Source organism: Tachyglossus aculeatus, chromosome 14 (assembly GCF_015852505.1).
Source record: "Tachyglossus aculeatus isolate mTacAcu1 chromosome 14, mTacAcu1.pri, whole genome shotgun sequence".
NCBI lineage: Eukaryota > Metazoa > Chordata > Mammalia > Monotremata > Tachyglossidae > Tachyglossus > Tachyglossus aculeatus.
The window spans coordinates 54,922,305-55,057,126 of NC_052079.1; the positions used below are offsets into that span (position 1 = coordinate 54,922,305).

Consider the following 134,822-nt stretch of genomic DNA (forward strand, 5'->3'; position numbering starts at 1 on the left):
TGTTCTTCCTTCTTCTCCTATTCCTCCTTCCCTCCCTCCTTCTCCTCCTATTCCTCCTTCCCTCCCTCCTTCTCCTCCTATTCCTCCTGGGAGCAAGAATGACGTGTTCTGCCGGAGTGGCCCCCGTCCCCTGCCTTTCCCAGGGTTGTAGGCGGAGGGAAAGACCAGAACCGGGCAAAAGGTCACCGGTTACTCAAATCCTCGGCACCTGACCATCAAATGACAGTTCCCTGATGGTGCGCTCAGCCCGCGTCACAGGCGGCGTGCCCTCTGGCCACCGGGAAGCCTTGCTGGAGCTGAGTGGATTAGACTGGACTCCACCTGGATCTGACCGACACGGCACGGAGGTCAACAACGCTTCCGCGGGAGCCGAAATTGGCTCAAGGAGACATTTAGTGCGTCAGGCAATTTCACAGGCATCCGTCGCCAGGCTCACCGGAGATCTGGCAGGATAATTATAATAATAATAATGATGGCTGTGGTATTTGTTAAGCACTTGCTATGTAATAATTATGGTACTCGTTCATTCATTCATTCAATCGTATTTATTGAGCGCTTACTGTGTGCAGAGCACTGTACTAAGCGCTTGGGAAGTACAAGGTGGCGACATATAGAGACGGTCCCTACCCAACAGTGGGCTCACAGCCTAGAAGCGCTTACTACATGCCGAGCACTGTTCAAAGCACTGGAGTAGATACAAGGTATTCAGGTTGGACACAGTCCCTGTCCAACATGGGGCTCACCATTATAATCACCGTTTTGCAAATGAGGTAACTGAGGCACAGAGAAGACTTGTCCAAGGTCACAGAGTAGACTTGTGGCGGAGCCCATTTTGCAAATGAGGTAACTGAGGCACAGAGAAGACTTGTCCAAGGTCACACAGCAGACTTGTGGAGGAGCCCGGATTAGAACCCAGGTTCTTCCGACTCTCAGGCCAGTGCTCTACCCCCTAAGCCATGCTGCTTCTCCCGTACTTCCCAAGCTCTTAGTACAGTGCTCTGCACACAGTAAGCACTCAATAAATACGATTGAATGAATGAATGAATGAATGAATTATTATTATTACTCTGTGCCAGGCACTGTACTAAGCATTGGGTTGCCCAAAGTCACACAGCTGGCAATTGGCGGAGTCGGGATTTGAACCCATGACCTCTGACTCCAAAGCCTGGGCTCTTTCCACTGAGCCACGCTGCTTCTCGACTGAAATATGACTGAATGAATGAGTTTCCCTTCAAAGCCCTACTGAGGGCTCACCTCCTCCAGGAGGCCTTCCCAGACTGAGCCCCCTCCTTCCTCTCTCCCTCCTCCCCCTCCCCACAGCACCTGTATATATGTATATATGCTTGTACATATTTAGTACTCTATTTATTTATTTATTTTACTTGTACATATCTATTCTATTTATTTTATTTTGTTAATATGTTTTGTTTTGTTCTCTGTCTCCCCCTTCTAGACTGTGAGCCTGTTGTTGGGTAGGGACCGTCTCTATATGTTGCCAACTTGTACTTCCCAAGCGCTTAGTACAGTGCTCTGCACACAGTAAGTGCTCAATAAATATGATTGATTGAATTATTATCATTACACAGGCCTGGGAGTCAGAAGTCCTGTGTTTGAATCCCAGCTTCACCACATACCTCCTGTGTGACCTTGGGCAAGTCACTTAACTTCTCTGGGCCTCAGTTACCTCAGCAGTAAAATGGGGATTAAGACTGTGAGCCCTCTGAGGAACAGGGATTGTGTCCAACCCATTATCTTGTATCTACCCCAGTGCTTAGAACAGTGCTTGGTGCATAGTAAGCACTTAAATACCATAATTATTACTTTCATTCATTCATTCAATCGTATTTATTGAGCACTTACTGTGTGCAGAGCACCGTACTAAGCGCTTGGAAAGTACAAGTTGGCAACATATAGAGACGGTCCCTACCCAACAACGGGCTCACAGTCTTTTATGTTGGGCTTCGAATCCCGCTCTGCCACTTGTTGGCGGCGTGAACTTGAGCAAGTCACTTCACTTCTCTGTTCATTCATTCATTCATTCATTCAGTCGTATTTATTGAGCGCTTACTGTGTGCAGAGCACTGTACTAAGTGCTTGGAAAGTACAAGTTGGCAACATATAGAGACGGTCCCTACCCAACAGCGGGCTCACAGTCTAGAAGGGGGAGACAGAGAACAAAACAAAACATATTCACAAAATAAAATAAGTAGAATAAATATGTACAAATAAAATAGAGTAATAAATGTAATAAATAAACTCTGTGCCTCAGTTACCTCATCTGTAAAATGGGGATTAAGACTGTGAGTCCCCCATGGGATGACCTGATAACCTTTTATCGACTCCAGCGCTTAGAACAGTGCTTGGCACATAGTAAGCGCTTACCAAATACCAGCATCATCATCAGTAAGCTCTCCATAAATACAACTGATTGATTGATAGGTGTGCGGGCTGAATTCCAGTGAGCACTTGCTGGAATCTGATCCTCATCCTGCCCCCACAAGAAAGGCCTCAGGGAACCAGGAGTCCCAGCCCGGGCACCAGGAATAATAATAATAATAATAATAATAATAATAATAATAATAATAATAATAATAATAATTGTTAAGCACTTACTATGTGCCAAGTACTGTTCAAAGCACTAGGGTAGATACAATAATTATAACAATAATTATGGTATTTGTTAAGCTCTTACTATGTGCCAAGCACTGTTTAAGCGTTGGGGTAGATAAAGGGGAATCAGGTTGCCCCACGTAGGGCTCACAGTTTTAATCCCCATTTTACAGATTGAGGTAACTGAGGCACAGAGAAGTTAAGTGGCCTGCCCAAGGTCACACAGCGGACAAGTGGCAGGGCCGGGGTTAGAGAAGGAGCGTGACTCAGTGGAAAGAGCCCGGGCTTGGGAGTCAGAGGTCGTGAGTTCTAATCCCAGTTCTGCCATTTATTGGCTGTGTGACTTCGGGCAAGTCACTTAACTTCTCTGTGCCTCAGTTACCTCATCTGTAAAATGGGGATTAAAACTGTGAGCCCCGTGTGGGACAACCTGATTACCCTGTATCAACCCCAGGGCTTAGGACAGTGCTTGGCATGTAGTAAGCGCTTAACAAATACCGTCATTATTATTATTCCAGTGCTTAGTACAGTGCCTGACACATAGTAAGCACTTAACAAATACCACAATTAATTAATTAGAACCCACATCCTCTAACTTCCAAGCCCGGGCTCTTTCCACTAAGCCACGCTGCATCTCTAAGGAAGTAGGGAATCTTCAGTTTCCGCAAGACTGTCATGGTGGCAGATATTCAACCAGGAGAGGATGTGGATGTAGAGTTAGCTGTGTTCTCCGGGAGAAGGGACAACTGACACGCTCTGTCAGCTAAGACGGAGAGGTCCCAGGGTCCGTCCTTCCAGCCCCAGGATTGGGGCATTTTCCTTTTCCCCCTCCTCTCCCCCATTGGAGCAGCCCACCAGATGGGGGAAGCCTGAGCGGGCCCCATCCCCACCGCCCCAAAATCCCACCCATGAGCCAATCTTATCATCATCAATCATATTTATTGAGCGCTTACTGTGTGCAGAGCACTGTACTAAGCGCTTGGGAAGTCCAAGTTGGCAACATATAGAGACAGTCCCTACCCAACAGTGGGCTCACAGTCTAAAATCACTGGATTTATCCGATTAGATGCTAAGGAATCACCATGAGTTTCCATCTGTTCCCGAATTCCCTCCCACCGCAGTTGAATTCCCTAATGAACAGGTGGGAAGCTAAGAGCCTTTGGCTTCTCCTCTCAGTATAATGGGGCAGGAGGGGGATTTTGTCTGGAGGGGGAGTGGATGGGGGTTGATCCTTGGGGGCTGGAGGATCAGACGGCCTGCCCCTCCCCACCAGTGTCCTGTAGAGCCTCACCAATTCTGTCTCCTCCACCCCAGCTCTCCCCTCCCCATTCCTGACTCTTTTCCCAGTGACCCAGCCCGGACCATCCAACAATCCTGCCTCTCCCCCTCTCCATCCCTGACCGTCCCCCAGTGACCCAGCCTGGACCATCCAACACTCCTGCCTCTCCCCCTCTCCATCCCTGACCGTCCCCCAGTGACCCAGCCCGGACGGCTCAACCATGGATCCATCCAAACCCCCCTGGGAGCTGCCGGGAATTCCAGCTGCACGGCCCCCTGTGGGAAGAGATCCCAGCCTCTCCCCACCAGCTGGGGGGAAGAAGCATCTCCTTGTGTGGGGTTTGGATCTGCTGCCCTCAGGGTCCAGTGGGCCTGGTGTGGTGGGATTTGGGGAGCGGCAGTCCCGGGTCCCCTCTTCCCACCCGCTACGTGCCAGTGGCCGTATGCTCTTCCCTCCCCATACTACGACGGTAAATTCCAGAGAGCGAGGGCCGGCTTGGGGCCCATCCGCTTCCCAGCTCCCCCAGTTTCCAGGCTGGTTCTCTGCCTTCTACATGGGTTTGGCTTCACCCAACATTCCCCTTCTGACGATCCTGCTGAGAGCTCACCTCCTCCAGGAGGCCTTCCCAGACTGAGCCCCTTCCTTCCTCTCCCCCTCGTCTCCCTCTCCATCCCCCGCATCTTACCTCCTTCCCATCCCCACAGCACCTGTATATATGGATATATATTTGTACATATTTATTGCTCTATTTATTTATTTATTTATTTATTTTACTTGTACAGATCCATCCTATTTATTTTATTTTGTTAGTATGTTTGGTTTTGTTCTCTGTCTCCCCCTTTTAGACTGTGAGCCCACTGTTGGGTAGGGACTATCTCTATATGTTGCAATTTGTACTTCCCAAGCGCTGTGTACAGTGCTCTGCACATAGTAAGCGCTCAATAAATACGATTGATTGATTGATTGATTGATCCCCAACTTCCAGCTTCTGTGGGCCCGGGGGGCTTAGGATGAGGCTGTGGAGGTCTCTCCCCCCGGGCAGAATGTGCGGGCAACTGTTTCCACCGTGCCCCTTACCCCCAGGCCGTGACGTTGTCCTGCGGCCAGCTGGACGGAGGCCTTGGATTCTGGACCGGCTGGGCAAACACGGGCCAGATGGGCAACCTGAATCAACAGCCTGAATCAATCCCCCGGCCCAGTCGGCCGGCTCAAAATGTCTTCCCGGTTTTCCCGCCCCTACTCCGCTCTTCCGGGGCTGGGGTCTCAGGATGCTGTTAGCCCCCTAGCCCTGTCAGACGTGGAAACCTATAAGAACTAGTGCAGAGGGCGGGGAAGATCATTATAAACTTGCAATTAAATAATATTACAAATTATTTATCCCTATTAACGTCTATCTCCCTCTCTAGGCTGTAAGGTCGTTATGGACAGGGAAAGTGTCCACTAATTCCGTACTCTCCCAAGCACTTAGCACAGTGCTCACCTCCTCCAGGAGGCCTTCCCAGACTGAGCCCCTCCTTCCTCTCCCCCTCGTCCCGCTCTCCATCCCCCCGGTCTTACCTCCTTCCCGTCCCCACAGCACCTGTATATATGTATATATGTTTGTACAGATTTATTACTCTATTTATTTATTTATTTTACTTGTCCATATCTATTCCATTTATTTTATTTTGTTAGTATGTTTGGTTTTGTTCTCTGTCTCCCCCTTTTAGACTGTGAGCCCGCTGTTGGGTAGGGACTGTCTCTATATGTTGCCAACTTGTACTTCCCAAGCGCTTAGTACAGTGCTCTGCACACAGTAAGCGCTCAATAAATACAATTGATTGATTGATTGATTGCTCTGCACATAGTAAACGCTCAATAAATACCATTGATTGATTGTGGGCAGGAAACATATCTGCCAACTCTGTTGTATTGTATTCTACCAATCGCTTAGTACTGCACTCCGCACAGAGTAAGTGCTCAATAAATACCACTGATTGATTGATTGAATGTGTTTGTAATGGACTGTAAGCTTGTCGTGGACAGGGAAATTGTTTATTGTTATATTGGACTCTCTCAAGCGCTTAGTACAGTGCCGTATACTTTCATTCATTCACTTAGAACAGTGCTTTGCACATAGTAAGAACTTAACAAACGCCATTATTCTACTACACTCCGCACAGAGTAAGCGCTCAATAAATACCACTGATTGATTGATTGAATGTGTTTGTAATGGACTGTAAGATTGTCGTGGACAGGGAAATTGTTTATTGTTATATTGGACTCTCTCAAGTGCTTAGTACAGTGCTGTATACTTTCATTCCTTCACTTAGAACAGTGCTTTGCACATAGTAAGAACTTAACAAATGCCATTATTATTATTAGTCATTCAATCATATTTATTGAGTGCTTACTGTGTGCAGAGCACTGTATTAAACGTTTTGGAGAGTACAGTATAACAGCAGACACATTCCTGCCTACAACGAGCTTGCAGTCTAGAAGGAGTGAAAGACATTAATATAAATAAATAAATATGACTGAATGAATGCTGTTATAGTGTAGTCTCCCAAGCGCTTAGTACAATGCTCTGCCCATAGTAAGCACTCAATAAATACTATTGACTGACTGACTGACTGAGAGAAGGGAGGGCAGGTCTCCGCTGGACAGTGCTTGGCACATAGTAAGCGCTTAACAAATACCATTGTTATTGTTATTATTCTTAAGGAACTTCATCAGGAAAATTCTTGACTGCCTCATTAGTATTAATTAGCAAAGCTCTCTTCCTCCCTTCAAAGCCTTACTGAGAGCTCACCTCCTCCAGGAGGCCTTCCCAGATTGAGCCCTCCTTTTCCTCTCCTCCTCCCCATCCCCCCCGCCCTACCTCCTTCCCCTCCCCACAGCACTTGTATATATTTGTACAGATTTATTACTCGATTTATTTTACCTGTACATATTTACAGGTAAATGTATGTATATATGTATATACATACAGATACTATTATTTATTTTACCTGTACATATTTACAGGTAAATGTATGCATATTTGTATATATGTTTGTACGTATTTATTACTCTATTTATTTATTTATTTTACTTGTACATATCTATTCTATTTATTTTATTTTGTTAATATGTTTGGTTTTGTTCTCTGTCTCCCCCTTCTAGACTGTGAGCCCGCTGTTGGGTAGGGACAGTCTCTATATGTTGACAACTTGTACTTCCCAAGCGCTTAGTACAGTGCTCTGCACACCGTAAGCGCTCAATAAATACGATTGACTGATATTTACTATTCTATTTATTTAATGATGTGCATATAGCTTTAATTCTATTTGTCCTGATGACTTTGACATCCATTTACATGTTTTGTTTTGTCGTCTGTCTCCCCCTTCTAGACTGTGAGCCCATTGTCAGGTAGGGACTGTCTCTACATGTTGCCGACTTGTACTTCCCAAGCGCTCAGTACAGTGCTCTGCACACAGTAAGTGCTCAATAAATACAATTGAATGAATAAATGAGAGGTTCCTCAAGGTCATTTGTCTTCTTTTGCCTTCCCCATCTGCAGTGCGAGGCTCAACACCCTTTCCTAAGAAGCAGCGTGGCTCAGTGGAAAGAGCCCGGGCTTTGGAGTCGGAGGTCATGGGTTCAAATTCCGACTCCGCCACATGTCCGCTGTGTGATCTTGGGCAAGTCACTTAACTTCTCTGGGCCTCAGTTCCCTCATCTGTAAAATGGGGATTAAGACTGTGAGCCTTATGTGGGACAACCTGATCACCCTGTATCCTCCCCAGCGCTTAGAACATTGATATTTACTATTCTATTTATTTAATGATGTGCATATAGCTTTAATTCTATTTGTCCTGATGACTTTGACACCCATTTACATGTTTTTAGTAAGCGCTTAACAAATGCCAATTTTTTTTTTATTTCCTAGGAAAATCTGCAGTCAGTGCGGTCAGAAGCTGACGGACACAGTCCTCTCTGGCGAAACCAAACTCGTTCGGAAAGCAGCGAGGCCAAGTGGGAAGAGCACAGTCTTTTAGACTGTGAGCCCACTGTTGGGTAGGGACTGTCTCTATATGTTGCCAATTTGTACTTCCCAAGCGCTTAGTCCAGTGCTCTGCACATAGTAAGCGCTCAATAAATACGATTGATGATGATGATGAAGAGCACGGGCCGGGCGGACAGAGGACCTGGGTTCTATTCCCGGCTCTGCCACTCATCTGCCGGGTGACCTTGGGATAATCACTCCACTTTCTGGGAACAGCCCTCTCAGCAGCCGGCACGTGGGAGCAAATCCTTGCCAGCCGTCCGCGCTCCGGGACCGGGGGACTAGACTGTGAGCCCACTGTTGGGTAGGGACCGTCTCTATATGTTGCCAATTTGTACTTCCCAAGCGCTTAGGACAGTGCTCTGCACATAGTACAGATAAATACGATTGATGATGATGATGATGATGACTGCGCTCGGTTCCGGGCAGTTTTGGGGGCCGAGTTCCCGGGGCCGTTGGCCTTCCCGGCTTCTCCTCCGTAAACAAGGCCCGACCCTTCACCCCTGAGCCCGGGATTGCAACAGAGCCAGAGTCAGGGCCAGTCCCGTGCCGGCTGTTTTGGTTTTTCTGGGTGAGCCCAGCCCTTCTCCTTCCCCCACCCCGGCAGGTCCTGGGGGCTAGAACTGACCTGACCTATTTATTGGGTACCCCTGGGGAGCACAGGTTTGGGGACGGGGTGGAGGTTAGATGGGAAAGGGGCCTGGAGAGAAATAATAATAATAATAATGGCATTTATTAAGCGCTTACTATGTGCAAAGCACTGTTCTGAGCGCTGGGGAGGTTACAAGGTGATCAGGTTGTCCCACGGGGGGCTCACAGTCTTAATCCCCATTTTACAGATGAGGTAACTGAGGCACAGAGAAGTTAAGTGACTTGCCCAAAGTGACACAGCTGACAATTGGTGGAGCCAGGGTTTGAACCTCTGACTCCAAAGCCCATGCTCTTTTCCACTGAGCCACGCTGCTTCTCAATAATAATGGCATTTATTAAGCGCTTACTATGTGCAAAGCACTGTTCTAAGCACTGGGGAGGTTACAAGGTGATCAGGTTGCCCCACGGGGGGCTCATAGTCTTAATCCCCATTTTACCGATGAGGTAATGATGGCGTTTGTTAAGCGCTTACTATGTGCAAAGCACTGTTCTAAGCGCTGGGGGGGATACAGTGTGTTCAAGTTGTCCCACGTGGGGCTCACGGTCTTCATCCCCATTTTTACAGATGAGGGAACTGAGGCTCAGAGAAGTTAAGTGACTTGCCCAAGGTCACGCAGCAGGCTTGTGGTGGAGCCGGGATTCGAACCCATGACCTCTGACTCCAAAGCCCGGGCTCTTTCCACTGAGCCACGCTGCTTCCCCAGCGGAAATAACAATTATTATTATTATGGTATTTGTTAAGCGCTTACTATGTGCAAAGCACTGTTCTAAGCACTGGGGGGATACAAGGTGAGCAGGTTGTTCCACATGGGGCTCACAGTCTTCATCCCCATTTGACAGATGAGGGAACTGAGGCCCAGAGAAGTGAAGTGACTTGCCCAAAGTCACACAGCTGACGGTTGGCGGAGCCGGGATTTGAACCTGTGACCTCTGACTCCAAAGCCCAGGCTCTTTCCACTGAGCCACGCTGCTTCTCTATTATGGTCCTTGTTAAGTGCTTACTCTGTGCCAAGCACCATTTTAAGCACTGGGGTAGATACAATAATAATAATGCTGGTACTTGTTAAGCGCTTACTGTGTGCCAAGCACTGTTCTAAGCGCTGGCAGTTAATAGGGTTCATTCATTCATTCATTCAATCGTATTTATTAATAATAATAATAATAATAATGGCATTTATTAAGCGCTTACTATGTGCAAGGCACTGTTCTAAGCGCTGGGGGTATACAAGGTGATTGGGTTGTTCCACGGGAGGGGCTTACAGTCTTCATCCCCATTTTACAGATGAGGTAACTGAGGCCCAGAGAAGTTAAGTGACTTGCCCAAAGTCACACAGCTGACAAGTGGCAGAGCCAGGATTCGAACCCATGACCTCTGACTCCATAGTCCGTGCTCTTTCCACTGAGCCACGCTGCTTCTCTAGCCACGCTGCTTCTCTATTTATTGAGCGCTTACTGTGTGCAGAGCACTGTACTAAGCGCTTGGGAAGTACAACTTAATTTCTAAGCTTTAGGGTAGATACAAGATAATCAGGTCCCACATGGGGCTCACAGTTTAATGAACACGGTCGGGGATCACACTCATAAACCCCATAGAAGGACCTGGGTTCTAATCCCGGCTCCGCCTCATGTCGACTGTGTGACCTTGGGCAAGTCACTTCACTTCCCTGAGCCTCAGTTTCCTCTTGGGTAAAATGGGGATTAAGACCGTGAGCCCCATGTGGGGCGGGGACTGGGTCCAACCCGATTATCTTGTATCTGCCCCAATCAATCAATCGTATTTATTGAGCCCCAGTGCTTAGCATATGGTAAGCACTTAACAAATACCACAGTTATTATTATTATGAGGCACAGAGACGCACGCGAACTTTCATAGACGCTTCTGGTGGATTTGGGTGGTGGAGGAGAGAAGGGGAAGGTTGAAATGGGGGTGAGGAGACAGACAGGGAGGATAATAATAATAATAATAATTGGCATTTGTTAAGCACTTATTATGTGCAAAGCACTGTTCTAAGCGCTGGGGAGGATACAGGGTGACCAGGTTGTCCCACGTGGGGCTCACAGTCTTAATCTCCATTTTACAGATGACGGAACTGAGGCCCAGAGAAGTGACGTGACTTGCCCGAGGTCACGCAGCAGACATGTGGAGGAGTCGGGATTCGAACCCATGACCTCTGACTCCAAAGCCCGGGCTCTTTCCACTGAGCCACGCTGCTTCGATGTGCAATGTGCAAGGATGCAATGTGAGGGTCAGAGAGGAAACAAGGGGTTAAGTGGGAAGGGGTGGCTCAGTGGAAAGAGCGCGGGGATGGGAGTCAGAGGTCATGGGTTCTAATCCCAGCTCCACCACTTGTCAGCTGTGTGGCTTTGGGCAAGTCACTTCACTTCTCTGGGCCTCAGTTCCCTCATCTGTAAAATGGGGATTAAGACAGTGAGCCCCCATGTGGGACAACCTGATCACCTTGTATCTCCCTTAATGCTTAGAACAGTGCTTGGCACATAGCGCTTAACAAAAGCCATCATTATTTATTAGGGCACTAAGGGCCTGATGGACCTGCCAAAACTTTCGATTGACCACAAGTGGTCTGAGGCCTGTCGCCCCTCTTTCACTCCATCATATTTATTGAGCGCTTACTGTGTGCAGAGCACTGTACTAAGCGCTGGCGAGGTTACAAGGTGATCAGGTTACTTTTAAACAGGGCTCCGGGAGGACCACTGATTGGCCACTGATCCCCCTTCTAGACTGTGAGCCCACTGTTGGGCAGGGACCGTCACTATATGTTGCCAACTTGTACTTCCCAAGCGCTTAGTACATGCTCTGCACACAGTAAGCGCTCAATAAATACGATTGAATGAATGGATGAATGGCCAAGTTCGGTTGGAGTTTTTACAAAAATCCGCTGCATTTTCAGTTCTGGTCAAGAGAGGAGGTGGTGGGGAGGCAGGGAGGCCATCTCTTAAATTAGGTTGAATGTTTATTGTTGTAGTGTGTACTCTCCCAAGCGCTTAGTACAGTGCTTGGGACACAATAGGTGCTCAATAAATGACTGGCTGACTTGGAGGACAGATAGCAGGACTGATTTGAAGGGACTTCACAAAAATCTGCAGGAACACTAGGGATCCCCTCCCCATCTCCCCCCCCACCGCCGCCTTACCTCCTTCTCCTCCCCACAGCACCTATATATATGTATATACGTTTGTACGTATTTATTACTATATTTTATTTGTACAAGTTTATTTTATTTTGTTAATATGTATTGTTTTGTTTTCTTTCTAGACTGTGAGCCCGCTGTTGGGTAGGGACCGTCTCTATATGTTCCCAACCTGTACTTCCCAAGCGCTTAGTCCAGTGCTCTGCACACAGTAAGCGCTCAATAAATACGATTGAATGAATGAATGAATAAATAATAATAATAATGATGGCATTTGTTAAGCGCTTACTATGTGCAAAGCACTGTTCTAAGCGCTGGGGGGGGGATGCAAGGTGATCAGGTTGTCCCACGTGGGGCTCACAGTCTTAATCCCCATTTTACAGATGAGGTAACTGAGGCGCAGAGAAGTTAAGTGACTTGCCCAAGGTCACGTGGAGGAGCTGGGATTCGAACCCATGACCTCTGACTCCAAAGCCCGGGCTCTTTAAACTGAGCCACGCTGCTTCTCTGAATAAATAAATACGATTGGATGAATGAATTAATGAATGGAAAGAGCATGGACTTGGGGTCAGAGGACTTAGTCCAGTGCTCTGCACACAGTAAGCGCTCAATAAATACAATTATTTATTGTGAGACTGTGAGACTGTGAGTCTCACTATTGTGAGACTTTTAGACTGTGAGCCCAATGTTGGGTAGGGACTGTCTCTATATGTTGCCAATTTGTACTTCCCAAGCGCTTAGTACAGTGCTCTGCACATAGTAAGCGCTCAATAAATATGATTGATTGATTGATTGATTGATTATGTAAAGGCCCACCTGCCCCACCAGTGTCTGCGCTTCTCCCACCGCCCCCCAGGAAAGACCTCCCTGCTTCTGCATTTTACCCCATTTTACCTCCTTCCCTTCCCCACAGCACCTGTATAAATGTATATATGTTTGTACATATTTACTACTCTATTTATTGATTGATTTATTTTACTTGTCCATATCTATTCTATTTATTTTATTTTGTTAGTATGTTTGGTTTTGTTCTCTGTCTCCCCCTTTTAGACTGTGAGCCCAATGTTGGGTAGGGACTGTCTCTAGATGTTGCCAATTTGTACTTCCCAAGTGCTTAGTCCAGTGCTCTGCACATAATAAGCGCTCCATGAATACGATTGATGATGATGATATTTATTACTCTATTTATTTATTTATTTATTTTACTTGTCCATATCTATTCTATTTATTTTATTTTGTTAGTATGTTTGGTTTTGTTCTCTGTCTCCCCCTTTTAGACTGTGAGCCCACTGTTGGGTAGGGACTGTCTCTAGATGTTGCCAATTTGTACTTCCCAAGCGTTCAGTCCAGTGCTCTGCACATAGTAAGCGCTCAATAAATACGATTGATTGATTGATTGATTCCGCAGCCCTGACTGGGGGGAGCCGTCCGGGTCCCCGGCGTCCCTCCTCTCCAGCTTCCTCTCCAGGCGGCTCCTCCCGGGCAACGAAGCCGACCGGCCGGAGGCCCCGGCAACCGGTCACCGTGACAGTGGAGAGGAGCCAGGGCAACAAAAAACGCCCACGTGGGCCCGTGGTTTTGGGCCGGAGAGACAGAGATGGGGAGACTGAGGCCGAGGTAGAAATGGAGCCAAGGTGCTGCGGGTTGGCAGGGCCGGGGCAGGGGCCCGGCCCACCAGCAGCACGTGTTGGCACCTTGGGCAGCCTCCAGGCTCTCCCTGGCACCGGGGCCTCAAGATTCAGGGAGCCGAGCCGGCCAGAGGGCATGTATATATGTTTGTACGTATTTATTACTCCATTTATTTATTTATTTTACTTGTACACATCTATTTTATTTTGTTAGTCTGTTTGGTTTTGTTCTCTGTCTCCCCCTTTTAGACTCTGAGCCCACTGTTGGGTAGGGACTGTCTCTATATGTTGCCAACTTGGACTTCCCAAGCGCTTAGTACAGTGCTCTGCACAAAGTAAGCACTCAATAAATACGATTGATGATGATGATATGTTTGTACATATTTATTACTCTATTTTATTTGTACATATCTATTTTATTTTGTTAGTCTGTTTGGTTTTGTTCTCTGTCTCCCCCTTTCAGACTGTGAGCCCACTGTTGGGTAGGGACCGTCTCTATATGTTGCCAATTTGTACTTCCCAAGTGCTTAGTACAGTGCTCTGCACATAGTAAGCACTCAATAAATACGATTGATGATGATGATGATATGTTTGTACATATTTATTACTCTATTTTATTTGTACATACCTATTTATTTTATTTTGTTAGTATGTTTGGTTTTGTTCTCTGTCTCCCCCTTTTAGACTGTGAGCCCACTGTTGGGTAGGGACTGCCTCCATATGTTGCCAATTTGTACTTCCCAAGCACTTAGTACAGTGCTCTGCACATAGTAAGCGCTCAATAAATACGATTGATGATGATGATGATATGTTTGTACATATTTATTACTCTATTTATTTTATTTGTACATATCTATTTATTTTATTTTGTTAGTATGTTTGGTTTTGTTCTCTGTCTCCCCCTTTTAGATGGTGAGCCCACTGTTGGGTAGGGACTGTCTCTATATGTTGCCAACTTGGACTTCCCAAGCGCTTAGTACAGTGCTCTGCACATAGTAAGCGCTCAATAAATACGATTGATGATGATGATGATATGTTTGTACATATTTCTCTATTTATTTATTTATTTATTTTATTTGTACATATCTATTTTATTTTGTTAGTATGTTTGGTTTTGTTCTCTGTCTCCCCCTTTTAGACTGTGAGCCCACTGTTGGGTAGGGACTGTCTCTATATGTTGCCAACTTGGACTTCCCAAGCGCTTAGTACAGTGCTCTGCACACAGTAAGCGCTCAATAAATACGATTGATTGATTGATTGATCTAGCTTTACTTCTATTTATTCTGACGACTTGACACCTGTCCACATTTTTTGTTTTGTTGTCTGTCTCCCCTTTCCAGACTGTGAGCCCGTTATTGGGAAGGGACCGTCTCTATATGTTGCCAACTTGGACTTCCCAAGCGCTTAGTACAGTGCTCTGCACACAGTAAGCGCTCAATAAATACGATTGACTGACTGAATGAATGAATGAATGTCACTCCCTCTGCTAGACTGTGAGCCCGCCATGGGCAAAGACTGTCTCTGTTGCTGAACTGTACTTTCCAAGAGCTTAGCACATTGCTTTGCACACAGTAAGTGCTTGATAAATACGATTGAATGAATGAATGAATGAATGAATGTCACTCCCTCTGCTAGACTGTGAGCCCGCCGTGGGCAAAGACTGTCTCTGTTGCTGAACTGGACTTTCCAAGAGCTTAGCACATTGCTTTGCACACAGTAAGTGCTCGATAAATACGATTGAATGAATGAATGAATGAATGTCACGCCCTCTGTTAGACTGTGAGCCCGCTGTGGGCCAAGACCGTCTCTCTTTGTTGCTGAATTGGACTTTCCAAGAGCTTAGCACATTGCTTTGCACACAGTAAGTGCTCAATAAATACGATTGAATGAATGAATGTCACGCCCTCTGCTAGACTGTGAGCCCGCTGTGGGCCAAGACCGTCTCTCTTTGTTGCTGAACTGGACTTTCCAAGAGCTTAGCACATTGCTTTGCACACAGTAAGTGCTCAATAAATACGATTGAATGAACGAATGAATGAATGTCACGCCCTCTGCTAGACTGTGAGCCCGCTGTGGGCCAAGACCGTCTCTCTTTGTTGCTGAACTGGACTTTCCAAGAGCTTAGCACATTGCTTTGCACACAGTAAGTGCTCAATAAATACAATTGAATGAATGAATGAATGTCACGCCCTCTGCTAGACTGTGAGCCCGCTGTGGGACAAGACCGTCTCTTTGTTGCTGAATTGGACTTTCCAAGAGCTTAGCACATTGCTTTGCACACAGTAAGTGCTCAATAAAAACGATTGAATGAATGTCACACCCTCTGCTAGACTGTGATCCCGCTGTGGGCCAAGACTGTCTCTATTTGTTGCTGAACTGGACTTTCCAAGAGCTTAGCACATTGCTTTGCACACAGTAAGTGCTCAATAAATACGATTGAATGAATGAATGAATGAATGTCACGCCCTCTGCTAGACTGTGAGCCCGCTGTGGGCCAAGACCGTCTCTCTTTGTTGCTGAATTGGACTTTCCAAGAGCTTAGCACATTGCTTTGCACACAGTGAGTGCTCAATAAAAACGATTGAATGAATGAATGAATGAATGAATGTCACACCCTGTGCTAGACTGTGAGCCCACTGTGGGCCAAGACCGTCTCTCTTTGTTGCTGAATTGGACTTTCCAAGAGCTTAGCGCATTGCTTTGCACACAGTAAGTGCTCAATAAAAACGATTGAATGAATGTCACGCCCTCTGCTAGACTGTGAGCCCGCTGTGGACCAAGACCGTCTCTCTTTATTGCTGAATTGGACTTTCCAAGAGCTTCGCACATTGCTTTGCACACAGTAAGTGCTCAATAAATACGATTCAATGAATGAATGAATGAATGTCACGCCCTCTGCTAGACTGTGAGCCCACTGTGGGCCAAGACTGTCTCTCTTTGTTGCTGAACTGGACTTTCCAAGAGCTTAGCACATTGCTTTGCACACAGTGAGTGCTCAATAAATACGATTGAGCGAATGAATGAATGTCCCCAGACCCTTCCCTGTGACCCCACCCCCCTCCCCCCCCCATCTGTGGGGCCTTGGCTGTCTCTGCCCGGCCAATCTCTCTCTGGGATGAGGTGGGCCTGTCCCCCGGCCCCCCGGCCCCGGAGGACCTTGTCTCTGTACCCCAGGCTGGGGGGGACGGACATTTGTACATATTTATTCTATTTATTTTATTTTGTTAATATGTTTTGTTCCCTGTCTCCCCCTTCTAGACTGTGAGCCCACTGTTGGGTAGGGACCGTCTCTAGATGTTGCCAACTTGGACTTCCCAAGCGCTTAGTCCAGTGCTCTGCACACAGTAAGCGCTCAATAAATCCGGTTGAATGAATGAATGAATGAATGCCTGGGAGCCGGGGCCTCCGGGGTTCCCTTCCCAGACCTCTGGCGCCCCCATGTGGCCGCCCCCCTCCTCCCCAACAATCCATTCATTCATTCAATCAGCGTGGCTCAGTGGGAAGAGCCCGGGCTTTGGAGTCAGAGGTCATGGGTTCGAATCCCGGCTCCGCCATGTGTCTGCTGTGTGACCTTGGGCAAGTCACTTGACTTCTCTGGGCCTCAGTTACCTCACCTGTAAAATGGGGATAAAGACTGTGAGCCCCATGTGGGACAACTTGATCACCTTGTATCCCCCCCAGCGCTTAGAACAGTGCTCTGCACATAGTAAGCGCTTAATAAATGCCATAATTATTATTATTATTATTCAATCATATTGAACGAATCTCATATCTGCCCCAGCATTTAGAACAGTGCTTGGCACATAGTAAGCCCTTAACAAATACCATTATTATTACTGTATTATCATTATAAGATTGGACAGCGTGGCTCAGTGGAAAGAGCACGAGCTTTGGAGTCAGAGGTCATGGGTTCAAATCCCCACTCCACCACTTGTCAGCTGTGTGACTTTGGGCAAGGCACTTCACTTCTCTGGGCCTCAGTTACCTCATCTGGAAAATGGGGATGAAGACTGTGAGCCCCAAGTGGGACACCCTGATCCCCAGTGCTTAGAACAGTGCTTTGCACATAGTAAGCGCTTAATAAATGCCATTATTATTATTATTATCATTATTATTATTATTATTATTGGACACAGGCCCTGTCCCACATGGGGCTCACAGCCCAAGTAGGTGAGGTAGGACAGGTCCTGAATCCCCACTTTGCAGATGAGGGAACAGAGGCCTAGAGATGTTAAGCGACTTGCCCAGGGTCACACAGCAGGCAAGCGGCGGAGACAGGATTAGAACTCAGGTCCTTGGACTTCTGGGCCCAGGCTCTTGTCCCTGGGCCACACTGCTTCTCTGAGACACAGCAGCTAAGGGGAGAGCACAGTCTTTTAGACTGTGAGCCCACTATTGGGTAGGCACTGTTTCTATATGTTGCCAACTTGTACTTCCCAAGTGCTTAGTACAGTGCACTGCACACAGTAAGCGCCCAATAAATACGATTGATTGATTGATTGAGAGGCAAGAGTGAGTGGCAATGTCATTCTGAAGCAGCACGGTGTGGTGGATAGAGCCCCTTCCTTCCTCTTCCCCTCGTCCCCCCTCTCATCCCCCCCATCTTCCCTCCTTCCCTTCCCCACAGCACCTGTATATATGTATATATGTTTGTACATATTTATTACTCTATTTATTGATTTATTTTACTTGTACATATCTATTCTATTTATTTTATTTTGTTAGTATGCTTGGTTTTGTTCTCTGTCTCCCCCTTTTAGACTGTGAGCCCACTGTTGGGTAGGGACTGTCTCTATATGTTGCCAACTTGTACTTCCCAAGCGCTTAGTACAGTGCTCTGCAGATAGTAAGCGCTCAATAAATACGATTGATGATGATGATAGAGCCCAGACTTGGGAGTTGGAAGGTCACGGGTTCTATTGTGTGGCCTCGTGGCTCAGTGGAAAGAGCACGGGCTTTGGAGTCAGAGGTCACGGGTTCGAATCCCAGCTCCAACACATGTCTGTTGTGTGACCTTGGGCAAGTCACTTAACTTCTCTGAGCCTCAGTTACCTCATCTGTAAAATGAGGATTAAGACTGTGAGCCCCATGTGGGACAACTTAATCACCTTGTATCCCCCCCCAGCGCTTAGAACAGTGCTTTGCACATAGTAAGCGCTTAACAAATGCCATCATCATCATCATCATCATCATTTCCAGCTCCATCACTCGTCTGCTGTGTGACTTCTCCAGGTCTCAGTTCCCTCATCTGTAAAACGGGGATTGAGAGTGCGAATCCCCCATGAGACGGGGACTGCATCCAATCTGATTTGCTTGTATCCACCCAGTGCATAGTACAGTGCCTGACACATAGCAAGCACTTAAACGCCATAATTATCATTATTACCACCCTGGGGGCAGAGCACAACTCCCCGCACACAGAACCAAGAGCAGGACTGAGAATGAGAGGTGGGGCGGGGGGAGGTGGGACAGAGAAAGCAGAGACAGAAAGGAAGTTCCCCCCCAGGCAGACCACCTCTTTCCCACATCCTCGGGGGGCTGACACCGTCACTTGGCTCATGATTTACCAAAATTGACGCTGTTTATATTATTTCCTTCTACATGACTGTAGTAAAAGCTCAGAACCTTCTTTTTTTCCCTTCCCAAATGAAAAGACGGAGCAGTGTGGCCTAGCGGCTAGAGTCTGCTTCAGGAAGTGAAGGATCTGGGTTCTAATCCTCCATCCGCCACCTGTCTGCTGGGTGACCTTGGGCCAGTCACTTCACTTCTCTGGGCCTCAGTTCCCTCAGGTATAAAGTGGGGATTGAGACCGTGAGCCCCACGTGGGACGGGGACTGGGCCCGACCCGATTTCCTCGAATTCATCATCATCATCATCATCAATCGTATTTATTGAGCGCTTACTATGTGCAGAGCACTGTACTAAGCGCTTGGGAAGTACAAATTGGCAACATATAGAGACAGTCCCTACCCAACAGTGGGCTCACAGTCTAAAACGGGGGATTCATCATTCAGTTGTATTTATTAAGCGCTTACCACGTGTGCTTAATAAATAATATTGTATATAATATATGTAATATATCATAACGATGTTGCTATTAGAGCACATCATTAACAAAATTAATAGAATAGTAAATATGTACAAGTAAACTAGAGTAATAAATCTGTACAAATATATACAAGCGCTATGGGGAGGGGAAGGAGGTAGGGTGGGGGGATGGGGAGGAGGAGAGGAAAAAGGGGGCGCAGTCTGGGAAGGCCTCCCGGAGGAGGTGAACTAAAGTGCTCAATAAATACGACTGAATGAACGAATGACAAATGCCATCAGAAAGAAAAAGACAATGAGCAGAACGCTCTGCAGCTAGTAGGTTCCCAGGACAGGGATCTCATCATCATCATCATCATCAATCGTATTTATTGAGCGCTTACTGTGTGCAGAGCACTGTACTAAGCGCTTGGGAAGTACAAGTTGGCAACATCTAGAGACAGTCCCTACCCAATAGTGGGCTCACAGTCTAAAAGGGGGAGACAGAGAACAAAACCAAACATACTAACAAAATAAAATAAATAGAATAGATATGTACAAGTAAAATAAATAGAGTAATAAATATGTACGAACATATATACATAGACAGGATCTGCCTGCAGGAGGCACACGATGCCACTGCCAGTTCTAGTTAATAATAATTATAATGATGATGGCATTTATTAAGCGCTTACTATGTGCAAAGCGCTGGGGAGGTTGCAAGATGATCAGGCTGTCCCTCGGGGGGCTCACAGTCTTAATCCCCATTTTCCAGATGAGGTAACTGAGGCCCAGAGAAGGAAGTGACTTGCCCAAAGTCACACAGCTGACAATTGGAGGAGCCGGGGTTTGAACCCATGACCTCTGACTCCAAAGCCCGGGCTCTTTCCACTGAACCACGCTGCTTCTCTGATATATTATTATATTTATGATTATTTCCAAGGTTGGATGGCACAAATTGCTGTACAGGGATCAGTCGTATTTATTTAGTCCTTCCCCTCCCCTCAGCACCTGTATATATGTTTGTACGTATTTATTACTCTATTTTATTTGTACATATTTATTCTATTTATTTTATTTTGTTAATACGTTTTGTTTTGTTCTCTGTCTCCCCCTTCTAGACCGTGAGCCCACTGTTGGGTAGGGACCGTCTCTAGATGTTGCCAACTTGGACTTCCCAAGCGCTTAGTACACTGCTCTGCATGCAGTAAGTGCTCAATAAATACAATTGAATGAATGAATGGATACTTGTACTTCCCAAGTGCTTGGTACAGTGCTCTGCACGCAGTAAGTGCTCAATACAATTGAATGAATGAATGAATACTTGTACTTCCCAAGCGCTTGGTACAGTGCTCTGCACGCAGTAAGCGCTCAATAAATACGATTGAATGAATTAATGAATTTAGTGCTGTTTGCACTTGGGAGCACACAATACAAACGGGATGATACTGATTCCTCTGCTTCCAAGACCGAGGGAACGTCAATCTCAACCATTGCTTCGCACTGAATTGGACTCAGATGACAACAATAATAATAACGATGGCATTTGTTAAGCGCTTACTAGGTGCCGAGCACTGTTCGAAGCGCTGGGGGAGATACAAGGTAATGAGGTTGTCCCAAGTGGGGCTCACAGTCTTCATCCCCATTTTACAGATGAGGGAACTGAGGCACCGAGGAGTTAAGTGACTCGTCCGCAAGTCACACCGCTGATAAGTGGCGGGGGTGGGATTAGAACCCATGACCTTCTGACTCCCAAGCCCGGGCTCTTTCCGCTAAGCCACGCTGCTTCTCACCAACTCTAACTCTTATCGTCTACACTGCAAGTGTGGGGGGAGGAAACTGGCTGCGAAGGCAGGATTCAGTGGCACAGTGATTGGGGAAGCACAGTCTTTTAGACTGTGAGCCCACTGTTGGGTAGGGACTGTCTCTATATGTTGCCAATTTGTACTTCCCAAGCGCTTAGTACAGTGCTCTGCACATAGTAAGCGCTCAATAAATACGATTGATGATGATGATGATGAAGCAGCGTGGCTCAGGGGAAAGGGCACAGGCTCTGGAGTCAGAGGTCAGGGGTGCAAATCCCGGCTCTGCCAATTGTCGTCAGATTTTGGGCAAGTCACTTCACTTCTCTGGGCCTCAGTTCCCTCATCTGTAAAATGGGGATGAAGACTGTGAGCCCCCTGTGGGACAACCTGATCACTTTGTAACCTCCCCAGCGCTTACAACAGTGCTTTGCACATAGTAAGCGCTTAATAATAATAATGTTGGTATTTGTTAAGCGCTTACTATGTGCAAAGCACTGTTCTAAGCGCTGGGGGGAATACAAGGAGATGAGGTTGTCCCATGTGGGGCTCACAGTCTTAATCCCCATTTTACAGATGAGGGAACTGAGGCACAGAGAAGTGAAGTGACTTGCCCAACGTCACACAGCAGACATGTGGTGGAGGCGGAACTCGAACCCATGGCCTGCGACTCCCAAGCCCGCGCTCTTTCCACTGAGCCACGCGGCTTAATAAATGCCATTATTATTAAAAAGAGATCCTTATACTCCACTCTTTCCCCTCTCTGTAATTTAATGTTTGCCTCCCCCGCCATAATAAATGTGATATTGGTTAAGTGCCCACTATGTGCCAAGCACTGTACTAAACACTGGGGTAGATGAGAGCATCAGGTCCCTCATGGGGCTCACAGCCTAAGCAGGAGGGAGAACAGGGACTGAACCCCCATTTTGCAGGCGAGGGAACCGAGGCACAGAAAAATCAATAGCATTTACTGAGTGACTACTTGTGTGCAGAGCACTGTACTAAGCGCTCGGGAGAACACAACGTAACAGAATTGGGAGACACACTCCCTGCCCACAACGAGCTTACAGTCTAGAGACTTGCCCAAAGATTACCCAGCAGACAAGGGGCAGAGACAGGATTAAAATCCAGGTCTTTGGACTCTGAGACCCATGCCCTTTCCACTAGGCCATGCTGCTTCTCCATAGATTATAAACTCCTGGAGGGCAGGGATTGTGTCCACTCGCTCTGCTGAATGGTAATTGTGGCGCTTGTTAAGCACTTACTATGTGCCAGGCACTATACTGAGCGCTGGGGTGGATACGAGCAAATTGGGTTGGACACAGTCCCTGTGCCACGTGGGGTACAGAGTCTTAATCCCCATTTCAATCAATCAATCAATCGCATTTATTGAGCGCTTACTGTGTGCAGGGCACTGTACTAAGCGCTTGGGAAGTACAAGTTGGCAACATATAGAGACAGTCCCTACCCAACAGTGGGCTCACAGTCTAAAAGGGGGAGGAAACTGAAGCACAGAGAAGTTAAGCAACTTGCCCAACTGTACTTTCCCAAGGGTTTACTGTTCATTCAATCACATTTCTTAAGTGCTTACTTTGTGCAGAGCACTGGACTAAGCGCTTGAACTAGTGCTCTCTGCGGTTAACGCTCGACAAACACCGCTGATGGAATTTCCTCCAAAGTACGCCTCCCCACGAGACCCAAATCCGGATGGAAAAGACCCCCGGAATTACACGCCGAACACACGCTTGGTGGAGAATCTCAACAGCTTGGGCACCATTTAATGCCTAAATCCACAGGCTGGTCTGTTCTTGCCTACCACCGTCACCGAGAGGGGTCAATTTTATTACAAAGAACAGTATCAAAATAGAGGACCATCTTTTCAAGGAGAAAGAAATGCAGCGTTAAGGTCCGACCGGCCATCCGCCGCGTCTCTGCCGGGCGGTTTCCGGGCACGATGAACGGGGCTCGGTTACCTTGCCTGGCCGACCCGGCGGGTACCCGACCTCAGTCTGAATAATTTAAACGTAGGTCCCTGGGCCAGATCCCGGGCCCTTCGGAACGGACATCATAAGTCTTCTCGGGGTGGGGGTTCGGCCGCTTCTGCCTCTTCGCCGTCTGCGAAAACGGATGCCAAAATGTCGAGAACGATTCTGACAGAGGCCGAGAGAGGTGCCTCCCTCCCTGCCAAGTTCTGCTAGAAGCGGGTAAAGTCTGCACTGCCCATCCCTGCCCCCCATCCCACCCCATCCACCACTGAAAATAAAGATTTCCACAGTCCTCTGCTCCTCTCTCACGACTTGGGCTGCCGCGGAAGCCCAGCCAGGTGGGTCCTTCTCCAGTTCCCCTCCAGGTGAGCACCCCCTCCTCCCGACTCCCAAAATTATTCCCTGCGGAAAACGGCTTGAGGCCGGGCAGGGATCGGGGCAGAGGCAGAGAGGGGAGCTTCGGGTAAGGAGACCTGATTCAATCGAATAAATACGATTGAATTGAATGAATGAATGAGACCGAACACCCATCCAATCGTCCGTTAACCAAGCGCTGTCGACCAGCTAGATTAGAACAGAACCCGGGTACTCAGAAGCAGCATGGCCTACTGGATACAGCCTGGACGTATTTATATTTATTATATTATATAATATAATAAATATTTATATTTATTATATTATATATGTATAATATTATACATATTTATTACTCTATTTATTTATTTATTTATCTATTTTACTTGTACATTTCTATCCTATTTATTTTATTTTGTTGGTATGTTTGGTTCTGTTCTCTGTCTCCCCCTTTTAGACTGTGAGCCCACTGTTGGGTAGGGACTGTCTCTATGTGTTGCCAATTTGTACTTCCCAAGCGCTTAGTACAGTGCTCTGCACATAGTAAGCGCTCAATAAATACGATTGATTGATTGATTGATTGGACGTCAGAAGGTCATGGGTTCTAATCCCGGCCCTGCCACTTGCTTGCTGTGTGACCTTGGGCAAATCACTTCACTTCTCTGGGCCTCAGTTCCCTCATCTCTAAAATAGGGGTTGAGTCCGTGAGCCCCACGTGGGACAGGGGCTGTGCCCAACTCAATTTGCTTGTAACCACCCCAGCGCTTAGTACAGTGCCAGGCACATAACAAATACCATCGTTGTTACTAAGGAAGGGGAGGCCAACTCCTAGAATCAAGGCAGTTATTCGGCACTTTCTGTATGCTAAGTAATGGGGTGCAATCGAGCTTCTCTTTGTCCCAATCCACCAGATCCCCATTTTACAGATGGGGAAAAAGGCCCCGAGAGGGTAAGTGACTTGCCCAAGGTAACACGGCAGGCCAGCATTCATTCAATCGTATTTATTGAGCGCTTACTGTGTCCCCCTTCTAGACTGTGAGCCCACTGTTGGGTAGGGACTGTCTCTATATGTTGCCAACTTGGACTTCCCAAGCGCTTAGTACAGTGCTCTGCACACAGTAAGCGCTCAATAAATACGATTGATTGATTGCAGTGCATCATCATCATCATCATCAATCGTATTTATTGAGCGCTTACTATGTGCAGAGCACTGTACTAAGCGCTTGGTGAGATTACACCCTGACTCTCCCAGGCCTTTTCTCTTTCCACTAAGCCATACGGTGGACAGTATCTTCCACCTGTTTTCCCCACGTGTGTGTGTGGGCAGAGGGAAGAAAGTCTTTCTGCTGCAAACCCTAAACAAAAAAACCAAACAAAAAATTACCCACAGGCCTTTACGGTCCAATAGAGGCAAGGTTTGTGGGGTGTTTAAAGAAATCAGAGAGAAATCCCACCAAAAAGACTGTGTGGCCTAAGTGCCCACTGGATTTGAAACCGATCCACCCAGGGGACGGAGAAAGGTATCGAAGAGAGAGACCGGTAACTCTTAAGAACATTCGACTGGCCAGAGGAACGTCGAGGCGGCCGACTCTAATCGTCTTCAGAGTGATCTGGCGGCTTTTAGCGCTCACCTGCTTTTACAGTTGCAAGACAAGAACCGTCCTTCTCTTCAAAGCCAACAGAGCAGACGCAGGTGTAGCTGCCTGGGGTATTGACGCAGTCTTGGTTCGCTTTTCCACACATCTTCTCGACTTGGGAGCATTCGTCGATATCTGAGGGAGGCGGGTTTCCCCATGAGAATAATGCTCGGTCGGGGGATGGTTTGCTTTGCTTTCTTGGTCATTTTTTAAAAATGGTATTTGCCGAGCGTTTCCTATATGCCAGACACTGCACAAAGCGCCAGGGTACACATCAGGTTGGACAGAATCCATGTCCCACATGGGGCTTCCCAGTCTTCATCCTCATCCTACAGATGAGGTCACTGAGGCCCAGAGAAGTGAAGTGACTCGTCCAAGGTCTCACAGTAGACAAGTGGAGGAGCTGGGATTACAGCCCAGGTCCTTCCAGCTGAATTCGGCTCAATTCACAACTTCCCGACAGCCACCAAGCGGCTTGGGGAATTATTCAGGACAAAGGGCTGACGGCGGATAAAACAAGTCTTTGTTCACTCAGTCAATGGGATTTGAGCTAAAGATTGTATGCAAAAGTGCTGTTTCAAGGGCTTTGGACTGTGGGACCGAGGGAAATGATTCTTCTTCACCAAAAATAGAATAACCTATAAATCAGTAACTCTTTCACCAGATTATTTTTTTAAAAAAAGGCCCATTCAGCTACTTAATGACCAGCTGTCTAATGAACACATGAACACTATGTAACAGCTGAAGACAAATAATTTAACAGCTTACTTCTGTTTTCAGTAGCTGTAGCAATAACAGTAATTATTATTATGGTATTTGTTAAGTGCTTATTACGTGTCAAACATTGTACTAAGCACTGGGGAGGATATAAGGGAGGTCATGGGTTCTAATCCCGGGCTCCGCCACTTATCAGCTGTATGCCTTTGGGTAAATCGCTTCACTTCTCTGTGCCTCAGTTCCCTCAATCTGTAAAATGGGGATTAAGTCTGTGGGACAACCTGATTACCTTGTATCTATCCCAGAGCTTAGAACAGTGCTTGGCATACGGTAGGCACTTAAATACCATCAATAAATGATTGACCGACTGCCTGAAGAAATCTGCTACAAGTGTTGTGGTTTCATGAAGCACTGTGGCTCAGTGGGAAAGAGCACGGGCTTTGGAGTCAGAGGTCATGGGTTCAAACCCCGGCTCCGCCAATTAGCTGTGTGACTTTGGGCAAGTCACTTAACTTCTCTGGGCCTCAGTTACCTCATCTGTAAAATGGGGTTGAAGACTGCGAGCCCCCCCGTGGGACAACCTGATCATCTTGTAACCTCTCCAGCGCTTAGAACAGTGCTTTGCACATGGTAAGCGCTTAATAAATGCCATTATTATTATTATTATGTAGGACAGGGATATCGACGTTGAAATACTGGCTGTTCCTCCACAACTGGAGCCCTCCGATTCACCACTTAGATTTACAACGGGGGATGTTAGAGAATTTGGTCAGTTGCCGACTACGGGTTGGCCGTCAAGCTGTAGCTATCACGGCCAGACCAATGCTTTTGTTTCCCTGCACTTAGATTTTCTTTTAAAATAGTATTTGTTAAGTGCCGTATAGCGATCTCCCAAGCTCTCTGTACATGCTCTGCTTATATCAAGTGCTCAATAAATACGACTGAATGAGTGCGAGCTTGGGTAAGTCACTTCACTTCTCCGTGCCTCAGTTCCCTCACCTGCAAAATGGGGATTAATACCTGCTCTCCCACTTTCTGAGACTGTGAGCTCCAAGTGGGACCCGATTATATCAACCCCAGTGACAAATACCACAATTATTACGAGCCAGGCACTGTACTAAGCGCTGGGGGAGATACAAGAATCAGGTTCGACACAGCCCATGTCCCACGTGGGGCTCACAGTCTTAATCCCCATTTTAGAAATTCATGGGTTCTAGTCCTGGCTCTGCCACTTGTCTGCTGTGGGACCTTGGGCACGTCACTTCACTTCTCTGGGCCTCAGTTCTCTCATCTGGAAAACGGGGTTGGGACTGTGAGCCCCATGTGGGACAGGGACTGTGTCCAACCCGCTTTGCTTGTATCAACTCCAACGCTTAGAACAGTGCTCGGCACATAGTAAATTGCTAGACAAAGACCATTATTATCACTAACTCTGTTGTACCGTGCTTTCCCAGGCACACAGACCAGTGCTCGGCACACAGTGAGTGCTCTGTAAATACTGATTGGTTGCCTGATTAATAATAACAACAATGATGATGGCATGTATTAAGCGCTTACTATGTGCAAAGCACTGTTTTAAGCACCGGGGAGGTTACAAAATGATCAGGTTGTCCCTCGGGGGGCTCACAGTCTTAATCCCCATGTTACAAATGAGGTAACTGAGGTGCAGAGAAGTGAAGTGACTTGCCCAGAGTCACACAGCTGACAATTGGCGGAGCCGGAATTTGAACCCATGACTTCTGACTCCAAAGCCCGGGCTCTTTCCACTGAGCCACGCTGCTTCTCTAAGTGGCCTTGAGCCCCGCTGACTGGGGTGGTGCCGCCACTTACACACACCCGCCCCGCCCAAACCCCACTTACCGACACACATTCCGTCTTCCAAGGTGTAGCCCCCCGTGCAGTCTTTACACCTTCCCGGGCCTTCTCCCGTGCATCCCGAACAACTGGAATCACACGCTGGGGCCAAGACAAGACAGAGCCGTCACCCTCGCACACGTCTTGGGAGTGGGAGACCCCCCCGGACCCTACCCTCCCCGCTCCCGGCTCCTTCCCGGCCGAGCCGTGGGAAGCTCGACCCCGTCGGGTTTGACGTCGGTTCCCAGGCCGAGCCGCTCGAAGGCACCGATCCAACAGCCCTGACCTTGCGCTTCCTGGGATCCCCTTGGCGAATCAAGGCTTTTCGGTGAGTTCTAGACATCTGTGCTTCCTCAAATGTCTTCTCCGGGGCCTCCCCGCAACCCCACTCCCGCCGTCATCACCAACTTCCTGCCCTGAGCCTCCCGTCATCGGAGCTCTGGGGTCGGCCGAGTGGCCTTCCCGCTCCCGTTACTGCCGGAGAGACGGACATCTTCCCGACGACCCGCGAGACAGCGTGGCTGTCTTCACCGAGGAAAGGCCCCGTCTGGAGTAGGGAGAATGCCGGCCCTCGTTTAATAATAATAATGATGGCATTTGTTAAGCGCTTACTATGGGCGAAGCACTGTTCTAAGCGCTGGGGGCGGATACAAGGTGATCAGGTTGTCCCACGTGGGGCTCACAGTCTTAACCCTCATTTTACAGATGAGGAAACTGAGGCTCAGAGAAGTTAAGTGACTTGCCTAAGGTCACACAACAGACACGTGGCGGAGCCAGGATTAGAACCCATGACCTCTGGCTCCCAAGCCCGGGCTCTTTCCACTGATGGCTGCTTTTATTTTTGCATTTGTTAAGTGCTTACTATGTTCCACGCACTGTACTAGACACCGGGGTAGATACGAGCATATCAGGTTGGACACAGTCCCTGTCCCACAAGGGGCAAAATGGATCCCCATTTTACAGATGAGGTAGCTGAGGCCCAGAGAAGTTAGGGGATTCCCCCAAGGTCACCCTGCAGCCGAGCCAGGATCAGAACCAAGTTTCCAGAAATCAGTCCGGCAGCCCGGGAGGTTACAGAAAATACTCGATTAGAGGCTCGAATGAGGCTGGCCATTATCCAGAAGAGAAAGACAAGCGGGAATCCCCGGAGAAACAGCAGGAACGTTTGGTCCACTCCCCATAAAGAAATCGACACTTGACCCCCCGTTAAAAGCCGAAGAGGGCAGAAAACCAACCTTTGCAGGAATAAGAGCCATCGCTGTTGAGGCAGAAGCGATCCTCTTTGCAAGGATTAGTCTCCTCTGAACATTCATCCACGTCTGAAACGGAAACGTGGGATCGGAAAAACTTCGAACCCAAATCTAGCCCAGGTTCTCATTTCCCTCTCCCTTTCGCGTCGCCCCGACTCCCTCGCAGGAACTGTGACTGATCTGCGTACATTTTAATCTACCTCAGCAAAGTGTTTAGCACCTAGTAAGTGCTTAACCAACACCACAACTCTTATTACTGAATAAAGAAGCAATGATAGGGAAGAGAGTCCTTACCTACGCAAGCGTCTTCATTTTTGACCCAACCAACTCTGCACTCTTTGCAGTCTTTATTGGTTGAACCAGTACAAGTTGTACAAGCTTGATGGCAGGCTGGGAACCAAACGTATTGAAAAGCTTTAAGAATTGAACGCTTTTTTTACACCAGACATTTAAAATGCCCCAAATGCCACACCTCTTGCAGGTTATCAGAGGAAATTTGATGGTTCACTGTATAAAATCATAGCATTTATCCCAAATGGAAAAAAAAAATCACATATCCCAAATAGCCCTCGGCAATTAAATGCCAACTATTTGTACGTCTAAAACATGGTTGTGCTTTGCGGGTGTGGGTGTATTTAATAATAATAATTAGGATGATATTCGTTAAGCTCTTACTATGTGCAAGGCACTGTTCTAATCATTGGGGGGATACAAGGTGATCAGATAGTCCCACATGGGGCTCACAGTCTTAAACCCTATTTTACAGATGAGGTAACTGAGGCCCAGAGAAGTGAAGTGACTTGCCCAAAGTCACACAGCTGACAAGTGGCAGAGCTGGGATTAGAACCCATGACCCCTGACTCCCAAGCCTGGGCTCTTTCTACCGAGCCAAGCTGTATTTGTACGTGGAAAGGAGATAGAATAAACAGGGAGATTAGATTCGTCCATTCTTTTTGGAGAAAACAAAGTCTTTACTAGATCTCCCTGGCATTTAGTATTTTTGATAGTCTTGATCACAGAATTTGCAAGATTCCTCTAAATCCTGGTCAATTCCCACCCATATTTTTTTTTAATGGTATTTGTTAAGCATTTACTATTTGCCTGACATCATCATCAATCGTATTTATTGAGCGCTTACTGTGTGCAGAGCACTGTACTAAGCGCTTGGGAAGTACAAATTGGCAACATATAGAGACAGTCCCTACCCAACAGTGGGCTCACAGTCTAAAAGATTAGTACTATGCTAAAAAAAAAAGCTCAAAACCAAAGAAGCAGCATGGCCTAATGGACCCAACGTGAACCTGGCAGTCAGATGGACCTGGGTTCTAATCCTGGGCTCTGCCTCCTGCTTGCTGTGTGACCTTGGGCAAGTCACTTCACTTCTCTGTACCTCAGATCCCTCCTCCATCAAAATGGGTGGTAAAACTGTGACCCCCATGTGGGACAGGGACTGGGTTCAACCTGAGGAACTTGGATTTACTCCAGTGCTTAGTACAGTACCTAGCACATAGTAAAAACACAGAGGAGGGGAGAGGGAGGAGAGAGAGGAGAGGGAAGAGAGGGGAGAGGGGAGAGAGGGGAGAGGAAAGGGGAGAGAGGGAAGGGGAGAGAGGGAAGGGGAGAGAGGGAAGGGAAGAGAGGGAAGGGGAGAGAGGGAAGGGGAGAGAGGGAAGGGGAGAGAGGGAAGGGGAGAGAGGCGAGAGAGGGGAGAAAGGGAAGGGGAGAGAGGGAAGGGGAGCGAGGGAAGGGGAGAGAGGGAAGGGGAGAGAGGGAAGGGAAGAGAGGGAAGGGGAGAGAGGGAAGGGGAGAGAGGGAAGGGGAGAGAGGGAAGGGGAGAGAGGCGAGAGAGGGGAGAAAGGGAAGGGGAGAGAGGGAAGGGGAGCGAGGGAAGGGGAGAGAGGGAAGGGGAGAGAGGGAAGGGGAGAGAGGAGAGGGGAGAGAGGGGAGAGGAGAGAGGGGAGAGGGGAGAGGGGAGAAGGGAGGGGGAGAGGGGAGAAGGGAGAGGGAAGAGGGGAGAGGGGAGAAGGGAGAGGGGAGAGGGGAGAGGGGAGAAGGGAGGCGAGAGGGCAGAGGGGAGGGGGAGAGGGGAGAGGGGAGGGGGAGAGGGGAGAAGGGAGAGGGAGCATTTTGAGCATATATATCTATTTTTAGAAAATCAACCAAAAAAGTGGAGGTAACGATACTCACACCTGGTCAGAAGATGAGGAGAATGAAGTGGCAGCTGGGTGGGGTGGTCAAACTTACCGGTGCAGACGGCATGTGAGCTGTTCCTCAGCGTGCTGAAGTAACCGTGGGCGCAGTCCAGGCAGAAGGGGCCGGAATAGCCCGGGCTGCAGCTGCATGAACCGTCCCCGCCCCGGCTGCCGTCCCCGTCGCAGCGCCCGTTCCCGTGGCACGGCCTCTCCGACCCACCGACGCAAGCTGGAATCAACATCGTCGTAGTCATGATGGTGGTGTCTGTTAGGTGCTTACTACGTGCCAGGAAGCTGTACTACGTGCTGGGGTGAATACGAGCAAATCGGGGTGGACTGTCCCGAATGGGGCTCACAGTCTTATTAATCCCCATTTTAAAGAGGAGGTTGCTGAGGCCCAGAGAAGTGAAGTGACTTGCCCAAGACCACACAGCAGACAAGTCACAGAGCTGGGATTAGAACCCATGACGCCCAGGCCTAATCTCTAACCACTCTGCCATGCAGCTTCTCCATGTTACTTTGTGACAATCACCACACTAAGTGCTGGAAATATGTACATATGTTTGTACATATTTATTACTCTATTTATTTATTTTATTTATACATATCTATTCTATTTATTTTATTTTGTTAGTATGTTTGGTTTTGTTCTCTGTCTCCCCCTTTTAGACTGTGAGCCCACTGTTGGGTAGGGGCTGTCTCTAGATGTTGCTAATTTGTACTTCCCAAGCGCTTAGTACAGTGCTCTGCACATAGTAAGCGCTCAATAAATACGATTGATGATGATGATGATGATGATGGAAACACAAGACCACACAGCACTTATATCCGTATCTGAAATTTATTTATTCATATTGATGTCTCCCCCATCTAGACCGTAAACTCATTATGGGCAGAGAACGTGTCTGTTTATTGTTATATTGTACTCTTCCAAGTGCTTAGTACAGTGTTCTGCACACAGTAAGCACTTTTAGACTGTGAGCCCACTGTTGGGTAGGGACTGTCTCTATATGTTGCCAATTTGTACTTCCCAAGCGCTTAGTACAGTGCTCTGCACATAGTAAGCGCTCAATAAATACGATTGATGATGATGATGATGAATAAGTACAACTGACTAACTAAAGCAGCGTGGCTCAGTGGAAAGAGCCCGGGCTTTGGAGTCAGAGGTCACGGGTTCAAACCCCGGCTCTGCCAACTGTCAACTGTGTGCCTTTGGGCAAGTCACTTAACTTCTCTGGGCCTCAGTTACCGCATCTGTAAAATGGGGATTAAGACTGTGAGCCCCCCGTGGGATAACCTGATCACCTCGTAACCTCCCCAGTGCTTAGAACAGTGCTTTGCACATAGTAAGCACTTAATAAATATTATTATTATTATTATTATAGGGACTGTGTCCAACCTGATTTGCCTGTATCCACCCCGGAGCTTAGAACAGTCCCTGGCACATAGTATGCACTTAACAAATGACATAATTATTATCAAAGGACTTTAAAGTTCCAAAATCGAGGAGACGGGTGGGGATTATTATTATGTTATTTGTTAAACGCTTACTAGGCGCTAGGCACTATATTAAGCGCTGGGGTGGATACAAGCAAATCGGTTTGGGGAGATGTCCTAACTCCTAGGGACAAGCCTTTTCCAAATGTACACTTACCAAGACAGTCTGGTCCGTATGTTCCTGGAGGGCAACAAACTTCAATTGTTTCCACACACAACCACTTAAGTAAATCAGGATATTTCTTCTTCCTGTTAAATAAAAAGTTTCCCTGTCAGGATCTTCGACAAAAATCTTTCTCTCTTAAAAAGGCGAAAGTGAACTGAACTCAACACACACATTTGAGGCATGGGTATTTCTTCCTGTGACATCCAGAACTCCCATTCCACAGTTCTGGAAAATTGAATACATACTACAAACCCCACTGTGATCAAGATGGAAGCAAGGGGGACACACGGAAGAGTAGCGTGTCCAACTAACTGATGCAATTCTCATCTCAAAATCCCGCCCCTGGGGTGACGGAATTCCCATCTCAATTGTCCCATTGGAAGCAGCACGGAGTAGTGGATACAGTTGGGCCTGTGAGTCAGGAGGTCATAAATTCTAATCCCGGCTCCACCACTTGGCTGCTGTGTGACCTTGGGCAAGTCGCTTCACTTCTCTGTGTCTCAGTTCCCTCAGCTGGAAAATGGGGATTGAAACTGTGAGCCCCATGTGGGACAGGGATTGGGTCCAACCTGATTTGCTTGTATCCACCCCAGCGTTTAGTGGAGTGCCTGGCACAGAGTAAGCACTTAACAAATCCCATCATTATTATTATTAGCACAGGAGCAATCCAGGGTTGGAGCACTGTCTTGATGCCCAGAGCACACCATGTTCTCCCTCGACCAAGTAGGAAGAAATAAAATTCCACCGACCGAAGGTCGAACGAACATTAAAACTCTTATCACTTCCTCGTGACCGGCCCTTTTAAAATGATCAAGCCCGAAACTGGCTCAATGTGGACTCGTTGTCCCTTAAGTTTCTAAATCTTTCAAGCGTTCTCAAATGGTGTCCCTTTTAAAGCAGAATTTCTTTAGTCTACAGAATTCAGGGCTTCATTCTAAAGAGCCTAGTAATTCAATTACACTCAGGGGTCATCTTTCCAGGGAACGGAAGCTGTGGCCCTACCTATTCAATACAAATACCTGAAAGGAAAAGAACAGAAAGCTTAGATCACCACTGGACTGCCAATCATCATCATTATTACTATAGTATTTAAGCAATTACTATGTGACCAGCACTGTCAATAGTAGGAAACAATTTTGTCAAGACCATGTTTTTACATGGACTGCTTCAGCAAAAGGGAACATAACGCAGCACTTAGAACAGTGCTCGCCACATAGTCGCCGCTTAAGAAATACCATAATCATAATAATGATCACAAAGTAGCCAACTCTATAAGGGTTTCTAAGGGAAATCAAAGAACGAGACCACAATAGGCCAAAGCAGCAGTTGTAGCCCCAAACCTGCTATCGGAAAAGTCACTCGGGTTTGACTCCTTATCTCCATCAGATTAAACTATCATCAAAACTCCCGAATTCACCCAAGACTGCTATCGAGTCTCCCTATCCGTCTTTCCAAAATACGTTGGAATATGTTGAAACAGAGATGACAGTGAAAGGGCCCCCAAATCCTGGTGATGATCGTATTTCTTGGATTAACACTGGAGAAAGCCTTGGCCCCAGAACAGGATAAGGATGACAGCGGAAACTGTATCCTTCAAAGGAATATCACTTTTCTCACGAAGGGTCAAGGGTACTTACATTTTGAACCACCAGTTCTCAATATGTTCTTCATGCTCTTCCACCATGTTGTTACATTCAAAATTACTGCTGTCACACAACTTCTCAATAATTTCTACCAGTCGAATTTCACTAAAACACACACACAAGAAACAAAAAAACAAACCAACCCAGGGACAAATCCATTATTGAAAGTCAAACTGATGGTTCAGCGTAATCAACATCCCTTATGATGCCCACTGGGATTTCGTCTCATCGATCTCCCCGTCGACCCTCCGCCCGCGTCCTACTGGAATTCCCTCCCCCTTCCTATCCGACGGACCACCACCCTCCCCACCTCCCAAGCCTTATTAAAATCCCATCTCCTCCAACAGGCCTTTCCCGACTAAGCCTTTATCTCTTACTCCCTCTCCCTTCTGGGTCACCTCGCGCTTGGCTTCGTACCCTTTATTCACCTCTCCCTCGGCCCCAACGGCTCGTGTCCACGCTCGCCATTTATTTATATCGATGGCTGTCTCCCCCTCTAACAATCAATCGTATTTATTGAGCGCTTACCACGTGCAGGGCACTGTACTAAACCCTTGGGAGATTAGGATACAATAAAATTAGCGGACGTGTTCCCTGCCCATAACCAGCTAATGGTCTAGAGGGGGAGATGGACATTAACATAAACAAGTAATTTATAATACGAAAATACATAAAGATGTGTACCTAAGGGCTATGGGCTTCCTCATAATTGACTTTAAAGCAGTCCACCACCCCTGGTGTTAACCTTATCACTGTACCTCAATCTCATCTATCTCACCAACTACCTCTCATCCACCCTCCTCCTATTAGACAGATAATTGCTCTTCCCCACTTCAAAGCCTTCCCAAAGGCTCATCTCCTCCAGGAAGCCTTCCCTGACTGGTCCCCCCCCAACTCCTCTTCTTCCACTCCCTTCTGTGCCACTCTTACTTGCTCCTTCATTCGCCCTCCCTCACGGCACAAATGTATGTATATTACAGATCTGTAATTTATTTACTTTGATGTCTGTCTGCCCTTCTAGACTGTGAGCTCGTTGTGGCCAGGGAATGTGTTATATTGTGCTCTCCCAAGCGCTTAGTACAGTGCTTTGCCTCAGAAAATACGACTGAATGGGCTTGGGGGTGGAGCAGATATCACGTGTCCAAGGGTCACAGTTTGAAGTGCATAGGCTCTAGACGGTAAACTCCTTGTGGACAGGGAACACGTCTACCAACTCTGTTATACTGCACTCTCCCAAACGCTTAGTACAGTGCTCGGTTCACAGTAAGCGCTCAATAAATACCATCGATTAAGAATTCTCTCAGTGGGGTATAACCAAAGCGTGTCAGACACTTCCCCTGCCTCCGCCACTCAATAATATTTTCTTTTTAATGGTACTTGTTCAGTGCTTATGGCGTGCCAGGCGCCACACTAACTCCAGGAGAAGATATCAGGTCGGAAACCAGGTTCACAGTCAAAGTAGGAAAGAGAACGAGTGTTTAATTCCCATTTTATAGAGAAGCAGCGTGGCTCAGTGGAAAGAGCCCGGGCTTTGGAGTCAGAGGTCATGGGTTCAAATCCCGGCTCTGCCAACTGCCTGCTGTGTGACTTTGGGCCAGTCACTTCACTTCTCTGGGCCTCAGTTCCCTCATCTGTAAAATGGGGATGAAGGCTGTGAGCCCCCCGTGGGACAACCTGATCACCTTGTAACCTCCCCAGCGCTTAGAACAGTGCTTTGCACATAGTAAGCACTTAATAAATATCATTATTATTATAGGGACTGTGTCCAACCTGATTTGCCTGTATCCACCCCGGAGTGGTGGATACTGTGTGCAAAGCACACAGTAAGCGCTTAATTAATGCTATCATTATTATTATTATTATTATTTTACAGATCAGGAAACCGAGGCACAGAGCAGTGATTCGCCTAAGGTTACGTTGCACAAAAACAGCCGAGCCGGGATTAGAACCCAGGTTCTCTGACTCTTAGGCCCGGGCTCTTTCCACTAGGCCACACTGCTTCCCTCAATGAAGCCCCACAGGAGAGCACAAAAGACCAAAACGTTAGGTCCAGGCAAGACTTTTAAAAAATATAACTTTATCTGTTTCAGGTAAGTGGAAGGTACACTTTTAGGAGCAAAAAAAAAAGAAAATGTACACCTTACCTGGATTCGTATTTTGACAGGGTCTTTTCCTCCCAAGCTGTGTTTCCACCACCAAAATTCTTCTTTGCCGTTTCTACTAATCCCTGTAAAAAGGACACACACAAACTCACCGGTAACGTTTTCTTATAGAAAACCTCGTAAACTATAGCTTTTGCCTTGGAGGCAAATATGAGTGAAAATGTAAGCGGTTCCACCTATTTCTTAACAGTTTAGAGGGCGTGCCTCGAACCAGAAGCGATATCCGTTCATTCGATCGTATTTACGGAGCGCTTACTGCGCGCAAACCATTCATTCATTCATCCAATCGTATTTATTGAGCGCTTACTGTGTGCAGAGCACCGTACTAAGCGCTTGGGAAGTCCAAGTTGGCAACATATAGTGACGGCCCCTACCCAACAATGGGCTCACAGTCTAGAAGGGAGGGGGGACAGACAACAAAACAAAACATACTGAGCGCTTGAGAAAGGGTATAACAATAGACACATCATCATCATCATCATCATCCGTATTTATTGAGCGCTTACTGTGTGCAGAGCACTGTACTAAGCGCTTGGGAAGCACAAGTTGGCATCATATAGAGACAGTCCCTACCCAACAGTGGGCTCACAGTCTAAAAGGGGGAGACAGAGAACAAAACCAAACATACTAACAAAATAAAATAAATAGAATAGATATGTACAAGTAAAATAAATAAATAAATAGAGTAATAAATATGTACAAACATATATACATATATACAGGTGGTGTGGGGAAGGGAAGGAGGTAAGATGGGGGGATGGAGAGGGGGACGAGGGGGAAAATTCCCACATGCCCACTGCTGGGTAGGGATTGTCTCTATATGTTGCCAACTTGTACTTCCCAAGCGCTTAGTACAGCACTCTGCACACAGTAAGCGCTCAATAAATACGATTGATTGATTCCCTGCCCAAGTTGGAGTTCAGTGTGGGGCAATAATATCCACCTTTGAGTAAACGGGAGCTGGGAAAACCATTGCCCAGTTGGAGGAGCAGCGTGGCCCAGTAAGAAAGAGCCCGGGCTTTGGAGTCAGAGGTCATGGGTTCAACTCCCGACTCCGCCAACTGTCAGCTGTGTGCCTTTGGGCCAGTCACTTCACTTCTCTGGGCCTCAGTTACCTCATCTGGAAAATGGGGATTAAATCTGTGAGCCCCACGAGGGACAACCTGATCACCTTGGTAACCTCCCCAGCGCTTAGAACAGTGCTTTGCACATAGTAAGCCCTTAATAAATGCCATTATTATTATTATTATTATTATTATTATTAGGAGAGCCCGTTGTTGGGTAGGGACCGTCTCTATATGTTGCCAACTTGTACTTCCCAAGCGCTTAGTACAGTGCTCTGCACACAGTAGGCGCTCACTCTGAATGAATGAATGAATCGTATCTGAAGTCATGATTCAAACCCTCCAACGCAGCTGGAGTTGTTTAACCACAAATGACATCAGACCTCCCGCTGCCGCGAAACTTCACCTAGGCAGCATCCTTTGAGTGCAGACGTTTCTCGGTTCCGATGGCACCAGCGACAGAGAAACACGTCGCCGATAGTTAAAGCGGAGTCCGGTTTCGGGTAACCGGCTCCACGACGGCCAGGAACCCCCTCCTCTCCTCGCCTCCGCCCCGTATCCTTAGCTCTGCCGGTTCCATTACTTCGAGGCCCTTCTGCATCAGCTATAACTTCATCATCAATCGTATTTATTAAGCGCTTACTATGTGCAGAGCACTGTACTAAGTGCTTGGGAAGTACCAATTGGCCACATATATTGGCAACTTGGATCTCTCCCCTTCGAGCACTTGATATTCCTCCTCAGCTGTCGTCCATTTCACCATCTGTCTCTCCCTCTGGACTGCAAGCTCCTTATGGGCAGGGAGCGTGTCTACCAACTCTGTTACACTGTCCTCTCAAGCGCTTAGTGCAGTGCTCTGCACAATGTAGCTCAATAAATATCACTGATGGATTGATGGGCTGCACTTAGTACAGTGCTCTGTACAAGGTAGGTGCTCAATAATAGAAGCAGCGTGGCTCAGTGGAATGAGCGCGGGCTTGGGAGGCAGAGGTCATGGGTTCGAATCCCACCTCCCCCACATGTCTGCTGTGTGAACTTGGGCAAGTCACTTCACTTCTCTGTGCCTCAGTTCCCTCATCTGTAAAATGGGGATTAAGCTCAATAAATATCACTGATGGATTGATGGGCTGCGCTTAGTACAGTGCTCTGTACAATGTAGGTGCTCAATAATAGAAGCAGCGTGGCTCAGTGGAAAGAGCGCGGGCTCGGGAGGCAGAGGTCATGGGTTCGAATCCCACCTCCCCCACATGTCTGCTGCGTGACCTTGGGCAAGTCAACTTCACTTCTCTGTGCCTCAGTTCCCTCATCTGTAAAATGGGGATTAAGACTGTGAGCCCCACGTGGGACAACCTCATCTCCTTGTGTTCCCCCCAGCGCTTAGAACAGTGCTTTGCACATAGTAAGCGCTTAATAAATACCAACATTATTATTATTATTATTATCACTGATGGACTGATTGGCTGTCACCTGAGGTAACAAGCCAATTCCCTGCCGGCAGAAATGTTGGGAGAGGAAGAGTCACCCTTGACCCTGGGCACATAATAACAATAATAATAATAGCATTTGTTAAGCGCTTATTATGTGCAAAGCACCGTTCTAAGCGCTGAGGAGGATACAAGGTGATCAGATTGTCCCACGTGGGGCTCACAGTCTTCATCCCCGTTTTACAGATGAGGGAACTGAGGCACAAGTGACTTCCCCACGGTCACACAGCCGACACTCGGCGGAGCTGGGATTTGAACCCATGACCTCTGACTCCAAAGCCCGGGCTCTTTCCATCGAGCCACGCTGCTGTTTCGTCACATGAAGCTGCACGGCGCACAGGGAGAGGGAATTCCTGGTTTTGGAAAAGGAAGAAAGGGGGGGGGGGGGGCGAAAGGAGACTGCTGGGGAAGCAGAACACCAAATCCAGATGTGGGTTGGGTTCGAACCCTCTCGCGACTGTAAGCTCGTTGTCGGCAGGGAATGTCACTACTCTTGTTACAGTGTACTCTCTCAGGCGCTTAGTACAGATCTGCACGCACTAAGGACTGTTGTTTGATTGACTTCTCAGCAGGGCTTGACCTGAGGGTACCACCCTGCCTCTACTCTACCTCCTGAGTGTCCGGATCAAAAAACAGCCCCCTCCTCACCCCCTGCAAAGGAGAAGCTGGGCCCTGGATAAAGTTCTCCTCTTAATCAATCATATTTATTGAGCGCTTACTGTGTGCAGAGCACTGTACTAAGCGCTTGGGAAGTACTGGGGTGTGGGGAGAGGGGAACTATCATTCATTCATTCAATCGTATTTGTTGAGCGCTTACTGGCAGTGCTGGTACCTGCTAGCAGGGTGACACCCCAAAATCCCGGAAGATCCTGCATATCTATTCTATTTATTTTATTTTGTTAGCATGTTTGGTTTTGTTCTCCGTCTCCCCCTTTTAGACTGTGAGCCCACTGTTGGGTAGGGACTGTCTCTATATGTTGCCAACTTGTACTTCCCAAGCGCTTAGTACAGTGCTCTGCACACAGTAAGCGCTCAATAAATATGATTGATTGGGTCAAAAAACAGCCCCCTCCTCACCCCCAGCAAAGGAGAAGCTGGGCCCTGGATGAAGTTCTCCTCTTAATCAATCAATCGTATTTATTGAGCGCTTACTGTGTGCAGAGCACTGTACTAAGCGCTTGGGAAGTACGGGGGTGTGGGGAGAGGGGAACTGTCATTCATTCAATCGTATTTATTGAGCGCTTACTGGCAGTGCTGGTACCTGCTAGCAGGGTAAGCTCAACTCCTCTACCCCTGACACCCCAAAATCCCGGAAGACCCTGGAAGAGTTGGGCCCAAGCCACTCGCCCGCAATGGTATTTATGGAGCGCTTCCTGGGTGTTGACTTTTAGACTGTGAGCCCACTGTTGGGCAGGGACTGTCTCTATATGTTGCCAATTTGTACTTCCCAAGCGCTTAGCACAGTGCTCTGCACACAGTAAGCGCTCAATAAATACGACTGATGATGATGACGATGTTGAGGGCTGCACTAAGCGCTCGGGACAGTGCAACGTAACCACATAATCCCCCTTTCAGACGGTGAGCCCACTGTTGGGTAGGGACTGTCTCTCTATGTTGCCAACTTGTACTTCCCAAGCGCTTAGTACAGTGCTCTGCACACAGTAAGTGCTCAATAAATACGATTGATGATGATGATGATGACATAATAGAGTTGGTAGACATGCTCACTGCCTATTACAGTCTAGACCCGGACCCTAGCGTCCCCCTCAGCCCAAACCCGGACCCCCTTCGGAGACTTCTTGAAGGCCCATCTCCTCCAGGAGGCCTTCCCAGGCTGATCCCGGCTTTTCCTCATCTTCCACTCCCTTCAGCCTCGCCCTGACTCACTCCCTTTGCTCTCCCTCCCCCCCTCATCCCACCCCCCCAGCGCTTATCGTCCCTGTCATCATTTATTGATATTGACGGCTATTTATTTGTATTGATGTCTGACGTATTGAAATACAGTCTTCTAGACTGTGAGCCCACTGTTGGGTAGGGACCGTCTCTATACCATCATCATCAATCGTATTTATTGAGCGCTTACTATGTGCAGAGCACTGTACTAAGCGCTTGGGAAGAACAAATTGGCAACATATAGAGACAGTCCCTACCCAACAGTGGGCTCACAGTCTAAAAGGGGGAGACAGAGAACAAAACCAAACATACTAACAGAATAAAATAAATAGAATAGATATGCACAAATAAAATAAATAAATAAAAAGAGTAAAAAATATGTACAAACATATATACATATATACAGGTGCTGTGGGGAAGGGAAGGAGGTAAGATGGGGGGATGGAGAGGGGGACGAGGGGGAGAGGAAGGAAGGGGCTCAGTCTGGGAAGGCCTCCTGGAGGAGGTGAGCTCTCAGCAGGGCCAACTTGTACTTCCCAAGCGCTTAGTACAGTGCTCTGCACACAGTAAGCGCTCAATAAATACGATTGATTGAAAAGCAGCATGGCTCAATGGAAAGAGCACGGGCTTGGGGGTCGTGGGTTCTAATCCCTGTCCGCCACTTGTCAGTTGTGTGACTTTGGGCAAGTCGCTTAACTTCTCCGCCTCGGTTCCCTCATCTGTACAATGGGAATTAAGACTATGAGCCCCATGTGGGACAATCTGATTACCTTCATCATCATCAATCGTATTTATTGAGCGCTTACTATGTGCAGAGCACTGTACTAAGCGCTTGGGAAGTACAAGTTGGCAACATATAGAGACAGTGTCTACCCAACAGTGGGCTCACCTTGTATCCCCCCCCAGCACTTAGAACAGTGCTTGGCACATAGTAAGCGCTTAACAAATATCATCATTACTGTCTGTTTCCCCTCCCCTAGACTGCGAGCTCATTGTGGAAAGGGGCTGCCTCTCTTCACTGTTATACTGTGCCTTCCCAAACGCTTAGTATAGTGCTCTGCGCACAGTCGGCGCTCAATAAAGTGTGACTCAGTGGAAAGAGCCCGGGCTTTGGAGTCAGACATCATGGGTTCAAATCCCAGCTCTGCCAGTTGTCAGCTGTGTGACTTTGGGCAAGTCACTTCACTTCTCTGTGCCTCAGTTACCTCACCTGTAAAATGGCGATGAAGACTGAGCCCGCCGTGGGACAACCTGATCACCTTGTTACCTCCCCAGTGCTTAGAACAGTGCTTTGCACAAAGTGCTTAATAAATGCCATTATTATTATTATTTTATAGTAAGCGCTTAACAAGTATCATCATTAATGCCTGCCTCCCCTCCCCTAGACTGCGAGCTTGTTGTGAGCAGGGGCTGCCTCTCTTCACTGCTGTACTGTACCTTCCCAAACGCTTAGTACAGTGCTCTGCGCACAGTCCGCGCTCAATAAAGCGTGGCTCAGTGTAAAGAGCCTGGGCTTTGGAGTCAGAGATCATGGGTTCAAATCCCGGCTCCGCCAGTTGTCAGCTGTGTGTCTTTGGGTAAGTCACTTCACTTCTCTGGGCCTCAGTGACCTCATCTGTAAAATGGGGATTAAGATTGTGGGCCCCCCGTAGGACAACCTGATCACCTTGTAACCTCCCCAGCGCTTAGAACAGTGCCTGGCACATAGTAAGCGCTTAATAAATGCCATCATTATTTATTATTATTATGGGTTCAAATCCCGACTCCGCCAATTGCCAGCTGTGTGACTTTGGGCAAGTCGCTTCACTTCCCCGTGCCTCAGTTCCCTCATCTGGAAAATGGGGATGAAGACTGTGAGCCCCCCCCCAGGGACAACCTGATCACCTTGCAACCTCCCCAGCGCTTAGAACAGTGCTTGGCACATAGTAAGCGCTTAATAAATGCCATCATCATTATTATTATTAGTCTCTGGGCCTCAGTTCCCTCATCTGTAAAACGGGGATGAAGACTGTGAGCCCCCCCAGGGACAACCTGATCACCTTGCAACCTCCCCAGCGCTTAGAACAGTGCTTGGCACATAGTAAGCGCTTAATAAATGCCATTATTATTATTATTATTAGTCTCTGGGCCTTAGTTCCCTCATCTGTAAAAGGGGGGTGAAGACTGTGAGCCCCCCAGGGACAACCTGATCACCTTGCAACCTCCCCAGCGCTTAGAACAGTGCTTGGCACATAGTAAGCGCTTAATAACTGCCATCATTATTATTATTATTATTATATTTTGGGGGGGGGATGACTCCAGAGGTGGAGGCCGGCGGCCTGGGCCTCACCTGGTTGAAGCGGTTGACAATGTCCTTGCAGATGTTACACTTGTTGGCCGCCTCCGCCGCGAAGGCTGCCGGGAGGAGCAAGAGGAGCAAGACCGGCCGGCGCATGATGAGCAGGCGGCCGAAGGACCGACCGCCGCCACGGCGCGCATGCGCGCAGCCGCCGGGAGGGGACGCCCCCTCCCGCCCTTCCTGCGCCTGCGCCGCCCCCGGCCCCGCCCACCCCCAGCGCCTGCCAATCTGCCCCGCGGGACCCCGCCCCCTCCGCCGGGTCCGGCGCCGCCATTGGACGGGAGCCCGCCCCGACGTGGCCGAATCCGGCCTCGCCACGAGCAAGGGCCAATCGGAGGGGCCCGGGTCAGCACAAAGCCGAGGGCGCGAGACGGGCGGCCATCTTAGGGCCTGGCAGGGCGAGGCCCGGGGACTGGCCGGCGAGGCCGGCGGGCGGCCATCTTGGAGGCGGGCGCCACTGCGCAGAATCCCCGCCGGGCCGCGTGCGGGCGCCTCAGGGGCTTCTTAAAGGACCGGCCGAGGCCTGCTCACGGCGCCGCCGCCTTCGTCGTAGTTGGCGTCGTCGTCGTCGCAATCAAGCGTGCTTATTGAGCGCTTACTATGTGCAGAGCACTGTGCTAAGCGCTAAGTCTCGTCCTCGGAGGAGGAGCCGTCGGGAGAAGTGTGCGATCGGTGAGGGGAGAGGGGCCTGGGGGCTTCCCTTCGGCGGGGGCGGAGGTCATGGCGGGCAGCCCCCTGCCTCCGGGCCACCCCGGTCAAAGGCCTGATGGGAAAATCCCGGACCGCCAAGGCGGGATGGGGGGGGGGAATGTGGCCATTTGTCCTTCCCAAGCGCTTAGTGCAATGCTCTGCACACTGTAAGCGCTCAATTCAGTCATTCAGTCGGATTTATTGAGCGCTTACTGTGTGAAGAGCACTGGACTAAGCGCTTGGGAAGCCCAAGTTGGCCACATATAGAGGCGGGCCTTACCCCGCACAGAAAAATTGCTCAATTCATTCATTCAGTCGTATTTATTGAGCGCTTACTGTATGCAGAGCACTGCACTAAGCGCCTGGGAGGGACAACTTGGCAACGTATAGAGACGGTCCTTACCGGGCACACAGGAATTGCTCAATTCATTCATTCCGTTGTATTTATTGAGCGCTTACTGTATGCAGAGCACTGGACTAAGCGCTTGGGAAGGGCAACTTGGCAACATATAGTACAGTGCTCTGCACATAGTAAGCGCTCAATAAATACGATTGATGATATAGAGATGGTCCTTACCCTGCACACCGAAATTGCTCAATTCATTCATTCTGTCGTATTTATTGAGCGCTTACTGTATGCAGAGCACTGCACTAAGCGCCTGGGAAGGACAGCTTGGCGACGTAAAGGACGGTCCTTACCGTGCACACAGGAATTGCTCAATTCATTCATTCAGTCGTATTTATTGAGCGCTTACTGTATGCAGAGCACTGGACTAAGCGCTTGGGAAGGACAACTTGGCAACATATAGTACAGTGCTCTGCACAAAGTAAGCGCTCAATAAATACGATTGATGATATAGAGATGGTCCTTACCCTGCACACAGGAATTGCCCAATTCATTCATTCCATTGTATTTATTGAGCGCTTACTGTATGCAGAGCACTGGACCAAGCGCTTGGGAAGGACAACTTGGCAACATATAGAGACGGTCCTTACCCTGCACACAGGAATTGCTCAATTCATTCATTCCATTGTATTTATTGAGCGCTTACTGTATGCAGAGCACTGGACTAAGCGCCTGGGAAGGACAACTTGGCAACGTATAGAGACGGGCCTTACCGTGCACACGGGAATTGCTCAATTCATTCATTCGGTCGTATTTACTGAGCGCTTACTGTATGCAGAGCACTGCACTAAGCGCCTGGGAAGGACAACTTGGCAACGTAAGGAGACGGGCCTTACCGTGCACACAGGAATTGCTCAATTCATTCATTCAGTCGTATTTATTGAGCGCTTTCTTTATGCAGAGAACTGTACTAAGCGCTTGGGAAGGACAACTTGGCAACGTATAGAGACGGTCCTTACCCTGCACACAGGAATTGCTTAATTCATTCATTCCATTGTATTTATTGAGCGCTTACTGTATGCAGAGCACTGGACTAAGCGCTTGGGAAGGACAACTTGGCAACGTACAGAGACGGACGGTCCTCACCCTGCACACAAGAATTGCTCAATTCAGTCATTCCATCGTATTTATTGAGCGCTTGCTGTATGCAGAGCACTGGACTAAGCGGTTGGGAAGGACAACTTGGCAACGTGTAGAGACGGGCCTTACCGTGCACACAGGAATTGCTCAATTCATTCATTCCATTGTATTTATTGAGCGCTTACTGTATGCAGAGCACTGGACTAAGCTCTTGGGAAGGACAACTTGGCAGCATATAGAGACGGTCCTTACCCTGCACACAGGAATTGCTCAATTCATTCATTCAGTCGTATTTATTGAGCGTTTACTGTATGCAGAGCACTGCACTAAGCGCCTGGGAAGGACAACTTGGCAACGTATCGAGACGGGCCTTACCGTGCACACAGGAATTGGTCAATTCATTCATTCCATTGTATTTATTGAGCGCTTACTGTATGCAGAGCACTGGACTAAGCGCTTGGGAAGGACAAGTTGGCAGCATATAGAGATGGTCCTTACCCTGCACACAGGAATTGTTCATTCATTCCATTGTATTTATTGAGCGCTTACTGTATGCAGAGCACTGGACTAAGCGCTTGGGAAGGACAACTTGGCAACGTGTAGAGACGGTCCTTGCCCTGCACACAGGAATTGCTCAATTCATTCATTCAGTCGTATTTATTGAGCGCTTACTGTATGCAGAGCACTGGACTAAGTGCTTGGGAAGGACAACTTGGCAACATATAGAGACGGTCCTTACCGTGCACACAGGAATTGCTCAATTCATTCATTCCATCGTATTTATTGAGCGCTTACTGTATGCAGAGCACTGGACTAAGCGCTTGGGAAGGACAACTTGGCAACGTATAGAGACGAACGGTCCTTATCCTGCACACAAGAATTGCTCAATTCAGTCATTCCATCGTATTTATTGAGCGCTTATTGTACGCAGAGCACTGGACTAAGCGCTTGGGAAGGACAACTTGGCAACGTATAGAGACGGTCCTTACCGTGCACACAGGAATTGCTCAATTCAGTCATTCCATTGTATTTATTGAGTGCTTACTGTATGCAGAGCACTGGACTAAGCGCTTGGGAAGGACAAGTTGGCAGCATATAGAGACGGTCCTTAGCCTTGCTCAGTTAATTCATTCCATTGTATTGAGCGCTTACTGTATGCAGAGCACTGGACTAAGCGCTTGGGAAGGACAAGTTGGCAGCATATAGAGACGGTCCTTACCCTGCACACAGGAATTGCTCAATTCATTCATTCCATTGTATTTATTGAGCGCTTACTGTATGCAGAGCACTGGACTAAGCTCTTGGGAAGGACAACTTGGCAACGTATAGAGACGGGCCTTACTGGGCACACAGGAATTACTCAATTCATTCATTCCATTGTATTTATTGAGCGCTTACTGTATGCAGAGCACTGGACTAAGCGCTTGGGAAGGACAACTTGGCCACGTATAGAGACGGTCCTTACCCTGCACACATTCAATAATAATGATGGCATTTGTTAAGCGCTTACTATGTGCCAAGCACTGTTCTAAGCGCTGGGGAGGATACAAGGTGATCAGGTTGTCCCAAGTGGGGCTCACAGTCTTCATCCCCATATTTTACAGATGAGGGAACTGAGGCCCAGAGAAAGGAATTAATCAATCAATCATATTTATTGAGCGTTTACTGTGTGCAGAGCACTGTACTAAGCGCTTGGGAAGTACAAGTTGGCAACATATAGAGACAGTCCCTACCCAACAGTGGGCTCACAGTCTAAAGGAAGTGACTTGCCCAGTCACACAGATGACAAGTGGCGGAGCAGGGATTTGAACCCATGACCTCCGACTCCCAAGCCCGGGCTCTTTCCACTGAGCCACGCTGCTTCTCTAAAAATGAATAAATGAATGAATTTATTCCATGGCGGGGGGAGGGCTGAGGGACGGAAGCCGCCCATAACTCCGGATCTGCTATTTTATTTCTTTATTTGTATTGATGTCTGCCTCTCAACCCCCTCTTAATAATAATGATGGCATTTATTAAGCGCTCACTATGTGTCAAGCACTGTTCTAAGCGCTGGGGGGATACAAGGTGATCAGGTTGTCCCACATGGGGGCTCACAGTCTTCATCCCCATTTTACAGATGAGGTCACTGAGGCCCAGAGAAGCTAAGTGACTAGCACAGAGTCACCCAGCTGACAAGTGGCGGGGCAGGATTAGAACCCATGACCTCTGACTCCCAAGCCCGGGCTCTTTCCACTGAGCCACGCTGCTTCTCTTCCTTATCTCCGGATCTGCCAATTTATTTCTTTATTTGTATCGATCTCTGCCTCTTTCCCTCCTCTTGACTATAACCTGGTTGCGGGCAGGGATTGTGTCTGTTCATTGTTGTATTGTCCTCTCTCCAGCGCCTAGTACAGTGCTCTGCATTCAACAGTGCTTTGCACATAGTAAGCGCTTAATAAATGCCATCGTCATTATTAAGTCGTATTTCTTGAGCGCGTACTGTGTGCGGAGCACTGCATTAAATGCTTGGAAAGTACAATTACAGTACTCTGCATTCATTCATTCAGTCGTATTTATTGAGCGCTTACTGTGTGCAGAACGCTGTATTAAGCGCTTGGAAAGTACAATTCCAGTTACAGTGTTCTTCATTCACTCAGTCATATTTATTGAGCGCCTACTGTGTGCAGAGCACTATATTAAGCGCTTGGAAAGTACAGTTCCAATTACAATGTTCTTCATTCATTCAGTCGTATTTATTGAGCGCTTACTGTGTGCAGAACACTGTACTAAGCGCTTGGAAAGTACAATTCCAATTACAGTTCTTCATTCACTCAGTCATATTTATTGAGTGCCTACCGTGTGCAGAGCACTGTACTAAGCGCTTGGAAAGTACAGTTCCAATTACAGTGTTCTTCATTCACTCAGTCATATTTATTGAGCACCTACTGTGTGCAGAGCACTATATTAAGCGCTTGGAAAGTACAGTTCCAATTACAATGTTCTTCACTCATTCAGTCTTATTTATTGAGCTCTTACTGTGTGCAGAACACTGTACTAAGCGCTTGGAAAGTACAATTCCAATTACAGTGTTCTTCATTCACTCAGTCATATTTATTGAGTGCCTACCGTGTGCAGAGCACTGTACTAACCGCTTGGAAAGTACAATTCCAATTACAGTGTTCTTCATTCGCTCAGTCATATTTATTGAGCACCTACTGTGTGCAGAGCACTATATTAAGCGCTTGGAAAGTACAGTTCCAATTACAATGTTCTTCATTCATTCAGTCGTATTTATTGAGCGCTTACTGTGTGCAGAACACTGTACTAAGCGCTTGGAAAGTACAATTCCAATTACAGTTCTTCATTCACTCAGTCATATTTATTGAGTGCCTACCGTGTGCAGAGCACTGTACTAAGCGCTTGGAAAGTACAGTTCCAATTACAGTGTTCTTCATTCACTCAGTCATATTTATTGAGCACCTACTGTGTGCAGAGCACTATATTAAGCGCTTGGAAAGTACAGTTCCAATTACAGTGGTCTTCATTCATTCAGTCGTATTTATTAAGCGCTTACTGTGTGCAGAACACTGTACTAAGCGCTTGGAAAGTACAATTCCAATTACAGTGTTCTTCATTCACTCAGTCATATTTATTGAGGGCCTACTGTGTGCAGAGCACTATACTAAGCGCTTGGAAAGTACAGTTCCAATTACAGTGTTCTTCATTCAGTCGTATTTATTGAGTGCTTACTGTGTGCAGAACACTGTACTAAGCGCTTGGAAAGTACAATTCCAATTACAGTGTTCTTCATTCATTCAATCAGTTGTATTTATTAGACCAGTGCTTGGCACCTAGTAAGCACTTAGCAAATACCATCATTATTATTATTTATTGAGTGCTACATATATACATATTCATTCATTCATTCAATCGTATTTATCGAGCGCTTACTGTGTGCAGAGCACTGTACTAAGCGCTGGGGAAGTACAGTTGCAATTCCAATTACAGTGCTCTGCATTCATTCATTGTCGTATTTATTAGAACAGTGCTTGGCACCTAGTAAGTGCTTAGCAAATGCCATCGTTATTTTCATTTATTGAGCGCTTACTGTGTGCAGAGCACTGTACTAAGCGCTTGGAAAGTACAATTCCAGTTACAGCGCTCTGCATTCATTCATTGTCATGTTTATTAGAACAGTGCTTGGCACCTAGTAAGTGCTTAGCAAATGCCATTGTTATTTTTATTTATTGAGCGCTTACTGTGTGCAGAGCACTGTACTAAGTGCTTGGAAAGTACAATTCCAGTTACAGTGCTCTGCATTCATTCATTGTCGTGTTTACTAGAACACTGCTTGGCACCTAGTAAGCGCTTAGCAAATGCCATCGTTATTTTTATTTATTGAGCGCTTACTGTGTGCAGAGCACTGTACTAAGCGCTTGGAAAGTACAATTCCAATTAGCGCTCTGCATTCATTCATTGTCATGTTTATTAGAACAGTGCTTGGCACCTAGTAAGCGCTTAGCAAATACCATCATTTATTATTTATTGAGCACTTACTGTGTGTAGGGCACTGTGCTAAGCACTTGGAAAGTACAATTCCAGTTACAGCGCTCTGCATTCATTCATTCAATTGTATTAGAACAGTGCTTGGCACCTAGTAAGCGCTTAAATACCGTCATTATTATTATTTATTGAGCGCTTACTGTGTGCAGAGCACTATACTAAGCGCTTGGAAAGTACAATTCCAGTTACAGTGCTCTGCTTTGTCATTCAATTGTATTTATTAGAACAGTGCTTGGCACCTAGTAAGTGCTTAAATACCATACTTATTATTATTTATTGAGCATTTACTGTGTGCAGAGCACTATACTAAGCGCTTGGAAAGTACAATTCTAGTTACAGTGCTCTGCTTTCTTTCATTCAATCGTATTTATTAGAACAGTGCTTTGCGCCTAGTAAGTGCTTAGCAAATGCCATCGTTATTTTTATTTATTGAGCGCTTACTGTGTGCAGAGCACTGTACTAAGCGCTTTGGAAAGTACAATTACAGGGCTCTGCGCACAGTAAGCGCTCAATAAATACGATTGAACGATGAATGAGTTTGGCAACAGAGACAATCCCTGCCCAACAACGGGCTCACAGTCTAGGAGGGGGAGACAAACAACAAAACAAAACAAGTAGACAGGCAGGCGTCAATACCATCAAAACAACTCTCGAGCAGTAACGGTCTAGACTGTGAGCCCGCTGTTGGGTAGGGACCGTCTCTAGATGTTGCCAGCTTGCACTTCCCAAGCGCTTAGTACAGTGCTCTGCACACAGTAAGCGCTCAATAAATACGACTGAATGAATGAATGAGCGGTCACAACTGTGGTACTGGTGCCCTGCTTACCATGGGCCAACCCCCGGCTGATTCATTAATTCATTCATTCAATCAGTCGTATTTATTGAGCGCTTACTATGTGCAGAGCACTGGACTAAGCGCTTGGGAAGTCCAAGTTGGCAACATATAGAGACGGTCCCTACCCAACAGTGGGCTCACAGTCTAGAAGGGGGAGACAGCGAACAAAACCAAACATACTAACAAAATAAATAGAACAGATATGTACAAGTAAGAAAAATAAATAGAGTAATAAATATGTACAAACATATACATATGTGTGTGTATATATCTACATATATATGTGCATATACATATAAATGTATGTGCATATATATACATATGTACATATATATTTGTATGTATATATACACAGGTGCCGTAGGGAAGGAGGTAAGGTGGGGGGCTGGAGACGGGGAGGAGGGGGAGAGGAGTGATGGCATCGGGCACAGCTCAAGGGGGAGGGAGAATGGGGGTTTCATTCCCATTTTCTAGAGGAGGAAACCGAGTCACGGAGAAGCAAAATGGCTGGCCTAAAGTCATACGGCAGGAAAAGGGGCCGAGCCCGGATGAGAACCCAGGTGGCCTTGAATCCCAGCCTTGTGCCATCATCATAATAATAATAATGATAATAATAATGGTATTATTATTATTAGAGAAGCAGCGTGGCTCAGTGGAAAAGAGCCCGGGCTTTGGAGTCAGAGGTCATGGGTTCAAATCCCGGCTCCGCAACTTGTCAGCTGGGTGACTTGGGGCAAGTCACTTCACTTCCCTGTGCCTCAGTTCCCTCATCTGTCAAATGGGGATGAAGACTGTGAGCCCCACGTGGGACAACCTCGTGACCTTGTATTCCCCCAGCGCTTAGAACGGTGCTTTGCACATAGTAAGCGCTTAACAAATGCCATTATTATTATTATTATTATTATTATTATGTGCTTGCTGTGTGCCAAGCACTGTTCCCACTCGGCCTCCCTTAGCAGTGTTTTGCTGCCGCTTCTGGCGTTATAATAAAAGTGAGGCTTCACCCCAAAAAACCAAAAGAGACCCCAAGTTTAAGCCCTTTGGCGTGTGTTAGGGCGGGCACCATTGTGTCCGTGCGGGAGGGAAACCGTTAGTTTTTAATTAGGGCTCCACCCATTTTAGACTGTGAGCCCACTGTTGGGTAGGGACTGTCTTTATATGTTGCCAACTTGTACTTCCCAAGAGCTTAGTACAGTGCTCTGCACACAGTAAGCACTCAATAAATACGATTGATTGATTGATTAGTGACCGAAACAGGGCAAGGACGGTATTTCTAGTTCCCCTGCAGCTGAGCAAGGGGAGCTTGGCGGGACCCCTGCTTCTAGGCCCCGGATCGACCCAGGGCTCCCCATCCAGCACGGCCTAGTGGTTAGAGCCCAAGCGCTTAGTACAGTGCTCTGCACACAGTAAGCGCTCAATAAATACAATTGATTGATTGATTAGAGCCCAGGCCTGGGAGATGGAAGGACCTGGGTTCTGATCCCGGCTCCGCCACTCATCTGTTACGTGACCTTGCGTAAGTCACTTCAATCAATCAATCAATCAATCGTATTTATTGAGCGCTTACTGTGTGCAGAGCACTGTACTAAGCGCTTGGGAATTACAAGTTGGCAACCCATAGAGACGGTCCCTACCCAACAGTGGGCTCACAGTTTAAAAGGGGGAGACAGACAACAAAACAAAACATATTAACCAAATAAAATAAATGGAATAAATACATTCACTACTCTGGGCCTCAGGTTTCCTCGTCTGTAAAAGGGGGATTAAATCCTCCTTCCTCCTACTTAATCGTATTTATTGAGCGCTCACTGTGTACAGAGCACTGTACTAAGCGCTTGGGAAGTCCAAGTTGGCGACATATAGGGACGGTCCCTACCCAACAGCGGGCTCACAGTCGAGAAGGGGGAGACAGACAACAAAACAAAGCATATTAACAAAATAAAATAAATATGTACACATAAATATAGATTAAATAAATAAATAAATGCTTAGACTATGAGCCACGTGTGGGACAGGGACTGTGTCCAACCTGATTAAGCTGAATCCACCCTAGCGATTAGTACAGTTCTCAGCACACGTAGTAAGTGCTTAATGAGTGTCCCAAATAATAATGGCATTTATTAAGCGCTTACTATGTGCAAAGCACTGTTCTAAGCGCTGGGGAGGTTACAAGGTGATCAGGTTATCCCACGTGGGGCTCACAATAATAATAACGGTATTTATTAAGCGCTTACTATGTGCAAAGCACTGTTCTAAGCGCTGGGGAGGTTACAAGGTGATCAGGTTATCCCACGGGGGGCTCACAATAATAATAATGGCATTTATTCTTTTAGACTGTGAGCCCACTGTTGGGTAGGGACTGTCTTTATATGTTGCCAATTTGTACTTCCCAAGCGCTTAGTCCAGTGCTCTGCACATAGTAAGCGCTCAATAAATACAATTGATGATGATGGTTGATGATTTATTAAGCGCTTACTATGTGCAAAGCACTGTTCTAAGCGCTGGGGAGGTTACAAGGTGATCAGGTTATCCCACGGGGGGCTCACAGTCCCAAAAAAAAAAAGAGGAGGGGCAAGACGCGCTACTCGTTTATGTTGGCAGATTTAAAAACTCTCCAGTGCTTTGCACATAGTAAGCGCTTAATAAATGCCATCATCATCATCATCCTTTGTCTCCTTTGTACCTTCAGGCCAAGATAAGAAGCCGACAACGTCCTTTAAACTGCCAGAACTTCTAGAAGTTTGTTTCCTCTCCTCGCTACTTCCCTTTCTGGAGCCTCGGGAGAAGGAGAAGGGGGGGAAAGGGTCTTGGTGTGAATCCCACACAGTTGGAGACACAGGTAAGGATCTTCTCCAACTCTCCCTTGTCCAGCCAGCTCCCTCCCTGGGATCCGGGCGTGAGAGTCCGCGCAATAACCATCATCATCATCATCAATCGTATTTAGTGAGCGCTTCCTATGTGCAGAGCACTGTACTAAGCGCTTGGGAAGTACAAATTGGCAACATCTAGAGACAGTCCCTACCCAACGGTGGGCTCACAGTCTAAAAGGGGGAGACGGAGAACAAAACCAAACACACTAACAAATAAAATAAATAGAATAGATATGTACAAGTAAAATAGAGTAATAAATATGTACAAGCATATATACAGGTGCTGTGGGGAAGAGAAGGAGGTAACATGGGGGGGATGGAGAGGGGGAGAGGAAGGAAGGGGCTGAGTGTGGGAAGGCCTCCTGGAGGAGGTGAGCTCTCAGTAGGGCCTTGAAGGGAGGAAGAGAGCGAGCTTGGCGGATGGGCAGAGGGACTGGGGGCATTCCAGGGCATAACCAGGGACCGTGGCGACGGGATTTGCCGTCTTGACCGGACGTCGGGTCCCACCGAACCTAGAACTGGGATTCAGTCAATCCACCCGTCAATCAGTGGTATTTATCAAGCGCTTACTCCATGCGGAGCACTGTACTGAGTAGTGCGGAGAGTTCCCTGCCCACAAGGAGCTTCCAGTCCAGAAGGCTGTAGGGTCCCGTCTGTATGTTTTCTGTGCCGCTGTTTTGGGCGCTGCCGTCCTGGCTGAGTCACAACTTCGGGGGTCCCTTTAGCCAAGGCAGCTTGACCATGAAACCCCGGCCCGGGCTCGGCCCGCCCTCCCCCCGCTGTTTGTTACATTGTACTCTCCCAAGCGCTTAGTACAGTGCTTTGAGCACAATAAGCGCTTTCTCCTTCCCCTCCCCACAGCACCTGTATATATGTTTGTACAGATTTATTACTTGGGCTTGGGAGTCAGAGGTCATGGGTTCAAATCCCGGCTCCGCCAATTGTCAGCTGGGTGACTTTGGGCAAGTCACTTCACTTCTCTGTGCCTCAGTTACCTCATCTGGAAAATGGGGATTAAGACTGTGAGCCCCACGTGGGACAACCTGATCACCTTGTATCCTCCTCAGTGCTTAGAACAGTGCTTTGCACATAATAGATGCTTAATAAATGCCATTATATATATATTTATATATATATACACACATATATGTGTGTGTGTATATATATATATATTATTCTATTTATTATGTTAATGATGTGCGTCTAGCTTTATTTTATTTATTCCAATGACATGACACCTGTCCACATGTTTTGTTTCGTTGTCTGTCTCCCCCTTCTAGACTGTGAGCCCATTGTTGGTTAGGGACCATCTCTGTATGTTGCCAACTTGTACTTCCCAAGCGCTTAGTACAGTGCTCTGCACACAGTGAGCGCTCAATAAATACAATTGAATGAATGAATAAAGATGATTGGAGGGTCACTTAGAGAAGCAGCGTGGCTCAGTGGAAAGGGCACGGGCTTTGGAGTCAGAGATCATGGGTTCAAATCCCAGCTCCGCCACATGTCTGCTGCTTGACTTTGAGCAAGTCGTTTCACTTTTTGGGCCTCAGTAGCCTCATCTATGAAATGGGGATTAAGACTGTGAGCCCCATGTGGGACAGGGACTGTGTCCCACCCGATTGACTTCTCTCTCCCCCAGCTCTTAGAACAGTACTTGCACCTAGTCAGCGCTTAACAAGTACCATAATTGTGATTATTTTCTACGTCCATCCCAGCGCCCTTAAGGGAGGCCCAGAACTCTTACTATTTATCGTACAGCTCCCCCTTTAAACTGTCAGCTCATTGTGGGCAGGGGACGTGCCTGCTAGCTCTGGATCGGACTCTCCCCAGTGCTCTGACCCACAGGAAACGCTCACTTAGCACCGATTGATGGGTTTCTGTTCTTGTTTGGTTTACACGGTCTCCTGACAGCCTATAAGGATTCACTCGGGCGTGTTTTCTGTATTCTCCCGGGTGTTTTCCCTCTGGGAAATCTCCAGATCTGTCCGGGGCCCTCGGAGGCGGTGGGAGGGAGCGGGGACCAAGAGCGACCCTTCCTCGGTCGTTGCTCGGGAGCCCCCGGCCGGCGACGAGCCAGGGACCTCCCCGTCCGAGCCTCCATTCCCCCTCAGGAAAGGGGCCGGTTCCCTGCCCAGATGGCCGGGAAGAAGCAGGCCAAGAAGCAGCCCCAGCTGCTGCTGCTGCTGCTGCTCATCTCCACGGCCTTCATCCACCTGGTCGCCTGCCCCTTCGCCAAAGTGGAGGAGAGCTTTAACCTGCAGGCCATCCACGACCTCCTCTACCACCGCCTGGACTTGGACAAGGTGAGCGCGGGCCGGGCCCCCTCCCGCTGGGGGGTGGGGGCGGGGGCGACTAACCCTCCTCCCTGACACCGGTTCTCCTCCGCGGACAGTATGACCATCACGAGTTCCCCGGCGTCGTCCCGAGGACCTTCCTGGGGCCGCTCTTCGTGGCCGCCTTTTCCAGCCCGGCCATCTACGTGCTGAACCTGCTGGAGATGCCTAAGTTTTACTCTCAGCTGCTGGGTAAGGGGACCCGAGTGGGATCGGCGCCCGGAGCGGTGGGATAAATCCCTGGAAAAATCACTTCAACGGCGTCAGTCCTTCTCCGGCACAAGGGGCGGCTCCGCATTTGTCCCATCTGCCCACTTTCTCCTCGCGGCGCTTCCCCCCCAGGGGCCACGTCCCCCAGGGCACTCCTGAGCAGATTCCCGAAGCCCCCGGGGAAAACCTTCCGTCGCCCAGAAGGAGACGGCCCTGGTCCTGGTCGATCCCAGACGACCGTTCTCCGGCGCCGTTTCTTTGATCGTGGCGGTGGTGGCTTCCTGTGTTCGCGTCCGAATATGCCCGGGGAGATGTGAAGATGTCTCGGTTTTCGTCCCCGTCCGCTGGGCTTGGCCTGGGGTTCCGGCGGGTGCCCAGTTAAGGGCAAGTCCCCGGACTGGGGGTAGGGAATGGGTCACTGGGGACGCCCTGCAGAATAGGGATCGGTGAGGGAGGGCTTCTCCCGGCTGAGGAGTGGTTAGTACGTGCGGAGCACTGGACTGAACGCTGGGACAGAATAAGCGGGTGGGAATTAGACACGGCCCTTGGCCCACCGGGGAAGAAGGGACGGGAGGCAGACGGGTGAGGTGCGGGCAAACCCCAGCCAGAGCATCGGATGGCACGACCTTCGCGAGAGACAAGGCAGACCCAGAGTCTGAGAGGAAAGAAACTCTCCTTCTCGCCTGCCGGTCGGGCCGCCACGGGCCTCATGACTCCCCCAGATGTGCCCTCTCTGGCACAGGCCCCATATTCTCCATCCGACGTCGACTCTCCCCAACTTGTCGCCCCGGGTGGCACTGGCGGCGGGAAACCGGCCGTCGCGTGTCCCGTGGCTGGCTTTTCCGGCTCCGGCGAGGGCAGCCCGGCCCACACGGCCGTGTCTCCGTGTGGTCTTCTTCCCAAGTCAGGGCAATCCTGGGACTCGGCGTCATCTACACGCTGTGGGGCTTGCAGAAAGAAGTGAGGAAGCACTTCGGGACCACAGTCTCCACCCTCTTCTGCCTGATCACCACCACTCAGTTTCACCTGATGTTTTACTGCACTCGGACCCTTCCCAATACTTTCGCGCTGCCCATCGGTACGGTAACCCCCGGCTCCAGTTCTCCCGCCCGAACTCCGTCTCGGGCAGTTGCGTTTTAAATATCCAACACTCGGGACGTACGAGGCAGGAGAGAAAAGGCCATCCGAGAGAGAAGCGGCGTGGCCTAGTAAAATAGAGGCGGTAGGACCTGGGGTCTTGTTCTGGCCCTGCCACTTGTCAGCTGTGTGACCTTGGCCAAGTCACCTCGCTTCTCTGGGCCTCAGTTCCCCCATCTGGAAAATGGGGGTGAAGACTGTGAGCCCCATGCGGGACAGGGATCGGGTCCAACCTGATTAACTTGTATCTACCCCAGTTCTTAGAACAGTGCCTGGCGTGTCGTAAGCGCTTAACCGATACGGCAATTATTGTTATTATTTTTTATTATAACCCAGGTCCTCCAACTCCCAGGCGGGCCCAGGCTCTTTCCGCTAGCCCCCGTGGCTTCTCACTCGGTAGCTTTCCCACTGAGGCCCCTAAGAGTCACCACGATCGCGGGGGTGGGTGTGGGGGAAGGGTGTTAAGCGGCTGCTATGGATCCGGGGCCGCTGACAAGGTGGGCGGCACCGCTGACGGCGGGGTGCGCGTTGCGGTTGTGATTACAGTGTTGTCGGCCCTGACGGCCTGGTTCCAGCAGAGGCACGGCCGCTTCATCTGGCTGTCCGCCCTGGCCGTCATCGTCTTCCGGGCGGAACTGGCCGTCTTCCTCGGCCTCACGCTCCTCCTCACGCTGCTAAGCAAGAAGCTGTCGGTCCTGAAGGCGCTGGCCCACGCTGTGCCCGCGGGCGCCGTGTGCCTGGGTAAGGAGCTGCCCAACACACCCGGGCTCCCGGCCACGGAGGGAAAAGTCCGGAGGGGGTCGGGTCTTGCCCGGGAGCTTTCCCTCGTTCCTGGGATACGTCGGCCGGGAGTGGTGGACGTGGGTTCTGTTGCCCGGCCGGTGCCAACCAGAGATGCAGGCTGAACGTTGGGTTCACCACTCCCTGTTTACTCAAGGAGGCCTCCTCTTCCGCTTGCTCGTGTTCTCCCTGACTCCCTTTGTTTGTCTCTTCCTTTGTCTCTATCTCTCTCTGTGTTTCTGTCTCTCCCTCCATCCAGCTCACCGTTCTTGTTTCTCCCAGGCTCAGCGTCTCACCTTACCACGCTCCCTCACCTCTCTCTCCATCAATCACTGGTATTTATTGAGCACTTACTGCGTGCAGAGCGCTGTATTAAGCACAAAGTTCAAGTCCAGTCCAACAGAGTTGGTAGGCGCGATCCCTGCCCACCAGGAGCTAGCACCGTCCCCTTCCCACTCCCCCTCGCCCACCCTCCTCGTTCAGATTTGCCACCCCACGGTGCCCCTCTCCTCTGACAGAAACTGCTTTTTTAAAGCCGCCTCTTCTGGGAAGCCTTCCTGGATCAGCACCATCCCCTTGGTCACTGGAGCCGTCAGGCATTTGTCATCTGTTGCTTGATTTTGTTGTTGGTCGATTGGACTTAACTGAGAAGAGGGGCGGCGAGGGGGCCTGTGTCAGCAGACGGAGCAGACGGTCACTTCTCTAACTTTTTCCCCTTTCCCCCCTCTGTCTCCCTTCTCTCTCTTCCCCGGCTGGCCAATGGCCAGTTCTCCCCAGCCTCCCACCCGCTCTCTCCTTCCCCCCAGACCCCCCACCCCACCCCGGCCGGTGCCTTCCAGTCACTGCCTGCCATGGGAACGTCTCCAACTGGTTCTCTTTACAGGACAGGTTGTCCGTGGCTTTAAAAAAAAAAAAGTAGCTTTTTGCGGCTGGGGTGGGACTGGAATGGCTGGGCTTTTAAAAAAAAAAAAAAAAAAAAAAAAAAACACAGACAAAGAAAGAAAGAAACCAAAACAGAGAAACAAAAGAGGGTAAGAATCAGATTTGCACTTCAAAAAGTTTGAATGTTTGGGATTTGACTTCAACTTCTGTTCTTACACTCTCATTTTCCCAAGCGTTCAGTACAGCCTTTTCCGACTCATTTCCCCTGATCGGCTCCCTTGTAGTAATCATAATCGATGATAGTAATGGGATTTGTTAAGCGCTTACCAGGTGCCAAGCACTGTTTGAAGTGCTGGGGTAGATACAAGGCAAGCAGCTTGTCCCACGTGGGGCTCGCAGCCTTAATCCCCATTTTCCAGATGAGGTAACTGAGGCCCAGAGAAGTTAAGGGGCTTGCCCAAGGTCCCACAGCTGACAAGTGGCAGAGCTGGGATTAGAACCCGCGCCTTCTGACTCCCAAGCTCGGGCTGTTGCCGCTAAGCCACGCTGCTTCTCCTGCAACGCCTCTGCACTTGGGTCTGTATCCTGGCTCCACCACAAGTCTGCTGTGTGACCTTGGGCAAGTCACTTAACTTCTCTGAGCCTCAGTTACCTCATCTGTAAAAATGGGGATTAAGACTGTGAGCCCTACGTGGACAACTTGATCACATTGTATCCCCCCCCAGCGCTTAGAACAGTGCTTTGCACGTAGTAAGCGCTTAACAAATGCCATGGTTATTATTATTATTATTATTATTATTATTGTTACCTCCTACGCATCTGTTATTCCCCCCAACCCCACAGCACTTAGGTCCGCACCTTTCTACTCTGTCGCTTCCCCATCTGGAATTAATTTTAATATCTCTTTCCCCCTCTGGACCGTCAGCTCCCTGTGGGCAGGGATGAGGTCTGTCACCTCTGTTGCCCTCTCCCAAGTGCTCAGTGCTTGACACACAGTAGGCTGTAAGCTTCTTGAGGGCAGGGAGCGGGTCTGCCCACTCCATCTGCACTCTCCCAGGTGCTCTGCACAGTCAATTGTATTTATAGAGTGCTGTGGGTAGAGTATATACTAAGAACGTGGGAACGTACAATATAAGCAGAGAAGCAGCGTGACTCAATGGAAAGAGCCCGGGCTTTGGAGTCAGACGTCATGGGTTCCAATCCCGGCTCCGCCACTTGTCAGCTGTGTGACTTTGGGCAAGTCGCTTCACTTCTCTGGGCCTCAGTTCCCTCATCTGGAAAATGGGGATTAAAACTGTGAGGCCCCCCGTGGGACAACTTGATCACCTTGTAACCTCCCCAGCGCTTAGAACAGTGCTTTGCACATAGCGCTTAACAAATACCATCATCATTATTATTATTATAACAACAGACACATACCCTGCCCACAAGAGCTTACAGTCTAGAGGACAACAGACTGTAGAAGTCCCCGAAGGCAGGGATCATGCCTGCCTAATAATAAATAACGATGGCATTTGTTAAGCGCTTACTATGTGCCGAGCACTGTTCTAAGCACTAGGGGAGATACAAGGTAATCAGGTTGTCCCAGGAGGGGCTCACAGTCATAACCCCATTTAACAGATGAGGTAACGGAGGCACAGAGAAGTGACTTGCCCAAAGTCACATAGCTGACAAGTGGCGGAGCCAGGATGAGAACGCATGACCTCTGACTCCCAAGACCATGCCCTTTCCACTGAGCCACGCTGCTTCTCTACTCAAGTGTACTCTCCCAAGTGCTCAGTACAGTGCTCTGCACACAGCACTCAGTAAATACCATGGATAGATTGGAAGGAGGGAAAGCAATCCCTAAGATAGCGGTGCTTTGAAAGGACCAAAGCCATCCCGATGGGCCGTGCCGAAGGACCCGCCGGTCCCCCGGCGGCGAAGGACCGGAGATCTGGGCCGGACGCCGCTCCCAGCCGGGCCCCCATAACGGAGGATGTGCTAACCCCGGCTCGCGTTCGCAGGGGTCGGTTGGGTGGTTTGCTGGTTTTCCTAGCTTTAGCCTTGGTTCTTTTAAGGCACGTGGGGAGGGGAGGGATGGTCCCCGACCCACATCCATTCCCGAAGGGGAAACAGCCGGTGCCGGCGGCGGGTGGGGCAGGGGAAGCCAGAGGCTTGGTGGGAGGTAGCGTGGGGAGAGTGCGGCGCAGCCTGGGTTCTGGGCACCTCTCTCCCCCCTGCCCCCGACAGGACCGCCCTCTTTCCTTTCTCCAGGTCTCACCGTGGCGGTGGATTCCGTCTTCTGGAAACACTTGTTGTGGCCGGAGGGGAAGGTGCTCTGGTACAACACGGTTCTGAACAAAAGCTCCGCCTGGGGAGTATCCTTTTCACAAAGCCAGCTACAGGCCGAGGGCCCCGCCCACTGCCTCCCTTTCCAGTCAATCGATCAATCGTATTTATTGAGCGCTTACTGTGTGCAGAGCACTGTACCCTTCCAACCTTCCTGCCAACGGGAAGAGTCGGGAAGGGGAAGCGGATGCCCGTTTTCTCGCAAGAGATGGGAAAACCCGCAGGGCGTGGCGCACGTGGTCGGGGTCCCAGTGAGGAGGATCGATCCTTCGGTGGGGCCGGACCACGTCCCGGCTGGGCTTCGGACAGTTGAGTGCGTTGCAGCATGATTCCGGAAGCCAGCCCCCGAGTGACCCCCACGGGACCCCCGGGCCCTGTTGCTTGCTTGGCTCAGCCCCTCGGCACACGTGGACACGGCATGTACCGTTTAGGGTGCAGGGGTGAGGGCAGGGCTTTTCTCTTGCACGTATGGGAGCGTGTGACCCGTGGTGAGACGTAGGGCCGCCCCCCGGAGGGATTTACAGCCGGCTGCTGAGCCGACGGGGAGAGGGGAAGTGTGTGGAAGATTTGGAGGGGCCCACTTCCCGTCGGGGGCGGAAGAAGGGGAGCTGGGAAGGTCGGGGGCGGCCGTCCAGCTCCCGCTTCCGGACGGAGCAGGGCTGCCGGCCAAACGGTCGGGGAGCTTCCCGCCCCAACCTCTGCGTTGGCTCTTTGGAGCGGAAACGGGCCGTCCGGATGCTGAAGAGGAGAAGAGCTGTGGTGGTGGGGGGGTGGGGGGGGGGGAGCGCTTCCTCTGGGCCGACCACTGGACTGAGCGCTGGGGGACGAGACCGGATCATTGGGTCGGACCTAGTCCGTGTCTTAGGTCGGGGGTCACGGTCTGAGTGGGAGGGAGAACAGGGATTATGATGATGATGATCATCATCATCATCAATCGTATTTATTGAGTGCTTACTGTGTGCAGAGCACTGTACTAAGCGCTTGGGAAGTACAAGTTGGCAACATATAGAGACAGTCCCTACCCAACAGTGGGCTCACAGTGTAAAAGGGAGAGACAGAGAACAAAACCAAACATACTAAACATACTAATCATCAGAGAAGCAGTGTGGCTCGATGGAAAGAGCAAGGGCTTGGGAGTCAGAGGACGTGGGTTCTAATCCTGGCTCTGCCACTTGTCAGCTGTGTGGCTTTGGGCAAGTCACTTAACTTCTCTGGGCTTCAGTTCCCTCATCAGTAAAATGGGGATAAAGACTTTGAGCCCCACGTGGGACAACCCGATCACCTTGTATCTCCCCCAGCGCTTAGAATAGTGCTTGGCACCTAGTGCCAATACCATCGTTGTTGTTCAGGCGCTTAGTACAGTGCTCCGCACACAGTAAGCGCTCAATAAATACGATTGAATGAATGATGGTGGAGGTGGTATTAAGTGCTTACTCTGTGCTAGGCATTGTACTAGGACCTGGGATGGATACAAGCAAATCGGGTTGGACGTAGTCCCCTGTCCCGCGTGGGGCTCACAGTCTTAATCCCCATTTTCCAGATGAGGTAACTGAGGCCCAGAGAGGTGCAGCGATTTGCCCAAGGCCACACAGCAGACGGGTGGCGGAGCGGGGATTAGAACCCGTGACCCAACTCCCCGGCCCTAGCTCTGTCCGCTACGCCGTGCCGCTTTCCACGGGGGCGAATCCTCATTTACAGTTGAGGGAATTTAGGCCGGGGGAAGTGAAGTGACTTGCCCAAGATCTCAGGGCGGGCTGGTGGGATACCCCGGGGCCGGGGGTGCGGGAAGGGTGGCGGCGGTGGGCCGGCGCTTGTCCTTGACCGGCGGCCCCCAGACGTCCCCGCTGCTGTGGTACGCGTACTCGGCGCTGCCGCGCGCCCTGGGCTGCAGCGTCCTGTTCCTGCCGTTCGGGGCCTCGGACCGGCGACTGCGGCGGCTGCTGCTGCCCTCGCTCGGGTTCATCGCCCTCTACTCCCTGCTGCCCCACAAGGAGCTGCGCTTCATCCTCTACACCTTCCCCATCTTCAACGTCGTCGCCGCCAGAGGATGCGCCCAGATGTGAGCCCCCGGCGGGATTGGGCACGCGGCGGGGCGGCGGGCGGGAGGCGGCGGCCCCGGGCCCGGTCGGAACGGTCCGACTGAATAGAAGTAAGGAAGGCGTGGGGGGCTCTCCCCGTTTTAGGCTGAATAACTACCGGAAGTCGTGGCTATACAAGGCGGGCTCCCTGGCGGTGGTGGCCCACCTCCTCCTCAACGCCACCTATTCAGCCACGTCCCTCTACGTGTCGCACTTCAACTACCCCGGAGGAGTAGCCATCCAGAAGTTTCACGAGCTGGTGCCTCCACGGACAGGTGCGTGGGTGGCCGGGCGGGGCCCCGAGGATGACTGGCTCTAAGCGGCGTGGCTCAGTGGAAAGGGCCCGGGCTTTGGAGTCGGAGGTCACGGGTTCAAATCCTGGGTGACTTCGGGCAAGTCAACGTCTCTGGGCCTCAGTTCCCTCGCCTGTAAAATGGGGATTAAGACTGTGAGCCCCCCATGGGACAACCTGACCACCTTGTAACCTCCCCAGCGCTTAGAACAGTGCTTTGCACATAGGAAGCGCTTAATAAATGCCATCAATATTAATGGGCTAATTTTACGCGACTGCTTACCTTGTGTCTACACCAGTGCTTACTAAAATGCCCAGCACACAGTAAGTGCATAACAAAAAAGCACCCCAAAATACCATCAGTGATGGTGGTCTCGTATCATCATCATCATCATCAATCGGATTTATTGAGCGCTTACTGTGGGCAGAGCACTGTACTAAGCGCTTGGGAAGTACAAGTTGGCAACATATAGAGACAGTCCCTACCCAGCAGTGGGCTCACAGAAAGCATTTAAACAGCCTAATTATTAGACAGACTTTTCCGTGGGGTAAAATAGTAGGTATGAGGCCAGCATCATTAACGAAATTAAAGCGCTTACTGGGTACCAGGAACTGTAGTACGGCCTGGTGTAGATACAAGGTACGCTGTCCATATGGGGTTCACAGTCTTAATCCCCATTGTACAGATGGGGGAACTGAGGCCCAGAGAAGTCAAGCGACTCCCCTGCGGTCACACGGCTGACAAGGGCGGAGTCAGGATTAGAGCCCAGGTCCTTCTGAGTCCCGGGCCCACGCTCTTCCCGTTAGACCATGCTATTATTCCGTTGTGTGCTACTATCATCATCATCAATCGTATTTATTGAGCGCTTACTGTGTGCAGAGCACTGTACTAAGCGCTTGGGGAGTACAAGTTGGCAACATATAGAGACAGTCCCTACCCAGCAGTGGGCTCACAGTCTAAAAGTCTGCTCACAGTCTGCTACTATGTGCAGAGCACTGGGCTAAATGCTTGGGAAAGTACGGTACAACAGAACTGACAGATGCATTCCCTGCCCACAAAGAGCTTACAGTTTGAGGGGAGACGGGCGTTAATATAAATCACAATAATTTAAAGTTGGGATAGAGTCCCTGCCCCACATGGGGCTCTCGGTCTAAGAGGGAAGGGAGAATAGGTATTGAATCGACATTTTACCCACGAGGAAGCCAAAACCCGGAGAAACGAAGCGACTTTCCCAAGGTCACACAGGAGGCAAGGGGCGGATTCAGGATTAGAACTGCCATCCGTCCCGACTCCCGCCCTCGTTGTTGCCCCTCGGGCCCCGGGTGGGTCGGCTGTCGCCATACGGAACGAAATTCCGTCTCGACGACGGCGCTCACCTACCGGCTTCCCTTGTAGACGTGAGCCTCCACATCGACGTGGCCGCAGCGCAGACGGGCGTGTCCCGCTTCTTGGAGATGAACACGGATTGGAAGTAGGTTGGAGGGAGGGGAGGCTGGCTCTTCTACCCCCCCTTGCACGCTCTCTCGGCTCATATCGCTTCCCCCCACCCGAGTCGTAGCTGCTGCTGCTCCTCCTCCTCCTCCCCTGCCCCGGTGGGCTGGGAAACCCATTTGGGCGGATGGGTTTTCCCGGGAGAGGAAGTCGGCTGTCAGCCGGGCTCAGTATTTCCATTGTCCGCAGGCCCTCACCGCCCCCTCTCCCGGGCCTCTTGCGGTCAGCCCCGGGAGAGGGTCATTCGGGCCTGGCCTGTGACAGGGCCTGACGCGGGGGCCGGGGAGAGAGGGTATGCGTGCACACCCGTGTGCCCACGACGGGGAAGAGAGCCGCTAAAGAACGCGTCTGAGCACACGTGGTCTCGGCAGTGAGGTCCACCCGCCCGTAGTGAGCGCTTACGGTGGGCACAAAACTGGACTAAGTGCTTGGGAGAGGACACTGTAATAGAACAGACCCATTCCTGAGCTTGCAGTCTGGAGGGGGACACGGACATTAATAGATGTAAAAAAAAATAACGGAGATGTGCGTAACGGCTGTGGGGATGACTAAAGGGAGCGAATCAGGGCAACGCAGAAGGGATGAGAGAAGAGGAAAGGGGGGCTTAGGGAAGACCTCTTGGAGATGTACCTTCACTAAGGCTTTGAAGGAGGGGAGAGTTGTTGTCTGTCAGATTTGGGGTGGGGGGAGGGCGTTTCAGGCCAGAGGGCCCAGGTGGGCCCCGAGGGGCCGGGCCCAAGGGCTAGGGAGATGGCAGCACAGACACGAGGGAGGGTTTCTGCCCCCCAAGGAGCCCTCTGGCTCCCGGCAGAGACGGGCGCAAAATAGCGGGGGCCGGGAGGATGGAAAGCGGACCCGGCCCGTAGAGAAGGCAAACCAGCCTGTCCAGAAGGGCCACGGGACTGCCCGCGTGTAAGCTTGTTGCGGGCAGGGAGTGGGTCTGTTCTATTGTTATGTGGTTCCCTCCCAACCACTTAGTAGGGTGGTCGGCATACAGCAAGCGCTCAATCAATACCACTGCCTGACAGGACCAGGGGGCGAGGAGGGGTATGCCTGGCGGAGGCGGGATTAGGGGGGGTTTCGGAGGGCTGTGGCCGGACCCGAGGGAAGGGGCGCGGGGGCCGAGGCGGAAGAGCGAGTCTGCAGCCAGGGGGGAGGTGCCCGTTGGTTGGGGTGGAGGGCAGGGGCGCCGGACCGCGTTCCTCGGGGTGACGGCGCTCCGTGGCTGCCCCCCAGGTATGACAAGAAGGAAGGGCTGGAGGCGGGGGCCGGGCCCATGATGTCCTACACCCACCTCCTCATGGAGACGGACCCCGCCCGGCTGGCCCACTACCGGACCACCCACCGGGTGCTGGCCAGCATCGTGGGCACCAGCGGCGTCCAGCTGAACCTCACCAAGATCCCGCCCTGGGACCTGAACCTGAAGACCAAACTGGTCCTCCTCGAGAGGCTGTTCAGGTCATCCTGAGCCGCCACCGCCGCCGCCACCGGGGACGGGGCCTCGCCCTCGGGACCCAGAGCCGGGCTGCCCACCCTTCCTGCCCCTACTCGGCTCCGAAACCCTCCGATGCCGCCATCTCCTCCCCCAGGCCGATCCCTACTCGCGCGAGGCCGCGGAGCCCGGGATCCCCGTCCTGCGACGCCGGGAAGGGAATCCCGCCGGCCCTAGCCGAGGCCGGGATGACGGAGAGGAAGAGGGGTCTCGACCCTGGCGAGACTTGTGGCTTTCCCCGCCCCCCGCCAAGTGGCACCGAATAACTTGGTGGGGGACGGGGAGGCCGCCTGCCGTCGGCCCGGGATCCGGGCAAGAACGGGCGCCACTGACTTCCCTGGGAGACGAGAAGGCTGCACCGGTTGTTTTCCACAGTTTCGGGGTGGCCAAAGGAAGGGCAGTTGCTTTGGGGGGTTGAGTGGATTAAAGGAAAGGAGACGAGGTTGTTTTCTACTCAAGTTGCGTGCGTGTCGATGTGCTTTCACGGCCGCTGCTGGGAGAATCCGCGTCTCCTCCGGGCCGGGGTTGGGAGAGGGCTCCCGTGCACAGAAGGAGAGGGAGTGGGGTCCTGGGCAACCCTCGCTGCTGTTTGACCTTAGGCAAGTCATTTAACTTCCCCAGGCTTCGGTTTCTTCATCTGTAAAACGGGGATTAAATCCTGTTTTCATTCATTCGTATTTATTGAGCGCTAACTGTGAGCAGAGCACTGTACTAAGTGCTTGGGAAGTACCAGTGCAGAGAAGCAGCGTGGCTCAGTGGAAGGAGCCCGGGCTTTGGAGTCAGAGGTCATGGGTTCTAGTCCCAGCTCCACCGCTTGTCAGCTGCGTGACCTTGGGCAAGTCACTTCTCTGTGCCTCAGTTACCTCATCTGTAAAATGGTGATTAGGACTGTGAGCCCCACGTGGGACAACCTGATCACCTGCTAACCTCCCCAGTGCTTAGAACAGTGCTTTGCACATAGTAAGCGCTTAATAAATGCCATTATTATTATTATTACAAGTCGACAACAGAGAGAGACGGTGGGGAACAGGAACTGTCCCATCCGCTTATCTTTCCTTAGCGCTTAGTACAGCAGTAAGCACCTAATACTATCAGCAGCAGCATGGCCTACCGGAGGGAACGCGGGGGTGGGAGTCACGGGTTCTAATCCAGCTCCGCCGCTTGTCCGCGTCCATTCACTTCCTGCCCTCTTACCTCATCTGTAATCTGGAGATTTGCTGGTCTCCACCCCAGCGCTCAGTACGTTGCCTGGCGCGTAGTAAACACTTAATACCATAATTATTATTAATAACCTCCACAGTCATAGTTGCCCCTGATTACCTTGCATCTAGCCCAGAGTTTAGTGCTTGGCACATAGCACTGAAATGCCATAATACCACTACAAAATGACTAAAAATTTTGGGGGAAAGCTTACATTTTTAAAACTTTAGGGAAATCCAAAAAGTGTTCCCGTACGGAAGAAACCCTTAGCCAGGTCATTCATTCAATCGTATTTATTGAGTGCTTACTGTGTGCAGAGTACGGCTTCAAATGGGATCTTACCCCGTCCCCATCTTTAAATCTTTGGGATGAAGAGTTAGCTCTGTGGGGTCTAACTTTATACTCCTGGAAGGTTTAAACAGATACACTCTTGTAAATTTCCCTTAATTAAATGCCAACGCAAGGGAGGCTGACTTTTTTTTGGGGGGGGGGGGGGAACTCAATTATTTTACTGAAATAATTGTGTCAATTTCAAATGCCTACAACCAAGCGGTGGAGCTCCTCTAGTGTCATCAGTTGTAGCTTAAAATTTGACCCTGGAGAAAGAGAAAGAAGAGGATCCAAACTTTGTACTTCCCAAGCGCTTAGTACAGTGCTCTGCACACAGTAAGTCCTCAATAAATACGACTGAATGAATGAACGAACTTTGGGGAGGGGCAGAGCTGGGGGACTTAGATCCAACTGTGGTTGAAATTTCCACTTCTGCTGCTGAAAAACGGACAAGGGCTCGCCAGCCGGACGTGAACCCGTCCCGATTCCTGCATCTGTGCCTCAGTTCCCTCATTCATTCATTCAATCGTATTTATTTATTGAGCGCTTACTGGGCGCTGTACTAATCGCTTGGGAAGTCCAAGTTGGCAACATCTAGAGACGGTCCCTACCCAACAGTGGGCTCAAAGTCTAGAAGACTGTAAAATGGGGATAAAGACTGTGAGCCCCACGTGGGACAACCTGATCATTTTGTATACTCCCAAGCACTTAGAACAGTGCTTTGCACGTAGTAAGCGCTTAATAAATGCCATCATTATTATTATTATTATTATTTATGAAGAACACACCCAAGTCCTGGTGGTTGAATCCCAAGTGAGAGTTCCGCTCCTTGCCCCGTTCTCCACAATCCCGCTTCGCTTCGGGCTGGAGCCGGTCCACTGGACTCCGCCACCTCCCGCAGCTTGACCTTTGCAGGATTCCCTGCCCCCGGATCCCATATTAGCCCCCAGAGGACACATGCCGGACTCACCTAACAATAATAATAATAATAATAATGGCATTTGTTAAGCGCTTACTATGTGCAAAGCACTGTTCTAAGTGCTGGGGGGATACAAGGTGATCAGCTTGTCCCACGCAGGGCTCACTGTCTTAATCCCCATTTTACAGATGAGGTAACTGAGGCTCAGAGAAGTGACTTGCCAAAGGTCACACAGCAGGCATGTGGCAGAGGCAGGATTCGAACCCATGACCTCTGACTCCAAAGCCCGGGCTCTTTCCACTGAGCCACGCTGGCACCCCTGAGTCTGTGTTGCCGTGGCCTGCCTGGCCCCCGGGGCTACCAGCGGGCTGGAGTGATGGAAATGGGAACATCTCTATATGTTGCCAACTTGTACTTCCCAAGCGCTTAGTACAGTGCTCTGCACACAGTAAGCGCTCAATAAATGCTATTGATTGATTGATTGATTGAAATGCCACTCAGGTGGAACTTGGGAGGTGCCACCTTCCTTGGATTGAAGCATCGGGGCAGAGTCTGTAGCACGTGAATCTGGGAGTATTCCGGCCCCGACCCTCCTTCCATCGTATTTATTGAGCGCTTACTGTGTGCAGAGCACTGTACTAAGCGCTCGGGAAGTACAATTTAGCAACAAATAAAGAAAATCCCTAACTGCAACGGGCTCACAGTCAAGACGCTCGCCTGCCGTGTGACCTCGGGCAAGTCGTTTCGCTTCTCTGGGCCTCGGTTTTCTCATCTGTAAAATAGGGATTCGATACCGGTTCTCCCTCAGAGGTATTTACTGAGTGCAAAGCACTGTACTGGGCGCCCGGGAGAGTCCACTACAACCAGTAGACGTATTCCTTGCCTGCAAGCTCACAGTCTGGATCGTGAGTCCCTTGGGAGGTGGGGCCTGTGTCTGAACTGATTCTCTGCTTAGAACAGTGCTTTGCACATAGTAAGCGCTTAATAAATACCATTATTATTATTATTCTCTACTATGTGCTTGGCAAGTGCATGACATATGCCATAATTAACAGTATTAGCACCAAGTGGAGGGGAAAGTTATTGAGGCAAGAACTTGCTTCTTCCACCCTCGTCCTGTGAATTAGTTTGGAGTGGAACCTAGCCACTGTAAGGGATGTTCAGTGATGAATAAATGCGACTGGACTTTGGACTTTCCGGGGTAATGGAGGAAACGTCTTGAATTCGCAACCCCACTCAAACCACACAAGATGGGCAAATGTGCAAACGAGGTGCTAACCCGTGGCCTTCGTGGAAACACAACACTCGAACCCCCTCAGAGCTACCTTTGCAAAGAGCAGCGTGGCTCAGCGGAAAGAGCCCGGGCTTTGGAGTCAGAGGTCATGGGTTCAAGTCCCGGCTCCGCCAACTGTCAGCTGTGTGACTTTGGGCAAGTGACTTCTCTTTGCCTCACTTACCTCATCTGTAAAATGGGGATTAAAACTGTGAGCCCCCTGTGGGACAACCTGATCGCCTTGTAACCTCCCCAGTGCTTAGAACAGTGCTTTGCACATAGTATGTGCTTAACAAATACCATCATTATTATTATTATAAACACAGATAGAAGTGAGATGTTGCCAACTTGTACTTCCCAAGCGCTTAGTGCGGTGCTCTGCACACAGTAAGCGCTCAATAAATACGATTGAATGAATGAATCCCAAACTCTCCCGCCCAAAAGAGAAAGGGGCAACTTAATATCCCGTAAAAACCTAACACCCGGGTTCTACTACCCCCTTGCTGTGTGACCCTGGGTGGGTCGCAACCTCTCTGGGCCTGTCTCTTGTTCTGTAAAGTGGACACTCAGACCCTGTCTGATCTGATTCTCTCCCATCTACCCCGGCGCTTTGCCCATTTTTTTAAAAATGGTATCGGTTAAACATTTACTATGTGCCGGGCACTGCACGAAGCACTGCGGTAGATATAAGCTAATCAGGTTGGACAAAGTCCATGGCCCGCGTGGGGCTCACACCCTTAATCCCCGTTTTACACGAGGTAACTAAGGCACAGAGAAGTCAAGTGACTTACCCAGGGTCACACAGCAGACGACAGAATCCCGGCACTTCTGAGGCCGGTACTCTATCCCCTAGGCCAACCTGCTTCTCGATGCTTGGCCCCTAGTAAGGGCTTGATACGCTCACCCATCGTTAGTGTTAGTTTACTAGTGTCCAATTACTCAGTTTCTGATTCCTTGAAATTCAGGACTGAGTCCAGAAATCAGAAGCCTTCCTGTCGGGGGAATTCTCCAGGTCCGTCGGAGCGGGGGTGCCGGGGTTAACCCCTTTGTGATCGCCTCCGGGGGGAGGGTCCGGGCCCGATGATCCACAAAGAGAATCAGCAGCAGGTGCCAGAGGCTCTTTGCTTAAAAGTTCCAAGTTTTTCCAAAAGAAGCCCGGGATCCCTTCCCCGGATAGCCGACGCCATTCGGGGAAACAGCCTTCCTCAGCCGACGAACTCAACGGTCGGGAAAGAGAATTCACGCATCGTTCCCGTTAAGCGTTGAGATCTTTCGTTAAATATTCCGGGAAATGGGGCTCCTAAATTAGGGCACGGGATTGGACTCTCCCGGTCGTCGGGAAAGCCACCTGTGATCGGCCACGATTTCCGAGGAGGGAGGGAGCCCGGCCCGTTGAGGAACAGAAGACCAAAGCTTCTCCAGATGATTTTCGCTGGCCCCTAACAAACTGCGACAAGACCGTGTTTTCGTCAGACTTAGTAATTCTCCATTTATTTTTAAAGCGATTACTGCTCGCAGTTTTACAAGTAGATAGGAACAGCGGGCTACGAACAGATCGTTAAAAACGTCAGGAGGTACAAATGTATTTCAATCACAGTGTCACTATATCGTCTTAAGTCGCTGAAGAGCAGACCGTGAAGTCAAGATATTGATCGATTGTCCCCTGAGAATGAACGTTATTCCGAAAAATATATTTTAAAACCGTGATCTAACGCGTGGCCGTTCGAAACCAAGACGACGCCTCCGCGTCCAGTCTTAAAACACGCAGCTCGACGTCAGGCTGGGCAAATTCGCTTTCGCGTGGAAAACCAGCGGCAGCCCGTCGCCCCTCACTTACGCGCAAGGAATGAGCGGATACCCAGAGCAAGACACGGCGCGCAAAACGAACGGACGGATGTGCCGAAATTGGACCGAGGAAGAGAACCACTTGACGAGTCGCGGTTGTGTCCATCGACATCTGCGGCGCTCCGGTACGACACGCGACCTCACCGCTCGTTTCCCGCAACCACTTTTATTTTTCTAAGCCGACAAATTTCATCTAGGACAGTCGCCTATAGGACCGAGGGCCACGTGGTCAAATGGGAAAAGCGGACGTCGGCTGTCCGAGACGGTCACGACTCCTAGCACCACGGGAGGTGAGGGTGGGAGATGGAATTCCACCAGTTTTTGCGTTTCCTCCGTTTCTTCCCCTGTCTAATAGCGGTACATGAGAACCTGAGGGAACACCCGTTGTTTTCTGAAAATCGAAGGTCGCGGCTGGTTCTGAAACCCTCGAGTGACTGGAGGGTTCCTCTTTTCCTGACGTGAAGAACCAAACTGGGCCCTCCTCGGGAGCTTCCCCGCTTCATTTATCGCAGCGTCCGGTGTTTATCTGCGGAGCCGCGAGGGCGTTTTCCGGACTTCGGTTCCCTAAGTTCTCCTTGGTACCGAGACTGAAACCGTGAGGAGTGAGAGGGTGGCACGGAGGCAGGACTCTGCTCGTTACTCACTCTTTGGACTCCGTGTGCCGTCGATCGATCGCGTGACCCTACTCTGCGGAGTGCGTGGGAGGGGGTCGGCAGAGCCGGTCAATACGCGTGACCCCCTGCCCTCGAGGAGCTGACCGTGTGCGGGCCGCTGGACTGAGCGCTCGAGAGAGGGCAAAAGAGTTAGTAGATACCACCCCTGCCCTCGACGACCAGACCCATTTGGAAAAGAGGGACTTGGGCGAGGGGGAAGGGGTGGGCATCCCAGCATCTCCCAACCCTCAGGCCCTGCCCACCCGCCACCTTCAGCCGGTAAGTACCGAGCAACGGTGCGGACCCGTTCGACACCTGAACCGTAGCGGGAGGAAATACACTTTCACTCCCGACGGGAACGTTTCAGAGACGGGCCTCCGTGCCGGTCTCAATACAGAACTTCCATTCTTTTAAGACCTAATCCCCGCTCTCGGCTCAGAGACGCGGGTCAGGGCTGCGGGGAAGTAGCCCTCCCTCTTTAACCAACGAGTCTGAAAAAGGCGAGTCGGGCAATGGCGCAACCACGACCCATCCCGGGGAATTCAAACGGTTGATTTCTCTCGGAGACGATGAGACTCTACGGACCTGTTTCTGAAAGACGGCTGGCCCGTCGTCCTTAACGCCCGGTTAAAGCCGCCCGTTTCCCGGAGCAAAGAACCGTGCCAACTGGAAAAAACATCCCTTTGTCAACTAGCCGACAGCATATTCCAGTTTTTGGTGCCGCCCCAAACTCAGCATCGGGGGGTCAGACGTAGCCGGCGTTTCAATTACGGCGTCGGCTGATGAAGGGGACTGTCCGCTTGCCCAGCGGTAGCGACGGTCTCCCCTCCGTTAAGTGCTCTTCCTGTGGGCAGAGCACCGCACTGAGCGCTAGGAAAGACCATCCAGGCGGGAATCAGGCCCGGTCCCTTGTCCCTTTCTCACCTCTTCCCAGGCTCCCGGCCTGGCTGAAGACCCAGAAACAGCGCAGAGCCCCCCCGAGATCCCGGCCCGTCCATCCCGGTGTCACCGGGCTGTGGGGTGGGCGAGGCGGGGGGGGCGCCCGGAGAAGGCCGGGAAGGGTCCCCCCCGCGCCTGGGGCCGGCCTCAATCTGCTGGCTGGGCTCCGGTGCCCACAAGGTAAAAATAAAATAAAATAATAATAATAATAAAAATCACTTTTGACTCTACGGATGACAAAGGAAACAAAAAGGCAGCGTTCGCCGGCACTAGAAAATTGCAAATAGAATGTTTAATTTTCCGAAACGGAGTTCATCATTTATAAATACACTAAAACGTAGTAAATGCGAAGTTAGATTAGGCATAGGTACGGTATTTTAACAAAACTACAACTCTTCTAAAAGGTCATAGGTAGGGTACGAGTCGCTTGTCCCCTCCCCTCCCGCCCCCCCCCCAATATCAAATCAAACTGAAACGAGACAATGATTCCCCCTCCCAGACTTTTTCCTAGATGTGAAAGCAAAGAGAAGGTTGAAAACTCAGGGTTTCAAACAAAACCTACTTTTTTTTTTTTCGATTTTTTTTTCCCACCTCATTCCGATGACTTTGGGATCCTACGGTACCCAACCGCCTCGTGGGACGCCGAAAAATGAGGAAGCGTCCCTTGTAGATATAAAAAAATAAAAACTAAGCGGTGCACCACATCTCTAAGGCTATTCTCGTGAATGGGATACAGTAATCGATTTTATTCCTCGCGAGGAGGACACTTCTGTCTAAAACAGAGGGGCGTGCGCGTGTTCGATCACATTAAAAAAGCGGCGCCTGACGTTTCCGGCCGGGAGGCTCGGGGGCAAGGGCCCGGCGGGACCGCGAGTCGCCGACCTTCCGGGGCAAGACTCGTCTTACGGAACGGGAGTCCGAATTCGTCAAGCTTTGATTTTCGAAAAGCAAGAACACCGCACGACCCCGAGACACGACAACTTCCGGAGAGCTTATATAAATAGCCGGAACGTCCCCGGAGTTTGAGGTGACGAGGCCGGGCCCGGGAGGATGTCCCGAGAGGGAGCTACCCTCCCTTCCCTTTTCCGCCGGGCCCCGGGGACCCCGAATTCGGGTGTCACCCCCGGACGAGCCGCCGCGCCTCTTCCGGGAGGTTCCTTCCGCCCCTCTGAGAACTTGTGGGGTGGCCGGGGCGAGCCGCTTCAGTAAAGCTTGGCCTGAGCTGCCGCCGCCGCTACCGTCGCCTTCCGCCCGACGGTCGGCGTGGCCCCTTCCGGAGCGATGAGAGCAACGCTGAACTAAAGTACAGTACCTGGTTGACGGTTCTGACGCAGTCGAATAAAAATAACGGTAATAAAAAAAAACCCTACGGCACGGAACCGTTGGCATCTCTCTCGGTTTTGCCGTTCTCAGGGCGACGGCACCCTCCCCTTCTACGGTTCTGGAGCGAGGCCTGACGGCGACGGCGTCCTTCTAAGTCATCTGACGAGACTAGCGTGAACGTCTTCTGTTGTCTTTCAGAAAAAAACCCGATTCTATATACAGTATCTGGCCTGAAGAACTACGGATAAGGCACATGTAGACATTTGTATCGAAAGGTGAAGGGACGGATCCGGAATCACAGTCACTGATTCGACGTCGTACATGGCCCCGCCGCCCGCCCGCCCCCCACCCCCCGCCCCCCGGCCGCGCTACCTCGTCCCCGCCGCGGGTCGGTCTCCCCCCGTCCCCCCCCACCCCAAAAGCCCGCCCCCCGCCCCCGTCCCCTCGGCTGGAGCGCCGGTCCCGGAGAGACGGGCCGAGGCGCGGGCGGCGCGGCCCGTCCCCGCTCCCCGCCGGGCGGCCCCTCCGTCGGTCCGTCCGCCCGCCCGTCAATACTGAAAGTAGACGAGGGGGAGGTTGACCTTGAGGAAGATGAGCTTCTCGAAGTGCTCCGTGACGAGGCGGGCCTGGCCCAGGGCCCCGCCGTCGCCGCCGAAGAGCCTCTCGGAGGGGACCCGGCTGGGCGGGCAGCCCAGGAAGCGGACGGCCAGCCGGGCCAGGGCCGGCCAGGCCGAGCGCTTCAGGTGCCAGTAGGCGAGCGGGTCGCAGCCGTGCTCCAGCACCTCCTCCTCCAGGTAGGCCAGCACCATCTCCTCGGGCAGCCGGGCCCGGCCGCGGCGCTCCGCCTCGGGCTTCACCTGGGCCACCAGGGCCCAGAGGTCGTCCGGGCCGGCGGGGGCGGCGGGCGGGGGGGGCGGCGGCGGCGGCGGCGGCGGCGCCGGCCAGCTCCAGCTCCCGGATGAGGTCCCGCTTGTAGCGCTCCGCCTCGGGCGCGGGGAAGAGGGAGGCCTTGTAGCGGGGGTCCAGCAGGGTGGCGAAGACGTAGCGGGGGTCCCGGAGGGCGGAGGAGAGGCGGCCCGCCACGGCCTCCCTGAGGGCCTTGAGCATGGTGTCGATGCCCAGGGTCTCCTCGGCCAGCATGTCCATCTTGCGGGTCAGGACGTGGACCATGGGGATGACCTGGCCGAGGGTGGAGCCGTGGGCGCTCAGCTCGCGGCTGGCCGCCTCCAGGGGCTTGAGGGCGTGGCAGACGGACTGCAGGACCTCCCACTGGTCGCAGCTGATGAGCTCCCGGAAGCTGCCCTCGGCCGCCATGGCGTCCACGGCCCGCTTCTGCTCCAGCAGCCGCTCCAGCATGCGGAAGGAGGTGCTCCAGCGCGACGGGACGTCCTGCAGCAGCGGGTGCGGGGGCAGGCCGTGGGCCCGCTGCAGCTCCGCCAGCTTCTCGCGGGCCCCGGCCGAGCGGCGGACCCGCTCGCCCAGCTTCCGGGCCAGGCTCAGCAGGTTCTGCACCATGCGCTGGCTCTTGATGGCCTCGCCGACGATCAGGTTGACCGTGTGGCCGAAGCAGGGCACGCTGGCCCGCTCGCCCTCGTTCAGGGTCTTGCCGATGCTGGGGTTGTCGGTGACCGTGATGCCCACCTGCAGGCCGGCCGAGGTGACCCAGGCCTCCCACCAGTGCTCCAGCTGCTTCTGGAGGCTCAGCCCGCTCGAGTCGCACTCCACGGGGGCCACGTCCAGCAGGGCCGAGCAGTGGCGGTCCTCCCCGCGGGGCCGGCCGGGGGCCTCCAGGGCCACCCAATGGGCCGTCAGCGTCAGGTACTCGCGCGGCGTCTGGTGGCCGGCCCAGACCCCGGAGGTGAAGTGGACCACGCCGCTCTCGGCCGCCCGCAGGTGGGCGGCGATGATCTGCCGCACGCTCTCGTACATGGCCGGGATGGCCGTCCGCGAGAAGTACGAGGCCGCCGGCAGGGCGTAGCGGGGCTGCAGGTGCTCCAGCAGCCGGGCGAAGCCCACGTTGTCCACCAGCGAGTAGGGCTGCAGGTCCAGGGCGATCATCTCCGCCACCAGCCGCGTCAGCTTCCGGGCCACCGGGTGGGAGTCCCGGAACTTCTCGGCCGGGGGGCCGGGGCCCTCGGCCGGGGCCGCCGCCGCCGCCGCCGGCTCCGGGGCCTCGCCCCGCAGCACGTGCCCGTGGAAGCGCTGCAGGTGCCGCAGCAGGCAGCTGGTGCCCAGGTTGGTGGGCTTCTTGCCCCGGCTGATGGTCCGCCCGCAGTGCAGGCAGATCACTTTGGTGGAGTCGGCGGAGCAGATGGAGAAGTGGTTCCACAGCTTCGAGGTCTTCTTGCCGCTCACGGGGAAGACGACCGGGGGCGGGGCGCCGGGGGGGGCCGGGGCCGACCCGCCCGGCTTGGGGGCCGGGGACGCCGAGGAGGACGAGGACGCCGAGGAGCAGGACGACGAAGACGAGGACGAGGAGGAGGACGACGACGACGAGGACGACGACGACGACAGGGAGCACTCGGCCGAGGCCAGCGTGGCGTACGGGGAGTTGGCCAGGCTGGCCTCCAGCAGGCCCCCGGCGGCCCCGATGGCTTCCGGGTGGCGCCGGCACAGGTGCCTCATCAGGCAGCCGGCGCCCGCCTCGCCCTTCTTCCCGCGGCTGACGGAGCAGCCGCAGTGGCGGCACACGGCCTTCAGGCCGTCCGCGGGCGACGGCGAGAAGTGTCGCCACGCCTCCGCCTTGAGCCGCTTCATGGCCCTCTTGCTGGGCTGCGGGACGGCGCCCGGGCCCGGCAGCCGGGGGCCCGGGGCCTCCCCCGGCTTCTCGGGGGACGAGGCCAGCGAGGCCTCGCCCGCCTCCTCCGAGGACGACGGCGCCGACGCCTCCCCCGGCGGGCCCTCCTCCGCCGCCGCCGCCGCCGCCGCCGCCGCCGCCCGGTCGGGGGACGAGGAGGCCGAGGCGGGGCCCCGGCCCGCCTTCCCCGGGGACGGCGGGGAGGCGGGGGAGGAGGAGGAGGAGGAGGAGGAGGAGGCCGCCAGCGGGTGCGGCTCCCCGTCCGAGGGCAGCAGGGAGGGCAGGAGGGTCGGGGGCGCCGAGTAGAGCGGGGGGATGCCCGGCCCGCCGCCGTTCTCCTGCAGGACGATGGCGCGGTGGGCCCGCCACATGTGGCGGATCAGGCAGCTGGTGCCGAGGTCCTTGCCGTTCTTGCCGCGGCTGAACTCGTTCATGCAGTGGATGCAGACGGCCTTCGAGTTGTCCAGCGGCGACAGGTAGAAGTGTTTCCAGACGGCCGAGCGCCGCCGGGAGCCGGCCGCGCTCTTGGGGAGGGGGGCCGCCTTCTCCGGCCCGCCCTCCAGGGGCTCGTCGTCCCGGAGGCCCGGCGGCCGCGGGGGGGACCCGGCCCCCGCCGCCCCGCCGTCGAGGACGAGCCGCCCCGGGGCCGCCGGGGCCGCCGCCGGGGTCTCCGGGGCCACCGCGGGCACCGGCTCCTCCGCGATGCGGTCCGGCGAGGGGATCTTGGAGGCCGTCTTCTTGGGCGGCCTGATCGGGGACAGCGGCCCGCCGAGGTCGCCCGGCTCGGCCGGCGGGGCGGGGAGGAGCGGCGACGGCGAGGGGCAGGAGGCCAGGCCCGGCGGGCTCCCGCTGTCCGGCAGGAGCACCGTCGGGTGGGCCCTCCGCACGTGCCGCATGAGGCAGCTCGTGCTCAGGTCTTTCTCGTTCTTGCCCCGGCTGAACTCCTTCATGCAGTACATGCAGATGGCTTTCGTGCTGTCCCGGGGGGAGATGAAGAAGTGGTTCCAGGCGGGAGACTTCTTCCGGGAGCTGATGCTCCTGCTGGAGAGGAGGCTCTGGGTGACGGCCTCCATGGCCACGTCGTACAGCGTGCTGCTGTACTGGGAGAACAGGGACCCGTAGTCGTCCTCGCCCTCGGCGGCCAGGAAGCGGCCCGGCGGCGGCCTGCCGTAGCCCGCCTCCTGCATCTCCCCTCGCTCGTCGCCGCTGTCCGGCGCCTGCGCGTCGTCCGGCTCCCTCGGCGGATCCGCTCCGTCCGGACGGCGCCGGCTCGGCGGGTGGGCCTCCCGCTCCGCTCTCGGCCTTCTCTCATCCAGAGGGAAACCGCCGCCCGCCTGGGGGCCGGCTTCCTCGTCTAGATCCATGACCGGGCCGGGGCAGGGCGCTCCCCGACCCCCCGGGGCTCCGTGCGGACCAAAGGGAGGCGGACGACCCGGGCGGAACGACGGCCCCGCTCATTCGCGCCCCGAGGAAGCAGGCTTTGGGTCCTCGCCGACGCCTCGACGGGCCCCCCGATGAAGTCGCGGCTCTGACCGACCGAGATCCCTGAGGCTGGATTCCCCTTCGGGGACGCATCACCCTAGGGCGCACGCTGCTGATCCCTCGGGCGCCGTCTGTTCAAACGCTCTGTGTCACGGGCTTCGACTGAGGCGGTGAGGCGTCTGGTTCCTTTCCTCAAAGAACGATCCCCGCTCATCTTGAAGGGGTCCACGGGATCCTCTGCCGTCGCCTAGAAATAACAGGTCAAAGTCATTTAAATATACGAAACCCAACCGACCATCCCCCTTATACGACTGTGACGGGCTAGCCTGTGAGCCCGCTGGGTAGGGATGGTCTCTGTTGCAGAACTACTTTCCAAGCACTTAGTACAGTACTCTGTGCACAGTAAGCACTCAATAAATATAAATACGATTGACTGAACGAATGAATGACGTTCGTGCAAAACTGAAGACTAGAACCTACCCCCTAATGGAGCCTTAAAGTCGGACTCCCCCAGGTTCCCAGCCCGGCGGCCCAAGAGGAAAGAGGAGGTGGGAGAGGAATTTATTTTCCAGCCTGTCTCCCCGCGTAGACTGCAAGCTCCTCGTGGGCACGGACCTGGACTGCCAACTCCATTGGATTGTACTCTTCCAAATGCTCAGTACAGTGCTCTGCACTCAGGAAGTGCTCAATAAATATACCACGGATCAACTGACTGATTGTCGGTGACGAGGAGGAGGAGGAAGGGGGTCGGGGCAGAAAAGGGGAGTTTGGGTTCCTTTTAAAGACGGTCTGCAAATCGGAGGGTGGGCTGGAGGGGCTGGCGGCTGAGAGGCCCCGGCGGACGTGGGCTTCCGATTAAGTAGTCAACGTCCAGGCCGGGGGGACGGAGAGCTCACTTTCCAGGGATCGGGTGGCTCTACCTGCACAGCCGCTACGAGGAGGCTCTGGGCTGGGAGAATCAATCCGTCGTATTTATTGAGAGCTTACTGTGTGCAGGGCACTGTAGTAAGCGCTTGGTAGAGTAAGCTGCAACAGAGTTGGTAGACATGCTTCCTGCACACAGTGATCTTAATAATAATGATAATAATGACATTTATTAAGCGCTTACTATGTGCAAAGCACTGTTCTAAGCGCTAGGGAGGTTACAAGGCGATCAGGTTGTCCCACGGGGGGCTTACAGTCTTCATCCCCATTTTACAGATGAGGGAACTGAGGCACAGAGAAGTGAAGTGTCTTGCCCAAAGTCACACAGCTGACAATTGGCGGAGCCGGGATTTGAACCCATGACCTCTGATTCCAAAGCCCGGGCTCTGTCCACTGAGCCACGCTGCTTCTCTTCGAGCTTACAATCTAGAGTGGGAGAAGGACATTAATAGAAATCGATACAGGATGGGCATGGATGTAATGATAATAATAATGATGATGGCATTTGTTAAGCGCTTTCTATGTGCAAAGCACTATTCTACGCACTGGGGAGGATGCGAAGTGATCAGGCTGTCCCTCGTGGGGCTCACAGTTTTAATCCCCATTTTACAGGTGAGGTGAAGTGACTTGCCCAAAGTCACACAGCTGATAACTGGCGGAGCCGGGATTTGAGCCCATGACCTCTGACTCCCAAGCCCGGGCTCTTTCCACTGAGCCACGCTGCTTCTCCACGTAAGCGCCGTGGGGCTGAGGAAGGAGTGAATCGGCGGGTCAAGCGCAAGGATGATGCAGAAAGGAGTGGGAGAAGGGGAAATTGAGAGCTCACCTCCTCCAGGAGGCCTTCCCAGACTGAACCCCTTCCTTCCTCTCCCCCTCGTCCCCCTCTCCATCCCCCCTTCTTACCTCCTTCCCTTCCCCACAGCACCTGTATATATGTATATGTTTGTACATATTTATTACTCTATTTATTTATTTATTTTACTATCTATTCTATTTATTTTATTTTGTTAGTATGTTTGGTTTTGTTCTCCGTCTCCCCCTTTTAGACTGTGAGCCCACTGTTGGGTAGGGACTGTCTCTATATGTTGCCAATGTGTACTTCCCAAGTGCTTAGTACAGTGCTCTGCACATAGTAAGCGCTCAATAAATACGATTGATGATGATGATGATGATGATGAAATGAGGGCTTAGCCTGGGAAGGTCTCTTGGAGGTGTTGCACCTTCGCTAAGGCTTTGAAGTGGGGGATGAGAAAAGAAGCCAGACGGCGAGTGGTCTCTCTAACCTCCCCTCTGGCGAACCCCGTCTGGGGAGCACTTGGGTTTTATAACCCCACCGATGGCTGCGCTTTGAACGCGGTCCGCTTCTCAGATGGCAGCGGAGCCTCCCCAACGAGCGGCGAGCCGGTATCCAAACCAACGAGAAGCATCTGCTGATCTGGACCAAGAGCAGATGGGAATGAATAGGGAGAAAAGAACACATTCCGCCCAGTCAGAAACAGCCCTTGGCGACGGTTTCAGAGCCCCCTCCTCCCCGTCCCCTCCTCACCCTTCCCCATGTGAACAAGCTTCCATACTGGGAGGCCGAATGTGTGTTTCGCCTTCTTTCCTTGCCGTCCCTGATGGTCAACCTTCGGCGGGGGAGACCACCGGGGTCGAGTCCAACGTTCTCGGGAACGGAGGGTGGCGAGGGAGCTCGGTCAGGATGGCAGAGCGCTGCTCGCGAGCTCTCGGCGGTCCCGGGGAGGCCGACGAAAGCGACTGCCGCCGCCGGGGAAAACCTCACGTACCTGATCTGCACCCCAAAAGGAACCAGCTCTTCCTGTCATATCTAGATCCGTTTTCGGGATCGAACCCCCGGGAGGACGTCCCTCCGGAAATGTCGGATTCCTGCTACTTTGCGTTTCGCCAACCTCCCTCTCTCGTAAGAACACTCCCTCAACTAAAGGGGAACCGAACCTCGATCTGCTAACGGCCCGTGACTCCTTTGGAGGCGAGGAGTCCCAAACCCTTTCTCCAGCCCACCACTGGCCACGCTTCTGGCTCGGACTGGAAAGTTCCCAGGCTTCTGGCGACTTTCGGACCGCACGCAAGCAGGTGCTGGCTTTCACTGCGAGGATGGCCCCCACAACAAATCCCCCATCCATAGTCTTCCGCGAGAAGCTACACTCCGACTCAATCTCGTCTAGACCCGCTGATAGAAGGACGGTAACAATAATAATAATACTAATTATATACATATACTAATATATATACTAATTATATAGTAATAATACTAATAATATTATTATTACTAATTGCAGTATTTGTTCAGCACTTACTATGTGCCAGGCACTGTTCTAAGCACTGAGGTGGGTACATGCAAATCAGGTTGGACACAGTCCCTGTCCCGCAGGTGGCTCACAATCTTAAATCCCATTTTACAGATGAGGTAACTGAGGCCCAGAGTAGTGAGGTGACTCACCCAAGGTCACACAGCAGACTAGTGGCGGAGCCGGGATTAGAACCCAGGGCCTGGGCTCTATCCATTACGCCACGCTGCTTCTGTATGAACGAATGAAAAAAAATATGTGCTTGAAACAGTGCAGTGCACAGGCCCATAGATAGACAAGTACGATGGGGGAGCTGAGTTTAAAGTGCTGAAATGGAAGCTGGGATGATCATGTCTCATGGGGGAGAGAATTAACTGGGGAAGGCCTCCTGGAGGAGGTGGGATTTCCAGTGGGCACTCTGACCTGCTGAATTGGAGGGGAGAGGCGGTTACAATCAATCAATCAGTGGTATAGTAAGCGCTCAATAAATACGATTGATTGATTGATTGATTGATTGGTATTTAGTGAAGGCTTCCCGGGGCAGAGCACTGTACTAAGCGCTTGGGAGGGTACGACACCACAAAGTTGGCAGACACATTCCCTGCCCGCAACAAGCTTAGTCTAGAGACTTAATGACCACCTAACTGTGTGCCGAGCCCTGTGCTAAGCGCTTGGGAGAGGACAAGCCAACAGAGCTGGTAGTCACCAAGAGCTTCCAGGCAGGAAGAGGGGGAGTGAGCAACGGGTTTGAGGCCCCAAGGATGAGCGTGAGGGATGGTGAGGTTTGCTTGGGAGGAGAGTGAAGTACAGGGAGGGGAGATGAGTAAGATGACGATCAACCGCTGGCACTTACTGAGCACCTACTGTGTGCAGAAACGCTCTGGGCATATTACTCCCCTCCTCAAAACTCTCCAGTGGCTACCAATCAATCTGCGCATCAGGCAGAAACTCCTCACCCTGGGCTTCAAGGCTGTCCATCCCCTCGCCCCCTCCTACCTCACCTCCCTTCTCTCCTTCTCCAGCCCAGCCCGCACCCTCCGCTCTTCCGCCGCTAATCTCCTCACTGTGCCTCGTTCTCGCCCGTCCCGCCATCGACCACTGGCCCACGTCCTCCCCCGGGCCTGGAATGCCCTCCCTCTGCCCCTCCGCCAAGCTAGCTCTCTTCCTCCCTTCGAGGCCCTGCTGAGAGCTCACCTCCTCCAGGAGGCCTTCCCAGACTGAGCCCCTTCCTTCCTCTCCCTCTCGTCCCCCTCTCCATCCCCCCCATCTTACCTCCTTCCCTTCCCCACAGCACCTGTATATATGTATATGTTTGTACGTATTTATTACTCTATTTATTTATTTATTTTACTTGTACATATCTATTCTATTTATTTTATTTTGTTAGTATGTTTGGTTTTGTTCTCTGTCTCCCCCTTTTAGACTGTGAGCCCAATGTTGGGTAGGGACTGTCTCTATATGTTGCCAATTTGTACTTCCCAAGTGCTTAGTACAGTGCTCTGCACATAGTAAGCGCTCAATAAATATGATTGACTGATTGATTGATTGATTGCAGGGCACCCTATCGGGCACTTGGTTAGAAAGAGAGTGCTCATGGATGGCCTGGAAGCCTATCCGGCCACGGATGGGAGGCGGGGGCCACTAAGCGGAGCGGAGGAGTTGCTGCTCCTTCCCAGCCGCGCCGCCGTTCCCAGAAATCACATGACCACCCGCTGCCATCTTCCGCTGCTCGCCCAGCGCCGCCTTCCAGCCACCAACCTCATCGTTCGCCGTGCGGCCTGAGGACCAGAACTCTGTGACAGGAGTTAAGCCTGGCACTGCCCGGGGAACGCTGTGTGTGTATGTGTGTGTATATGTGAGTCCCCATCCTTCCCTTTTCTCTACCTGCAGCATCGCCCAGTCACGCCTAGCTGCTCGGCAAGGTGGCACGCGGTTACTCTGCACATCTTCTTGGGGGTGGCTCTGGCCACATCTGCAGGTGGCAATTCCTGAATGACTGTCTGTGGGACTTCTGATGACTCTCTGACCCCTTTGGATTTGCTTGTCTTGGGGGCAGGTGGGTGTGTACGTGGATGCATGTGTGTGTGGGAAAAGGGGACTGCCTCTGCCTCTTCCCTCCTTGCCTGGACTGTGCAGCTGTTGTTGTTTCTCCTGTGACCGTATTTATTGTTGAACCTGACTTTGCTTTGATGGAGTTTGCGGTACATTGGATCCTTCTGCAGGTCTGTCCTCCCTAAACTTGGATTTTGAGTGCCTTGGGGTCCACATACTGAGTCTGTAGGGTTTTCAGATTGCACGTTATCTAAGTTTGGCTTCCCTGACACTGTCCTCTCCTGGTTCTCTTCCTGTCTGGCCACTCCTTCTCAGTCTCTTTTGTGGGCTCCTCCTCTGCCCATGCGTTTGGGGGCAGGTGGGGGGGAAATCCATCAAGGCTCTGTTCTGGGACCCCTTCTATTCTCCAGCTACACCCGCTCCCTCGGAAATCTCATTCGCTCCCACGGCCTCAACTCCCACCTCTTATGTGGACGATTCCCAAATCTCCCTCTCCAGCCCTGATCTCTCTCCTCCTCTGCAGCCTCGCTTTTCCTCCCGCCTCCAAGACATCTCTAATCGGATGCCCTGCCGACACCTCAAACTTAACAGGTCCGAGGCAGAACTCCTCATTTTCCTACCCAATCCCTGCCCTCTCCCTGCCTTCCTCATCCCTGGAAGCCACTATCCTTCCTGTCTCACCAGCCTATGACCTTGGCATTATCCTCGACTCGTCTCTCTCCTTCAAATATGCACGGACATTGGAAACCACAGAAATTATAACTCCAGATGAAATTGAGGCAATAAATTAATCAAGTGGCTGAAAGGGAGCGGACCCAAAACATTTGAGATCTATCGAGTTAAGTGGTCTTCTCTCTTGAAGTGCTCAAAATAGTACTCTACCGCTGATTAAGCCGGTAAAAATGCACCAAACGGCAATTGGGATTTATAATAATCACTTTCTCTGAAATCTGACAGAACCAGTTCTGATGAAAAGAAAAACGATTTTCCGACCTCAGAAACGACAGTAGGTCCTCCCGAGGGATTAGTACTCTGCTGTGCACCCGCTAAGCACTCATTAAACATGATTGATTGATTTCCATATATACCTTCCGCGGGCATTGATGATTAGAAAAAAAGCCCAAACACTTCCTCTGAGGGGTGCAGAGGGTATCTGGAGCAGCAAGCCCCCATCCGATGAGCCAGGGGAAGGGGAGGGGAGGGTTTCGACTGGAGTTGCGTGGATTTTTCCGGCACCTCCCGGCTCCCGACCGGCTGAGGGCGGAGGGGACAGTCCCCAGAGCAAGTGAGGGCTAAACCACGTGATCCCAGATGAAACGTCGGCCTCCCTCCCGGCAGAGCTGGGACCCGCATCCAGCCAAGGGGTGGAAGGGAGCGGGGTCCCCTGCGGATGATCAATCAATCAATCAATCGTATTTATTGAGCGCTTACTATGTGCAGAGCACTGTACTACGCGCTTGGGAAGTACAAATTGGCAACACATAGAGACAGTCCCTACCCAACAGTGGGCTCACAGTCTAAAAAGTGGGCTCACAGTCTAAAAAGTTGATGCCTGACCGCGATCGGCGGTGGGACGAGTCCGACCGGGGCCCGGACGGGACAGTCCAGATCAAGGTCCCTCTGCCCTGTGGTCAGTGAATCCCGGGGGGACACAGGCCACACGTGAACACCCCCCCTCACCCTCCACTCCCGGACGTCGCACCTTTTTGGAATCCCGTTGGATAGGTTCCTGTTGGTTGGGAGACCAACTGCCAATCTTGGGAGGGTTATATTTCCCAGCAAAAATCCGGGCGTGGCCTCCCCCAAGCAGCTTGACAATCCTTTTGATTCCGCTTCCCCGAGATGATGTTTCTAGAACCAGGCTATCTTGGAGAAGAGTCCCGCTACCCAAGTGGATATTGGCTCACATTTTCTTGCAAACTTGAAAGTAATAGCCTTATCGTGTCACACAATATTTAGATTCAGAAGACGATGGACTGATGGATGGGAAAATTGTGTAGAAGCCAGGGCTTTCTTAATGGTCCCAACCCTATCTCACGTGCTGAGGTGGGAGAATTGGATATTTCCAAGGTCTAAGCCTAGTTTTCATTGGAAATATTGAATTCTCCCACTTCAGCACGTGAGATAGGGTTGGGACCATTAAGAAAGCCCTCGCTTCTACACAATTTTCCCATCCATCAGTCCGTCGTATTTACTGAGCACTTACTGTGTACAGAGCACTGAACTAAGCGCTTGGGAGAGTACGATGGCGTCGGTAGCCAAATTCCAGATAGGGACATGAGTGCTCTGGGGGCTGAGTGTGGGGTGGATAAGGGGTGCAGATCTAAGGGCATTTGGGGTTTGCTTGGCCGCTGGAGGAGGAATGTCTTCTGAATCTAAATATTGTGTGACACGATAAGGCTATTACTTTCAAGTATGCAAGAAAATGTTTCTGAAACCTTTGCCTTTTCAAGAAGCAAGTTGGGCCTCGTGGAAAAACCCCGGGCCTGGGAGCCGGAGGACCTGGGTCCTAATCCCGGCTCCGCCACTTGTGTGACCTTGGGCCAGTCACTTCACTTCTTTGGGCCTCGGTTCCCTCGTATGTAAAACGGGGATCAAGACGGTGAGCCCCATGTGGGAGAGGGACTGGGTCCGACCTGATTAACTTGAATCTCCCTCAGGGCTCAGAACAGCACATGACGCGTAATAAGCGCTTAACAAGTGCAATTACTATCATCACAAAAGCCGAGAATTCAATTCTGTCACTAGCCACTAGCAACCTCATTTCAAACGAAGGTGCAATCAGGTGAATTGTGAACAAATCTCTCCAGCATCTGTTCTTATCTTGGACGTACCGCTCGTTATATAGAACTAAAAGGGCCACCCAGAAACTTATAGACAAGTTTCACTACGAGATTAATTACGGTAGTCCAGTCAGGGAAAGGCAAAAAAAAAAAAAATTCTAATTGCTGTGGGCGACATTCTCTGGAAACTGGGGGAAAATGGAGGCCTCTGAGGAGTACGGCTGCTGACGTTCGGCACAAAGGGAACGGTGAAAAAGGGAAGTTGCCTCTGGACGGTTCCAATCACCCCTGCCCCCTTGCAAGAACCGAGCTGGCCCCGAGGGCTTATTCCAGCCGAGCCGGGAGGTCCCCACTTGGTTGCTATCCTTCCCTTCCCAGAACCTGGGGCCGCTTCCATGCTGGCACGTCCGGCCCGAGAGGACGAGCTAGAGCGGTCCTGCCCCTAAATGGTTGCCCACTCCCTCCTTTGGACTCCTGACCCCTCTGATGGGGCCAGCCCGGCCCCCACTCTGGATCTGGATCCGACCCGCCGGGCCCCATCCTGCCACATCCCGGCCCAACCGGGCCCCTTTCCAGCATCCGCCACAAAAGGAAAACCAAACACGATGGACCCATTTTCCAAACCAAGTTTGCCTGCTTTCGGTAGGGCAAATGGTTGGACGCTTGAGAGCTCAACGAGCCGCAGAATGATCGTTTCCTCGGTAGGGTCGCTTCTCAACAATTTCGAACAGTCGGTGCCAGTCGTCTTGGGGAAGGATCGTTAAAAGCTACGGAAACCAAAAGTAGGGAAGGGAGCTCGTTTCCCCCTCGAGACGGTAAGCACCCTGTGGGCAGGGAACATGTCGACCAACCAACAGTGTGGCTTTAGTGGAAAGAGCCCAGGCTTGGGAGTCAGAGGTCGAGGGTTCTAATCCCGGCTCCGCCACTTGTCCGCTGTGTGACTTTGGGCAAGTCACTTCACTTCTCTGTCCCTCAGTTACCTCATCTGTAAAATGGGGATTAAGACTGTGAGCCCCACGTGGGACAACCTGATGACTCTGTTTCTACCCCAGAGCTTAGAACGGTGGCTGGCACCTAGTAAACGCTTAACAAATACCATCGTTATTATATTATCTTATTATATTATATATTATCACTATTATTATTACTCTCCCAAGCGCTCAGTATGGTGTTCTGGATTTGGATGTTTATGTAGAACTCTCCTGGGGAGAAGATACTTTATCCTTGACTATTTCCTTTTATTGGTAATTTATTTTCATGTCTGCCTCCTCCCCGTGGATTGTAAGTTCCTTGTGGGCAGGGATCACATCTACCAACTCGACTGTGCTGTACCTTCCCCAGTGCTTAGTACGGTGTTCTGTACACAGTAAGTGCTCAGTAAGTACCATTAACGGATGACGGATGCCTCCTGAGAGCGTGCGATACCATCGATTGACTGATCCCCTCGTCCCCTTCTCCATCCCCATCTTACCTCCTTCCCTTCCCCACAGCACCTGTATATATGTATATATGTTTGTACATATTTATTACTCTATTTATTTTACTTGTACATATCTATTCTATTTATTTTATTAGTATGTTTGGTTTTGTTCTCTGTCTCCCCCTTTTAGATTGTGAGCCCGCTGTTGGGTAGGGACTGTCTCTGTATGTTGCCAACTTGTACTTTCCAAGCGCTTAGTACAGTGCTCTGCACACACTAAGCACTCAATAAATACGATTGATTGATTGATTGATTGATCATTGACAACAGCATTCGGTGTGGCTGGGGTCACTCTGCGGAAGTCATATTAAAATTCCATCCTTAATTTCAAGACTTTTTACCAAGGACTCTTTTAACAAGAAAATGCTTTCTTGTGTGCATTCTAAACACAGCCAAATCCTTCCGGAGTCTCCCTTAAATGAGTCTCTCTGGATTCCGTGAGGACGTCATTCAGGTCCTTCGGGCTGGGTTTACAAAAAGGCAAAGCTAACGGCGGGTTGAAAACACGTCTCGGACTCTGCCCGCATCTCAACCAAGTCCATCAACGGTACTTATTGAGCGCTTAGCAGGTGCAGACCACTGGAGCAAGCACTTGGGAGTGTACAACACCCTGAGGTTGACACATGCGATCCCTGCCCACAATGAGCTTACAGTCTACAGGAGAGCTAAGGCCTACGTAGTCCAAGCTAATGATATCCAACAATCACGTGGCTAACGATGGGGAAATTTGCTTCAGTTTTTGTCACAACTCAGCGAACCGTGGCTAGACAACTGTGGCTAGACAAGTTTGCTTCAGTTTTGGTCACAATTCAGCGAACTGTGGCTAGACAAGTGGCTAGACAACTGTGATGTGACAAGACACCCCAACCTCTAGCGGCTAGAGGTCGGGGTGTCTTGTAGGACTTCAGATGGGCACAGTGAGTGCCAGCTGAAATGCTGGAAGCAATGAAACCTAGTGGAAAGAGCCCGGGCCTGGGCTCTAATCCCGGCTCCGTGACTTCTGTGTTGTGTGACCTTGGGCAAGTCACTTCAACTTTCTGGTCCTCAGTTAACTCATCAGTAAAATGGAGATCAAAATCAATCAATCGTATTTATTGAGCGCTTACTATGTGCAGAGCACTGTACTAAGCGCTTGGGAAGTACAAATTGGCATCACATAGAGACAGTCCCTACCCAACAGTGGGCTCACAGTCTAAAAGGGGGAGACAGAGAACAGAACCAAACATACCAACAAAATAAAATAAGCAGGATAGAAATGTACAAGTAAAATAAATAAATAAATAAATAAATAGAGTAATAAATATATTATTTATTATATAAATATATATATATAGTATGTATATATATAATAAACAAAATGGGACATGGAACTGTGTCCAATCTGATTAGCTTCTATCCACCCCTGCCCTTAGTAATAATAACAGTAATAATAATGATGGCATTTATTAAGCGCTATGTGCAAAGCACTGTTCTAAGCGCTGGGGAGGTTACAAGATGATCATTTTGTCCTGCCGGGGGCTCACGGTCTTAATCCCCATTTTACGGATGAGGTAACAGGCCCACAGAAGTTAAGTGACTTGCCCAAAGTCACACAGTTGACAATTGGCGGAGCTGGGATTTGAACCCATGACCTCTGACTCCAAAGCCCGTGCTCTTTCCACTGAGCCACGCTGCTTCACAGGGTCTCACACACAGTAAGCACTTAGAAACCATAAAAAAAAGAAGAGAAAATGATGGCATCCTGTTGCGAGGGACGACGACATGACAGGGCTGCAGAAAAGGAAGAGCTTGCAGAGTCGTCATGCAGTGTCACCTTGAAAAACACTGGGGTTATCAGGGGCACCGTGAGATCATCATCATCATCAATCGTATTTATTGAGCGCTTACTGTGTGCAGAGTACTGTACTAAGCGCTTGGGAAGTACAAGTTGGCAACATATAGAGACAGTCCCTACTCAACAGTGGGCTCACAGTCTGGATCACACCCCCTAAAACAATGGTTAACTTTGGGTGAGTCCCCGGGGCCGGACTTGCTCCACACGGCTTCAGGCCCAAAGGTGGATTCTCTCAAACACCACCGGCGCTCTGAGCAGACACAGCCTTCACTGCAATGGCCCTTAAAAACCTCCCCAGCACGGCAGTCTCCCTCGAGAGTGAAGGCGGGAAAGAACGACCGAAAAATCCACAGGGCTCAGGGCACTGCTTTCCATCAGGGCCAACACGGGCGGATCTCCTCTAAAGCGGGGTGGTGTTCTCGTAAAGGTCCTCGATGAGGAAAAGTCGCCTCGCCCTGTCAGGTCACCGGTTCGAGGCCGTGCACGGGAGCAGGAGCCGCCTTTCCCAGCGCTGCATCCAAACAGGCTTGGGTGGGGTAGGCCGGTGAGACAGACATCCCCTAATTCCCTAAAATCAAGTCCTAGCCAAAGGTCTTGGTCAGATGGGACGCAGTCCCTTGTCCCGCACGGAGCCAACAGTCCAAGACACATTCCCTGCCTACAATGAGCTGACAGTCTAGAGGGGCAGGGAACGCAAACTCGTGAAGCGTTCTGTATTTTTTTCAGCGCTTAAAACAGGGCTTGGCACATGGTAAGCGCTTAATACTATTATTAGTATTATTATTATTAGACTCTACCGAGTGCTTAGTACACTGCTCTCAGCATGGTAAACGCTCAATAAATACCAGTGATGGTAGTGATGATGATGATGATAGGGTCAAGGCGGCAAATGCTGAAGCTAAATTATTATATTACTGAAAGACACGGAGGACCCAACTCAAACACTCCACGAACCCTCTAAAATCCAATTAATTTGATTAGGTGTCCAGATGTAGGCGAGGATCGTGTCGACCAACTCTGTTACATCGGACTCTCCCGAGCGCTGAGTATAGTGCTCTGCACACAGGCGCTCAATAAATACCACTGATTGATGAGACGATGACAGCCAGATTCTCTTGCTTTCTTCCTCACAAGTCATATTAAAGCATTTTCCTACAACATACAGAGACTCGGGTATTTCAGATGGCTGTGCTTACCCCCTGGGGCAAAAACAGAAGAGAAATTTGAGTTCTCCCAGTAATCCTCCTTAACAGAGCAAGGAACTCCAACCAAGTTTAGAAAATTAAGCTATTCACTGGTAAAATCCCGTTAATTTCCTCCTAGAGCTCCTTGTGGGCAGAGAACGTGCCTGCTAACTCTATACTCTCCCAAACGCTTAGTACAGTGCTCTGCGCATAGCGCTCGACCGCCGACTGAATCGCTCCTGTTGGACTTCACAGGAACTTTCCTCACGCTGCCGTTGATTTTACTCCAAAGACTGAAAGAATATCGCGGAAAACAGAAATTAAAACTTCAGGACGGAAACGGAAAACTCGGGAAAAATTTTAAAGCAGGGAAAGTCACCCAATTTGCCAAGACTCGCTTACTTACGCGACGTCTCTCCGTTTCATTAACTTCATTTCCCACGGGCCCTTGCTCTCCAAACCGGGAGCTGGGAGTGTGGCCTAAAAAACAGAAGACGGCTTTTATTTAACACAGGTTTAAACGGTGGGGGCGAAATTCAGTCTTTTCCTCGGAACGGTTCGATGACGGTCCTTCGGGTCGAAGGATTCGTTATACTCTAATAGACCGCTGAAACGCCGGTGATGATAATTGTGGTATTGGTTAAGTACTCACTGTTTGCCATACGCTGGGAAAGATACAACTTAACCAAGTCAGGCACGGTCTCTGTCCCGCACGGGCTCAGAGTCTAAGTAGGAAGAAGAAGGGGCATTGAATTCCCATTTTTTAGGCGAGGAAATGGAGAGTCACGGAAGTGACTGGCCCAAGGTCACACATCGGGGCAGTGGAGCCCAGGTCCTCTGACTCCTCCAGACCTGTGTCTGCTGCTCCTCTACGGCCCCTAAAGCTCATTGCCATGAGGAATGACATGAAATCGGAAGGGGCTTCCTCTTCTGTGGAGCTGAGCGTGTCACTCACAGAACCGCCTCCTGTTTATCCAGCGACACCAAGGACCGGCATTAGCGGTAGAAATGGGCTAGTTCATTCATCAACATGAATGCATTAATGCAGATTATTAACTAGAACTAGAGGAAAATATGCACTCCAAGAATCAGCTCAACTCCTTGAGAGCTGAGAGTCTCTGTAAAGGATCTGAAGGTGGCAAGCTCCCAGTGGTAACAAAAATAATAACAATAATAATGGCATTTATTAAGCGCTTACTATGTGCCAAGCACTGTTCTAAGTGCTGGGGAGGTTACAAAGTGATCAGGTTGTCCCACTTGGGGCTCACAGTCTTAACCCCCATTTTACAGATGAGGTAACTGAGGCCCAGAGAAGTGAAGTGACTTGCCCAAAGTCACACAGCCGGGATTTGAACCCATAAACTCTGACTCCAAAGCCCGGGCTCTTTCCAGCGAGCCATGCTGCTTCTCATGCTGCGTTCAAAATAAAACGCAAACCCACCCCCTGCCCCCCGCCCGCAAAAAATTCTGAAGATGAAGAGGGTTCATAAATGATGGATGGTTCAATCCCTAACCCCTCACTTTAATGTTTGTAAGGAAAATATGGATCATTAGTATAAACTGATCTCTCCTATCACCTAGGACCCTGCTGAAACACCACAGACTTTTATGTGTGCAAATACCCGCCTCACACTAGCATAAGGTAGCGGTGAATTCCTTTCGCAAACAAAATAAAGTTTTTGTGTTTAAAAAGGGAGAGCTCCGATGCAAAAGTACCAAATGCTGAAAAACCCGGCGGACTATTTTGGTCACCGTACTGCACATGGAAAAGTCATCAAAAATCAATAGTCCCATATTTAGAGACAGGAAGTCACAAGAGCCCCGTTAAGTGCTTGAAGCCCAACGCATAAATTACTTTCAAAGTTAAGATTTGGAAGGAATAAGCCCCGATTCACTTTAAAGAGTGAAGTTCTAAATTCATTTCTCCTCTTAGTCCGTGCGACTAATTGGATCAGTCAGCCTCAACGCAAGCAATAACTTTTATTTCTCCGACCAAACCAATGTAAGCCCCTGCCGTTGGCTCGGAGACCGCCGGACGTTATTTCCAGAGAGATGCCCCCACCTATCAACAGAATCAATCAATCAATCAAATCGTATTTATTGAGCGCTTACTGTGTGCAGAGCACTGTACTAAGCGCTTGGGAAGTACAAGTTGGCAACATATAGAGACAGTCCCTACCCAACAGTGGGCTCATAGTCTAACAGAAGCATCGGCGGAACGCACGGCACCAAGTTTTTACAAAAGGGAATCATCATCATCAATCGTATTTATTGAGCGCTTACTATGTGCAGAGCACTGTACTAAGCGCTTATCGCATTGGCTCTGGAGGAGGGCTCAGTAATGATGCCCAGGGGAGAAATCAAGCAGGAAATATTTCCAAGCCCCCTCAAGAATCCAAATAGTTTGGATTAACTTTTCACTGGAAACATAAAGAAACCGGAGGGGGGCGGGGGGGATTTTCCGGGTGACTCTACATGGTGCTACTGAATGAAAAGCTCCACCCTCAAATACACACACTATACAATCACTCACTGTCCCCAAAATAAATTCCTCTAGAAAAACTACAGATTTGTCAAAAAAACCAACGACAAAAAAACCCACCAAAACCTGTGAGCCCACTGTTGGGGCTATAGGTTGCCAACTTGTACTTTCCAAGCGCTTAGTACAGTGCTCTGCACACAGTAAGCGCTCAATAAATACGATTGATTGATTGATTGGTGGCTAATAAAGGACCCCGTCTCCCATTCCGATTTCTTGATTTACATCCAGTCGGAAGCTGAAATAGTTTCCCGGGGCCGGGGGGGGGGGGGGGGGGGGGGGGGGGGGGGACGGACCCCGCCAAACACAGCTGAGTAAAAAACTAGTTCATTTTAGTGAAAACTTATTAGAACACTTTTTGGGGTTTGTTTTCTTCTCCTCCAAAAAAGTTCAAACTGCACTTTACGGTTAATCAACGAGCGGCAAACCCGGGGCACGGGCCCTGGGGAAGAGTAGTCTTCTTCTGGAGAAGACTTGATGAATTTCCGCGAAAGCGGAAACTGAGAAGCCCGCTGTTGGGTAGGGACCGTCTCTATATGTTGCCAAATTGGACTTCCCAAGCGCTTAGTACAGTGCTCTGCACACAGTAAGTGCTCAATAAAGACGACTGATGGATTGATTACTCCATTTATTTTACTTGTACCTATTTACTATTCTGTTTATTTTGTTAATATGTTCCGTTTTGTTGTCTGTCTCCCCCTTCTAGACTGTAAGCCCGCTGCTGGGTAGGGACCGTCTCTATATGTTGCCAACTTGGACTTCCCAAGCGCTTGGTGCACAGGAAGCGCTCCATAAATACAACTGATTGATTGATTGATTGAGAAGCGTACGACCTGGCTGGGAAAGAGACTCATTCATTCGATCGTATTGATTGGGCGCTGACTGTGCGCAGAGCACTGGGCTAAGCGCTCGGAAAGTACAATTCGGCCACAGATAACGGACGGTCCCTACCCAACAACGGGAAGAGATCTCCTTTCTGCAGCCGGAGGAGATGTTGGGGAGCCATGGGTGGGCTTTTTAGAGGCTTCACCTTGCGCGTGGTTGCCAAGATGCCCGGGGGGCGTGGTGCCCACGCCATGAGTCTTTTAGACCGTGAGCCCGCTGTTGGGTAGGGACTGTCTCTATATGTTGCCAATTTGTACTTCCCAAGCGCTTAGTACAGTGCTCTGCACATAGTAAGCGCTCAATAAATACGATTGATGATGATGATGATGATGATGAGAAAGTAACGTCGGCCACTACGGGCCCGCTGTGGGCACGGTCCCTCCCCGGTCTTTTCTGGTCAAAAACGCAGCGTGGCTCGGCGGAAAGAGCCCGGGCTTTGGAGTCGGAGGTCATGGGTTCGAATCCCTGCTCTGCCAATTGTCAGCTGTGTGACTTCGGGCAAGTCACTTCACTTCTCTGGACCTCAGGTACCTCATCTGTAAAATGGGGATGAAGATTGTGAGCCCCCCGTGGGACAACCTGATCACCTTATAACCTCTCCAGTGCTTAGAACAGTGCTTTGCACATAGTAAGCGCTTAATAAATGCCATCATTATTATTATTAAAGTCCTTCTGAGAGAGGGCCCCCCAAAAAACGCCCCCTCCCCGACCCTCCCGACCTGGGCCAGGCTGGGCAAAGGGACTTCTGGACTGTGAGCCCGTTGTTGGGTAAGGACCGCTCTCTATATGTTGCCAACTTGTACTTCCCAAGCGCTTAGCAGAGTGCTCTGCACACAGTAAGCGCTCAATAAATACGATTGAGTGAATGAATGAATGGATTCGGCCGGGCCTCGTGGGTTTGGGGGCCCGTTTCCCGGGGGGCCAACGGGTTGGCAGGGAATGGGCAAGTAGTCCGTGCTGGGCGGGGGTGACCGCTTTTCGCCCCGGGGGCGGTGGGCAGTGGCCCTCCAGCGTGGCTCGGTGGAAAGAGCACGGGCTTTGGAGTCAGAAGTCATGGGTTCAAATCCCTGCTCTGCCAATTGTCAGCTGTGTGACTTTGGGCAAGTCACTTAGCTTCTCTGGGCCTCAGTTCCCTCATCTGTAAAATGGGGATGAAGCCTGTGAGCCCTCCGTGGGACAACCGGATCACCTTGTAACCTCCCCAGCGCTTAGCACAGTGCTTGGCACATAGTAAGCGCTTAATAAATGCCATTATTGCTAAAGAGCCCGGGCTTGGGTTCTAATCCCGGCTCTGCCGCTTGTCAGCTGGGTGACTTTGGACAAGTCACTGCACGGGCCTCAGTTCCCTCCTCTGTAAAACGGGGGTGAAGACTCGGAGCCCCGTGTGGGACAACCTTGTATCCACCCCGGCACTTAGAACAGTGCTTGGCATGGCTCAGTGGAAAGAGCAAGGCCTTTGGAGTCAAAGGTCATGGGTTCAAATCCCGACTCCGCCAACTGCCAGCTGTGTGACTTTGGGCAAGTCGCTTAACTTCTCCGGGCCTCAGTTCCCTCATCTGGAAAATGGGGATTACGACTGTGAGCCCCCCGTGGGACAACGCAATCACCTTGTAACCTCCCCAGGGCTTAGAACAGTGCCTGGCAAATAGTAAGCGCTTAATAAATGCCATCATTATCATTATTATTACTATCATCATCATCATAATCAATCGTATTTATTGAGCGCTTACTGCGTGCAGAGCACTGTACTAAGCGCTTGGGAAGTACAAGTTGGCAACATATAGGGACAGTCCCTACCCAACAGTGGGCTCACAGTCTAAAAGGGGGAACTACTACTTCACCGGGCCTCAGTTCCCTCCTCTGTAAAACGGGGGTGAAGGCTGGGAGCCCCGCGTGGGACAACCTTGTATCCACCTTAGCGCTCAGAACAGTGCTTGGCACATACTAAGCGCTTAACAGATGCCGTTATTACCATGATTATTTTGTCCCGGTCCGGGTGTGGGGTGTGGACGGGCGGACGGAGGGATGGCCTCCCTCGGTCCCTGGTGGGTCTGGGGGCGATGCCGAGTGCCCGCGCCTTTGTAACCGGGGGTCCCGCGGATGGGGGGCTGGGCGCTGTGCCAGGGGAGCCCCCGGGCCCGGGAGCCCCTTCCCCTTCCCTCCCCTCCCCGGGATGCTGAGCCCGCGCCCACCAACGCCCGGCCAAACCGGAGCCCCAGTGTGCCCGGGCGGGCACGGGGGCAACCCCACATTCATTCATTCATTCAATCGTATTTATTCATTCATTCATTCGTATTTATTGAGCGCTTACTGAGCACTGGACTAAGTGCTTGGGAAGCACAAGCTGGCAACATATAGGAGGAGCAGTTTGGTCAGTGGAAAGGGCCAGAGGTCAAGGGTTCAAATCCCAGCTCTGCCAACTGTCAGCTTTGTGACTTTGGGCAAGTCACTTAACTTCTCTGGGCCTCAGTTCCCTCATCTGGAAAATGGGGATTAAGACTGTGAGCCCCCCCCGGTGGGACAACCTTGTAACCTCCCCAGCGCTTAGAACAGTGCTTTGCACATCGTAAGCACTTAATAAATGCCATCATTATATAGAGACGGTCCCTCCCCAACAGCGGGCTCACAGTCTAGAAGGGGGAGACAGACAACCTTGTAACCTCCCCAGTGCTTTGCACATAGTAAGCGCTTAATAAACGCCATCATTATAGAGAGACGGTCCCCACCCAACAGCGGGCTCCCAGTCTAAAAGGGGGAGACAACCTTGTAACCTCCCCAACGCTTTGCACATAGTAAGCACTTAATAAATGTCATCATTATAGACAGATGGTCCCAACCCAACAGCGGGCTCACAGTCTAGAAGGGGGAGACAACCTTGTAACCTCCCCAGTGCTTAGAACAGTGCTTTGCACATAGTAAGTGCTTAATAAATGCCATCATTACAGAGAGACGGTCCCTACCCAACAGCGGGCTCACAGTCTAGAAGGGGGAGACAGACAACCTTGTAACCTCCCCAGCGCTTAGAACAGTGCTTTGCACATAGTAAATGCTCAATAAATACGATTGAATGAATGAATGAAATGACAGTCCCTACCCAACAGCGGGCTCACCGTCTAGAAGGGGGAGACAACCTTGTAACCTCCCCAGCGCTTTGCACATAGTAAGCGCTTAATAAATCATCATCAATCGTATTTATTGAGCGCTTACTATGTGCAGAGCACTGTACTAAGCGCTTGGGAAGTACAAATTGGCAACATATAGAGACAGTTCCTACCCAACAGTGCCATCATTATACTGTTGGGTAGGGACCGTCTCTACATATTCCCAACTTGGACTTCCCAAGCGCCTAGTACAGTGCTCTGCCCACAGTAAGCGCTCAATAAATACGACTGAACGAATGAATGAATGAATGAATGAATGAAATGACGGTCCCTACCCAACAGCGGGCTCACAGTCTAGAAGGGGGAGACAGACACGCTTGCAACCTCCCCAGCGCTTTGCACATAGTAAGCGCTTAATAAATACCATCATCCATTCATTCATTCAGTCGTATTTATTGAGCGCTTACTGTGTGCTGAGCACTGGACTAGGCGCTTGGGAAGTCCAAGTTGGCAACATATAGAGACGGTCCCTACCTAACAGCGGGCTCACAGTCTAGAAGGGGGAGACACCCTTGTAACCTCCCCGGCGCTTTGCACATAGTAAGCGCTTAATAAATACCATCATCCATTTATTCATTCAGTCGTATTTATTAAGCGCTTACTGTGTGCTGAGCACTGGACTAAGCGCTTGGGAAGTCCAAGTTGGCAACATATAGAGACGGTCCCTACCTAACAAACAGCGGGCTCACAGTCTAGAAGGGGGAGACAGACACCCTTGTAACCTCCCCAGCGCTTTGCACATAGTAAACGCTTAATAAATACCATCATTCATTCAATCGTATTTATTGAGCAATTACTGTGTGGAGAGCACTGGACTAAGCGCTTAGGGAAGTCCAAGTCGGCAACATATAGAGACGGTCCCTACCTAACAAACAGCGGGCTCACAGTCTAGAAGGGGGAGACAGACACCCTTGTAACCTCCCCAGCGCTTTGCACATAGTAAACGCTTAATAAATACCATCATTCATTCAATCGTATTTATTGAGCAATTACTGTGTGCAGAGCACTGGACTAAGCGCTTAGGGAAGTCCAAGTCGGCAACATCTAGAGACGGTCCCTACCTAACAAACAGCGGGCTCACAGTCTAGAAGGGGGAGACAGACACCCTTGTAACATCCCCGCGCTTTGCACATAGTAAGCGCTTAATAAATGCCATCATCCATGATGATTGATTGATTGAGCGCTTACTGTGTGCAGAGCACTGTATTAAGCGCTTGGGAAGTCCAAGTTGGCAACATATAGAGACCGTCCCTCCCCAACAGCGGGCTCACAGTCTAGAAGGGGGAGACAGACACCCTTGTAACCTCCCCGGCGCTTTGCACATAGTAAGCGCTTAATAAATGCCATCATTATAGAGAGACGGTCCCTCCCCAACAGCGGGCTCACAGTCTAGAAGGGGGAGACAGACACCCTTGCAACCTCCCCAGCGCTTTGCACATAGTAAGCGCTTAATAAATGCCATCATCCATTCATTCATTGTCATATTTATTGAGCGCTTACTGTGTGCAGAGCACTGGACTAAGCGCTTAGGGAAGTCCAAGTTGGCCCCATCTAGAGACGGTCCCTCCCCAACAGCGGGCTCACAGTCTAGAAGGGGGAGACAGACACCCTTGCAACCTCCCCAGCGCTTTGCACATAGTAAGCGCTTAATAAATGCCATCATCCATTCATTGATGATTGACTGATTGAGCGCTTACTGCGTGCAGAGCACTGGACTAAGCGCTTAGGGAAGTCCAAGTTGGCAACATCTAGAGACGGTCCCTACCTAACAGCGAGGTCACAGTCTAGAAGGGGGAGACAGACCCCCTTGCAACCTCCCCAGCGCTTTGCACACAGTAAGCGCTTAATAAATGCCATCATCCATGATGATTGATTGATTGAGCGCTTACTGTGTGCTGAGCACTGTACTAAGCGCTTGGGAAGTACAAGTTGGCAACATATAGAGACCGTCCCTCCCCAACGGCGGGCTCACAGTCTAGAAGGGGGAGACAGACACCCTTGCAACCTCCCCAGCGCTTTGCACATAGTAAGCGCTTAATAAATACCATCATTCATTCAATCGTGTTTATTGAGAGCTTACTGTGTGCAGAGCACTGGACTAAGCGCTTAGGGAAGTCCAAGTTGGCAACATCTAGAGACGGTCCCTCCCCACCAGCGGGCTCACAGTCTAGAAGGGGGAGACAGACACCCTTGCAACCTCCCCAGCGCTTTGCACATAGTAAGCACTTAATAAATGCCATCATCCATGATGATTGATTGATTGAGCGCTTACTGTGTGCAGAGCACTGTATTAAGCGCTTGGGAAGTCCAAGTTGGCAACATATAGAGACGGTCCCTCCTCAACAGCGGGCTCACAGTCTAGAAGGGGGAGACAGACACCCTTGTAACCCACCCAGCGCTTAGAACAACAGTGCTTTGCACATAGTAAGCGCTTAATAAATGCCATCATTATAGAGAGACGGTCCCTGCCCAACGCGGGCTCACAGTCTAGAAGGGGGAGACAGACACCCTTGCAACCTCCCCAGCGCTTTGCACATAGTAAGCGCTTAATAAATACCATCATCCATTCAATCGTATTTACTGAGCGCTTACTGTGTGCAGAGCACTGGACTAAGCGCTTAGGGAAGTCCAAGTTGGTAACATATAGAGACGGTCCCTACCTAACAGCGGGTTCAAAGTCTATAAGGGGGAGACAGACACCCTTGTAACCTCCCCAGCGCTTTGCACATAGTAAGCGCTTAATAAATGCCATCATCCATTCATTGATGATTGACTGATTGAGCGCTTACTGCGTGCAGAGCACTGGACTAAGCGCTTAGGGAAGTCCAAGTTGGCAACATCTAGAGACGGTCCCTACCTAACAGCGAGGTCACAGTCTAGAAGGGGGAGACAGACCCCCTTGCAACCTCCCCAGCGCTTTGCACATAGTAAGCGCTTAATAAATGCCATCATCCATGATGATTGATTGATTGAGCGCTTACTGTGTGCTGAGCACTGTACTAAGCGCTTGGGAAGTACAAGTTGGCAACATATAGAGACCGTCCCTCCCCAACAGCGGGCTCACAGTCTAGAAGGGGGAGACAGACACCCTTGTAACCTCCCCAGCGCTTTGCACATAGTAAGCGCTTAATAAATGCCATCATTATAGAGAGACGGTCCCTTCCCAAAAGCGGGCTCACAGTCTAGAAGGGGGAGACAGACACCCTTGTAACCTCCCCAGCGCTGTGCACATAGTAAGCGCTTAATAAATACCATCATCCATTCAATCGTATTTATTGAGCGCTTACTGCGTGCAGAGCACTGGACTAAGCGCTTGGGAAGTCCAAGTTGGCAACATCTAGAGACGGTCCCTACCCAACGGCGGGCTCACAGTCTAGAAGGGGGAGACAGACACCCTTGCAACCTCCCCAGCGCTTTGCACATAGTAAGCGCTTAATAAATGCCATCATCCATTCATTGATGATTGATTGATTGAGCGCTCACTGTGTGCAGAGCACTGGACTAAGCGCTTAGGGAAGTCCAAGTTGGCAACATCTAGAGCCGGTCCCTCCCCAACGGCGGGCTCACAGTCTAGAAGGGGGAGACAGACACCCTTGTAACCTCCCCAGCGCTTTGCACATAGTAAGCGCTTAATAAGTGCCATCATTATAGAGAGACGGTCCCTACCCAACAGCGGGCTCACAGTCTAGAAGGGGGAGACAGACACCCTTGCAACCTCCCCAGCGCTTTGCACATAGTAAGCGCTTAATAAAGGCCATCATCCATTCATTCATTCAGTCATATTTATTGAGCGCTTACTGTGTGCAGAGCACTGGACTAAGCGCTTAGGGAAGTCCAAGTTGGCCCCATCTAGAGACGGTCCCTCCCCAACGGCGGGCTCACAGTCTAGAAGGGGGAGACAGACCCCCTTGCAACCTCCCCAGCGCTTTGCACATAGTAAGCGCTTAATAAATGCCATCATCCATTCATTGATGATTGATTGATTGAGCGCTCACTGTGTGCAGAGCACTGGACTAAGCGCTTAGGGAAGTCCAAGTTGGCAACATCTAGAGCCGGTCCCTCCCCAACGGCGGGCTCACAGTCTAGAAGGGGGAGACAGACACCCTTGTAACCTCCCCAGCGCTTTGCACATAGTAAGCGCTTAATGAATGCCATCATTATCATCAATCGTATTTATTGAGCACTTACTATGTGCAGAGCACTGTACTAAGCGCTTGGGAAGTACAAATTGGCAACATATAGAGACAGTCCCTCCCCAACAGCGGGCTCACAGTCTAGAAGGGGGAGGCAGACACCCTTGCAACCTCCCCAGCGCTTTGCACATAGTAAGCGCTTAATAAGTGCCATCATCCATGATGATTGATTGATTGAGCGCCTACTGCGTGCAGAGCACTGGACTAAGCGCTTAGGGAAGTCCAAGTTGGCCACATCTAGAGCCGGTCCCCCTCCCAACGGCGGGCTCACGGTCTGGGGGGAGCCGACAACGAAACATAGGAACCATCTCAACGGAATGAAGACGTGCGAGTGAACCAGAGGGGCTAAATCCGTCCAAACGGACACAGACAATGGGGGAGGCGGGCGAGGCCTCCCGCTGCCTGGGCCGGCCGGGACCGGTCGGGGCCGGTTGGGCCGCGCCGGGAACCGGAGGAGGGAGGGAGGGAGGGAGGGAAGAACCGGATCCCGGTGGGGGGAGGGGGGAAAGGCGGCCGGCGGGTGAGGCCCCCCCCCCCCGGGCCGGGCTCACCTGGGAGCAGGAGCAGGAGGAGCAGCAGGAGGTCGGGCTCCCCATTCAGTAGCGTCCGCTTTGTCTGCCGCCGGTTCCGCACGCCCCTTCCCCTCCGCGTCCTCCGGGGGGGTCCGGGGGGGTCCCGGGGGGTCCGGGGGTCCCGGGGGTCCCGGCGGCGGCAGGACCGGTCCGGTGGGGGGGGGGTCCGGGGGGGGGGGCAGGCGGGAGATGCGGGGGGGCGCGCGCGCGCACGAGCGCGAGCACGCGGGGGCGTGCGGCACGGCGGACGGGACGCCGCGCGGGGGCGCGCACGCACAGCGCTCCGCCCCCCCCCCCCCTCCCTCGGGTAGGGACGGGCCCACGCGCGCGCCGCCTCAAAATGGCCGCCTGGGGGAAGGGGGGGCTTCATTCATTCATTCATTCATTCATTCATTCATTCTTTCATTCTTTCATTCTTTCATTCATTCATTCATTCAACCGACCTGATTGAGCGCTCACTGTGGGCGGAGCACTTGGGAAGGCCAAGGCGGCACCGTCTGGAGACGGCCCCGGCCCAACAGCGGGATCGGCCTGTCAGGGTCCCCTGGCCTGCAATAATAATAATAATAATAATTAATAATAATAATAATAATAATAGCATTTATTCAGTCGTATTTATTGAGCGCTCACTGTGTGCGGAGCACTTGGGAAGGCCAAGTCGGCACCATGTGGAAACGGCCCCTGCCCAACAGCGGGATCGGCCTGTCAGGGTCCCCTGGCCTGCAATAATAATAATAATGATAATAATAGCATTTACTCAATCGTATGTATTGAGCACTCACTGTGTGCGGAGCACTTGGGAAGGCCAAGTCGGCACCATCTGGAGACGGCCCCGGCCCAACAGCGGGATCGTCCTGTCAGGGTCCTCTGGCCTGCAATAATAATAAAATAATAATAATAATAATAATAATAATAATAATAATGGCATTTACTCAATCGTATTTATTGAGCGCTCACTGTGTGTGGAGCACTTGGGAAGGCCAAGTCGGCACCATCTGGAGACGGCCCCTACCCAACAGCGGGATCATCCTGTGAGGGTCCCCTGGCCTGCAATGATAATAATAATAATAATAATAATAACAATAATAGCATTTATTCAATCGTATTTATTGAGCGCTCACTGTGTGCGGAGCACTTGGGAAGGCCAAGTCGGCACCACGTAGAGACGGCCCAGGCCCAACAGCGGGATCGGCCTGTCAGGGTCCCCTGGCCTGCAATAATAATAATAATAATAATAATAATAATAATAATAATAGCATTTATTCAATCGTATTTATTGAGCGCTCACTGTGTGCAGAGCACTTGGGAAGGCCAAGTCGGCACCACGTAGAGACGGCCCCGGCCCAACAGCGGGATCGGCCTGTCAGGGTCCCCTGGCCTGCAATAATAATAATAATAATAATAATAATAATAATAATAATAGCATTTATTCAATCGTATTTATTGAGCGCTCACTGTGTGCAGAGCACTTGGGAAGGCCAAGTCGGCACCACGTAGAGACGGCCCCGGCCCAACAGCGGGATCGGCCTGTCAGGGTCCCCTGGCCTGCAATAATAATAATAATAATAATAATAATAATAATAGCATTTATTCAATCGTATTTATTGAGTGCTCACTGTGTGCGGAGCACTTGGGAAGGCCAAGTCGGCACCACGTAGAGACGGCCCCGGCCCAACAGCGGGATCGGCCTGTCAGGGTCCCCTGGCCTGCAATAATAATAATAATAATAATAATAATAATAATAATAATAATAATAATAACATTTATTCAATCGTATTTATTGAGCGCTCACTGTGTGCGGAGCACTTGGGAAGGCCAAGTCGGCACCATGTAGAGACGGCCCCGGCCCAACAGCGGGATCGGCCTGTCAGGGTCCCCTGGCCTGCAATAATGATAATAATAATAATAATAATAGCATTTATTCAATCGTATTTATTGAGCGCTCTCTGTGTGCAGAGCACTTTCATTCATTCAATCGTATTTATTGAGCGCTTACTGTGTGCAGAGCACTTTCATTCATTCAATCGTATTTATTGAGCACTTACTGTGTGCAGAGCACTGGACTAAGCGCTTGGGAAGTCCAAGTTGGCAACAACTAGAGACGGCCCCTACTCAACTAGCGGGATCGTCCTGTCAGGGTCCCCTGGCCTACAATAATAATAGTAATAATAATAATGATGGCATTTATTCAATCGTATTTATTGAGCGCTCACTGTGTGCAGAGCACTTTCATTCATTCAATCGTATTTATTGAGCGCTTACTGTGTGCAGAGCACTGGACTAAGCGCTTGGGAAGTCCAAGTTGGCAACAACTTGGGAAGTCCAAGTTGGCAACATCTAGAGACGGCCCCTACCCAACAGCGGGCTCGTCCTGTGAGGATCCCCTGGCCTGCAATAATAATAATAATAATAATAATAATAATAACATTTATTCATTTATTCAGTCGTATTTATTGAGCGCTCACTGTGTGCAGAGCACTTGGGAAGTCCAAGTTGGCAACATCTACAGACGGCCCCTACCCAACAGCGGGCTCGTCCTGTGAGGGTCCCCTGGCCTGCAATAGTAATAGTAATAATAATAATGATGGCATTTATTCATTTATTTCTACCGAAATATCTACAAATTAAATTAATAAATAAATAGAATAATTCATTCATTCATTCATTCATTCATAATTCATTAATAATAATGCATTCATTCAATCGTATTTATTGAGCACTTACTGTGTGCAGAGCACTGTACTAAGCGCTTGGGAAGTCCAAGTTGGCAACATATAGAGACGGTCCCTACCCAACAGTGGGCTCACAGTCTAGAAGGGGGAGACAGAGAACAAAACAAAACATATTAACAAAATAAATAGAATAAATATGTACAAATGAAATAAATAGAGTAATAAATACGTACAAACATATATACATATATACAGGTGCTGTGAGGAGGGGAAAGAGGTAAGGCAGGGGGGATGGGGAGGGGGAGAGGAAGGAGGGGGTTCAGTCCGGGAAGGCCTCCTGGAGGAGGTGAGCTCTCAGTAGGGCTTTGAAGGGAGGCAGAGAGCTAGCTTGGAGGATGGGCAGAGGGAGGGCATTCCGGGCCAGGGGAAGGGCGTGGGCCGGGGGTCGACGGCGGGACAGGCGAGAACGAGGCCCTGAGAGGAGATTAGCGGCAGAGGAGCGGAGGGTGCTGGCTGGGCTGGAGAAGGAGAGAAGGGAGTAGTGCTTATTAAGCGCTTACTATGTGCAAAGCACCGTTCTAAGCGCTGGGAAGGTTGCAAGGTGATCAGGTTGTCCCACAGGGGGCTCACAGTCTTCATCCCCATTTGACAGATGAGGGAACTGCGGCCCAGAGAATAATGGCATTTGTTAAGCACTTACTGTGTGCAAAGTACCGTTCTAAGCGCTGGGGAGCTTACAAGGTGAGCAGGTTGTCCCACAGGGGGCTCACAGTCTTCATCCCCATTTGACAGATGAGGGAACTGAGGCCCAGAGAAGTGAAGTGACTTGCCCAAAGTCACACAGCCGACAATTGGCAGAGCCGGGATTTGAACCCTTGACCTCTGACTCCAAAGCCCGGGCTCTTTTCCACTGAGCCACATTGCTGGAATGCCCTCCCTCCGCACATCCGCCAAGCTAGCTCTCTTCCTCCCTTCAAAGCCCTACTGAGAGCTCACCTCCTCCAGGAGGCCTTCCCACACTGAGCCACTTCCTTCCTCTCCCCACAGCACCTGTATATATGTATATACGTTTATACGGATTTATTACTCTATTTTATTTGTACATATTTCTTCTATTTATTTTATTCTGTTAATATGTTTTGTTGTGTTGTCCGTCTCCCCCTTCTAGACTGTGAGCCCACTGATGGGTAGGGACCGTCTCTATATGTTGCCAACTTGGACTTCCCAAGCGCTTAGTCCAGTGCTCTGCACACAGTAAGCTCTCAATAAATACGGTTGAATGAATGACTGACTGAATGAATGAGGGTCGGTGCGGAGGGACGGTGCCCCGCCGAGGGCCCAACCCGAGCCGGAGGGGAAGGAGGGGGCCCGGCCGACGCGGGACGCCGACCGTTGTGGCCGTTGGGCACGGCGGGACCCCCCGCCCACACACATACAGACGCTGAGCCACGCTCTCTCTGTCTCTGTTTGTCTCAGACCCAAACAAGCCACGAGTTGTGCCTCCCTCTCTCCCTCCTCCCCTCTATCTCTGTGTCTCTCACAGACCCAGACAAGCCACTCTGCCTTTCTCCGTCTGTCCCTCTCTCCTCTGTCTGTCTCCCCCTCTGTGTCTCTCTCAGACCCCCACAAACCACTCTCTCCTCTCTCTCTGTCTCTCTCTCTCTCTCTGTCTCTTACAGACCCAAAGAAGCCACAATCTCTTTCTCTCCCCTGTGTCTCTCACAGACCCAGACAAGCCACTCTGCCTTTCTCCCTCTGTCCCTCTCTCCTCTGTCTGTCTCCCCCTCTGTGTCTCTCTCAGACCCACACAAACCACTCTCTCCTCTCTCTCTGTGTCTCTTACAGACCCAGACAAGCCACAATCTTTCTCTCCCCTCTAACTCTGTGTCTCTCACAGACCCAGACAAGCCACTCTGTCTTTCTCCTTCAGTCCCCCCGTCCCTCTCTCCTCTGTCTGTCTCCCCCTCTGTGTCTCTCTCAGACCCACACAAACCACTCTCTCCTCTCTCTCTGTCTCTCTCTCTCTTTGTGTCACTTACAGACCCAAACAAGCTACAATCTCTTTCTCTCCCCTGTGTCTCTCACAGACTCAGACAAGCCTCTCTGCCTTTCTCCCTCTGGCCCTCTCTCCTCTGTCTGTCTCCCCCTCTGTGTCTCTCTCAGACCCACACAAACCACACTCTCCTCTCTCTCTGTCTCTGTGTGTGTGTCTCTTACAGACCCAAAGAAGCCACAATCTCTTTCTCTCCCCTGTGTCTCTCACAGACCCAGACAAGCCACTCTGCCTTTCTCCCTCTGTCCTCTCTCCTCTGTCTGTCTCCCGCTCTGTGTCTCTCTCAGACCCACACAAACCACTCTTTCCTCTCTCTGTGTGTCTCTTACAGACCCAAACAAGCCACAGTCTCTTTCTCTCCCCTCTAACTCTGTGTCTCTCACAGACCCAGCCAAGCCACTCTTTCTCCCTCTGTCCGTCTCTGTCCCACTTTTTCCTCTCCGTTGTGCTCTCTTTGTCTCTCACAGACCCAGACAAGCCACAATCTCTTTCTCTCCCCTCCAACTCTGTGTCTCTCAGACCCAGACAAGCCACTCTGTCTTTCTCCCTCTGTCCCCCTCTGCCCCTCTCTCCTCTGTCTGTCTCCCCTTCTGTGTCTCTCTCAGACCCACACAAGCCACAATCTGTCTCTCTCTGTCTCTCTCGGACCCAAACGAGCCACTCTCCCTCTCTATGTCTCTCCTCCTCTGTGTGTCTCTCTCTCCCCACCTCGTCTCTCTCTGTCTCTCACAGACCCAAACGAACCACTCTCCCTCTTTCTCTCTCCTCCAGTCTCTCTCTCTTCCCCCCTCTGACTTTCTCTGTCTCTCCCAGACGAGCCACTCTCCCTCCGTCTCTCTCCCTCCTCTGTCATTCCTTCATTCAATCGTATTTATTGAGCGCTTACTGTGTCCAGAGCACTGTACCAAGCTCTTGGAAAGTACAATTCGGCAACAGAGACATTCCCTACCCAACAGCGGGCTCATGGTCTAGAAGGGGGAAACAGACAACAAAACAAGTAGGTGTTAATAGCATCAAAATAGATAAATAGAATTATAGCTGTATACACATCATTAATAAAATGAATAAAGTAATAAATATGTACAAATATACCCAAGTGCTGTGGGGCTGGGAAGGGGGTAGAGCAGAGGGAGGGAGTCAGGGTGATGGGGAGGAGGAGCAGAGGAAAAGGAGGGCTCAGTCTGGGAAGGCCTCCTGGAGGAGGTGAGCTCTGAGTAGGGCTTTGAAGGGGGGGAGAGAGCTAGTTTGGTGGATGTGAGGAGGGAGGGCATTCCAGGCTAGAGGTAGGATGTGGGCGAGGGGTTGATGACAGGTGAGAATGAGGCCCAGTGAGGAGGTTAGCAACCCTGTCTCTCTGTCTCTCTGTCTCTCTCCACCCCCATCTCTCTCTGTCTCTGTCCCAGACCCAAACAAGCCCCTCTCCCTCTCCCTCCCCTTCTGTCTTTGTCTCCCACAGCCCCAGACAAGCCACTTTCCCTCTCCCTCTCTCCCATCCCCATCCCCCATCTCCTTCCCCTCCCCACAGCACTTGTATATATTTGTACAGATTTATTACTCTATGATACTTGTACATATTTACCATTCTATTTATTTTGTTAATGATATGCATATAGCTATTATTCTATTCGTTCTGACGACTTTGACACCTGTTCCCCTTCTAGACTGTGAGCCCGTTGTTGGGTAGGGATCGTCTCTATGTTGCCGACTTGTACTTCCCATGTGCTTAGTACAGTGCACTGCACACAGTAAGCGCTCAATAAATACGATTGAATGAATGAATGAATGTCTCTGTCCCGCTCTGTCTCTCTCCCCGTGTCTCTCACAGACCCAAACCACTCTCCCTCTGTCTCTCTCCCCATCTGTCTGTCTCTGTCGGACAAGCCCCTCTCTCTCCCCCCTCTGTCTCTGTCACAGACGCAGACAAGCCCCTCTCCCTCTCTGTCCCTCTCTGTCCCCCTCTGTCTCTGTGTTTCTCTCTCTGTCTCTGTCACAGACCAGGGCTCATCATCATCATCATCATCATCAATTGTATTTATTGAGCGCTTACTGTGTGCAGAGCACTGTACTAAGCGCTTGGGAAGTCCAAGTTGGCAACATCTAGAGACAGTCCCTACCCAACAGTGGGCTCACAGTCTAAAAGGGGGAGACAGAGAACAAAACCAAACATACTAACAAAATAAAATAAATAGAATAGATATGTACAAGTAAAATAAATAAATAAATAGAGTAACAAATATGTACAAACATATATACATATAAACAGGTGCTGTGGGGAAGGGAAGGAGGTAAGATGGGGGGGATGGAGAGGGGGACGAGGGGGAGAGGGAGGAAGGCTCCCCTCAGCCCCCCGTCCCCTCTCGTCCCTCTCGTCCCCCCATCCCAGCCGTTCCTTCCCCTTCTTCAGCACTTCAAACAGTGCTTTGCACATAGTAAGCACTTAATAAATGCTATCATTATTATTATTATTATTATTATTATTATTCCCCTACCCCTTCCGATGGGGTTTTCCGGTGAGGCCCGGACGGCCGCAAGGTTATGGCCAACCTCTTCGTCCCCAGTCCACCCCACCGTTTCGGGAATAACAATCGTGGGATTGCTTAAACGCTTACCAATAATAACAACTGTGCTATCTGTTCAGCGCTTACCGTGTGCCAAGCACTGCACTAAGCACTGGGGTAGCTGCAAGGTAATTGGACTGGACACGGTCCCTGTCCCACGTGGGGCTCGCAGGCTCAATCCCCACTTTCCAGCTGAGGGAACTGAGGCCCCCTGAGAAGTGAAACAACTTGCCCAAGGTCACACAGCAGACAAGCGGCAGAGACAAGTGGATCAGAAGCCTGGTCCTTCTGACTCCCAAGCCTGGGCTCTAGCCACTAGGTTATGTCAGGCACTGTACTAAGCGCTGGGGGAGATACTAGGTAAGTGGGTGGGACACAGTCCCTGTCCCACGTAGAGCTCAGGGTCTTAATCCCCATTTTCCGGATGAGGGAACTGAGGCTCAGAAAAGTGAAATGACTTGTCCAAGGTCACACAGCAGGCAAGTGGATTAGAAGCCAGGTCCTTCTGATGCCCAGGCTCTAGCCACTAAGCCACGCTGCTTCACATTAATATTAATACTAAGAGTACTAGGATTAGTGCTAATAGTAGTTACTCTGCCAAGCTCAAATACCACAGTTATTATGATTATTGGGGGCCTTCAAAGCCCCCCACCTCAACTCCCTTCTGAGGAAATGCCCTCCCAAGGGGCACTCTCTTTGGGAAGACTTTCCTCTGTTTCTCTGCCTCAGAGACCCCTTTTCTCCAGAGGCACCGCTGAGGTGGTGACCCCCTCAAAGGGGGAAACCCACAAGGGAAGACATTCATTCATTCATTCAATCGTATTTATTGAGCGCTTACTGTGTGCAGAGCACTGTACTAAGCACTTGGAAGGTACAATTCAGCAACAGATAGAGGCAATCCCTACCCAACGACGGGCTCACAGTCTAGAATTCACTTCCCTAAGTGAACTATCCTATAACATGACTTCAGGTGCTATCGGCTACCTAAGGATCTCGGGGAGAATTTAGTCCATTGAAAGTAAACTCAGGACGGAGGTGCTTTATACTTTTATTTATTACAGACACAACCTCTCTACCTGCTTGTGTATGTATTGTCTTCACATCTTTAGTCTGTTTTATCCAAAATGCCATACTAGAAATTCAGCTGTATGGTCATTCACTGCTTATCCATTGAACAACAGTAACAATAACAACAACAATGATGGCATTTGTTAAGTGCTTACTATGTGCAAAGCACTGTTCTAAGCACTGGCGGGCATACAAGGTGATCAGGTTGTCCCGCGTGGGGCTCACAGTCTTAATCCCCATTTTACAGATGAGGTCACTGAGGCACAGACACTTATGCCCACCCCCACCCACTGCTGCCCCCCAAAAGGTCACCCTCTAAGAAGGTCTCTCGGCTTGACATCCTGTCCTCCTGCTGTACCCACCCTCTCACCCCCAACCCCCAGACACAAGTTAGGGGAGTTGGGATGTGGTAGTGGTACTAATACTTCAATCAATCAATCAATCGTATTTATTGAGCGCTTTCTGTGTGCAGAACACTGTACTGAGCACATGGGAGAATACAGTTACAACAGTTGGAAGGCACGGTTCCCTGCCCACAAGGAGCTCACAGTCTAGAGGAGAGATGGACACTAATCTAAATATTCATTCATTCATTCAGTCGTATTTATTGAGCACTTACTGTGTGCAAAACACTGTACTAAGCGCTTGGGAAGTACAAATAGGCAACATATAGAGACGGTCCCTACCCTACCCACAGTCTAGAAAGGGGAGACAGACAACAAAACAAGAAGACAGGCTTCAATACCCTTAGAATAAATAGAATTATAGCGATATACACATCATTAATAAAATAAATATAGTAAGTATGTACAAATAAAATAGAGTAATAAATATGTAGAAATATATACAAGAGCTGTGGTGAGAGGAAGGGGGTAGGAGCGAGGTGGGAGGGGGGCGATGGGGAGACGAGAAGGAGGAGGGGACATCATCATCATCATCATCAATCGTATTTATTGAGCGCTTACTGTGTGCAGAGCACTGTACTAAGCGCTTGGGAAGTAGAAATTGGCAACACATAGAGACAGTCCCTACCCAACAGTGGGCTCCCAGTCTAAAAGGGGGAGACAGAGAACACAACCAAACATACTAACAGAATAAAATAAATAGGATAGATATGTACAAGTAAAATAAATAAATAAATAAATAGAGTAATAAATATGTGACGTGAGTGTGGTGGGGCTGAATGGGGGCTTAATAAAGAGTGCAAATCCAAGGGCCAGGGCAAGGCAGAAGAGAATGGGAGAAGAGGAAATGAGGGCCTCATCAGGACATCCTCTTGGAGGAGATGCGCCTTCAATAAGATGACCTCATTGTGGGCAGGGGTTGTCACTCTTTTGCCGGATTGTACTTTCCCCAGCGCTTAGTACAGTGTTCTGCACACAGTAGCGCTTAATAAATACGACTGACTGAAGGAATGAATCCGTCGGATATGAAGAGGGAGGGCGGGAGAGAAATGAGTGGCGAGAGACGAGATGGAGGTACGGTGGGTAGGTTGGCTTAGAGGAGCGAAGCCTGCTTGCTGGGTTGTAATAGCGAATCGGGGAATCAGAGAAGCAGCGTGGCTCAGTGGAAAAAGCAGGGGCTTTGAAGTCAGAGGTCATGGGTTCAAATCCCGCCTCCACCACTTGTCAGCTGTGTGACTTTGGGCAAGTCACTTCACTTCTCTGGGCCTCAGATCCCTCATCTGTAAAATGGGGATGAAGACTGTGAGCCCCACGTGGGACAACCTGATCACCTTGTAAATTCCCCAGCGCTTAGAACAGTGCTCTGCACATAGTAAGCGCTTAATAAATGCCATTAAAAAAAAAAAAAGGGAATCGGTATTTATAGAGAAGCAGCGTGGCTCAGTGGAAAGAGCCCGGGCTTTGGAGTCAGAGGTCATGGGTTCAAATCCCAGCTCAGCCACTTGTCAGCTGTGTGACCTTGGGCAAGCCACTTAGCTTCTCTGTGCCTCAGTTACCTCATCTGTAAAATGGGGATTAAGACTGTGAGCCCTGCGTGGGACAATCTGATCACTTCGCATACCTCTCAGCGCTCAGAACAGTGCTTTGCACCTAGTAAGCGCTTAACAAATATCATTACTATTATTATTAGTACAGTGCTCTGCACATAGTAAGCGCTCAATAAATATGATTGATTGATTATTATTAAGCGCTTACTGAGTGCACAGCCCTGTACTAAGCACCAGGCGTGTCTCTCCTTTGCATCCCGCAAGGGCAGGGGGTGAGATCGATTCATAGACAAGGGGGAGGGGCTGGGGGGCACAATCATAAACATGACCCAGTCAGTCCCTGCTGTTCAGTTTGCAATATAAAATGTAAATACGCAAACCGCAGAGAGATGCAAGGAAGAAAGAGAGCGTATTGCTGAGTGGAAATGGCACAGCACTACAAGTTGGACGACCTGGGGTCTCTCATCATCATCATCAATCGTATTTATTGAGCGCTTACTGTGTGCAGAGCACTGTACTAAGCGCTTGGGAAGTACAAATTGGCAACATATAGGGACAGTCCCTACCCAACATTGGGCTCACAGTCTAAAAGGGGGAGACAGAGAACAAAACCAAACGTACTAACAAAATAAAATAAATAGAATAGATATGTACAAGTAAAATAAATAAATAAATAGAGTGATAAATATGTACAAACATATATACAGGTCTAGAACTAACTCTGCCACCTGTCTACCCCAGTACCTCGGACAAGTCACTGAACCTCCCCACAGTTTTTCCCTCTGTAGAATGGAAATAATAATACCTAATAATAATAACGATGGCATTTATTAAGCGCTGACTATGTGCAAAGCACTGTTCTAAGCCCTGGGGAGGTTACAAGATGATCAGGTTGTCCCGTGGGGGGCTCACAGTCTCCATCGCCATTTTACAGATGAGGGAACTGAGGCCCAGAGAAGTGAAGTGACTTGTCCAAAGTCACACAGCTGACAAGTGGTGGAGCCGGGATTTGAACCCAGGACCTCTGACTCCAAAGCCCGGGCCCTTTCCACTGAGCCACGCTACCTGATCTCCCTATCTCTTCCTCATGGGGGGTCTCGCTTCTCTCCTTCTCCATCCCAGCCCGCACACTTGCTTCCTCTAGCCCTGACCGTCTCACTAGGCCTCGATCTCACCTGTCTCGCCGCCAACCCCTGACCCACGTCCCGCCTCTGGCCCGGAACGCCCTCCATCCTCAAATCCGACAGACGATCAACTCTCCCCCACCTTCAAGGCTTTATTGAAGGCCCATCTCCTCCAAGAGGCCTTCCCTGACTAAGCCCCACTTTTCCTCATCTCCTACCCCCTTCTGCATTGCCCTGACTTGCTCTCTTTGCTCTTCCTCAACTTCCAGCTGCACAGAACTTAGGTCCATATCTGTCAATTTTATTTATTTGTACGGATGTCTGTCTCCCCCACTCTGGACTGTAAGCCCATTGTGGGCAGGGAATGTGACTGTTTATTGCTATATTGTAATCTCCCAAGTGCTTAGTACAGTGTTCTGCCCATAGTAAGCGCTTAATAAATGCTATTGAATGAATGAATGTTGTAAGGGCTCACTTGAAATCAATAAGGTGCTTTGGCAATAAAAGCACCAAGGAGGACTCAGAGATTATCTATCGCCCTGTAGACTGTAAACTCTGTGGGTAGGGAGCGTGTCTACCGATTCCGTCATACTTTCCCAAGCATTTAGTGCAGCGGTCTGCACATAGGGACTCAAATGGATGGATCGATCGTCCTGACTGGTTTCGAAGGGCTAAAGGTGAGAGGAGAGACCAGAGATCCCCGGGGATAAAAGAGCATGATGGTGTCGGAAGGTCCGGCTGGAAATGTCCCTGCCTCGGTTCTGGCCCCGCTGGCTTTTTGGAAGATGCACCGAGAGGCCGGAGAGCAAGAGAATGGAGGATGGAAGCCCAGGGCGGATCACAGGCCCAGCACGGAGAGGTTAGTTGGCACTGTTAAAAGCTGTTTTTTGCCTAGTTCGTTTGTTGTTTTTTAAAAAAACAAAACACACGAGCCCCTAAGTGTGAAGTTGTCTGTGTTCACACTGGCTTTATGAGTGGGTTGTCTCCTGAAGGGTGGGGGGGAATGGGGAGAGGTGGGTTTGGCCATAAAAGGGAAGAGAAGCTGTCTGATTCCAAGACCCAGAATTAGGCAGAGAAAGGTCAATTCCCTTTTTTTTAAATAGTACTTGACACTGTGTCAAACACTGTTCTAAGAGCAGGGGTAGGTACAGATTAATTAGGTTGGACACAATCCCTGGGTCTAAGTAGGAGGGAGAACACGTTTCCCCATTTTACAGTTGAGGAAACTAAGGCTCAGAGAATCAATCAATCAATCAATCAATCAATCAATCAATCGTATTTATTGAGCGCTTACTATGTGCAGAGCACTGTACTAAGCGCTTGGGAAGTACAAATTGGCAACACATAGAGACAGTCCCTACCCAACAGTGGGCTCACAGTCTAAAAGGGGGAGACAGAGAACAGAACCAAACATACCAACAAAATAAAATAAATAGGATAGAAATGTACAAGTAAAATAAATAAATAAATAAATAGAGTAATAAATATGTACAACCATATATACATATATACAGGTGCTGTGGGGAAGGGAAGGAGGTAAGATGGGGGGATGGAGATGGGGACGAGGGGGAGAGGAAGGAAGGGGCTCAGTCTGGGAAGGCCTCCTGGAGGAGGTGAGCTCTCAGCAGGGCCTTGAAGGGAGGAAGAGAGCTAGCTTGGCGGATGGGCAGAGGGATTGGGGGCATTCCAGGCCCGGGGAAGCAAAGCGACTGGGGCTGCGATTAGAAACCGGGTCCTTCCGACTCCCGGGGCCGTGCTCTCTCCACTAGGCCTCGCTGCTTTCCTTCTGCCCTCCCTGTTCCTCGACTGGTTTAGCTGGGGTAAGGAGGTGAGGGTGGGGGGATTGTGTGAGGAGGCATAACCTAGAACTGGCTCTTTGGCTAACGTCCATCTGCATCAAACAGAAACTGTTTGAGCTCACCCCCTCCTACCTCACCTCGCTGATTTCCTACTCCAGTGTCACCTATCTCGGCCCCTGGCCCACTTCCTCCCTCTGGCCTGGAACGCCCTCCCTCTTCATATCCGCCAGACCGCCCCTCTTCCCATCTTCAAAGCCTTATTAAAATCCCATCTCCTCCAAGAGCCCTTCCCTGACTAAACCCTCATTTCCCCAACTGCCTCTCCTTTTTAATAATAATAATAATGGCATTTATTAAGCACTTACTATGCGCAAAGCACTGTTCTAAGCGCTGGGGAGTTTACAAGGTGATTAGGTTGTCCCACATGGGTCTCACAGTCTTCATCCTCATTTTACAGACGAGGGAACTGAGGCCCAGAGAAGTTAAGTGACTTGCCCAAGGTCACACAGCTGATAAGTGGCGGAGCCGGGATTTGAACCCATGACTTCTGACTCCAAAGCCCGGGCTCTTAATAATAATAATGACATTTGTTAAGCGCTTACTATGTACAAAGCACTGTTCTAAGCGCTGGGGAGGATACAAGGTGATCAGGTTGTCCCACGTGGGGCTCACAATCTTCATCCCCATTTTACAGATGAGGGAACTGAGGCACAGAGAAGTTAAGTGACTTGCCCAAAGTCACACAGCTGACTATTGGTGGAGCGGGGATTTGAACCCATGATCTCTGACTCCCAAGCCCGTGCTCTTTCCATTGAGCCATGCTGCTTTTGCATCATCTGTGCGCTTGGTTCTGTAATAATAATAATAATGATGGTATTTGTGAAGCACTTACAATGTGCCAAGCACTGTTCTAAACCCTGGGGTAGCTACAAGGCAATGTTGGACACAGCCCCTGTCCCACATGGGGCTCGCAGTCTCAATCCCCATTTTACAAATGAGGGAACTGAGGCCCAGAGAAGTGACTTGCCCGAGGTCACACAGCTGACAATTGGCGGAGTCGGGATTTGAACCCGTGACCTCTGACTCCAAAGCCCGGGCTCTTTCCACTGAGCCACGCTGCTTCTCTAGAACCCATGACCTCTGATTCCCAAGCCCGGGCTCTTTCCCCTAAGCCGCACTACTTCTCCTTGACCGAATCCCTCGCAGTTGTCAATATTTTGTATATCAGAAGTGCGTTTCAATTACCCAGTGGCATTTATTGAGCACCTAGGCTGTGCAGAGCACAGTACTAAGCAGTTGAACGAGCGCAATAGAGTTTGTGGCCTTGTTCCTTTCCCTGAAGGAGTTTACAGCATGTGGAGCACTATCCTAAGTGCTTGGGAAAGAACAATGTAGGAGACACAATCCCTCCCCTCAGGGAACTTAAAGTCTGCTGCTTTCAGAATACTGTCCTAAATTCTAAGGAGAGAACAATGCATTCATTCACTCATTCATTCCTTCAGTCCTATTCATTCAGTACTTACTGTGTGCCGAGCACTGTACTTAGAGCTTGGAAGAGTACAATGCAACAATAAGCAGACACATTCCCTACCCTCAATGAGCTTACAGACCAAAGGGGAAGACGAATACATAAATGACAGATATAAATAATAATGGTATTTGTTAAGCACTTCCTACATGCCAAGCACTATTCTAAGCACTGGGGTAGATTCAAGGCAATCAGGTTGTCGCAGTCTCACAGTCTTAATCCACATTTTACAGATGAGGGAACTGAGGCACAGAGAAGTTGACTTGGCCACAGTCACACAGCAGACAAGTGGCAGAGCCAGGATTAGAACCCACAACCTTCAGGCTCCCAGGCCCGGGCTCCTTCTCCATTGTACCTGGTGGGCATTTGATAAATTTTTTTTATAAATTGGTTTTGTTCTCTGTCTCCCCCTTTTAATCAATCAATCAATCAATCGTATTTATTGAGCGCTTACTATGTGCAGAGCACTGTACTAAGCGTTTGGGAAGTACAAATTGGCAACACATAGAGACAGTCCCTACCCAACAGTGGGCTCACAGTCTAAAAGCGGGAGACAGAGAACAAAACCAAACATACCAACAAAATAAAATAAATAGGATAGATATGTACAAGTAAAATAAATAAATAAATAAATAGAGTAATAAATATGTAGACTGTGAGCCCACTGTTGGGTAGGGACTGTCTCTAGATGTTGCCAACTTGTACTTCCCAAGCGCTTAGTACAGTGCTCTGCACACAGTAAGCACTCAATAAATACGACTGATGATGATGATGATGATAAATTCCATTATTGCCACTAAAAAAGTACTATTAGAGAAGCAGCGTGGCTCAGTGGAAAGAGCACAGGCTTGGGCGTCAAAGGTCATGGGTTCAAATTCCGGCTCCACCGCTTGTCAGCTGTGTGACCTTGGGCAAGTCACTTCACTTCTCTGTGTCTCAGTTCCCTCATCTGTAAAATGAGGATGAAGACTGTGAGCCCCCCCATGGGACAAACTGATCACCTTGTATTCTCCCCAACGCTTAGACCAGTGTTTTGCACTTAACAAATGCTATAATTATTATTATTGCCACTTCACTTTTTGGTGCCTCAGTGCCTTCATCCATAAAATGGGGATTAAGACTGCGAGCCCCATGTGGGACAGGGACTGTGTCCAACATGATTACCTTGAATCTACCCCCTACTGCCTTGCATCTGTTGCAAACCCACAGCACTTATAATAATAATAATAATGGCATTTATAAAGCGCTTACTGTGTACAAAGCACTGCTCTAAGCAATGGGGAGGTTACAAGGTGATCAGGTTGTCCCACTGGGGGTTCACAGTCTTCATCCCCATTTTACAGATGAGGTAACTGAGGCCCAGAGAAGTGAAGTGACTGGCCCAAAGTCACACAGCTGACAATTGGCAGAGCTGGGATTTGAACCCATGACCTCTGACTCCAAAGCCCGGGCTCTTTCCACTGAGCCACGCTGCTTCTTATGCTGCTACTTATAATAATAATAATAATGGTGGTATTTGTTAAGCGCTTACTATGTGCAAAGCACTGTTCTAAGCGCTGGGGAGGTTACAAGGTGATCAGGCTGTCCCATGGGGGGCTCACAGTCTTAATCCCCATTTTACAGATGAGGGAACTTATGTCCAACCCTGCAGCACTTATTTATATATCTTTATATATTATAAATTCCTTCTTTACATTAAATGTCTGTTTCCCGCTGTAGACCGTAAACTCGTTATGGGCAGGACTGTGAGCCCCCCGTGGGACAACCTGATTGCCTTGTATCTACCCCAGTGCTTAGAACAGTGCTCAGCATGTAGGAACTGCTTAACAAATACCATTATTATTTTTATTTGTCATTTATGCATTCGTCTTCCCCTTTAGTCTGTAAGCTCATTGAGGGTAGGGAATGTGTCTGCTTATTGTTGCATTGTACTCTTCCAAGCTCTTAGTACAGTGCTCTGCACACAGTATAGAAGACGAATCTGCTAATTCTGGGCTATTGTATATACTCTCCCAAGTGCTTAGTACGGTGCTCTGGTTAGGGTCAAAAAATAGCAATGGTTGATCGATCGATCGATTGATTGAAGCTTGGCGGAACCAATGCGATGTATTGCCCTTTTTTTTTGTTTTGAACCTACCCCTGACTCCCATGTAATTAGCACAGCGCTTAGTACAGTGCTCTGTACACAGTAAGCGCTCAGTAAATACGAGTGAGTGAATGTAATTCTTCAGGAGAAGCAGCACGGAGCAGTAGATAGAGCACTGGCCTGGGAGTCAGAAGGTCATGAGTTCTAATCCTGGCTCCACCACGTGTCTGCTGTGTGACCTTGGGCAAGTCACTTCACTTCTCTGGGCCTCAGTTCCCTCATCTGTAAAATGGGGATTGAGACTGTGCGCCCCATTTGGGACAGGGGCTGTGTCCAAACCGATTTGCTCGTAACCATCCCAGCGCCTAGTAATCAATCAATCATATTTATTGAGCGCTTACTGTGTGCAGAGCACTGTACTAAGCACTTGGGAAGTCCAAGTTGGCAACATATAGAGACGGTCCCTACCCAACAGTGGGCTCACAGTCTAAAAGAGATGGGAAAGGAGGAGGAAAAGAGATGGGAAAGGAGGAGGAAAGGAGATGGGAAAGGAGATGGGGAAGGAGGAGGAAAGGAGATGGGAAAGGAGATGGGAAAGGAGGAGGAAAGGAGATGGGAAAGGAGGAGGGAAGGAGATGGAAAAGGAGATAGGGAAGGAGGAGGGAAGGAGAAGGGAAAGGAGGAAGGAAGGAGAAAGGAAAGGAGGAGGGAAGGAGATGGGGAAGGAGGAGGGAAGGAGATGGGGAAGGAGGGAAGGAGATGGGGAAGGAGGAGGGAAGGAGATGGGAAAGGAGGAGGGAAGGAGATGGGAAAGGAAGGAGGAAGGAAGGATAAAGATCCCATGCACCGCCACATCAACGTGGCTCAGTGGAAAGAGCCCGGGCTTTGGAGTCAGAGGTCATGGGTTCGAATCCTGGCTCTGCCAATTGTCAGCTGTGTGACTTTGGGCAAGTCACTTAACATCTCCGTGTCTCAGTTACCTCATCTGTAAAATGGGGATTAAAACTGTGAGGCCCCCCCCACCCCGCCCCGGGACAACCTGATCATCTTGTAACTTTCCCAGCGCTTAGAACAGTGCTTTGCACATAGTAAGTGCTTAACAAATACCATTATTGTTATTATTATTATTATCAACCAGAAACTCCTCACCGTCGGCTTTGAAGCCGTCCATCCCCCCACCCCCTCCTACCTCACCTCGCTGCTCTCCTACTATAATCTAGCCTTCACGTTTTGCTCCTCTAATGCCAATCTACTCACTGTACCTCGGATCTCATCTGTCTCGCCCCTCCGACCTCTCGCCCACATCCTGCCTCTGGCCTGGGACGCCCTTCCTCCTCACATCCGACAGACCGACGCTCTCCCCACCTCCAAAGCCTTCCTGAAGGCCCATCTCCTCCCAGAGGCCTTCCCTGACTAAGCCCCCCTTTCCTCTTCTCCCTCTCCCTTCTGCATCGCCCGGACTTGCTCCCTTTATTCATTCCCCTCTTCCCAGCCCCACAGCACATACGTCCATACCTGTCATTTACATCTATTAATGTCCATCTCCCCCTCTAGACTGCAAGCTTGTTGTGGGCAGGGACCGTGTCTGTTATATTGTACTCTCCCAGGCACTTAGTACAGTGAAGAGCTGAATAAATACGATTGATAATCGACTGATAGGAAACTCTTGAGTCTCACTGAAAGCTAGGAGTCTGTTGAAGCAGTGAAGCCTAGTGGATAGAGCCTGAGCCTGGGAGCCACAAGGACCTGGGTTCTAATCCCGGCTCTGCCACGTGTCTGCTGTGGGACCTTGGGCAAGTCACTTCGCTTCCCCTGTGCCTCAGTTACCTCATCTGTAAAATGGGATTTATGACTGTGAGCCCCAGATGGGACAGAGACTGTGTCCAACCTGCTTATCTTGTGTCTACCCCAGAGCTTAGAGCACTGCGGGGCATATATTAAGTGCTTAAGAATGGTCACAATTATTTGATTAGTACCCACTCGGCTGATCAGTGGTCCCTCTGGTTGGAAACACCCCCCCCAACCCCTCACCCCCCAGAAAAACCAAAACCCACACATCTAGTACTGGCCTTCTCTGGCTTCCACACAGGGTTAGTAGCCGCTTTGGGAGCTGAGTCATTTTTGAATACGAAGCACAACAAATGCACCTGTCAGAATTTTTGCCTTTACACATAAAAGAGAAAATCCTCCACCCACCCTCCCTCCATAAATCTTTAACCACATCCCCCACACGCTAAGCATATTTTTACTCTTTCCCTGCCTACGGGTTCTACATCTCTCAGCCCCACCCGGCGTTGGAGGAAACAGAAAAAAAGAGATGATTATTTCTTCTCCAGCATAAAGAAATCCCCCGCCCCTCCCCTCAACTCTCTTATCTGTTCATCACCAAAGAACTAGCCCAAACCTCTTTCCTTAGCAAAAGACCTTTTGACTGTCCTTTTCTCAGCCCGCTAAAAACTTCACGTATTCTTCCCCTCCTCCTCCTCCAGCTTTTTTTCTTTCAATGGTATTTGCTAAGCACTGACTACGTGCCAGGCACCGTACTAAGCGTTGGGTTCGAGTCAAGCAAATCAGATTGGACGCAGTCCGTGTCCCACACGGGGCTCACAGACTTAATCCCCATTTTACAGATGAGTTAGCTGAGGCCCAGACAAGTGAACTGACTCGCCCAAGGCCACACAGCACACAACTGATGGAGCCGGGATTAGAACCCAGGTCCTGCTGACCCCAGGCCTGGGCTCTATCCAACTAGGGCATGCTGCTAGAGGGCTTGGCACATGCTAGACGCTCATCTCTGGGCTCTTCACACACTGGGCACATAGTAGACCCCCTTTCCTCTCCTCCCACTCCCTTCTGCGTCACCCTGACTTGCTCCCTTTATCCTTCCCCTGTCCCAGCCCCACAGCACTTACGTACGTACTGGTCATTTAGACGCGTTCCCTGCCCCACAAGGAGCTTCCAGTCTAGAGGTGAAGACAGATATAAAAAGAAATGAGAGAAGGAGGAGATGGAGAAGCAGCAAGGCGTAGTGGCTACAGCCTGGGCTTGGGAATCAGAAGGTCATGGGTTCTAATCCCGGCTCCACCACGCGTCTGCTGAGTGACCGTGGGCAAGTCACTTCACTTCTCTGGGCCTCAGTTACCTCATCTAGAAGATGAGGATTGAGACTGTGAGCCCCATCTGGGACCGGGCTTGGGTCCAATTAGTACAGTTGGCTCAGAGAAGCAGCGTGGCTCAGTGGAAAGAGCCCGGGCTTTGGAGTCAGAGGTCATGGGTTCAAATCCCGGCTCCGCCACTTGTCAGCTGTGTGACTTTGGGCAAGTCACTTAACTTCTCTGGGCCTCAGTTACCTCATCTGTAAAATGGGGATTAAGACTGTGAGCCCCACGTGGGACAATCTGATCACCTTGTAACCTCCCCAGTGCTTAGAACAGTGCTTTGCACATAGTAAGCGCTTAATAAATGCCATTATTATTATTATTACAGTTTAGTACAGTTCCTGGCACATAGCAACTGCTTAACAAATACCATAATTATTACTAGTAGTATTATATTATGGAGGGGTTTAAGTGCTGCAGAGCTGAGGGTTTAATCGCTATAGTTCTGTGTCTCAACTGGCTTCCAGGGATAGAATCTCTAATCCTCTAGGATGCTCCATGTGGGCAGGAAACACGTCTACCATGTCTTTTTTTTTTATGGGATTTGTTAAGGGGTTGCTATGTTGGTAGTTTTGGAAGGCCAAATGACAACTTAGATTAGCATATTTTAGACACATAATCAGGAGGACTAATTCTCTGGAGAAGACACTAATGCTAGGGAAAACATGGAAGAGGCAGGTCAGCAGCTAGATGGATATTCATTCACTCATTCAATTGTATTTATTGAGCGCTTACTGTGTGCAGAGCACTGTACTAATCAATCAATCAATCGTATTTATTGAGCGCTTACTGTGTGCAGAGCACTGTACTAAGCGCTTGGGAAGTACAAGTTGGCAACATATAGAGACAGTCCCTACCCAACAGTGGGCTCACAGTCTAAAAGGGGGAGAGATCAAAACCAAACATACTAACAAAATAAAATAAATAGAATGGATATGTACAAGTAAAATAAATAAATAAATAGAGTAATAATAATAAGTAATAAATAAAATGCCGAGAAGCAGCGTGGCTCAGTGGAAAGAGCCCGGGCTTTGGAGTCAGAGGTCATGGATTCCAATCCCAGCTCCGCCACATGTCTGCTGTGTGACCTTGGGCAAGTCACTTAACTTCTCTGAGCCTCAGTTCCCTCATCTGTCAAATGGGGATTAAGACTGAGCCCCACGTGGGACAACCTGATCACTTTGTATCCGCCCCAGCGCTGAGAACAGTGCCTTGCACGTGGTAAGCGCTTAAGAAATGCCATCATTATTATTATTATTACTCCAGCCGACTGGAGTACTAAGCGCTTGGGAAGTACAAATCGACGACATATAGAGACGGTCCCTACCCGACAACAGGCTCACGGTCTAGAAGGGGGAGACAGACAACAAAACAGAACAAGTAGATAGGTGTCAAGACCATCAGAGATGGTTAGAGACCGTAACAACGATAAGGGAAGAACCGTTAGAAAGGTGGCGATTTATGGCAGAGGACAGGACGTTCTGGAGAAAGAATATCCAGGGAGTCAACGTGAATTGGAAATGACTCGATGGCACAATAATAATAATAATAATAATAATAATAATAATAATAATAATAATAAACAATAAAATATTGGTAGTACTGAATGGACTGGACTCTCGTAAGCACTTAGTACAGTGCTCTGCACACAGCAAGCATAGACTGTGAGCCCATTGTTGGGTAGGGACCGTCTCTATATGTTGCCGCTTTGAACTTCCCAAGCGCTTAGTACAGTGCTCTGCACACAGTAAGCGCGTGGCTCGGTGGAAAGAGCACGGGCTTGGGAGCCAGAGGTCATGGGTTCTAATCCCGCCTCCCCCTCATGTCTGCTGTGTGACCTTGGGCAAGTCGCTTCACTTCTCTGAGCCTCAGTTCCTTCATCTGCAAAATGGGGATGAGGACTGTGAGCCCCCCGTGGGACAACCCGATCACCTTGTGACCTCCCCAGGGCTTAGAACAGTGCTTTGCACATAGTAAGCGCTTAATAAATGCCATAAAAAATAAATATGATTGAATGAATGAATGAATGAATGAATACGATGGGTTGATTGATGGCTTGATAAAGTAATTTGTCCCCGGTCACATGGCTGAGCAGGGAATTAGACCCCTGGGCTGTGCTCTTTCCACTAGGCCACACGGCCTCCCTGTGGTGTGACAATAATGATGGCATTTATTAAGCGCTTACTATGTGCAAAGCACTGTTCTAAGTGCTGATGGAATTGCTCAGTTTATGTAGGAAGAGCTGGGGATAAAGCTCTGCCCGGGGTTCTTCAGCCCACTGTTGTGTAGGAACCGTCTCTATATGTTGCCAACTTGTACTTCCCAAGCGCTTAGTACAGTGCTCTGCACACAGTAAGCGCTCAATAAATACGATTGATTGATTGATTGATTGTTGACTGAGTCATTTTCAGAGCTCCTTTTCTTTCTCTCTCTCTTTTTAAAATGGTATTTGTTAATAATGATAATAATAATAATGGCATTTGTTAAGCGCTTACTACGTGCCACGCACTGAACTAAGCACTGGGAGAGATACAAGGCCATCAGATTAGACACAGTCCTTGTCCCTCAGTCCTAATCCCCATTTTATAGATGAGGCCCAGAGATGTGAGGTGATTTGCCCAAGGTGACACAGCGGACGGGTGATGGAGCTGGATTAGAATCCAGGTCCTTTGACTCCCAGGTGTGTACTCTTTCCTCTAGATGATACTGCTTCTGTATACTGTGCACCGTTCTAAGTGTCTGAGTGACATCGATCGATAGTATTTATTGAACGCCTCCTGTGTACAGAGCACTGTAGGCTTGGGAGAGTCCAGTCGTGGCTCAGTGGAAAGAGCACGGGCTTTGGAGTCAGGGGTCATGGGTTTGAATCCTGGCTCTGCCAACTGTCAGCTGTGTGACTTTGGGCAAGTCACTTCACTTCTCTATGCCTCTGTTCCCTCATCTGTAAAATGGGGATTAAGACTGTGAGCCCCCCGTGGGACAACCTGATCTCCTTGTAACCTCCCCAGTGCTTAGAACAGTGCTTTGCACATAGTAAGCGCTTAATAAATGCCATCATCATTATTATGGTTATTCATTCATTCATTCATTCAATCGTATTTATTGAGCACTTACTGTGTGCGGAGCACTGTACTAAGCGCTTGGGAAGTACAAGTTGGCAACGTATAGAGACGGTCCCTACCCAACAGCGGGCTCACAGTCTAGAAGGGGGAGACAGACAACAAAACATATTAACAAAATAAAATAAATAGAATAAATATGTACAAGTAAAATAAATAAAGTAATAAATATGTACAAACATATATACAGGTGCTGTGGGGAGGGGAAGGAGGTAAGGTGGGGGGATGAGGAGGGGGAGGAGGGGGAGAGGAAGGAGGGGGCTCAGTGGGAGGGCCTCCTGGAGGAGGTGAGCTCTCAGTAGGGCTTTGAAGGGAGGAAGAGAGCTAGCTTGGCAGATGGGCAGAGGGAGGGCATTCCGGGCCAGGGGGAGGACGTGGGCCGGGGATCGACGGCGGAACAGGCGAGAACGAGATATTATTAGAGGTAACGGACATTCATTCATTCAATCGTATTTATTGAGCTCTTACTGTGTGCAAAGCACTGGACTAAGCGCTTGGAAAGTACAATTCAGCAACAAATAGAGACAATCCCTGCCCACAAGGGGCTCTCAGTCTGGAAGGGGGGAGACAGACATCAAACCAAGTAAACAGACATCAATAGCATCAATATCAATAAATAGAATTGTAGATATATATACACATCAAAACAAGCAAACAGGCATTAATATACATCAATAGAATTATGGATATGTACTTATATACCCAAGTGCTGTGGGGTGGGGAAGGGGGTAGAGCAAAGAGCGAGTCGGGGCAATGGGGGGGTGGGGGAACTGAGGAAAAGGGAGGCTTAGTCTGGGAAGGCCTCCTGGAGGAGGTGAGCTCTCAGTAGGGCTTTGAAGGGGGGAAGTGTGATTGTTTGGCGGATTTGAGGAGGGAGGGCGTTCCAGGCCAGAGGTAGGACGTGGGCCAGGGGTCGATGGTGGGACAGGACTGTACTAAGCAGTTGGGAAAGTACAACACAACCCTAAACAGTCACATTCCCTGCCCACAACGAGCTTAGAGTCTAGAAGGGGGCTTATAGTCTAGAGGGGGAATGATGGCATTTGTTGAGCACTTACTATTCATTTTTTCTTTCATTCAATCATATTTGTTGACCTCTTACTGTGTGCAGAGTGCTGTACTAAGCGCTTGGGAGAGTACAATGGAACAACAAACAGACATATTCCTGCCTAATAGTGTTTGACACAAAGTAAGTGCTTAACAAGTACCACAATGATTATTATGATTACTTCCCTTTGGGTCTGTCTTCCCCTGTCCATCAGCACATGGGCCCCTCCAGTCCAGTGGCTGGGGGAAGCATCTAATAAATACGATTGATTGATTGATTGATTGAAAGGAGTGTCCATAAAGTGGGGAGGGGAGGGGACCCAGAATAGAAGCTTGAAAACCGCCACAGGTAGTTGTTGAGAGTGTGAAGAGGAACCCTTGAAAGATGATGAGCAGTCGGAGATTCCGGAGGAGAACCAGGAGAGAATTAAGATGATAAAAAAAATCAGGTCCTCCTCATCATCATCATCAATCGTATTTATTGAGCGCTTACTGTGTGCAGAGCACTGTACTAACCTTTAAAGGAACCGGGGTTGGGCGGAGGTCGGGGGCGTTGTTATTTTGGAACCGACCAAAGGTAATCAGGAAGGAAATCCTTCCAAGCTCTAACCAAAATCCTTCCAACTGCAGCCCAAATGATTTCTCCAGGGGACCCTCCCTGTGGTAATATAAATGTCTGTATCCCCGCCTGTAGACCGTAAGCTCGTGGTGGGCATGGAATGTGTCTGTTTATTGTAGTGTACTCTCCCAAGCGCCTAGTACAGTGCTCTGAGCCCGGTAAGCGTTCAATAAATACGATTGAATGAACGAATGTCCCAAAGCTCTGGGATAGATACGAGTTAATCGGGTTGGACCCAGTCCCTGTCCCACACGGGGTTTGCAGTCTAAGTAGGAGGCAATAATCAATCAATCAATCAATCTTATTTATTGAGCGCTTACTGTGTGCAGAGCACTGTACTAAGCGCTTGGGAAGTGCAAGTTGGCAACATGTAGAGACAGTCCCTACCCAACAGTGGGCTCACAGTCTAAAAGGGGACGTTATTGAGCACGTTAGGCACTCAATAAATATTCAATAAATGAATGAATCCCTGCAGAATGGGGCAGGTAGATAGATTCCAAAATCAATCAATCAATCACTCAATGAGTGGATGCAGAGCACTGTACTGGCCCCTTGCCAGGATGGTGAGTAAAAACAGCTGGTCCACCTTTAATTCTTCTTGCTGCCAATCAAACTCGATTTCCCGGGTATGTTTCCCGGCGGGCTTCCCAGAAGCAGGAAGCGTCCAAGGGCTATGAGTCAGGAGGCCCAGTTCTAATCCCAGCTCTGCTGCCGACCCGCGGTGAGACCTTGGATGAGTCACTGAACTTCTCTAGGTTTCAGTTTCATTCATTCGTTCCTTCATTTAGTCGTATTTATTGAGCGCTTGTTTCTGCATTGGCAAATGAGGATAAAAATACCTGCTCTCCCTCGCTGACTCTGAGCCCCGCTGTGGGATAGGGGCTGAATCCAATCTGCTTATCTTGTTTCTATCCCAGGGCTTGGAACCTAGTGAGTGCTTAATAACTATTATTATTATTATTATTATTATTATTATTATTATTATTATTATGAACACCTCAAAGTCAGTCATGGTCCCTGACCTTTAAGAAGGACTCAGAGTCTTAAAATGATGACTACGACATGTCAGTGCTGAGGTAGATACGATTTAATTAGGTTGGATGCACTCTCCGTCCCGCACGGGGCTCACCAGTCAGGTAGGAGGGAGATCAGATACCGAATTCTTATTTTATAGTTGAGGAAACTGAGTCACATAGAAGCGAAGAAACTTACCCATGGTCATTCTGCAAAGGAGTTTAGCCCAGTACTCTGTAAGTCTTCAATAGATAGTATTGATGGATTGATAGATCAAGTGGTGGCTAGTGGAAGAGAGAGGCTGGAAGGGTGGGAGGTGGGGAGGAGAAGGGATAGGGAAAAGTAAGGACAGAGAGAAAATAATAATAACAGTAATAATAGTGGCATTTATTAAGCACTAACTATGTGCAAAGCACTGTTCTAAGCGCTGGGGAGCTTACAAGATGATCAGGTTGTCCCATGGGGGGCTCACAGTCTTCATCCCCATTTTACAGATGAGGGAACTGAGGCCCAGAGAAGTTAAGTGACTTGTCCAGAGTCACACAGCTGACAACTGGCAGAGCCGGGATTTGAACCCGTGACCTCTGACTCCAAAGCCCGGGTTCTTTCCACTGAGCCACGCTGTTTCTCTATAGTATTTTATATAGCATAGTATATAGCAGAGAGTATGCTTCTCTGTAGTATTTTTTAAGTGCTTATTATGTACCAAACACTGTAATCTATTTATTTATTTATTGTATTTGTGCCTATTTACTCTATTATTTTATTTTGTTAATATGTTTTGTTTTGTTGTCTGTCTCCCCCTTCTAGACTGTGAGCCCACTGTTGGGTAGGGACCGTCTCTAGATGTCGCCAACTTGTACTTCCCAAGCGCTTAGTACAGTGCTCTGCACACAGTAAGCGCTCAATAAATACGATTGAATGAATGAAATACTAAGTGCTGGCGTAGTTGTAAGATGGTTAGATTGGACATAGTCCTTGACCCACATGGGGCTCACAGCCTAGTAGAGGAAGAATAGTTATTAACCCCCATTTTAGATATGGGGAAACTGAGGCCCAGAATAGTGAAGTGACTTGCCGAAGGCCGCATAGCAGGAAAGTGGCTGAGGTGGGGTTAGAACCCAGGTCCTTGGGGGGGGGGGGGGGAGGAGGAGGAGCCGCCCCCCCGAGCCCCCGACCCCTCTCGTCACCCCGGTCGTCGGGGCGACAAAGTGGGCGGGGAGAGGGCGGGTCCACACGGACGGGGTGGGCGAGTCCCGACGGACGTAATAATAATAATAATAATAGCATTTATTAAGCGCTTACTATGTGCAAAGCACTGTTCTAAGCGCCGGGGAGGTTACAAATCAAGTTGTCCTACATGGGGCTCACAGTCTTCATCCCCGTTTTACAGATGAGGTACCTGAGGCCCAGAGAAGTGAACTGACTTGCCCGAAGTCACACAGCTGACAATGGGCAGAGCCGGGATTTGAACCCACGACCTCTGACTCCAAAGCCCGGGCTCTTTCCATTGAGCCGTGCTGCTTCGCTGCTTCTTCACGCTGCTGCTGCTGCTGCGGGCTGCTTCTTGCTGCTTGAGCCATGCTGCTACGTAGTAGGCGGGTCCCGACGGGCGGGATGCGCGGGTCATCATCATCATCATCATCATCAATCGTATTTATTGAGCGCTTACTATGTGCAGAGCACTGTACTAAGCGCTTGGGAAGTACAAATTGGCAACATCTAGAGACAGTCCCGACCCAACGGCGGGCTCACAGTCTAAAAGGGGGAGACAGAGAACAAAACCAAACATACTAACAAAATAAAATAAATAGAATAGATAGGTACAAATAAAATAAATAAATAAATAATAAATATGTACAAACATATATACATGTATACAGATGCTGTGGGGAAGGGAAGGAGGTAAGATGGGAGGGATGGAGAGGGGGACGAGGGGGAGAGGAAGGAAGAGGCTCAGTCTGGGAAGGCCTCCTGGAGGAGGTGAGCTCTCAGCAGGTCCTTGAAGGGAATATATATACCCTTCAAGGTATATATACCTGTATATATACATATATGTTTGTACAGATTTATTACTCTATTTCTATATCTATTCTATTTATTTTATTTTGCTAGTATGTTTGGTTTAGTTCTCTGTCTCCCCCTTTTAGACTGTGAGCCCACTGTTGGGTAGGGACTGTCTCTATATGCTGCCAACTTGGACTTCCCAAGCGCTTAGTCCAGTGCTCTGCACACAGTAAGCGCTCAATAAATGGGATTGATTGATTGATTGACGGACGGGATGGGCGGGTTCTGGCGGACGGGGTGGGCGGGTCATGAAGGACCTTCTAGACCTTCCCCCTTCTAATAATAATAATGATGACGGCATTTGTTAAGCGCTTACTATGTGCAAAGCACTGTTCTAAGCGCTGGGGGGATACAAGGTGATCAGGTTGTCCCACGTGGGGCTCACAGCCTTCATCCCCGTTTTACGGATGAGGGCACTGAGGCTCAGAGAAGTGAAGTGACTTGCCCAAGGTCACGCAGCAGACGTGTGGCAGAGCCGGGATTCGAACCCGTGACCCCTGACTCCAAAGCCCGGGCTCTTTCCACTGAGCCACGCTGGTTCCCAGGCTGTGAGCCCGCTGTCGGGGAGGGACCGTCTCCATATGTTGCCAGCTTGGACTTCCCAAGCGCTTAGTCCGGTGCTCTGCACACAGGAAGCGCTCGGTAAATACGATTGAATGAATTTGGGAATGAATGAACGACGGGGTGGGCGGGGCTCGACGGACGGGGGGGCGGGGCCTGAGGGACGAGGGGGGCGGGTCCCGACCGACGGAGTGGGCGGGGCCTGAGGGACGGGGTGGGCGGGGCCTGAGGGACGGGGTGGGTGGGGCCTGAGGGACGAGGGGGCGGGTTCCGAAGGACGGAGTGGGCGGGTCGCGAGGGACAGGGTGGGCGGGGCCTGAAGGACGAAGGGGGCGGGGCCTGACGGACGAGGGTGGGCGTGTCCCGACGGGCGGGGTGGGCGGGGCCTGAGGGACGGGGTGGGCGGGTCGTGAAGGACGGAGGGGCGCGCCCTGAAGGACGAAGGGGGCGGGTCCCGAAGGACGGAGGGGGCGGGTCCCGACGGAAGGAGTGGGCGGGGCCTGAGGGACGAGGGGGGCGCGTCCCGAAGGACGAAGGGGGCGGGTCCCGAAGGACGGGCTGGGCGGGGCCTGAGGGACAGGGGGGCGGGTCCCGAAGGACGGGGGGGCGGGTTGTGAGGGACGGGGTGGGCGGGTCTCGACGGAAGGAGTGGGCGGGTCCTGAGGGGACGGGGGCGGGGCCTAAAGGACGAGGGGGGGTCCCGACGGACGGGGTGGGCGGGTTCTGAGGGACGAAGGGGGCGGGTCCCGACGGACGGGATGGGCGGGTCCTGAGGGACGGGGCGGGCGGGGCCTGAAGGACGGGGGGGCGGGTCCCGACGGGCGGGGTTAACGGGGTCTGAGGGACGGGGGGCGGGGCCTGAGGGACGGGGTGGGCGGGTTCCGAGGGACGGGGTGGGCGGGGCGTGAAGGACGAGGGGGGCGGGTCCTGACAGGAGGGGTGAACGGGGTCTGAGGGACGGGGTGAACGCGTTCTGAGGGGCGGGGTGGGCGGGGCGTGAAGGACGAGGGGGGCGGGTCACGAAGGACGGGGTGAGCGGGTCCTGAGGGACGGGGGGGCGCGTCCTGAAGGACGGGGTGGGCGCGTCCCGAAGGACGGAGGGGGCGGGTCCCGACGGAAGGAGTGGGCGGGTCCTGAGGGACGGGGTGGGCGGGGCATGATGGAAGAAGGGGCGGGTCCCGAAGGACGAAGGGGGCGGGTCCCGACGGAAGGAGTGGGCGGGGCCTGAGGGATGGGGGGCGCGTCCTGAAGGACGAAGGGGGCGGGTCCGCACGGGCGGGCAGCGGAAGTGGGCGGGCCCGTGGGGGCGGGCGGCAGCCGGTGCGTCTGTCCTGAATCAGAATCTTGGTATTTGTTAATAATACGATGGCATTTATTCAGCGCTTACTACGTGCGAAGCACCGTACTAAGCGCTGGGGAGGTTACAAGGTGATCAGCTGGTCCCATTGTGGGGGGGGCGGGGCCAGGCGCTTATTACGTGCCAAGCGCTGTTCCGAGCGCCGGGATAGACACAACGTAATCAACGTTGTCCTGAATCAGAATCTTGGTATTTGTTAATAATACGATGGCATTTATTCGGCGCTTACTATGTGCAAAGCACTGTACTAAGCGCTGGGGAGGTTACAAGGTGATCAGGTGGTCCCATTGTGGGGGGGGGGGGGCGGGGGCAAGCGCTTATTATGTGCCAAGCACCGGGATAGACAAAACGTTGTCCCCCGTGGGGCTCCCGCTCTTCATCTCCATTTTCCAGAGGAGGTCACCGAGGCGCGGAGAAGTGAAGGGACTCGCCCGAAGTCACCCAGCTGACAACTGGAGAATCAATCAATCAATCAATCGTATTTATTGAGCGCTTACTGTGTGCAGAGCCCTGTACTAAGCGCTTGGGAAGTACAAGTTGGCAACATAGAGAGACAGTCCCTGCGCAACAGTGGGCTCACAGTCTAATAGGTGGAGACGGAGAACAAAATCAAACATACTAACAAAATAAAATAAATAGAAGCAGCGTGGCTCAGTGGGAAGAGCCCGGGCTTTGGAGTCAGAGGTCATGGGGTCAAATCCCGGCTCTGCCACCTGTGTGAGTTTGGGCAAGTCACTTCACCTTCTCTGGGCCTCAGTTACCTCATCTGGAGAATGGGGATTAAGACTGTGAGCCCCCATGGGCCAACCTGATCCCCTTGTAACCTCCCCAGCGCTTAGAACAGTGCTTTGCACATAGTAAGCACTTAATAAAGGCTATAAAAAAACCCTGTCAGCTGCTTGACTTTGGGCAAGTCACTTCTCTGTTCCTCAGTTCCCTCATCTGTAAAACGGGGATGAAGACTGTGAGCCCCCCGTGGGACAAGCTGATCACCTTGTAACCCCCCCAGCGCTTAGAACAGTGCTTTACACATAGTAAGCGCTTAACAAATACCCTCATCATCATTATTATTATTATTATTATTCTCTGGGCCTCAGTGACCTCATTGTGAGCCCCCCCGTGGGACAAGCCGATCACCTTGTAACCTCCCCAGCGGTTAGAACCGTGCTTTACACATAGTAAGCGCTTAACAAATACCATCATCATCATCATTATTATTATTCTCTGGGCCTCAGCGACCTCATCTGTCAAATGGGGATGAAGACTGCGAGCCCCCCGTGGGACAAGCTGATCCCCTTGTAACCTCCCCAGCGCTTAGAACAGTGCTTTACACATAGTAAGTGCTTAACAAATACCGTTATTATTATTATTATTATTCTCTGGGCCTCAGTGACCTCATTGTGAGCCCCCCCGTGGGACAAGCTGATCGCCTTGTAACCTCCCCAGCGCTTGGAACAGTGCTTTACACATAGTTAGCGCTTAACAAATACTATAATAATAATTAT

At 50.5% G+C, this 134,822-nt stretch overlaps 4 protein-coding genes across 5 annotated transcripts in view; 2 read left to right on the top strand and 2 right to left on the bottom strand.

The window, feature by feature from the left end:
• Nucleotides 1–22,931: 22,931 nt before the first annotated feature.
• Nucleotides 22,932–43,516, bottom strand: CRELD2 (cysteine rich with EGF like domains 2). 2 transcript variants are annotated; one of them, XM_038756431.1, is made up of 10 exons: nucleotides 43,398–43,516; nucleotides 36,610–36,692; nucleotides 34,460–34,570; nucleotides 32,814–32,905; nucleotides 31,212–31,388; nucleotides 29,262–29,357; nucleotides 28,953–29,036; nucleotides 27,724–27,819; nucleotides 25,141–25,281; nucleotides 22,932–23,285 (listed from the first exon to the last, which is right to left on the bottom strand). In XM_038756431.1, exons 1-10 carry the CDS (start codon nucleotides 43,500–43,502, stop codon nucleotides 23,236–23,238), a joined length of 1,035 nt encoding a protein of 344 aa, XP_038612359.1. In that variant the 5' UTR covers nucleotides 43,503–43,516; the 3' UTR covers nucleotides 22,932–23,235. The 2 variants fall into 2 exon arrangements, with proteins under 2 accessions (XP_038612359.1, XP_038612360.1); XM_038756432.1 differs by lacking the exon at nucleotides 29,262–29,357.
• Nucleotides 43,517–43,907: 391 nt separating this feature from the next.
• Nucleotides 43,908–67,317, top strand: ALG12 (ALG12 alpha-1,6-mannosyltransferase). Its single transcript, XM_038756919.1, has 11 exons — nucleotides 43,908–44,078; nucleotides 53,652–53,801; nucleotides 55,944–56,135; nucleotides 56,225–56,357; nucleotides 57,280–57,453; nucleotides 58,059–58,253; nucleotides 61,431–61,534; nucleotides 63,341–63,564; nucleotides 63,689–63,858; nucleotides 65,272–65,347; nucleotides 66,604–67,317. The coding sequence occupies exons 3-11, from the start codon at nucleotides 55,968–55,970 to the stop codon at nucleotides 66,833–66,835; spliced, it is 1,476 nt and encodes a 491-aa protein (XP_038612847.1). The 5' UTR covers nucleotides 43,908–44,078; nucleotides 53,652–53,801; nucleotides 55,944–55,967; the 3' UTR covers nucleotides 66,836–67,317.
• Nucleotides 67,318–75,848: 8,531 nt separating this feature from the next.
• On the bottom strand, nucleotides 75,849–103,573 carry ZBED4 (zinc finger BED-type containing 4). Its single transcript, XM_038756369.1, is given in 4 exon segments — nucleotides 75,849–76,253; nucleotides 76,255–79,867; nucleotides 92,593–92,666; nucleotides 103,516–103,573. Coding segments are annotated over 2 exon segments (3,612 nt in total). The 5' UTR covers nucleotides 79,503–79,867; nucleotides 92,593–92,666; nucleotides 103,516–103,573; the 3' UTR covers nucleotides 75,849–75,889.
• Nucleotides 103,574–134,328: 30,755 nt separating this feature from the next.
• Nucleotides 134,329–134,822, top strand: part of BRD1 (bromodomain containing 1) — an 86,525-nt gene continuing 86,031 nt past the window's right edge. The window contains exon 1 of the mRNA XM_038756174.1: nucleotides 134,329–134,351. The gene's annotated coding sequence lies outside the window, so the exon portion shown is untranslated. The remainder of the gene's footprint in view (nucleotides 134,352–134,822) is intronic.

What these genes read in the sequence shown, in the direction of transcription:
- CRELD2 (XM_038756431.1), bottom strand. Translation starts at nt 43,502, where the DNA reads ATGCGCCGGCCGGTCTTGCTCCTCTTGCTCCTCCCGGCAGCCTTCGCG. An exon ending in CTGTCAAAATACGAATCCAG is followed by an intron (nt 34,571 to 36,609) that starts GTAAGGTGTACA and finishes TGTGTGTTTTAG; the next exon opens with TGAAATTCGACTGGTAGAAA. An exon ending in ATACGGACCAGACTGTCTTG is followed by an intron (nt 31,389 to 32,813) that starts GTAAGTGTACAT and finishes TGTTGATTCCAG; the next exon opens with CTTGCGTCGGTGGGTCGGAG.
- ALG12 (XM_038756919.1), top strand. Translation starts at nt 55,968, where the DNA reads ATGGCCGGGAAGAAGCAGGCCAAGAAGCAGCCCCAGCTGCTGCTGCTG. An exon ending in GTTTTACTCTCAGCTGCTGG is followed by an intron (nt 56,358 to 57,279) that starts GTAAGGGGACCC and finishes CTTCTTCCCAAG; the next exon opens with TCAGGGCAATCCTGGGACTC. An exon ending in GCCAGAGGATGCGCCCAGAT is followed by an intron (nt 63,565 to 63,688) that starts GTGAGCCCCCGG and finishes TCCCCGTTTTAG; the next exon opens with GCTGAATAACTACCGGAAGT.